This window comes from Cydia fagiglandana, chromosome 19 (genome assembly GCF_963556715.1).
Source record: "Cydia fagiglandana chromosome 19, ilCydFagi1.1, whole genome shotgun sequence".
In the NCBI taxonomy this organism is placed as follows: Eukaryota; Metazoa; Arthropoda; class Insecta; order Lepidoptera; family Tortricidae; genus Cydia; species Cydia fagiglandana.
Genome location: NC_085950.1, coordinates 11,003,067 through 11,122,701, shown reverse-complemented (window position 1 = coordinate 11,122,701; position 119,635 = coordinate 11,003,067). Strand labels below are relative to the sequence as shown.

The window sequence follows — 119,635 nt, the reverse complement described above, 5'->3', positions numbered from 1 at the left end:
CATTTTGTTAAAATAACGTCTAGGGGCCAATTCACACCTCGTAATTCAAATCTGTCCATACTTACTATTGTAAGACTCTTACTTGCCATACAAGACAATAACAATTTTTATCAATATTGGCAATGCCTGCTCAATATTGCCTTGTTTGCCGTATTTAAACCCCTCCGTTACGGCAGGATATGCGCTCCAAGCTTGAAATACGCTTTTTTCCCTGTCCATACAAAAAAGAAACAGTGTCGCAACCTGAAAAGGTGTGGAAGAATGACTTCTGACCTTTCTGGTCCTGTAAAATAAATTATATATCTATGCGTTACAAATAAAATCATATATTTAAAGAAAGTTTGCAGCACTTGACCAATTGCCCTGGTGAGCTGTCTCGTATACTGCGGTGACATATTTATTTTATTTACAATTAATGGAGGATTGGCACAGGAAAGAATCACCTGTTCCTCTCGTGCCATGCTATTGCATTTCCTTAAGCTAACGTTTGTAGTTCTTCCATTAATTGTAAATAAAATAAATAAATATGTCACCGCAATAAGAGACAGGTCAACTGGGCTAATGGTCACGTGCTGCAAACTTTCTTTAAATATATGATTTTATTTGTAACTCATAGATATATGATTTATTTTACAGGACTAGAAAGGATAGTAGTCTTGCCATTCTTCCACGCCTTTTCAGGCTACAACACAGTTTCTTTTGTGTGTGGAAAGGGAAAAAAAGCGTATTTCAAGCTTAAAGCGCATATCCTGCTGTAACGGAGGGCCTTCTTCTTCGTTACACTCTTGATAGAGTGGTCGTGGCCATTATGAAAACTTTTGAGCGACTCATTTAACGACACGTCGCCATTCCTCCCGTAGAGCTGCTTTCCGTAAGCATTCGCTTACTGTGACCGACACACTGATTTGGTTTGGTCAGTACATCTCATTAGAGATCTTCCCTTCCCCTAGCCCTGTCACCTCCTACTCTTTCTTGCACAACTAGACGTTCTGTAGAGGTTCCGTCTCGACGAGACACGTGTCGAAAGAAGTTGAGTACCGAGTTTTGCCCGTAGAAAGCAACCGCTCTTTAATGCCAAGCTCCTCAATAATTGATGCTCAGTCCATGATATGCCCAGCATTCGTCTCCAGCACCACATCTCTAGTGCATTCACTTTCTGTTTTTCGGATGCCCTTAGTGTCCATGTGAGACATACAGCATACAGAAAAGTGGGAAATATGAGGGATCTGACAATCCTGGTTTTAGTGGTCCTTGTAATGTTCCGGAGGGATTTAAATACGGTAAACAAAACAACATTGAGCAGCCAATTTTGGAAAAAAATGTTATTGTCTTGTATGACAAGTAAGAGTCTTACAATATTAAATCTGAACAGATTTGAATTACGAGATGTGAATTGGTCCTTAGACATTATTTTGATACTATGCATTGTGTTACAGTGTTCGGATCAGGTACAAGTACAAGTGTAAAAGAGTGCCGAAAAGTACTTTTTACAAAAAATAATCTTCAGTTAGAGAATCTGCCTCCAATGGAAGATGCGCTACCTACGTAAACATATTCTCCGTGCAGTTTACCAAGGAGGCTATGTTTGGGGACAGATTATAGCCCCTCAGCAACAGCTTCCATGTCCTGCTGACTGGAGCTGGTCCAAACAAAATGGTTATTGGGAGCCCATATGTACAAGCCTACCTGCGGCGGCTGCTGCTTGTTTAGAGCTTATTCGTTGCCGCTGCAAAACAAAATGCGCAGGGAGGTGCAACTGCGTTAAGAAAAAACTAAAATGCACGGACCCATGGGCATATAGTGGCAATTGCGAACAATATATATCTTACTCGTATTTTAACCCGCATTTTAATCAAACATCTGCTTTGTTAATTTTATCACATTTATAATAACTCTATTGGCGAAAGTTTTCCCAACATCTATATTTATACATTTAATTTATATTTGTATATATATCACGTCCAGAAGTAATTTTCTACAACCAGAAGAATAACAACTTATCAGAAACCATCGAAACATACTTAAAAATCCTAAACGCTGCATACCGCTCTTACAATGCAGGTACGCCGCGCGACACAAAACATTTTTTTTATCAGAGTTATGAAAAAAAAATGTTTAACAAGTTTACTATTCTATATAGTAGGATAACTGGGCTATTCACAGGTATTTTTTTTCTAGAGCAAATCCTCATAGTTTTAATTTTGTAGAGGATTTTCGAAAAAAAAAGTGAAAAGATTTTTTTGGAATTTTTAATTTCTCGATTTTTTTGTATGGAAGAGTGAAAATTTAGTCACAGAAATGAATTCTTCATCCTCGAATTACACGAAAAAGACACCAAACTTGATATACTTGCTAGATGTATACAGATATATAGCTTAGAGTGAGGCGCGCCGGAGCCACTTTTGCCCCCCCTCCCCTGCCCACCTGCTGGGTGGAACCTCTTGGCAACCGGGCTTAATCGGCTCAGATCATCCCCAGGAACACCTGTTCCAAGCGGTTTGCTTTGTCTCCAAAATGCAAGGTGGTGGACCTTAGAACCCCAGCTACGCTAAAAGTGCCAGATTTAGAACCACAGGCGAACTTCTTCGAAGTTCTTTCTAATGCTAAAAAAAACCGGGCAAGTGCGAGTCGGACTCGCGCACGAAGGGTTCCGTACCATAACGCAAAAAAAAAAACGGTCACCCATCCAAGTACTGACCACTCCCGACGTTGCTTAACTTTGGTCAAAAATCACGTTTGTTGTATGGGAGCCCCATTTAAATCTTTATTTTATTCTGTTTTTAGTATTTGTTGTTATAGCGGCAACAGAAATACATCATCTGTGAAAATTTCAACTGTCTAGCTATCACGGTTCGTGAGATACAGCCTGGTGACTGACAGACGGACGGACGGACGGACGGACGGACGGACGGACAGCGAAGTCTTAGTAATAGGGCCCCGTTTACCCTTTGGGTACGGAACCCTAAAAAAGGACTATATAGACACGCCATACCAAACAATGAAATTGTCGTAATCGCAATCTGTACCACGCGAACAAATTGTCGTAACCGCCGTAAAATTCACGGCGCTTACGCGTTTAGGTCGCGAGATTTACGCTCTGCTTCTATGGTTTGATGTCAAAATAATATCAACTCACGGCGCAAAATACTGGTTCTCTGTGCCGGTTCAATACGTTAGTAATAACTATAGTCGCACCAATAAAAGTCTGCAGCGGATTTGATAGCCCACGCAGTGGAAGTGTTATTTATACGTCATAATTTCATACAAGTTTGAAGTTTAAAATGACACTTGCTCTGCGTGGGCTATCAAAATCGCTGCAGACTTTTTACGGTCTAACTATAATAATAGTTCAATGATGAAAATAGAGTCGCACCAAGAAAAGTCTGCATCGGATTTAATAGCCCACACAGTATAAGTGTTATTTATTTTATACGACGTCATTTCATAGAAAATTGGCGTGGGCTATCAAAACCGCTGCAGACTTTTCACGGTCCGACTTTACGACGCTTTGTGAGCAGAAGAAGCATTTTGTCAGTTAGTACTGACGTTAAAATTATTTAATTTAATGATAAATATTGTCGTTGGATATTGTTCAAATATAATACAGAAATTAATAGTTTTGTATTTGTATGAAAATTCCATGTTAAATTGTATACTCATATTATTTTTTTCAATAAATTATGGCATTTTATGAAATGGTCGATTATGAAATACGTTGCATTTTAGTATAGTACGCTATTATTGAATACTTTTAAAAACGATACCTCACAATAAGAAAATGTTGCGCGAAAATATTATTTGTTTAGTTAATTTTATCCAAATAAGCCGTAGAATCGATCTGTTAGTACAGAGAAATGTAAGGACTATTGATACTTATACTTTAACTTTCATTCGTATTATAATTGTCACAAGTGTTCCATGTTGAAACTCGATCAAAACGTTCAATATTCTATAAGTACCTCATTTATTAAGCATTAGCATTAGAAAAAACTAAACGATCTTGACGTATCTTTTTATTGCATAACGCTTTTAAAAATAGTGACTATTACTTAGTAACCAAAATAATGTAAATGAACATATACGAGTATGCTATATAATTATTACAAAGGATCATGCCGAATTTGGCCTACGATTCGATAAGCGTGCTATATATAGGATAAATTTAATCATATTTCTTACATTCTCGTACATATATTAGATTCCAACGGACACTTCTTAGTAAAGAAAATAAATTAAAAAGTAATTAAACCAAATCAACACATCCCACGCCATTACATAGAATCAATGACATTTCATAAATGACTTCCAGAGCCAAACAAAAAAGTATGGCAGGTACTTTTCTACGATGTTCCTGTTGATGCTAATAACGCTCACTTCAAAGGAAAACATTCATACCACTAACAACATAATGTTTTAAGCACTAAGTATCAAAACTGCAAAAAGAACTGCGATACAGTAAAAACTTTTTATTCCAATGACTTTAATTGTAACATTTGTAACATACCCAAATGACTTACGTCAAAAGTGAATAGCGAACGAATATGGAACGAATAGAGTCGCTATGGATTATGTTTTCATATTAATAATTATATATTTATTTGATAGTATTGCATGAAATTAGAAGAGCACCAATTTACAATTAGCTTTCACCGGATTTCCCCACTGAATTCGTTTTTTACTTCTTTAAAATTGAATAACTTTTTTAATAAAACCTTATTCGATATCAGGGTATGAATAACACTAAAATAGATTAAAACTTAAAAATACGTTAAAATAAAGGGAAAAATATATATCTATCTTTTTTTTATAAATTACCTATATGATAAACCTACAAAATAGGAATTCTAACTTCTTTGAAATAAATTAAGTTTATTATTTGAAGTTTACTATTAAGTGCCTTTTAGGCAAACATTTGTTTTTGAAACATCTTTTTTGGAATGAGTTACTTATAGAATTTATTATAACAATCCTGTGATTATTACTGTAGGTATAGGTACTGCTTCTCTCTCTGGAATTGAAGTAAATATGTTTACTGAAGTGATTGGTTTTACATTTGATGCTATAACAATTTTTACTATAAACCAGCTCTAGCCGTTATATATAGTCTATTCCAGTTCGCATGCTATGTCTTATTAATTTAAGGATATAATATTAATTATGTTATTTTATTTAAAAAAAATGTATTATCCTAATACCATCTCATTCGATTTTTGTTCCTTGACAGCCTTTAAACGCCCAATATCATTGATATGTTTACACTATTTATAGCACCTTATTTCCTTGTAATAAAGCATAATAATATTTAACATGGCCCGATACAGGGCACAATTTCTAACCTCAAAATCGTAGAGAAATTCCGCTTTTATAATGATCTGTGAAGTGTCCGTGAATTTCTAATAACTATCGCGACTTTAATTTCATGTTTGGAGCCTAACAATATACCACGCATGTTTAGCGAGTGTTAGGCCAAACTTGTATGGGAGCGGAACATCATCCTTTGCTGTAACTTATTTTCCAAGTGTTTTTCAATAAAAAGACACGTCAAGATCATGTTATCTTTTTCTAAATGCTTAAATGAAACGAGGTATAATTATTTAGAACAAAACATGTTGTCAATTCATTACGAGTGCAAATCCATACTTTATTTATATTGTTCATACATAATTATTATAGGTACCTATATTGTAAAATGCGATTTGTAATCCTATAGTCTGTATCTTTAGGTATTTAAATAAAAGTAAACAAACAATTTGTACATTTTCGGGTAATTATAACATTTGTTGGTTAACAAACCAAATACAAAACCGCCTGGATCAGTCACTGAACGACCTGACTTTAACCTACATTATTTGATCATGTAATGTTTTCATGTACCCTCAAGTGGCTTATGCTCGAGTTTCCTAGGATAGCGGTGCCGTCATATAGCGGCCGTCTCCATACAAATACTACGACATCCTTATTTAGTATGGAGAAGGCCGCTATATGACGGCACCGCTATCCTAGGAAAACCGATCTTTAAGGAGCCATTTGTGGGTGGATTTTGTTTACTTTTATTTAAATACCTACAGATACAGAGTATAGACAGAATGAAAACCATGAATACATAATACTAGTATAAGATCTATAAGTATGATACAATTGTAAAAAAATCTCTTGGGTCAGGTTTTGTAAAGGTATAAATTACAATTTTACAACAGTTACAATTGGTACATCACACCTGTACGGATATGGTCATTCTTGTCTACGTGACAGCGTGATAAAACGGTGTCCGTCACTTTCTATCCCATGGTGTTAAAAAGTGACAGTTATTTTATCACGTGGATAAAGATGGATGAAGCTATCCATAATACGCCGGCTGTACAGTATACAGGTCTAAGCAGGCAACATTGATTAACACTTGTGAGACCAATGATGAAATACCTTTAGGCGGTGTTGCCAATTTAAAATTGTAAGAGCTTTACAAAATCGGGCCGTTGTTTTAAGATACAGAAACAAACTACGCAAGCAATGTGACAGGAGACATATAACTCTGTATAACACGACCGGGGTGTACGCAGCTCGCTGCGTTACTCATCTGGTATCGGCCTTTAGTCTTAAAAGAATTGTAACATTCAGTCCGCCATTGTGGCTAAACAAGTACACGCGTAACCTTGTTTTTCATCACACTTGCGTTGCAAGGAGATGCGGTCCGTAAATCCTAAATTTCGACCTAGGGCTGTAATGTACAGTCATCGTCATAAAGTAGGTAGCATTTAAAATATTCAAATATGTAGTTCGGTACACCATATAATTTGTAAGGCGTACCGAACTATTTGAATACTTTGGATGCTACCTACTATACGACGCTGTATGTACGTCCGAAATTACGCAGTTTTATTTTATTTTCCTCACAGTGATAAAACCTCACAGAAGTGATGAAAAACATTGTGTGTGCCACAACCGGGACAGGAATTACTAACTCGTGTTAAAGAAGCCCTCGCCAATTCACACGCGTTCGTAAATTCTTGTTTACCGCCATGCCCTATTAGGGTCGATCAACTATTTCTTGTTGTTATTCTGTCCCATCAGCCAGGAGACAATAGTAGCATAGTTTCTTAGAAGAGCTGCTGTACCATGTTCTACAAACGTGCTTAGTAGATGTCTCATTAAGGAAAGGCCTTATAACTACCAAAAAATTCAAGTTTAGTTCATACAAAATAACTAAGTATTTTAAGAGTGACCCAGGAGACCGTAACCATGGCAACTAGTGACAAGAAAAAGTTGATTCACCCATTAAAGGCCCGTTAAGGCTGGCGTCCACTAGACTCGCCGAGGCGAATCGAATCGAATCGCAATAATTCGCCTCTTATATTTTCTATGCAACTGCGTCCATTGACGAACAGCTGCGGCGCGCCGATTCGACTCTCCGCGCGTATTGCTCGTCAGGCGAATTTCTGCGGCTACGCGTTTCGACTCGACTCGGCGAGTCTGGTGGACGCCAGCCTTAAATCTATCCGTAACTATTTATATTACTTGGTATACATCTCGGAGTGTTTTGTATACATGGTCTGTGATATACTTAATCTTATTTTGTGAATAACATTGTCTTAATGACGTAGTGTAGATATCTCGACCATTATCCGTTTTTTCGCGTTTAAATTACTCATGTTATATCTAGATATCTATATCGCGTTCTACAGGTTGTTCCAGAATTCCTAATGAATAAATGTCCCAGTGATGGACAGTGTTCGAATAATTGCCACATTTAAACGTAATTCCAAGCAATATATGTGACAAACTGTGTCAACTATAGGAATTGCGTTTAATACTAGGGCATTTACCTTTTAATCAAATAATCTGTAGGTATCAGTCTTAAAAATGCAGGTAATTTTATTTATATATTTTTTTACGTCAAGACTTGTCAATTTTGAAAACAGATATATATTAATTTTGCTTGTCTTAAATGTATCTTGATTTTTGTTTAACGTTAACTCATTTCAAAAATCCTCACTTGATTCATTCGAAAAATTTGGGAGGAATAAATTTAAAAACAAACGCCAGAAAATTTGTGAACGTATAGTGTATCTGAAAAGGACTGTAACTTATCTTCGAAAGATATTTTACAAGTTGTAATGTATGTATGTATGTAAACTATTGTTAATACCGATTAAGTTTATTTTTTATAAGTACAAAAGTGAACGCTGTATCATGTTTGATGCTTTTGTTAAGTGTTGAATTATTTAAAGTATTATTTTTTATGTAAAATTGAAATAAAATTAGATGTATATATGTATTTTGTTTCATTATCATCTTAGATTCCCATCATAGATATAAAGTGTAAAGGGACATGTAGAAACAAGGTGACGGCACCAGTAAATGGACAAGGACACCATAATGGATATTAATTCTTATTTAAAAGAAAGTAAAGATGTTACGAGTGTCCATCATTGGGCCCTGTTAGCTTAGTGCCCAATACTGGTCCCTAGTTATAAATAAAACGATTACAATTACAAAAATGACAGAATTTTATTCTGGTCTCAACATAATGTAAAAATTATCCATGATTGACATAAGTACCTACAGACAAGGTAATATTATTAGTTTATTTTATTTTAAACAAAATAAGAAACAACCTTAATATAAAATACACTTAGGCAACAAATATGAACTAATATCATAATGGCCCAGTTAAATTAAGGGTTTCACCTCGGAATGAGAGATAATAAGCTAGAAACTCGTATACACCTTCGTTATGATGTGTTAAAGGTCCTCTTAAAAGTCGACGCATAGATCGTGTGCGCGTCAGAAGTTATTCAAGGTCAAATGTCACAAATATCGGTTTTTCGCGGATATCAAAATTTCTATGGCTCCGATGTTTTTTACATGTAGGTAAGAATTGTAGAGCATATAATTTGCGACAAATTAGGTATCAAACATTTTTTCATGCGATTAGCCGCTTTCAAGATATACGGCATAGAAGGCGCAGCGGCCCGCCAAACGCACTATGACGCAAGGTTAGCTGGTAAACTCTGTGAATAATAAATTTAAAGTTTTATAATCGTTAAAATAACACTTGTTGGTTATAAATAGATTTTGAAACAAAAGTTGCCCCTCCTGTGGACATTAGTTAACAGCTTGTGTGCATATTGTAATGATTTTATTACATAGTTTAATATAAAAAGGGTACCCCTTTACACAGGTTTAATCAGAAAATTATGCTTTATGGCCTTTAGGTATTTCTACAGGAAAGAGGTAGATTTTAAGTAATGCGTGTGTCATACACGAAAGTGGTTCCACAAGCTTTTATTTGACTCCCGATGTTCGTATGTACCTAACTATGAAACTTGGCTACAAAATTCAACTCAAATCGATTAAGCTGATCTATTGATGTTGACCTTAGATGACCATAGGAACTCTGTGATAAAATGACTCTATCCCATCGAGTTTATTTGTTACAAGCGTCTAGAAGAGTAGTCGATCACCGTGAAACAAAGATCAAAATCCCTACCGTTTGAGGATCAATTATTTTCATTTTCAACGTCATCTTTATCAATGTATCATCTATTGTCAAATCTGGGTCAAATGCACTTTCTTCATCGGGATCGCTTTGCAATGAAGCCGCATTAATACACAAGCCTGTTTGCCATTGCACTGGCCACAAGCTAAAGATCATTTCAACCCCGATTTTCTGCACCAACAGTGTGGACCACAGTCCTGTTTACAATTGCAAAATATGGTATTTTGCAATTGTCCCCCTCATCGTTCCGGTTTTCTGACCAACTCTTTCACTGTTCAAGCGATACGCCTGTGGAATAACCTTCCTCTCAACATCCGGAAAGCCCAGAGTAAACTGACTTTCAAGCGCATGCTGCGTAAGCATTTATCTGCGAAATATAAGTAATGTTTCAGAGTAGGTACATGTATAATGTATGTATATATTTATGTAAGTGTATCATACAAAGTATATGTGTAAGTTTATTATTTCATCGTATGTTAATTAGTGTTTATTTTGTAAATAGTAGTAGTAGTTTTGTGATTATCGCTTTAACTTTTCTATTATAAAACCTGCACCTAAGAACCGTCTCTTTTTGGCCCAGTGGTTGACTTGTAGAGAATGCCTTATGGCATTGAGTCCGCCATTTGTACTTATAATTTTATGTGCAATAAAGATTAAATAAATAAATAAAGTTTAAAATATTTAGTAGCTCATCTGGAGCTGGTGCTAATTTTGTTGTTATTGGCTCCATGAATTCGTTTTGAAGCATCCAATCCCATTCTTGGGGTTCTAAGTCATTCCCTAACCATGTTTGTACATGGTAATATGTACGGTTTATACGCTGATGGGCTGCTATAGTTATCGGTGGAAGATTTAACAGCTCTACAGGTTTATTAAGCTTTGAATATAAATGTTTGGTCGAAAAAAATATTTATTATATTTTATTCGAAAAATTTGGATCCGGAGCGTATGGGAATAATGTTGGATTTTCTCTGGAACTAAAAGGCAAACCAATATCTTCGCAGGTACTTACTACTTACAATAACAATTTGTCCTAATTTTATATTTTCTACAGGACAGACAACTTTTAAAATCTGGATATGATCAATAAAGGATAATTAAATAACTTTGTAGAAGGTATTATTCACCGATATTCACGATTGACCTCATCATAGTGAGTTTGGCCTGCCGCTGCGCCTTCTATGCCGTATATCTTGAAAACGGCTAATGGCATGACAAAATGTTTGATACCTAATTTGTCGCAAATTATATGCTCTACAATTCTTACCTACATGTAAAAAACATCGGAGCCATAGAAATTTTGATATCCGCGAAAAACCGATTTTTGTGACATTTAACCTTGAATAACTTCTGACGCGCACACGATATATGCGTCGACTTTTAAGAGGACCTTTAACACGTCATAACGAAGGTGTATACGAGTTTCCAGCTTATTATCTCTCATTCCGAGGTTGACCCCCTTTTTAGGCTTAAGATGACTGGCCCAAATAATAATAATTTCGCACAAAGAATTATCTAATCAAAATTTATTTCGTAGTCAACGTAAAAACAAAAAAACATAATATGCGTCAAATGATTGATTGGAATTTAAATGGTTTTTTATCTTAGTCATTTTATCACGTCTTCGATAAAGGGATTACCTCAAATCCTTTAAGGATATGAAGTTAAGTGCTGACTTGCAAATACCTATTTGATAGATAAACGACACAATATTAAGAAAATATTCTGTTCAGAATTTTATTCTAACAGCTATTAAAATTAAAATATTTATTTAAAATAAGGTAATTCTAACTGGTCACCTTTAAAAAAATAATTCTATTCACCTATAAACATATTTCATTTTAGTTTAAGGTGGCTAGTTATTGAATGCTGGGCAGTTATTGAAACCTTACACTAAAATGAATTCTGTTTATAGATTAATGGAATTAATTTCTAATCTAATAATAAGGTGAATGGAATAGTATAAGGTGAACAGTTATTGAGGATTTACCCTAATAACCCCTAATCTTCCTTCAGGATTATTTTACCCCCGTGGCGTCAGTGACATCGGCAATTGGATGCGCCGTTTTGCGTTCAAAAAGTTAATCAGAGAGTGAGACTGATATTGGACGGAATATCACTCTTAATGACCACTACTTTAGGTAGACAGCGATATAGTCGTCGGCGGCGTCCATGATGGCCTGTGTTAGTACGGAGTCGCCGGTGCGAGAGGCGTGCGAGGGCAGGAACAACACCATCTGACCGCTGCGAGCCCAGGAGTGGTTCAGCGTACCTGCATGCATAGATGACACTAAGTTAGGTAGACAGCGATATAGTCGTCGGCAGCGTCCATGATGGCCTGTGTTAGTACGGAGTCGCCGGTGCGAGAGGCGTGCGAGGGCAGGAACAACACCATCTGACTGCTGCGAGCCCAGGAGTGGTTCAGCGTACCTGCATGCATAGATGACCACTAAGGTAGACAGCTATATAGTCGTCGGCAGCGTCCATGACGGCCTGTGTTAGTACGGAGTCGCCGGTGCGAGAGGCGTGCGAGGGCAGGAACAACACCATCTGACTGCTGCGAGCCCAAGAGTGGTTCAGCGTACCTGCATGCATAGGTTGGGTTAGGGGTCTCCACATTACGGCCTAAGCTTGGCCTTCACGAAATATCATTTGATATTTACCTACCAGTCGCTTTTCGGAAGGAAAACAACGAAAAAACCGGACAAATCCTAATGCTTAGTTTCCCCTCTGGGTTGGAAGGTTAGATGGCAGTAGCTTTCGTAAAAGCTAGTGCTATTAAAAAAAAAGCTATAGGTAATAATTTAATTATATTAAAAAAAAAAAAAACTAGTGCCTAGGTTTAGGTCAATTCTTGGGAATAGTTGCCAAGCGGACCCAAGGAAGATGATGACCCTGGCCCGCGAAGAGTGGCCTTAGGGTCAAAAAGTTTGGAGACACCCGAGAGTAAGGACTTCCCACAAAACCGAAGTTTCGAAGGGACGAATCACGCTGTCCTTTTCTAATTTATGGCACTATCTCTTTCGGCTATTTAGGGTTGTCAAAATTCAAGTAATCTTATCTGTGGTCGTAGTGGTGCCAACTCTAATAATTGCTCGGAGCAATGTTGAGCCGAGCGGAGCCAAGTCAGCCCGAAATCTCCTAGTGTCTCCCCACTGCTTAAACTCAAACTTCGACCGGAGACTCTACCGATAATGCAGTCGGCAGTCAATAATTGCTCGGAGCAATGCTGAGTCGAATGGAGCTTTTGAACGGAGAGTTTTCCCGTAGTCAGCAGTGTCTCCCCCACAGACAAAACATCCTCCAGACTGAGCATAGTCGCGCTACCCCCTCTGCCACGCATACGGTAATTTTACTCCATGTTCGAGTCGAAAGTGTCTTTGTGTGACGTCCGTGTCTTTGAACGGACCAATCACGGCACGGGGCCCCGCACCCCCGTATTTTTGGCAGCATCGGTTTCATGAAATAATTGCTCTAAACTCCGTCTAAAGGACTCCTAGATTTTTTTAAACCATAAACATAATTAACAACAAACTTAGCTTCAAACTTTTATAACATAGCAGGTAGAAATATGTATATATATTATATTTATATATATATATTACATGTACACATATATGTATATTAGTATGTTATGTACCTATGTATAAGTAAGTATATTGTAGCAATATGTATATTTGAAATAGTATGTTGTTCAACATAAAATTTATGCTTAAAATTAAATTTTCCTACTTTTAATTTTTCTTGCACCTAATTACTACTTGTTCTCTGTTTGGCCCGAGGGTTAACTGGTAGAGAATGCCTTCTGGCATTAAGTTCGCCTTTTGTACAATTTTTTTACTGTGCAATAAAGTTTAAATAAATAAATAAACATAATGTGGGTGACCTAGCCGAATATGTATAATGGGTTCCCATAATGCTGGCTGCGTTCCCCCTTTGGATGGCTATGCCGATCCGTTGGGCGAGGAACGAGAATAGACGGAAAAAGGCCTGTGGCGAGTGGGAGTTCTTATAGCTCCTCTACACGATGGGCCAACGCCGGCCACTCCAAGGGACGCAGCCATGCGGTAGTATGAGATAGCAATATCACTTGCTCCATCTAACGCATAAATGCGTGTCTTGGAGTGGCCGGCGTTGGCCCATCGTGTAGAGGAGCCATTACACGTACCGTAGTACCGCAGCGGGTAGTCGCTGGGCTGGTGTTGCGCGGCCAGCAGGCAGGCGGGCGCGTCGCCCGGCGCCAGCACGCGCGCCGGCCACCACGCGCACCAGCCCAGCTTGTGCCACACCACGTCATCGTACCTGCAGAACCAAACTATTTACTAGAGATGCAACGGATAGTTGTTTGGCCGGATACCGGATATTCGGCCTGACCGTCGGCCGAATATTCGGCCAGCGGAACTATACCTACGTTTCGGTTTTTCAGGTGCGCATTCTGCAGGTTTGACCTGTTTCCTAGTAAACGTCTGCGCGGACACAGTTCGAAATGAGTGCGCGGGCAAGTCAGTGGAATGATTAAATTGTTTTAAAATATTAAACAAGTATGATTATGACTGCGTCTGTTTCTTAAATCCAATTTGTTTACTCCGAAATCAAGCAATGTTACTATCCGATATCCGGCCGGATAGTAAAATAAGGGCCGGATACCGGATAGTAACCGGATATCCGGTGCATCTCTACTATTTACTCATATGAACCGGTCTTATCATATTGTTTTTTGGGGCCCTTGCGGATACACTTCGACCCATAGGGATCTTTTGTGCAATTACCCCCTAGAGAATATCCGTCAACTGCTCCAGAGCTTTTCCCATGTGTCGGATGATGGAGCTCATATGAACGGGTCTAATAACGAAATATAATAAAACAATAGAAAATAGAAGAGGAGTACTAATTGGACATCTGCTACGACACGATATGTTCCTAAAGAACATCATAGAAGGAAAAATAGAGGGAAAAAAAGGAAGAGGAAGACCGAAATAGTACATTTCGATGCTAGTGCAGAAGGTATGTCATTACTTCACGAGTACCGAGATATCTTGCCACGAGCCGCAGGCGAGTGGCAAGACTCGGGACGAGTGAAGAATGACATTTCCGCACGTGTATCGAACGACGTTTTTTAATACAGTTGCGAAAAAATAAGAAAAACATTGTTAATCGTACACTAAACAAAAGTGGTAACAGTGACAGCTCGGTTAGACGTCGTCTTTAAGTATATTATATCTGTAACGGTGCGTGTAACGAAGCGTTACACTATCGACCTTCATACTATTTCTGGCACCATACAAATTCTAAATTCCTTTTTGAAATTCAAATCCTATTCCAAATTCCATTCAATGATTTTTATTTTCAGTTCGATCACATACTTTGATCGATAAACATCATTTTATCTAACGGACTGTACTTCCCAAGTTTCTAAACACGACCGTTTAAGTGTGATTTTTATTAGTAAACGTAATAATTCATAAGTGCGTGCAGTTCAGTATAGTGCTCGTTTTGTGGCCCTGCACACCTTCCAGATATATATCTACATCATCACCAAGGCACATATTGTAAGTTACTTGATTGCTAACCTTCTGAATTACGAAAGTATTTTTATACATACCTATCTGTTAACACGTAACCTGTATTGTTACAGGTGCCTTTTTATTTAAATAATAAATACCCCTCATCGCTCTGGATCCTGCCTTTTCATTCCCATCATCCCTGTGAGGCTCCTCTACCTGCCCCCTCACACTGGCGCCATCAACGTGATCAAACCCACCCGCCCTACGACGCAGAGCAGCCCTTCTCTTCGTGCCTCCTCCGCTACGCTCGTGCTCCTACTCCACGCCGACGCCTGCTACTTTTTGAAGACATATTTTTTTTTTATCAATTTTATATATCTTGTAATAGTTAGCATAAGATTTTTTTCAAAATTCTAAAAGGTTATAGTCGACCCAACTCAAATTTTCGCAATATCTCTCGGCCTAACATCATTTTATTTAATTTTCTATTTTACAACCAACCTTTTAACTAATCCTCAACCGTTTAACCAAAATTCCCCCCTTAAATAACCAATTACATATACATCTATCATCATTCATCATCTTATACCAATTTATCTATATCTATTTTCTAATCCCTATTATGCCAGCGTCCTACGCTTTTTGTCGCGCCACGTAACAAAACTCTTAACATAGTGATTACACAAAACATCTATCACATACAATTACACAATCCAAGATTTCCACTGAAATCTCACAAATTGGTTTCAATCCTAAGTGTTTTTAAAACTCCTTGGAGTCACTGAAGTGCGAACCAATCCTGACTTACGGCAGTACTGTTGGAGATAATCCGATAGCTTATCCTTCACCCGATTAAATAAATATACACAACTAAGCCTAATATCACAATAAACTTCTCCTTTCGATTCAATAAAAAATAAAATTTAATAACTACATATTTTATTTATATTGATAACATCAATTATTCTCTTCGTAATAGGTATCCACTTTAATAAACAATGAATCCAGCACTATTAAATAAACCTGAACTCATCTATGAGCTCAAACTCAGGAACATTCAGTTCCCAGCCACCGCGCAGGCTGATGATTTAAGACAGCTCCTCACTCCAAATTTATTCGCGGACCCGTGTTCGAATCTCTCCAGCCCATATGATCTTGAACAGGATATCACCGAAATTAGCAGATGCCTCACAATAGTTTCTTCTCAGCTACAGCTTGCGACCACCAACCAAGCGAAGCACGATAGAATAGCGGTTTTCTTATTTCATTTATATAACAGAATAGAACGTCTCCATATTACCACTGAATTATCTCCAGAAATTATTGACAACTATTCGAAAATATGCGAATTTTTGTCAAAATGTCAAACAAAATTTAACATGTCACAACCGTCAACAACAACGTCAACTTACGCGTCAGCAACCTCTTTGATAGATGATTCCACAAATTTAGACCTACTTGCTCGAAAATTAACCAACCTCTCTGAAGCAAAACCAAGCGATTTTAAAAAATTCAACTATAAAGGCGATAGTTGCCCTTATGATTTTATTCGAAACATCGAAGAGTTTGCAATTGCGCGTAACATTGACGACAAACGCTTACACAAATATATATACGATTTTTTATCAGGCACTCCTTTAGATTGGTATAGGTCAAAGAAAACAACCCTTACAGATTGGAAATCATTTAAAACCCACTTCTTAAAAGATTTCGAATTGCATGACCATGACCACAACTTACTACAAAATATACATTCCCGTAAACAAAAACAACATGAACGAATAATAATGTATTTTTCAGCCATGGAAGCCCTCTTTTCCAAATTACATGAACCCCTTTCTGAAAAACAAAAAATAGATATCCTCCGTAGAAACATGAGCCCTTATTACAGTTCCAGATTAGTTCCTACAGATGTTACGTCTATAGACACATTATTCCAATCGTGCAAATGGTACGAAAGCTGTAATACTACCTCTACTTATAGCTCTAGCAACTATACCAACATTCAACAAGATTCTAACCATACCCCCCCTTCCCAACCGTACATACCACCATTCCCATTTAATAAACCGGTCCATACTGTAACAGCACCACCTTCTACGTTACGTTACTCCTGTCCGCGTTGCAGAACAAACGATCATTCTTTAGATATTTGTACAAGTAAAAATATAGTATGCTTCCGCTGTGGCAAACAAAATGTCACTTTTGCAAAATGTACAGTTTGCCATAAATTTCCAAAAAACGCATAAAGGAGAAAAGTAACTTAAATAAAACTACTGCTACAGAATGGAACCAATGGTTAGATACCATTAAATTATTTATGTCATCATACAATACTACATCAGCACTTTTCACTCAAGATCCATACGATGAACGACCTTATGTCAACATCCAGACAAATAATTTAACTTTATGTGGCCTCTTAGACAGTGGCAGTGCTTTAACTATTTTCGGAAATAATTCCCATAAAATTCTCTTATCCCACAATTTTACCATAAATTACGACCATAAAGTCGTAGGCTCTGTAGCCGACGGCTACCCTATATACTCTATTGGTACAATTCAACTACCAATTTCGTACAAAAATATTGTGGCTATTATTACCGCTCATGTTATCCCTACTGTAAAGCAACCCTTGATTCTAGGCACAAATTTTTGGAGAAAATTCAATATAGCTCCCCACATATTACCTGACATAACGTCATATTCTGATAAACATATAGATACCCTAGTTATTTCCACCTGCGACCAACACATCACTAATTATGACAACCTTTCTGAAACTCAACAGTTAATTTCAGATACTATTATTGAAAAATTTAAAAATATTTCAACAGAAACCAAACCCTTAGGACGAACCCACCTAATTGAACATCACATAGATACCGGTGACCATCCACCAATCAAACAGCGATGCTATAGGCTTTCTCCAGAGAAACAAAAAGCTTTATGCAAAGAAGTTGATGAAATGCTAAAGCTTAATGTTATCGAACCCTGTGAAAGCCCATGGCTAAACCCTGTCATAATAACTCCTAAAAAAGATGGAACGTGGCGTTTTTGCATCGACAGCCGTAAACTAAATTCGATTACGCGCAAAGATGCCTACAAACTCCCACTCATTTCTGACATTCTAGATAATCTAAAAAATGCTAAATATCTATCATCGATAGACATAGCAAAAGCATTTTGGGAAATACCCCTACACCCTTCTGATAGACCTAAAACTAGTTTCCATGTACCCTCAAAAGGCATGTACATGTTTCGCGTAATGCCTTTTGGATTGACTAATGCCCCTGCTACCCAACAACGCTTTATGGATGCGTTATTCCCTTCTGAAAACCTTGATAACTCAGTATTTACCTACTTAGATGATATTATCATCATAAGTAATACTTTCGATGAACACATCACTTTACTTAATAAAGTTTACCAAAGGCTAGTACAAGCCAACATTACTATAAACTTCCCCAAGTGTTCATTTTTCAAAAAAGAACTTAAATATCTTGGTTACATAGTTAATGAACACGGCTTTCAAACAGATCCTGACAAGGTTAAGGCAATACTTAACATCCCACCTCCCACAACTCCTCGAGAAGTTAAAAAGTTCCTAGGTACAGCAAGTTGGTATAGACGCTTTATCCCCGATTTCAGCACAAAGGTTGCACCACTAACTAAACTTACCTCCACTTCCAAAAAAGCACCACCATTTAAATGGACATCACTAGAAGACAACGCCTTTAAATCCATTAAAGAAGCTCTAGTCTCTACCCCTGTTCTTGCTTGCCCAGACTTCTCAAAACCCTTCGCAGTCCACTGTGATGCATCCAGCTTCGGCATCGGTGCCATGCTGACCCAAGAATTTGATGGCGTTGAGAAACCCATTGCTTATATGAGCAAATCCCTAACTGGTCCCCAAAGAAATTACTCAATTACAGAAAGAGAACTCTTAAGTGTCTTACTAGCCCTAGAACATTGGCGTTGCTATCTTGACAACGGCTTAAAGTTCACAATCTACACAGACCATTCCGCATTACAATGGTTTCTCCATCTAGATAATCCAACCGGACGTCTAGCCCGCTGGAGTATTCGTCTATCTACATTTAACTTCGAAATTAAACATAAACGTGGTAAAGATCATCTAATCCCTGACGCTTTATCACGCTTACCTTCAGTAGACGTTATTAACTACAATAGTTCTAATACCAATGACGACTGGTATAATAATATCTACGCTAAATGCAGTTCTAACCCCAACACCACTCCAGATTACATAATACATAATAATAAATTATACCGATACTCAAAAACCCCTTCGTTACTCCAATCTGAGTATAATTGGAAAGAAGTTATCCCACTAGAGTACAGAATACCCATTATCACAGAAAATCATTCCACCCCAACTTGCGCTCATTTCGGAACATTTAAAACATACAATAAAGTTAAATTGAAATATTTTTGGCCAGGAATGTACAAAGATATTTCAAATTTTATTGCCAAATGCGAGACTTGCTTAGCTTGCAAACACCAAACCCAACTAAAACTTGGCCTAATGGGTAAACCTAAGCAATGCTCTCGACCCTTTCAATGCATTTCAATAGATTTGATCGGCCCCTTGCCTACTACACTAAAACACAACAGATTCATCTTTGTCGTTACTTGCTGTTTTTCAAAATACTGCCTCCTCTTTGCGATTAAACGTGCTACGTCATCAGTAATCGTTCATATTCTAGAAAACCTAGTTTTCCTAGTGTACGGAATCCCACAGACCATAATTCTTGACCATGGTCCTCAATTCGTTAGTCAAGAGACAACGGATTTATTCCACTCCTATCAGATCCCAAAAATACACTATTGCGCAATTAAATGCGCCCAACCAAATCCCGTGGAGAGATATAATAAAGTTGTTACCACAGCAATATCCTCATTCATACAGGATGACCACAGGAATTGGGATATCAACCTACATAAGATACAATTTGCTATTAATACTTCCGTAAATGAAACAACAAATTATACTCCTTCTTTCCTTGTATTTGGTCGCGAATTAGTCACATGTGGATCAGCATACGATAAATCTGATCTCACAGATGATATTATATTCGCGCCCAGAGACGAATACGCTGATAATCTTGGTCTTCTCCAGCCTGTCTTCTCCGAAGTACAAGCCCGTCTTTGGAGAGCGCACCAAACCAATTCTTCATCGTATAATAAACATCACCAACATTTCGAATTCAACGAAAATGACATCGTCTGGAAACGAAATTACGCAATTAGTAATTCTCCTAAACACTATTCTGCTAAACTTGCACCCAAGTTTATTAAATGTTCTATCCTAAAAAAAATATCACCCTTAGTATATGTCCTACAAGACATGTCCGGCAAAATGCTCGGACGATGGCATATTAGAGACCTTAAACCTCTCCCCAAAATTCTAAAATAAATAATATACTGTTTTTCCTTAATTAGATTCTTATTTGGCTCAACTTAGCTACTTTTCTCCTAAGCTCCTAACTTGTAAAATATTGTATATAATGTTATACATCTATAATTATACCTCATCCCCATTATACATTTCGGACTCATTACATTTCGTACATACCTACTTAGTACGAATTTATACGTTCATTTATACTATTTAATTTATATAACGTTATATTACGTTCATATAACGTTATTCAAAGCTAACTCTACCAGAGTTAGAACAATACTTATTTGTATATTTCTTCCCTTGACATAACGTTCATATTTACGTACTTAGGTACATACGTACCGTACAGTACATTTATTAATTCCATTAAGGAATTATCTTATGATATTTTGTAGTAATCTTACATTCCATACGGCATTATTTTGTTGAATAAATTTCAACAATCGTACTCTTTGTAGGTACACATTATTGTAGATATTATATTTAGATTCATTAATATTCAGCGGGTGGTTACTGATTAATAAGCCTTAATACTAATGGAGAGCGATTTAATGAGTACGTCCTCTACTTAAAGGAGTACTCTATTGAAACTTATTTTGGTTAAACAATTAACCAAAATTTTATAAGATGATGTATGAATGACCTTTGGTATGCATGTTTAAATCGCCTCTCTTGTATGATAAACATTGTATATAACATCCCCACCTTCTAAATTTATCACTCATACCCATATTCATTACATTATATTTACATTACGGAAAAATCCTTTGGCCATAAGCCCCAGGATTTTCCCTTCCAGGGCGACCCCGGTAGTGTAACGGTGCGTGTAACGAAGCGTTACACTATCGACCTTCATACTATTTCTGGCACCATACAAATTCTAAATTCCTTTTTGAAATTCAAATCCTATTCCAAATTCCATTCAATGATTTTTATTTTCAGTTCGATCACATACTTTGATCGATAAACATCATTTTATCTAACGGACTGTACTTCCCAAGTTTCTAAACACGACCGTTTAAGTGTGATTTTTATTAGTAAACGTAATAATTCATAAGTGCGTGCAGTTCAGTATAGTGCTCGTTTTGTGGCCCTGCACACCTTCCAGATATATATCTACATCATCACCAAGGCACATATTGTAAGTTACTTGATTGCTAACCTTCTGAATTACGAAAGTATTTTTATACATACCTATCTGTTAACACGTAACCTGTATTGTTACAGGTGCCTTTTTATTTAAATAATAAATACCCCTCATCGCTCTGGATCCTGCCTTTTCATTCCCATCATCCCTGTGAGGCTCCTCTACCTGCCCCCTCACAATATCTATGGGCGTTTGGCAGCTATTCCGTTCCATTCAGTCAACTTATTAAGAACGGAATTTTCAATATTGAATATGGTTATTCGTCGACCGCCATATTGGTAACATCGCCTCGTGATTCATTTCTTTGTTTTTGCTCATTAATGTTGTTTAAAGTGTAATATTGATAGCGTATTATGCAGTAAATTAATGTGGAAGTGTGCAGATAATGAAAAATTAATCATGAAACGCGTTTAACCACCATTCTGGCGTCAACGCCGGGTAGCCCACGAGGGTCCTTGTAAAGTCCAGCTATCACCTTACAAGAGCTCATAACCCTAATACCGAACAACGTCATGCTCTACGAGCATTTGGTATTTCTACCTCTAACCGTGGCTGGCTAGAGCCCTAGAGGCCATAATTTGATAGTTTTATACCGTACACTGGCTAAAGTTTATTTATTACAAATAATATTAATTCGATCCCACGTGGGATCCACTTTGACGTTGGCGAAATCATCGACAGTATCGATGGAGCCATATTACCCAAAGATTGATTGAATATTGAATATTAAAAAATAAACGTCTTATAATGATGAAGAGGTAAGTAATTAAATATGAAATATGTAATATTTTTCGTATTCTTACATTAACGGTAGGTTTTTATGCTGATTACGACGTTTAAAGGAAAAACTAATATTAACACTCATCAATAAGTAGTCGTGAATTGGAACATGTATAAATTTAAAAAAATTGGAAAAGTAAAAAGCACTAGTTCGAGATAACCAACTTTCCGCACGCTAAACAGCTACGTAAAGTAGCACTTTTTGAGCAACTGTATTAAAAATAAATTATTTCAACCAAAGAAAATGTTCAGGTCGTGTCATACCACAAGCAGGCGTGACTTACTCCGCGATTTCGTCGCTTTGCTACAGGTAGCTAAAAGTACATCCGTTCCACACCAAATTTGGTGGTTAGCCATAAGCCGCGCGTGGCGCTGTTGCCACCTAGCGGCCATACCTGTCCTGATCGTAACAGACGCGTTTTGTTAGAGTGAGTCTTCTGTAACTAGTATTATTATTTATTCTGTGCCAGAAGGTTAAGGAGTTGGCAGAGGACTGGACGAGTTGGAGATTGCTCCACCGACAAGAGACAACTCTTAAATAATAAATCTTAAAAAATATAAAGAAGGAGAACGGATCTACCGCGATATTATTTAATACTAACTTTTGCCCGCGAGTTCGTCTGCGTGGAATTACGAGTAACTTAACCTTCCTTCCACTGACTTCCTCCTACAATCTTTAAAAAACCGGCCAAGTGCGAGTCGGGCTCGCGCACGAAGCGTCCCGTACCATAACGCAAAAAACGGCAAAAAATCACGTTTGTTATATGGGAAATGTTGTTGTCTAAACGATCACATGATTTCTGGACGACCCCTATGAACGGGCCTACCGCGATATTATTTAATACTAGCTTTTGCCCTCGACTTCGTCTGCGTAGAATTAGTGACAGCAGCTAAAGTAGGTATAGCGCCTGGATAATGCTAATAACGATCATTCAATTCGCGCATTGCTTACTTAAATTATTAGGCAATTCATTAATTCTTTCAATTCCACCCCCCTTTGCACTCTCTTCAGGGATGACTGATGATCCTATGTCCTTCCCTGGGACCCAAACTATATACCAATTTTCAACTAAATCGGTTCAGCGGCTTAAGCGTGAAGAGGTAACAGAGACACTTTCGCCTTTATAATATTAGTATGGATATATACCTTTAATCCGACGTTTTGATAACCAAACATAGGGTATTCCGTTCGTGCTTCCGCATAGTGCTTAAACCATGACTTAGATTTTAATATCACAACTCGTTATGGTTTTGATACGACTTGACGAGTCTTGGCGATAATCGTATTCGCGTTCTACAAGGTCGTATCAAAATAGAATTAAAACCGTAACAAGCCCTTAAAACCTGAATCGAGTCCATATTTTATGAACCAGACTTTTAACATTCCATCGTTCCTACTGGAATGCGCGACTGCACCGCTATCCTAGGAATCCAGAGCTTTAGGTTGGTATTTTACCTGTCCAATTTCTTGGTTCAATGTGTATTTGCGTCTCACATTTAGCTTAATGAAATAGGGTATTTGACTACTAGCAAAGAGAATAGACAGTATAGAGGGGTCCTGTCATAGTAAATTTTGTAATCACTGTAAATTTACTGCCATCTATCGACACACGACTAAAACTCAAAATAAACACGAAATTAACAAAAACATAAAATTATCAAAAAAATGTATATATGATGATGAATGATTTTATTATTTTTATATCATTTTGAAAATAAAATTAAAACCGTAACAAGCCTTTAAACCTGAATCGAATCCATATTTTATGAACCAGACTTTTAACATTCCATCGTTCTTACTGGAATTTGTAAGAACAACTTCAAAAATAGAAAAGACAAGCATAGCAACGGTTTTGTTTACAAAATAAGGTAGGTCAATTTGTATTAGATATCATTGCTATTGTATTAAACCAAGAAAGACAAACGATAGCGACATCTAAAATACACCCAGAGACATCTAGCGGCAAATGTTGGCACTAAAAATCCATTTAACCCACGATGTACTATTTATTATAGAGTTACCTACTTATATGTATGTGGAGCGCTTACCCACTTGCGTCGACAAAGAGCTTAGGTTTCGCTCAGGTACCTAATCTCAAGAATTAACTCATGTGTGTAAGCTTTCAGGAAATATTACATATTATTACACGATAAATTGATTCTTACAAGTAAGTTAAAAACCGGGCAAGTGCGAGTCGGACTCGCGCACGAAGGGTTCCGTACCATAATGCAAAAAAAAACAAAAAAAAGCGGTCACCCATCCAAGTACTGACCACTCCCGACGTTGCTTAACTTTGGTCAAAAATCACATTTGTTGTATGGGAGCCCCATTTAAATCTTTATTTTGTTCTGTTTTTAGTATTTGTTGTTATTATAGCGGCAACAGAAATACATCATCTGTGAAAATTTCAACTGTCTAGCTATCACGGTTCGTGAGATACAGCCTGGTGACAGACGGACGGACGGACGGACAGCGAAGTCTTAGTAATAGGATCCCGTTTTACCCTTGGGTACGGAACCCTAAAAATCGCGCAGGGCACGAAATTGATTTGCTTTCATGGAATTAATGCATGCATTACGAAATTCATTTCACGCCACTAATAGAGTATTTGACTGTATTTAAAATAAATGACTCTACACAATGAAATAAAGCATCAGAAGATTAATAGAGAAACGTAGACAGCAGTTATTTTTAGACACAATTTCTATTTTAAAATCCGTATAAAACTATAAAGAGTAGGTAATTTGATTGTTACGTCACATGCCAGTGTTGCATATAAATTCCATAGTAGCAAAATCGTTTTGACAGTTCAAAAAAAGAGACTGATTTCACTAGTAACAAAGACATATGTAACTTCGTATAAGATGAATAAAGTCTAAGGAAAAAATGTGCGTCGGAAATCAAGAAAAAGTCATTCTCGGATAGATGGCGCACACACCTTTGGCCTATGCTCGACTAGATGGCGACGACACCGTTTCATATTTAATAATTTTAACACATAGATATCAGTAAATGAACATGGGTCAAAATTATATAAAAATAATAAAATCATTTATCCATATATGTATACACATTTTGATAATTTTATACGTTTTCATTTTGAGTTTTAGTCGTGTGTTGATAGATGGCAGTAAATTTACTGTGACTACAAAATTTACTATGACAGGACCCCTCTATACTGTCTATTCTCTTTGCTAGTAGTCAAATAGCCTATTTCATTAAGAAAAATGTGAGACGCAAATACAAATTTGACCAAGAAATGGACAGGTAAAATACCAACCTAAAGCTCTGGAGTCTGGATTCCTAGGAAGCGGTGCAGTCATATAGCGGCCGTCTCCATACAAATACTACGACATCCATATTTAGCCGTATTATTTAGTATGGAGGCCGCTATATGACGGCACCGCTATCCTAGGAAAACCGATCTTTAATGCTCTGGTTTCCTAGGATAGCGGTGCCGTCATATAGCGGCCGTCTCCATACAAAACACTACTCATCCATATTTAGCCGTATTATTTTGTATGGAGGCCGCTATATATTATATTCACCCCTATCTTAGGGAAAACCGAGCGAAATAAATAAATATTATAGGACATTTCTTACACAAATTGACTAAGCCCCACGCTAAGCTCATGAAGGCTTGTGTTGTGGGTACTCAGACAACGATATATATAATATATAAATACTTAAATACATAGAAAGTAACCATGACTGTACAAATTTTTGTGTTCATCACACAAATAAATGCCCTTACCGGGATTCGAACCCGGGACCATCGGCTTCACAGGCAGTGCAGCTAAAAGGGGCCCACTGATTAACAGTCCGCCGGACGGTATCGGCCTCTCAGTTGTTCGGAACTGTCAAAATTTTGTTCTGACAGGCCGATACCGTCCGGCGGACTGTTAATCAGTGGGCCCCTTAGGTGAAGACCTACCCTGGCTTGGGTCCCCACATGCAGCTAGGGCAGGGCAGCTCCTCTCGCAGCTGTGCTGGGACCACGGCGCTGGAGGTCAGGCTCCGAGTACTGGACAACACCTTGGAGATGGTAGGTGCCTCTTTTTGTGGTTGCTTCTTCGGAGGGTTCTTTCGATCTAGAAATTATGTTTTTTATTAGTCTTCTTCTTCATCCTGGCGTTATCCCGGCATTTTGCCACGGCTCATGGGAGCCTGGGGTCCGCTTGACAACTAATCCCATGATTTGACGTAGGCACTAGTTTTTACGAAAGCGACTGCCATCTCACCTTCCAACCCTGAGGGGAAACTAGGCCTTATTGGGATTAGTCCGGTTTCCTCACGATGGTTTCCTTCACCGAAAAGCGACTGGCAAATATCAAATGATATTTCGTACATAAGTTCCGAAAAACTCATTGGCACGAGCCGGGGTTTGAACCCGCGACCTCCGGATTGAAAGTCGCACGCTCTTACCGCTAGGACACCAGCGCTTATGTTTTTTTATTAGTGACATAATATTTAAGGCAGGCGTGGCTCACTCTGCGATTTCGTCGCTTTGCAACAGGTAGCTAAAATTACATCCTTTCCACACCAATTTTGGTGGCTAGCCATAAGCCGCGCGTGGCGCTGTCGCCACCTAGCGGCCAAATCTGTGCTGATCGTAACAGACACGTTTTGTTAGAGAGTGAGTCTTCTGTACCTAGTACTATTATTTATTCCGTGCTTAAGGGCCAGTTTGGTGCGACTGTTTCCCTTACCAAATTTATTTGTCCAATGTGCATTGCGTCTCACTCTCTCATCAAGCAAAATGTGAAACGCAAATACACATTGGACGTAGATATTGGACAGATGGAATACCATCTTAACCGCCACTTGCACCATCCCACTAACCCGGGGTTAACCGGGTAAACCTGGAGTTACCATGATTACCTGTATAATTTGACACTGGGTTAACGGTTTAACCCCGGGTTAGTGGCGCTTAGTGGTCACTAAGGGTGGTATTCCGCGTAAAATAATGCAAAATATTGTATTGTCATTCTTAGCACTTGGCACCTTAAGGCTCCGTCACACAGGCGCGTTTTGCGCGTGAGGGCGCGCCGCTTTTACATATAAAACGCTCACGCCGCGCTCACGCCCCGCCCGAAAAACGCGCCTGTGTGACGGAACCTTTAATGTGATAGCTTAAGTAGATAGCGCTGCATGGCCAATGGGTCATGGTGAAATGCCTCGCCCGAGACACGTCACGTCTACACAGAATTGCCTCGCGAAGCGGTTATTCGGTCACATTTAGGATACGATTTACTTACGTAGGATTTTGACTAGCCATTTCTTCTGTCAGGCGAGGTGGTAGGAGACAGGACAGACACTCGCGACGCTTGCCCTCGCTACAAGGCACCACGATGGGACCTGCTCTATTTTTACTACAGACGTACTTATAGTATAATTCCAATAGATGGCGTTTTCATCAATCCAATGCAGTGATGACGGTTAACTTCATAGCGGCACAGAATAAATAATAGTACTAGGTAGTAATAGGCTAGGTAGGTGGTAGGTAGGTAGTAATAGGTACAGAAGACTCACTCTCTAACAAAACGCGTCTGTTACGATCAGGGCAGATATGGCCGCTAGATGGCGACAGCGCCACGCGCGGCTTACGGCTAGCCACCAAAATTAGTGTGGAACGGATGCACTTTTAGCTACCTGCAGCAAAGCGACGAAATCGCGGAGTGAGCCACGCCTGATGATGGGGAAAGCAACTGTCAAAAAGGTTTTATAGATAGCGCTATATACGCCCCCCCTCCCCCTCCTTGCTCCTACCTGCCGACGCCCATGGAGAAAATTTAGTTTATTTCGTAATCGCAGATAATGTGTAACGTTAGCGTTTCAACGCTCCCTGAGTGATCAATTTTGTCATAAAGGATACTAAGAATAATCTTAAAAACTAAATAAATTATAAAAGGTAAAACTAAAATATAAGTGCCTAACTAAACAAATAATTCTACTGTAATATTATTGCTCGTGTAGCAATGTAGGCGCTTATCCATCGCGAAACACGTATGTGACGTATGTATCGTCATCGCGGGGCGCGAGGGGAGTTCATGCATATGGCTCGTTCATTTGGACTTCTGCGGCGGCGCGATGTGTTCGCTCCATCTTAAATTGTAACGGTCTCAAGCAAGACTCCAAAAATGTGCCGTCGGAAAATTAATAATTTGCGATAGAAACTATCGTTTTCTAAATTTATTTTGTGCGTGAGTGTTTTCCCCCGCTCGGGTGAGTGTTGCAAAATTATATTTTATAGCTACTATGTGCTAATTGTATCATTAGATAGTTATTTCTTCCTAATAAGGTGTGTGTTTAGCTTAATTGTAGTTAAGATCCTTTTATTACGCTTCGCTGCAGTAATTCTGTACAATTGGTTTCCTTTGTTCCTTGTAACATAACGAATTTCTACCCTCTTGCCTAAAAAGTGAAATCATGATTTGCAATTTCCAAGTAAATGTGTAGATTAAATACAACTAGAGTAAAACTTAATTGCCAATGCTTAACATAATTGTTTTTCAATATAAATTCCACATTTACATGTTTTGAATTTAATAATTTTTACTGCATAAGTACTTACTCCATAGTACTGAGCCGATTTTGTATACTTCTACCACATCACTGATCACTATTTAATGCTTTGAGCTTGCCTTCCTTCTTTCTGCACTTTCATCTTGCGCTTTCTCTTCACGCGGCAAAATGTTGCAGGCAGTAACGCAAAATCGGACATTTTACTAAATGTCCAATAATGATAAATTCCAGGTGTCCTACCACCTACGCCTCCAACACTGGCTCCGGAGTCCACCTGCTGCCCTGCTGACCCGTGAAGACCTCAAGGCTGTGACGTCACCACCACTTACATGCGCAACCACCATAGCACCAAGCGCACAGCAGGGGAGTGGCACTCGTTCATGAGTTTGTGCAAGTGAATACGGGCTCGCTTTAAATTGTCTAAGGAACCACCTCTGAGATCTATTAATTTAATCTACCCTCAAATTTGGTTAATTTTACAAAATCGTTTTTTTTTATTATTTTTAATATAGTTTTTTATTATGTATTAGTTGTTTTACTTCCTAGAACACTAAATAACAGCTAAACTGTTACATTGGCGCCCAATAATAGGTTTCGAGCCGTATTCACTTGTGCTTGCTGTAGTATTATCTAGTAATCTTTGGTGTTGGTTGCTTCTTTAGTTATAAGTCTTCTTTCCCAGTGATCATCAAAATCGTGCTGGTAAAATCGTTAATGATATTTATACCTGCTACTTTTGAGATTTTCTTCGTCTACCCACATTTTGCTGATCACTGTTAACTACCTAATTTTTAAGTTGATTTCAATTTCTTTCTGCTTCTTTCTGCTTCTTTCTATTTCTGTATTCTTCTGGGTAGTAATTATCTGCTTTTATTCTTCGTTAAATTGCAACACGCACCTACGGGCTAAACATGTCTTACCAAATTAAATATCTTTCATTGCAAAAGGCTGAACTAGAGTACGAAGTCGGTGTCAGGGGAGGTAATATAGGAGAATCTGTTCAGGAGCTGTACCGGTCGATGAGAGGTGTGGGAGAATTAAAAATGCAGCGTTCATGCAGATAGGTAGTGCAAGACAATTTATTGAAGTAAACAAGTAGGCTTGATGATTTTTAGGACCCGTAACGCCATCTATTCGAAGTAATGAGTTTTAATACATAAGATTGATAAGTTCAATGGTTCACATGCAAAATTAGGACTTTAAAATTATTGTGATTACATAGTAGATGGCGTAAACATCAAACCGTATATTAATTAACTTGAACATACTCCCCCGGGAAGGACGGAGTCCTTTACACAAGGCAAAACACATAATTTAGTAATAGATCTTTGTAAAACACCAGAAATTGTCCGTATATCGTAAGTCCGAGTTAAGCCATCAGGGCCTGGATGTTTTCCTATAATACGACCCATCGGCCAGCTTCCAGGCGGGAGTCGTTGGTCTTTGACCAGTACCAAGTCGCCTATGTCAAGATCTTTGGTTACGCGGTTCCACTTAGGACGTTGCTGAAGACGGGTTAAAAACTCCTTCTGCCACTGTCTCCAGAAATCTTGCAACATCTTTTGCGTTAGTTGCCATCTAGATAGTTGGTGAATCTTAAAGTCTGTATAGTCCTCATCAGGGATACTAACAATCTGTTCAGTGGTCAAAAAATGACCTGGGGTTAACGACTGTAAGGAGTCTGGATCATCATTGAGAGGATATAAGGGCCGAGAGTTCAGACAACCTTCAATCTGGGCAAGTAGCGTCGTCATTTCTTCAAAGGTGAGGGTTGAATTTCCTATGACTCTTTTCATATGATATTTGATAGACTTCACGCCGGCCTCCCATATACCACCAAAGTTTGGAGCTGCAGGAGGAATATACTTCCATTTAATCCTCATATTGTCCAACTGCGCTGCAAACTCGTCTGGGATTCTTGCTTGACCTTGGCGCCACATGGCTATCAAGTCTTTCTTGGCTCCTATGAAATTTGTGCCATGGTCGCTCCACATCTCTGCGCATCGTCCTCGTCTAGCTACGAATCGTTTTAAAGCTGCTAGAAATGCCTCTGTGCTTAAACTACTCACAAGCTCGATGTGGAAAGCTCTGGTCACCATGCAGACAAAGAGAGATATGTACGCCTTGGTGGATTTTGCCCCACGGCCTTTGCTCATACGCACGTTTATAGGTCCCGCAAAATCGACTCCGCTGATCAAAAAAGGCTTTGCGGGCTTTACTCTTATAGCAGGTAGATCTCCCATGAGCTGACTGCCGGTTTCTCCTCTCTGACGGATACACACGATGCAGTTGCGTACATATTTCTTTATTCTATTAGTCATGTTGATTAGCCAGTATTTGGATCGAAGATACATCACCATCAATTGCGGACCGCCATGAAGAGTGCTGCTGTGTGCTTCTGCTAGAAGAAGAGGTAACAGAGCATTGTCCTTCGTGATTATAATGGGGTGCTTCTGTTGGGCTTCTAAATCAGCATGGCGTAGTCGGCCGCCTACTCTCAACACACCCTTTGGATCTAAAAAGGGGGCGAGTGACAACAATCGACTTTTTCTTTTCAGCTGTCTCTTACTCTTTAAATCTTCAATTTCTTCTTGAAATTCGATTTCCTGGGATCGTCTTAAGCAAATGGTAAGTGCTTCATCTCTCTCTTCAGTCGTCAGGTAAGTTGGTAAGTGATCTTTATTTTCTCTCTTTCTTTTCAGGTGCAGCATCCATCTACGACAGTATGCGATTATTCTCACCAGTTTCCTGAGCGACGAGTATTTAGCGATCAAGGTAAGTATTAAATCCTCTTCATTTTCTTTAGTGGTAGTAACTAATGTTTTTATAACTTTTTTGCATTCTAAGTCTGTTTCAGGTACTTCGGTTCCCGGCAGTTCTATGGCTGGCTCCTTGAGAAACGCCGGTCCCTTCCACCAGAGTGTATTTGTCAAGAGCTTTTTTGGCATAACTCCTCGTGAGGCTGGGTCTGCTGGATTTTGTTTAGTATTGACATAATACCACCCGTTTATCTCATTCATTTTCTTAATTTCAGTAACTCGATTTTTTACAAAAGGAGTCCATCGACCTGGGTCGCCTTTTATCCATGACAGTACAACTTGTGAATCTGACCAGGCAAATACTTGATGTTTGTCAACTTTTAATATGCTTACAACATGTTTCAGAAGTCTACCCAGCAGAACAGCAGCGCACATCTCCAATCTTGGCATGGATATTTGCTTCAAAGGCGCTGTTTTCGTTTTAGCCGTGAGTAGCGATACTTGTACTTGCCCGTCTGTGTCGATAATTCGGACGTATATTACTGCTGCGTAAGCGCTCATCGAGGCGTCAGCGAATCCATGAATCTCCATCGAGCTTCTGTCTGCATTTGTATGTATCCAGCGATTTATCTTTACTTCTGTCAATGCAGGAATCTCTTTTCTAAACTTCAACCACTCTTCCTTCACGTCATCTGCGAGTTCTTCATCCCAACCAACACCTAACTGCCATAATTTTTGCATGAATGTTTTAGCGATGACTACCGCAGGCGCCAGCCAACCCATCGGATCAAATAATGAAGCTATATCTGCTAAAACATTCCTCTTCGTGACAGGTTGTTCAGGTAAGTCTTTCAAATTATTCGTTATTTGTAATTTATCTTCTTTAGTGTTCCAAATTATACCCAAAGTCTTAATACTGTCTCTTCCATCTACTTCTCTCTGGGCCTTTGGGGATCGTTTTACAGGTTCAATCTCTTGCATGAATGCTTCACTATTTGAACTCCACTTTTGAAGTTCAAACCCACCCTTTTTGAGAATTGCTGTGATTTCTTTCTGATTTCTTTTAGCTTCATCTTCTGTTTCATGCCCCGACAGGACGTCATCCATGTAGAAATCCTCTAGTATTATACGCTGTGCTTCAGGATACTCTTGACCCTCATCTATCGCAACTTGACGTAAGGTTTTGATAGCCAAGTAGGGAGCGCAAGAGGTCCCGAAGGTAACGGTAAGTAGCTTGTAGTCTTCTATCGGTTTTTGAGCATCACTTCTCCAAACAATTCTTTGATAATCTGTCTCTGCGTCGTTAACTTCGATCTGCCGATACATTTTAATGATATCTGCGACATATGCGATTTTGTGCGTTCTCCATCTAAGCAGTATATCGCGTAAATCTTCTTGCAGAGTAGGACCTACGAGCAATGCATCGTTTAAGGTGACCCCATTAGTTCCAGCACATGACGCATGAAATACAACTCTAACTCGTGTGGTTTGTTTGTCGTCTCTTACAACAGCATGATGTGGTAGGTACACGCAATTCTCGGCTCTTTCTTCATCATCTACCTTCTTCATGTGTTGCAGATCTAAGTACTCTTGTAAGACGTCGTTGTAATCTTGTTTCAATTTTGGATTCTTATCTAATCTTCTTTCTAGCGACATCCATCTCTTCACTGCTATATCTCGTGAGTCACGTGGTAGCACAGGTGGTTCTTCTCTAAATGGCAACCTGACCACGTAACGACCATCTTCTTTTCTTTTGTGTGTCTTCTCATAAATGTCTTCTGCCTTCTTTTCGTCTGAGGTTAGTGTATTACTTTCTTCTTCTATGGTTTCTAACTCCCAGAACTTCTTCAGCATGTTGTTAAGATCAACATTAAGATGCATGCTGACGATGTTTTTTGTGGCAGTGTGCTCTGTCCTCACATTTCCGCAAACTATCCACCCCAGGTGACTATCTTGTGCTATAGGTGTTCCTGAGGGGCCCTTGATCACTCCAGGTTTAATAACTTCGCTCCAAACTTCGACTCCTAAAAGCAAGTCGATATGACCTGGAGTGTGACATGTTGGATCTGCGAGGCACAACTTCTCTACATGTTTCCAGTTTTCCATCTTGACTTCATTCTCCGGCATAATGTCGGTGATGTGACGTACAACGTAAGTAGTTGCCTTCATCTTCATCTTAAGCTCGATTCTTGATGAGAACTCTATTTCTGTTACATACTTGAGCGTAGTCTTCATTTTCTCAACTCCCGTGACATGCCCACTGACTGAGGTACGTCGTAAACGAAGCTTTTGTGCGGCGGCCTCAGTTATAAAAGACTCCTGTGAGCATGGGTCCAACAGCGCTCTCATCAAGTGTTTTTCTCCGTTCTCCGCGTATACTTGCACTAATGCAGTTGGCATCAGTCGCGCGTGACTCCCCGTAGTGAGGTGAGATATAATATTCTTTTTATTTTTATCTTCTTTTTCTTCCTTTGTATCTTCTTTTTCCTCTAAAAGCTGCGCTGATGCCTCCGGAACCGGCGCAGAGGTCTGAGACTGCGGGCTCCCCGTGCTGTGTAGCAGAGAGTGGTGTTTTCTCCCACATCGGCGGCAAGAAGATCGATGTTTGCAGAACTTGACTGAATGCCCCGGTACTAGGCAATTAAAACAAAGCCGCCAGCCTTGCACATATTCCACTCTCTTATCTACTGCCAATTTCGTAAACTCCTTACAAGTGTATAATAGGTGGTCTTGGTTACAAAAAATGCATTTCTGTTCGCTTTTATTTACATGAAAACTTCTTTTGTTGACAGGTGCACTCGGCGACGGAGCTTGTATCATTTCCAAAACACGAAATCTTTTTTCCAGGAACTTGTTTAACATGTTTAGTGTTGGTAATTCACTAATCTCTAGGGACCCGAGCTCGAGTTCCCATTCTTTGTGTGATTCGGAGTCTAATTTATTCACAATTAAATGAATTACCAGTGTATCCCATGTATCAACTTGTATATCTTGATTTTTCAATTTATTCATACATTCACTTGTGGTGTCTAACAACTCTCGTAACCCTTTCGATGTTCCCGTAGCTAATTTTCGTTGATTCACTAATCGTGCCAAAATAGTGTTTACAATAATTCGTTTGTTGTTGTATCTTTTTAATAAAATATTCCATGCCATGTCGTAATTACTCTCGCTGACAGGTATGTGCTTAAGTAATTGTTCCGCCTCACCTGATAAACTACTTTTTAAATAATGCATTTTTTGCACTTTATTGAGTGTGGTTTTATTGTGTATTAGCGATGTGTACATATCGTGAAACGAAGTCCATTCGTGATAACTGCCCGAGTACTGTGGAATATTAATTTTCGGCAACCGGACTTCATCACTCACACTAGTGGCAGTTGGAGGGTTATGTGAACTCGATGTACTTTCTCCGCTTCGTGAATTTAACTTCAATAACAAGTCCATCATATTTGACCGTATTTCGATGTATTGTTCTTCGACTTCCATAAAATAATCTTTTGTGAAATATTCATACTGTCCGCGATCTTGTTTAGGTACCAATTTTAACATTTCCATATGATTGTTGTGAAACTGATTCCAATATTCGGTCAATATTTCCATCCGTAACTGTACATAACCACTAGTTAATCTTTGTTTCGGCGATTTCTTATAATTTGAAATAGTTTTCGCCAACAACGCGTACACGTTTTCTTGTTCCTTTATATAGTCTTCCATAATGAAGATATACACACACCAACGTTTGTATACACTTATCAAGTCTATTTATCACTTATTATACAGTTTTTTCACTTTAATTTCTTCTTAAATCCATTTAAATTTGTAAAAACGTAAACAACATTTGAGGTTAATTTCGATGTCACACTAATATAGTTCTTATATCCGGCTCGAAGGACCACTTTTGTACCGGTCGATGAGAGGTGTGGGAGAATTAAAAATGCAGCGTTCATGCAGATAGGTAGTGCAAGACAATTTATTGAAGTAAACAAGTAGGCTTGATGATTTTTAGGACCCGTAACGCCATCTATTCGAAGTAATGAGTTTTAATACATAAGATTGATAAGTTCAATGGTTCACATGCAAAATTAGGACTTTAAAATTATTGTGATTACATAGTAGATGGCGTAAACATCAAACCGTATATTAATTAACTTGAACAGGAGCTTAGGAAACAGATTGTCAAATTAGGTCCATTGCTACCCCCCGAAGACATATTAGAGTCTCACTTAGATCCAAAAACAGATTTAGCACAGGTTAAAGATACCTTGGTTAAAACGAAGGACAACATAACGTCTTTAAAATCTAAATATGACAAAAATGGTTATTCACGGACAGAGACTATGCTTCATCATGTCTACTACTGACTCATTAGGGTAGATAGGGCAGAGGCGGATAACTCAATTTACTCGGAGCTATCTAGAAGTTTTAAACAGCAGTTCAGCGAACTTAAGTCTTTGAAAACCGAACCATCTTCGATTCCATCCGGCTCTGACCCACTGTCAGACCTCATTTCGGTGACCTGTGAGAAAAGGCTTATTTCAGATGTGGTTAATAAGCTGAAGTTCTCTGGTAAAACGTGTGTGCGGTCTTTCATACAAAAAGCTGAGGAACTAGCGATTTCCAGAGGTATGTCCAAGGACAAGCTGCTGTCTTTTGGCTACGAAATTTTTACTGACTCTGCTCTGCATTGGTACCGCTGTGCCAGAAATAGGGTTCAGTCATGGGATGACCTAGTTAAGCTCTTAATACAGGATTTCAGTCAAGCTAACTACGACTATCTTTGGATGTCTGAAATAAAGAAGCGGACACAAGGCGAGCAAGAGAACATTACAATTTATGTTTCTATTATGCAGGGTATGTTCTCTAGGCTTACCAAACAACCGTCCGAAGAGGAAAAACTGGAGATACTGATGCATAATATACGGCCTATATATGCTAGTACTTTGGCAGCGTCTCCCAATATCACTAGTATTCAGGGTCTTCTGGATTTATGCCGCAGCTACGAAAATATACAGTCTCGCATGGCTCATTTTCAGGAGCCACCTAAGGTTAATTCCGATACACTGGCGCGGGAATTTGCGTACGACAGGCAGAATCCCAGCACTTCCAGTAACCGGTTTGGTGCTTCGCAAGGGTTTAGTAATTCCAACTACAGGCAGGATAACAATGATAAACCTAGATTTTTCAAATCCTACCCAAATAGTGGCAATCAATATACAAAAAAATATACGGACCAGACGAATAAAATAAACGTTAATGCAATAGAGACGAAGACTAATTCTAATTCTAAAAACCTATATTGTCCTAGATGTCGCGTGAATTCGCACTCTTTAAAGACTTGTAGTCAACCCCATTTCCTGATTTGTTTTAAATGCGGCAAAAAGGGCGTGCGTTACCCGGACTGCCCGGATTGCAAGTCAGCTGTTCAAAAAAACTAGATGCGGTGGGTTGCAGAAATGGAGAACGCATGATGAATACAACTGGACGTAGTTTAGCGTAAAAGATCCATCCTTTAAAATTTGTCATTTAAATGAATGACTTTTTCCTTTGACAGAAAGTTCAAATTTCACTGACAGATTTTTGTGGGTTGGATCTTTTACCCTAAACTACGTCCAACTAGCGTTAATAAACATGACAGTGCTGACTGGGCCAATTGGCTTAATTTCATTTCAAGCTTCTTTTCATGCTACTCTGTTTCTTCAATCCACAATGTACATTCTGATCGTTCTCGTCCTCACGTTATGGTCGAACTTCAAGATAAGCCACTAATAGGATTGCTAGATACCGGTAGCCCGGTGACGATTCTAGGAAATAATTCGCATACATATTTTTTGGAAAAGGGATTCACCTTACAGCAGGGGCCGTCAACGGATCTCATATCGGCCGGTCGCCATAAACTACCTTGCTTGGGTATTATGTACATATCTGTAAGGTTTCTAGATCAAAATCACTTCTTAGCTGTCCACGCCGTGCCCAGTGTACAGAACTCGCTCATTCTTGGCATGGATTTCTGGAGAAAGTTTGGGTTGTTTCCTGAACATTTATCTCGCGTTTTGATGCGACCCGAGTCCGAGGTTGCGCTTGCTAGTATTGAATTAGATAATACTAAACAGCTGTGTAGTTACGACCATTTATCTAACGACCAAAAAACGACTGCTGATCACATCATTTCACAGTTCTATGACATATCCTATGAAAAGTGTGGTCTAGGTAGGACTACCCTAACTACTCATATTATTGACACTGGGGATGCTGCCCCCATTCGTCAACGTTATTATAGGATGCCACTAGAAAAACAGTGCGTATTAATTGAACAGATCGATGAAATGCTTAAGGACGACGTAATTGAACCTTGCGACAGCGCTTGGTCGTCACCGGTTCTGCTCACACCTAAAAAAGACGGTAAACTAAGATTTTGTCTAGACAGTCGGAAGCTCAATGCTGTAACAAAGAAAGACGCATATAGCCTACCTTATATAGCCGAAATTTTAGATAATTTACGCGATGCAAAATACCTTACTAGCTTGGATCTCTCTAAAAGTTTTTGGCAAATACCGATTAGACAGGAGGATAGATGCAAGACAGCTTTTTATATTCCGTCCCGGGGTACCTTCCAATTTAAATCAATGCCTTTCGGTTTGACCAATGCATCAGCTACACAACAACGCCTCGTAGATAGACTGTTCTATGGTCCAGAATTTGAGTATAAGGTCTTTGTGTTTATTGACGACATCATAATAGTATCTCCTACTTTTGAACAACACATTTCTCTCTTGGTTCGGGTTAAAGAAAAACTGAAGACCGCGAACCTAACTATAAACTACGGGAAGAGCCAGTTCTTTAGGAAGCAATTAAAGTATTTAGGCTATGTGGTGGATTCCAATGGTTTACACGCTGATCCTGACAAAGTCGATGCTGTTGTTAGTTATCCTACTCCTAAAAACCGCAAAGAAGTTAGGAAGTTTTTAGGCGCAGCTTCTTGGTATCGGAGGTTCATACCTAATTTCAGCTCTCTAGCTGCTCCCTTGAATAAGTTAACGTCTCAAACAAAAACTGCACCTCCGTTCGCGTGAACGACCGAAGCGGATGCGGCCTTCAGAGCCTTGAAGGACTGTCTAGTTTCTACCCCAATATTGTCATGTCCTGACTATTCTAAGCCATTCCAGGTACACTGTGACGCTAGTGATGTAGGCATTGGCGCGGTATTAACCCAAATTCAAGACAATACCGAGAGAGTGATTGCGTACATGAGTAAAGCTCTAACTAAACAGGAACAAAACTATAGCGCTACAGAGCGCGAGGCGCTTGCTCTTCTAACGGCGGTCGAACATTGGCGTTGCTACCTTGAAAACGGTCAAAAATTTATTGTCTATACGGACCACTCAGCGCTTAAGTGGTTTCTGAACTTAAATAACCCTACGGGCCGTTTAGCTAGATGGGGCGTCAGACTTTCGGCATTTGATTGCGAAATAAGACATCGTCGAGGTGTTGATAACGTAGTTCCCGATAGCCTATCTCGTATACCAGTTTCAGCTATTGATACGTCAGCACCAAGTACGAGCCACAGTCTAGCGGCTATAACAGATCCTTGGTACCTAAACATTTTTAATGGGTGTCAAAATACACCCGCATCGTTTTTGGACTATCAGGTCATAAATAATAAACTATATCGCTACAAAAGAACTCTAAATCCTCTTGTAAAAGAGTTTGAGTGGAAAGAGGTAATTCCATTGGAAAACAGACGGCAGGTTCTTGAACAAAATCACTCTTGTCCTTCAGCTGGTCATTTTGGTGTTCTAAAAACATACAAACGTCTGTCTCTTAAATATTTCTGGCCGGACATGCATAAGGATGTGACTGAATTTGTAGGGGATTGTGATGTTTGCAAATCGTATAAACATGCCAATCACACCACTCTGGGTACTATGGGCCGGCCAAAAGATTGTAGTAGACCATTTCAAATGATCAGTACAGACCTAGTCGGACCTCTGCCGCCATCTAGAAAACAAAACACATTTCTATTAGTCGTAACATGCTGCTTCACTAAATACTGTCTGCTATTTCCCATACGACGAGCGACTGCTGAAATCATTTCGCGTATACTAGAGGAACAAGTATTTCTGGTACATGGCATTCCAAAAACGATTTTAATGGACAATGGAAAACAGTACGTCAGTAATACTCTCAAATCATTATTTACTAAATATAAAATTCCTGACATTCAATACACCCCTAAATATAGTCCTCAAGTAAATTCGGTAGAAAGGTATAATAAAACTATCGTTACGGCCATCTCATGCTTTATAGAGAATAATGATCACAGGTCATGGGATTCCAATATCCCAAAAATCCAGTTTGCTATCAACTCATCGGTAAATGAAGTGACTAGTCATACACCATCCTTTCTAGTTTACGGTAGAGAATTGGTGACTTGTGGATCCCATTATTTAGATAATGACACTATTAATGACCTAATATTCGCACCTAGGGATGAGTACGCAGAGAACTTGGGTGTACTACGTAGTATATTCGATCAAACGCAACTGGCCTTATTAAAAGCACACTCTAAAAACTGTGGTACATATAATTTATTCATATATTCATATTCATTTTATTTGTATTAATCATACATTGTCAGTGTTATCTTATAATTAGGTACATAGGTATGCGAGATGGAAGTCAAACATAAATACATTAATACAAAAAGAAATATACAACAATAAAATTCTCAGAATGTCATAAAAATTTAAAAATAATAGTTATCGTCGAGCTATTCATCCAAGAATTCAGCAACGGAATAATAGGCCTTTTGGATTAAAAACGACTTCAGTTTTAATATAAATCCTAAGTTGGTGCGAACGTTTTTTATACTCGTTGGGATCTTATTATAAAGTTTAGGTCCTAGTATGTGTAAGCAGAGAGCAGATTTTCTTAATCTATGTTTCGGCAGATCTAGGTCGTGTCGCCTCTGATCCTGGAAGCGGTTGCTAGTCCATATTTTCCTCGGAAACTTTTCTAAATTTAGCCTAACATATTTAACTACCTCTAGAATTAACATAGAAGGTAACGTTAGAATATGGAAGTCCATAAATAACTGACGAGCTGGCGCGTCAGGGGCCACCCGTGCCATTTTCCTTATAATTTTCTTTTGTATGAGGAATGGTCTGTCCCTGTCAGCAGCCAGGCCCCATAAATCTACTCCATACGACAGAACAGAATGACAGTATGCATGGTAGGCTATCATTAGGTTCTCCTTAGACAGGATAGGCATAAGCCGAGATATTATATAGTAGGCCGAGTTGAGTTTGCTGCATATCCTGTCAATATGTTCCTGCCATTGCAGACCGGAGTCCAGAGTAAAACCCAAGAACTTAGCATGCATAACAAAAGTGACTGGAGTATTTTGTACGAGTACCGAGTCTGAAGTGGCAGCGGCATCTGTGCTCCGCTTCAAGTTAAATTCTGTAATACTAGTTTTTTCAAGATTTAGTATCATTCCGTTTACAGTGAACCAATCCGAGAGGCGCAGAATGACAGACTGAACATTTCTTAGCAGCTGGTCCCTGCTCTCTGCATTCACAATGGCACAGATGTCGTCTGCGTACATTATAAAATCCACAATAGGCGAGTCAAAGGGAAGGTCGTTCATGAGGATAAGAAATATATTATTTCCTATATTTGATCCCTGGGGCACAGATCTGTCACCTATCGGGTTTAGACTCGATCGTTCATTATTAACATCCGTAGATTGCTCCCTGTCACTCAAGAATGACATAATGACCTTCTGAGCAATTCCCCGGACGCCGTAATGGCTCAACTTGCTCGCGATGAGACTGTGGTCGACTAGATCGAAAGCTCGTGATAAATCAAAGAAAACAGCAGCTACGCGCTTCCTATTTTCCAGTTTGTCCAACACCGTTCGCAATAATAGTCGAGCGGCACCGGTCGTGGATTTACCGGTTTGGTAGGCGTACTGCTGTTCACAGAGTGACTTGTTCATAATTAAGAATTTTGTTAGTCGATTACACAGTCCCATCTCAAACATTTTCGACACAGCCGGAACAATCGATATAGGCCTGTAACATTTTTGTTCTTTCTGGGAGCCCTTTCCTTTGTAAACAGGTGTTACCTTTATTTTCTTTAGAGAGACAGGATAATTACCGTTACACGCGGACTTATTAAATAAATAGCACAATGCATACAAAAAATTAGCTAGAAGACTACGCAATATATGAGTCGGGAGACCATATATATCTTTAGTGCCCTTAGGCTTTATCTTTTTTATTATTGCTATGAGTTCCCCAACTGTGAATGGCGCAAGAAACATTGTTTTCGCAACACCTGGGACGTTCATTCGCAAATGATTCATTGCATTTGCAATCTCAGGTCTCTGTGGCGTATCACGCACGACAGATATGTAGTACGCGTTGAGGGATTCAGCAAGCTGAGTGTCCGAGCCAGTTGGGCCGCATACTGCATGCCGCAGCACACTCAGCGCGCCTCCCCCCCGCGACCCCTTGTTTGTTTGTGATTTGATCATACGCCAAAGGGACCTGGAAGTGTTTGGTGCATTAGCAATCGATTGGTTTAGGTATTCTCTTTTTACCCTTTTAAGCAAACCGTCGTGCTTGCATTTACTAGAGAGATATAAATTGTGCAGTAGGCTTAGCAAGGTTTTATCATATCGCGCGTGGAATCGACTGTCGTCATTTAACGATAGTCGTAATTTTATCGTTTTGCTGAACATGGCTACAGGCTACGATAAGAATACCACGTCGATATTGTATGACGTTATCGACTATCATTCGTAAGTCACCACGATTGTCAATGCCTAGAGTTTATGAAAAATCCATTCAATGGCTGGCTTTATTAAAATGTCGGACGTGTGTCGGACGAAGTTCGAAAACGAATAGTTAGTTTTATTATTACACTTCCAAATTGGAAAATGTTTAAATGAGTGGCAGCTTTATACAAATTGACAAGGCCCCTACGTTTTCTGTTCTCTTTGACGGCGCAGCAACTAGTATAATTTCTCTCTCCTCGCTCTTTTAAAATGCCATTTGTCAAAAAAGGACAACCATACTGTTGACAAGGTGAACTTCAAATCAAGTGTTGCCTTTTTAGGGTTTCGTACCCAAAGGGTAAAACGGGACCCTATTACTAAGACTTCGCTGTCCGTCCGTCCGTCCGTCCGTCCGTCCGTCTGTCACCAGGCTGTATCTCACGAACCGTGATAGTTAGACAGTTGAAATTTTCACAGATGATGTATTTCTGTTGCCGCTATAACAACAAATACTAAAAACAGAATAAAATAAAGATTTAAGTGGGGCTCCCATACAGCAAACGTGATTTTTGACCAAAGTTAAGCAACGTCGGGCGTGGTCAGTACTTGGATGGGTGACCGTTTTCTTTTTGCATTTTTTCCCGTTTTTTTTTGCTTTATGGTACGGAACCCTTCGTGCGCGAGTCCGACTCGCACTTGCCCGGTTTTTTGATGCATTATGTTAATAAAACGGTAGTCATTCTTGATTTTATCCTCCTTACTATGGTTGCAGACGATATATGGAGTTATCTACATTTGACAGCGGTAGATGATAGAAGACAATTTGCATAACATGGTCGTTGGATAACATGTGGATAATTTGACAGATTGTCCCATTTTGACAGTTCAACTTAGTTAGTTTTATCTAAGTGCCTCTTAGGTCACGACAAGCCTTGTCGTGGATGCAGAGCTTTTGAAAAAAACCTATTTTAAGATATAAATTACCAGTAAGTATCAGTTTTTCTATGTTTTTATTAAGAGTTAATAGTTAAAACGTTCCGCTGCATATTATATTGTCAATATTTTCTTCGCAGGGATGTCGAGATTTTTTTTCTACCAGCACGCGGCTGCTGCGGAGGAAAAAGAAAGAAGAAAGATTCAGCGCCGAACTCTAAGGGATGCCGCAAACCCCTTCGATATGCCGGATAAAGAGTTCCGGCATATATATAGATTTCGGAAGGAGGTGGTTTTTTACTTATGTGGAGAACTGAACGTGGACCTTCAGCCTCACAATGGTGATGGATTGCCAACTCACTTTAAGGTGAGCTATAATATTGCAGTGTTCCTCGTATAGTTAATTCTAGAGTTAGACCAAGATAAGACTGCAATAATTTTGATAGCACACTCAGTGCAAGTGTTGTTTTCAACGTGAAACTTCTAAGAAATTATGACCATGCTACTAAATTCTACTATATATAATATTTAAAATCCAAAAGTTTGTATGTGAAGATGACGCACAATCACACAAAATTAGCTGATACATATTTGGGTGCAATTGTTATTTATAACAAAGGTTACTAAAGCTAATTTTTACCTTAAAATGTATTGCTTAAGGGGGAAAATGTACTTACTTAAATAATTAAAAGCCTAATTTATTTGTTTTAGGTTCTAACAGCGTTACATCTGCTGGCTGATGGAAATTACCAATGTGGGACTGGTCAGGACCATGGTTTATGCATTGGTCAAACAACCGTAAGCCGGTATCTCGATCAATTTGTAGACGCTGTCAACAGAAGGTATGTTCATTTGAGCACTGAAAAACTACATAAAAAACTGTTGGTTCTGTGATTTTCTACTTAAACATACTTTCTTATTCCTCGAGCCAAATATATACAGGTGGTGAATGATAGGTTTTCTATGTATGAGAATATATATATAGAGAATAAGGCTAGGGCTATCTTAGCAGTTTTGCCTTTTTTGAATTTATAAGTAAGAGTGTGGCTGTATTGTGCAATGAGATAGGTATTATTTGATAGTTAGGTATAAGTTTACTTACATTGGATACATAATTTGGAAATACACTATTAGCTAGGTATGACTAAGGTTAAGTTCTACCACACAATGCCAATTTTTACAGACTTAAAGACCAATGGATAATATTTCCTGGAAATGAACGGTCCCGGCGATCAGTTGCCACAGGATTTGAGGAGGCATACCGTCTGCCAAATATCTTGGGTGCAGTAGACTGCACCCAAGTGAAGATATTTCCTCCACCTCTGCCTCATGGAGTGCAGTATCTAAACCGCAAAGGTGTTCATGCTCTTAATGTACAGCTAGTAAGTTTTAATTATAGTTACAAATGAAAATATTTCAATATTAATCATAAAATCCTCCTAACGGGCAACAATATAAGTATATTATAATTAATTAATAAAATATAATCTCTATGGGACAATCTTACACAGATGTAATCTAGATAGATCCAGATAATTCATTAAAATTAATATCTATGTTACTACTTAGTTGTCACTAATACTCAATTAAGAAAAAATAAAATAAAATAAAAAATCATAAGCATTTATTGCAAACATATTAAGTACTTACATAATATTAGGTAGGTAGGTACTTATACATAATATGGACCCTGCAAGGGCGCAGCAATCTTATAAATAAATAACAAACTAAGTACTACAAATATAAAAATCATACCTCATACTTTTCAGGTTGCAGATGTCAACTGCAAAATCTTGGCAGTGAACGCAAGGTTTCCCGGCCGAGTGCATGACTCGTTCATATTTAACAATTCTTCCATTAAGGATGAATTAAGAAGATTGTACAACGGCCACATTGGGGATTATTTCCTTTTGGGTAAGCAGAAAATTGTGCGTGTATCTGTCTGTACTTCGATCATATCTTAGTGAATATACCTATTATAAAACATAATTAAGTAAAAGGGAAGTTTCGTTAATTGTTCGGATGCTTAACTGTTGTGTAGTTAACCAAATAATTTCAGGTGACTCGGGGTATGCTCTCGAGCCATGGCTCATGACGCCAGTGTTGAATCCTGCCCAGGGAAGCCCAGAAGCAAGGTACACTGCCTGGCACTGTCGTGTGCGCAACATAATTGAGCGGACCAATGGGTACCTCAAAAATGTGTTCCGGTGCCTGGGTCACGACCGCGTCTTACACTACAGCCCAGCGAAGGCATCGTCGATGATAAATGTATGTTGCGTATTATACAACATAATGCAATATTACAGGTAAGTGTGCTTAACATTAATAATTTGTCCTTACATAAACGTATTGTTTAAATAAATAAATAAAGATAAGAGCAAATATAATATATTTCATTGTTCACTGAGTGATTGAAGAAAATTCCATGTTGTTGTGCAAAGAGAATTTGAAATAGATGAATATTGTCATAGTAAATTATGTAGTCAGTAAATTTACTGCCATCTTTCGACACAAATGTCCTAGTAGTTTCAGGGCTCACTCAATATTTGCTCGCGACCTACCAATGGGTCTCGACTAATAGTTCCGGAAATGCTGTACTTAGATACTGATTTTCTCATTTTTCTTGCAGAGATCTTCCCGTGGAAATCGTAGAAGAAATTGAAGAAGGGGCTCCTCAAGAACTTCCTCATCGTCATGCCCAAAACGGACTCTTATTAAGAGTGGCGCAGGAAAAGCGTGCGCGGCTAATAAATACATATTTTGCTTATTACTATGTTTTATTATGATACAAATACCTACCTCATATGTCTTGCTATGCTCAAGCAGAGATTAGTAAATATTATAGACGGTATTCTGGCTTTCCGCCGAAGTATGCATGCATTCTTTTAAACTTCTCACTTACTCACAAAAGCTCACTAGATGGCGTCCCTAAATAAGGATATGCCTTAAATGCTTTTTCATTTGTCATGTCCTGAAAGAGGGTCATTTTTGTTCTATATATACGATTTTTTTTCGAAATTTTAAGATAAGCAGTTGAGATTTGGTTTTAAAGGGGATCCAGACTCATTTATTAATAATTATATAAGATAGCTAAAGCTAAAAAAATTAAATACCTATCAAAATTTTGCGCCCTTGGTAGGGTCATAGGGTGCCCAATATTTAATGCCGATTGCTATGGCCAATCTTTGCGCGAGGGTCACTTGTCGCCTCCCTTAGGCGTTTGCTGAGCGGCCTGAGCGCCTTGTGGAGCCCCTGATCCCCCCTACCCCACGGACCTAAGGTAGAAGTACTAGTGCTCGACGCTGCACTATATATTATTCGTTCACTTTATGTCAAAGTAATATAGGTTAGATTTGAACGGCGAAGATTTTTCTGTATTCAAATTTAATCCTTGTCACTTTGACATAAAGTGCCCATGTCGAATACTAGTGCAGCGTCGAGCACTAGTCTACCGTAGTGTCTCGGACATAATGGCGCTCTATTATATGACATTAGTGCCTTTCGTCACTTGGTTAACAATCTACTTTCCTTCCTTTCTTCCTCCCTTGAATGCAGATATGAACCGGTTTCACGTAAACCGGCCTAGTAGCGCCCTCTATATTGCCTTATTGTAGTAACCTTTTCAAAACCTTACAACTTTAAATAGAAGTGAGGTTCTGTGAACTGTAGAACCTAAACCACCACCATAGCACGTATGAATGTACCTACATCACCAAGGTATCTCAAATGAAATTTGGCTACTTGTTCTCCATTAAGAATTAAATATCTAAATAGGTAAGTATAAGCTTAGAGCATTTAGTAACTTGAGACGGCATCGCTATCTTTTTCTGTACGAAACAGTCTGCCGATTTTTGCGGGGGAGGGGACGTCAAATGTATTGCATGATTTGTATGTAATGTACAAATAGCCATGTCAGTTTATACAAAAGTTTGCAAATTTGTGCAAGTTTTTCGGTAGAGGGGTAAGCTCTTAATGGCGACTCCAGTTATCAAATGCTCTAAATAAGGGACTAATAAGATAAACTCTGTGATATTAGAATTGAGTTATTTAAGAAATATGTATTTTTTTCGTATTAGTAGCTAAAAACACAATTGTATACTAGAGTGTAGACAAACATAACGCCTTACATGAAGAAGTGTGAAAGAATGAAGTCACATTAATTAACTACTATTAATCGTCTTCCTCTTCCATTATTTCAGTATCCTCCAAGTTTTCTATGTTCTCCGTCTCCTCCAAAAGATTACTGAAACAATATTAACAAAATATAATTATTATAATAATTAAGAAGTAGTTCCTTTATTCTATGTATAACTACAGTTCGTTATTTTTAGCATTAGAAAGAACTTGAAAGAAGGTTAGCGATCTTGACATGTCTTTTAAATTAAAAACGCTTACTATACTAGAGCCATATCAATACAAGTCTGCTACTAATTTTAATAGCACATCGTTACAGACTTGTCTAGGTCAGCGTGATTACTTTTAAAGTCACATCCATCTATGTAAATTGGATCTCTCTGACAAATACTCAAAAATTATCGAATGAGGATAAACCAAAACATGTCACTAGATACTGTCATGGTAAATTAATGTACTGTACATTTACTGCCATCTTTCTACAGAAAATTCAAACTGTTAGAACGCTATTTATTTGACTTTGATCCTTATTTTTTCACTGATATGTGTTAATTTGTTAAATATCAAAATTAAGGTTATGGCGCCATCGCTCGAAAAGATTGCACCATATCTTTGGTCTAGTGTCGAGTAGATGGCGTTAATATTAATATTTAACAGCTTAATACATATCAGTGAATGAATAAGGATCAAAGTCAAATAAATGGCGTTCTAACAGTTTGAATTTACTGTCGAAAAATGGCAGCAAATTTACTGTGGCTACATAATTTACTTTGACAATTCTTCGCCTGTATTTCAAATTCTCTTTGCTATATATAACAAACCCAAAGGAACAAAAACGCAGAATACAGACTTGTTTGGTGACTAACGGTCTGGAACCATTTATCTGTGGATCTGAGGAATCTTGAGTAATTCAGGCGTTAATAATATTGTATCCCAAAGGCTCTCATAAACTGAAAACATTGGCGTATTTTATCTATATAATAAGGGCGTTATGGCCCTTATGGGCACTAAAAATGGTACTAGTCCAGCGGTGTCACTCACGAATTCGAGCCAATCGTTCAGCCTAACGCAACTAGTTGCGACCAATCGCGCGCGTGATGCAAACTCATCAACCAATTGCGCGCGTGATGCGATCATCAACCAATCGCGTTGTAGCGGTGTCACACCGCTGTACTGTCCCCATTCTTATTGCCCGTAAGGTCAGTCCTTAAATATATACATCAATGGGTCAGAGAATGAGCCTTTAAGTAGATAGTTAGTTCAACCTCAGGGTAACGCGTGTTTGTCCATTCGTTCGCGTGTTACTACTACTGCATAGTACATACATACATACATACATACATACATAAATATTGCGTTTATTTGTTAGTTGATATCAGTAATAAAAAAAATCTTACCTATTCGCCAACATGACGTTGCTCTCCTTTAAAAGTTCTAATTTTTTTGTTGCGTCTCGTTGAGGATTTTTAGTTGATTGAGGATGTCCTGTCGACATAAAATATGTTATAGCAAGCTGAAACTAAGTGATATCACAGTAAATATAATAAATAACGCTATCTACAACAAGGGGAATGTCTATTGTATTTAAGTACTTATTTACTTGTCCCATACTTAAGTTGCACAAAAAACCTTTATATGCTACTGATTTCTTGCGGGTTCCTTGTGGAAATACAGTACACAGTTATTGTGGAAATACAGAATTTGAGACAATTATAAAAGTACATACAACCAGCCTAATATCTTTTAGTAGTTCCGTCTATTTCAGTTATCATAACATAATAATAATAATGCAACCTATGTGCGTCCCACTGCTAGGCACAGGCCTCCTCTCAAGCGCGAGAGGGCTTGGGCTATAGTCCCCACGCTAGCCGAAAGCTGATTGGGGCCTTCACATACACCTTTGAATTTCTTTGCAAAGGTATACAGGTTTCCTTTCCTCACGATGTTTTTCCTTCACCGAAAAGATAGTGGTAAATATCAAATGATATTTCGTACATAAGTTCCGGAAAACTCATTGGTACGAGCCAGGATTAGGATCCGCGACCTCCGGATTGAAAGTCGGACTTCAAATCCACTCGGCCACCACTGCTTTATTGTATCATAACTCATACTAAATATAACTATAATAAATTGGCAAATTATATGTACATATTATGATATCCCAGGTGTGGCCTGTAATATGAGCAAAAAATTAAACAGTAGACTGTACTCCTCATACTGACCAACATTTGTTCAGCGACTTTTAAAAATAACTTGTGGTTTGATTTTGAATACATTTTAAAGTTTATTCTAAGACGCAATGTGTTGCGAATTTTGTAATGTTTTAAGGCGTGACAAGCAACGTCAATCACAATGATATGGCGTGGCAATGGCGTCCATTGAAGATAATATTTATTTTGTATGAAAAATAGGGAGTCTAAATACTTCATAATTTTTAAAAGTTGTTGAACAAAATTGTCACCGTTTGAGGAGTACAATCTACGTTTTAATTATTTGCTCGTGTTACAGGCCACACCCGGTAATTGGCTTGACTATTATGGTACTACCAAACACTGAATACACCGCACACTAATGAGGAGCTATTTTGGTTACTTAAATATGATTAATAAGTATAATGAAACAGATTAGTAATAATAAAATTGCCGTACAAATATATCACAGCCAAGAGATCGAGATAAATAACCGGGCAAGTGCGAGTCGGACTCGCGCACGAAGGGTTCCGTACCATAATGCAAAAAAAAAACGGAAAAAAAGCAAAAAAAAAACGGTCACCCATCCAAGTACTGACCACGCCCGACGTTGCTTAACTTCGGTCAAAAATCACGTTTGTTGTATGGGAGCCCCATTTAAATCTTTATTTTATTCTATTTTTAACCGACTTCCAAATCCCAAAGGAGGAGGTTATCAATTCGGTTGTATGTTTTTTATTTTTTTTATTTATTTTTTTATTTTTTATGTTTGTTACTCCATATCTCCGTCATTACTGGACCGATTTTGAAAATTCTTTTTTTGATTGAATGTATATGCATACAGATTGGTCCCGTTTTTGTCAAAACCCAGTTCTGATGATGGGATCCATGAGGAATCGAGGGAACTCCTCAAATCTTAAAGGCATACATATAGTGATTTTTAGGTTTTTATCAACAAATCAAGCATATACATCCAAAAAAGTGACTTATGATGAAGTGGAACTGCTGATGATGATCAGAACGGAACTCTTCAACGACGCATAGTTCACGTTTGGCGATTTGTCCTCTTCGTTATGTTTGTTAAGCAAGTTAAGTTTTTAAGCCACATTTTTGTCAAGCTCGAGTTCTGATGATGGGATCCATGAGGAATCGAGGGAACTCTTCAAATCTTAAAGGCATGCGAATAGAGATTTTTGTATTTACATCAGAAAATCAAGCATTTTCATTAAAAACTCTCGCATTTGATGAAGTGGAACTGCTGATGATGATCAGAACAGAACTCTTCAACGACGCATAGTTCACGTTTGGCGATTTGTCCTCTTCGTTATGTTTGTTAAGCAAGTTTAGTTTTTAAGCCACATTTCTGTCAAGCTCGAGTTCTGATGATGGGATCCATGAGAAATCGAGGGAACTCCTCAAATTTTAAAGGCATGCGTATAGAGATTTTTGTATTTTCATCAGAAAATCAAGCATTTTCATTAAAAACTGTCGCATTTGATGAAGTGGAACTGCTGATGATGATCAGAACGGAACTCTTCAACGACGCATAGTTCACGTTTGGCGATTTGTCCTCTTCGTTATGTTTGTTAAGCAAGTTTAGTTTTTAAGCCACATTTCTGTCAAGCTCGAGTTCTGATGTTGGGATCCATAAGGAATCGAGGGAACTCCTCAAATCTTAAAGGCATACGTATAGAATTTTTTGTATTTTCATCATAAAATCAAGCATTTACATTAAAAACTGTCGCATTTGATGAAGTGGAACTGCTGATGATGATCAGAACAGAACTCTTCAACGACGCATAGTACATGTTTGGTGATTTCGAATTTCGGTTTTGACTTGGACTGGGACCCGGACTCATACCCGGATCCGGTTCGGACCCGGACTCGGACTCGGACTCGGACCCGGACTCGGATCCGGACTCGGACCCGGACTCGGACCCGGACTCGGACCCGGACTCGGACCGGGACTCGGACCCGGACTCTGACTCAGAGACCCGGACCTTGACCCGGAAAACCACTATGATACCTAAACTAAATAAACCACTATGATTACCTACCATAAAATGTGGGTATGATGATGCCAAACCCCTCCCGCTCAAACTCCCGTACACCGCACCGCATGCGCCGTTAAGTGGGTTAGGTTAGGTTTGAACTGCGATCCTCACAGAACCGAACAAAAGTGGGTTAGGTTTGGTTAGAACTGCGAGTCTTACAGAAACGAAATGCTACTAGAAAAGTGGGTTTGATTAGGTTCGAACTGCGATCCTCACAGAACCGAACTGCTATCAGAGAAGTGGGTTCGGTTAGGCTAGAACTACGACCCTTACGGAAACGAAATGCTACTAGAAAGTACTCGTTTTACCTCCTTTTCTACATAGTGCACCATCTACCATAATCTTTCACCGGGCCCCATAGAAGCCGGTTTTTTTTTCTTAAAAATTATTAGTATTTGTTGTTATAGCGGCAACAGAAATACATCATGTGTGAAAATTTCAACTATCTAGCTATCACGGTTCGTGAGATACAGACTGGTGACAGGTGGACGGACGGACGGACGGACGGACAGCGAAGTCTTAGTAATAGGGTCCCGTTTTACCCTTTGGGTACGGAACCCTAAAAAGCAAAACGTTGTTAAAACTTTTACCCGACTACGGTTTTTTTTATTCATAAATAAAGCAGCTCTTCCTTTTCCAAAGTCAGTTAAATGTTATTTTGTACTCTATGTCACCCCAGAGTTGCGCCATAAAAATTAATATTGGGTTGGGAGCCGCCCCTTTGGGGAATAAAATAGCAAAATGTTTCACTATACCAACCCCAAGCAAATGTTAAATGTAAAATATCAAACAAAATCAAACCAAACCCAAATGAATGTTATTAATTGTCAATTATCTCCATGTGTTACTAAGCGCCACTTGCACCCACTAACCCGGGGTTAACCGGTTAACCCAGTGTCAAATTCTACTGGTATCCATGATAACTCCAGGTTTAACCGGTTAACCTCGGGATAGTAAATGGTGCATGTGGCCCTTATAGGGCACTTAATGTACAACAGAAGGACAATTTTCTTGTCAGCTGTTGCCATAGCATCAAGTGAATTAACGTTTTAAAACTATTATTATTTTTATATTTTTTTTTCAACTCAAGTTAGGTTGTTTAAAATATGAATATAAAAGTAAAATATAAAAAAAGTTACAAAACAATAAAAATACATAGTAAACACATTATAAAAAACCTAACCTGACAGGTGAGCTTACTTATTTATCTATGGTTTAAAAAATGTGAACTTACATCTCCAATCCTTGACTCCTCTGGACCCACTCCCTCGGAGGTATCTTTTCCGATTGCAGTCAGGATTAGCTGTTCCTCCTGACTGACCATTGGTATTTCCACAGCATTGCCAGTCTGGGCCCGAGCCCGGTTGGCTGCAGCATTATTTGACCGAGCCTTTCGGCTCAAGTCACGCCATGTCTGACAGAAAAAATATAATTGACACATGCAATTTTAAATGACACCTTAAAATTAAGCAGCAAAATTATATTCCCATACCTGTTTTTGAAATAATAATTATTATATTTTATAATGTATATTAATATGCCTTAGATATAATTAAGATGTTCATTTTACTAGCCATTATACTATACTTCCACATTATTAAGTTGTGATAATGATGGCACTATTTATATTATACAGATTGCACTGCAATTTCTAGAGATCCACCGGATATTTGGTATCCGGTATCCGGCCAAACAACTATCCATTCAATCTCTAGTAATTTCATTCAAAAATTAATTTAAATAATTATCATGTTTAGAAAGACTTCTTTGCAGACAAGTCACAGAGCGATCCTAGTTATGGGAATTATATTTACTTACCACTTTCCAAGCCTGGACAGACTTATCCGGCCCGTGCTCCCCGAGCGCCTGTGCGAGGGCCTCCCATTGCGCTTCATATCTTTGCGCTCCGAGAGGCCCATCGTATTCGCGGTTTGCAAATCTCGTGTTACTCGCCATGTAATCCACCAGCATCCGTATTTGTACGGCATTTGATCGGCTGAAAAAAACAGTCAAATATTAAGTTAACGAATAAACCAACTACACGAAACTATATTGTATAAATTACTGTTGTTTTGTGCAACTTACATTTTTGTTGTTTTGTGCAACTTACATTTCTTCCTCTTCAAAAACACAGCAATGAAAATTAAATTGGGTGTTGTTTGTTTGTGTATGAAAGCCAAATAGTTTTCAACTCTTTGTTGTCAAACAGAATAAAAACTTTTTAAACGGAAAAGGTTTGCTTGCACAGATACAAAAAGTCATAATAATCCGAGCAAATTATAATGTAAGCTAATATATATACGGATGTCACTCATTTAACCACCTTTCAAATTGGTAGTATAATAATAAAACTAGCTATTCACGTTCAAACTTCATCCGACACATGTCCGACAATTCAATAAGGCCGGCTATTAAATGGATTTTTCAAAAACTCTAGGCATAGAGAATCGTGGTCACTAATGAATGATTGTCGATAACTTTATACGATATCGACGTGATTTTCTTATCGTAGCCCGTTGCCATGTTCAGCAAAACGATATAATTACGACTATCGTTAGAAGACGACAGTCGATTCCACGCGCGATATGATGAAACCTTGCTAAGCCTACGTATGTGTGCGTAAAAACGTGTATGTGTGCTCTTTTAGGGATGTGAAAAGTCGATTTTAATCATGTTATATATTGATAAACGCTACACAGCGGAACGAAATAGCTATTAATTGAAGCTTCAATATCTTCGTTCAACATATACATAATTGAAATGCTAATGAATAATAAATATATTAGAATATAATAAAATATTTCAATTATATGGCCGGGGAGATGGGCCTCGTTAGCATTGTGCTGCAACCCGTCTTGGAGAAGGAAAACTCCAATATAAAACCCCCAAATCCAAGGTGTTAGCCGACCCGTGCCGAGGGATGCATAGCCAGAGGGTAGTACTGGCGTCGAACGGAGGGTGTCTGTGTTGGCGGTCACAGGACACAGTGGTGAACCGCCTTGCTTCAGTACAGGGCTCTGCTGTTGTGAACATTTAAATTCCTATTACTCGTGGGAACGCAATGGAGATTCAAAAAAATTATAATAATCATCCGAATGGCGGCGACGTGGTACGCCACCCGTCACGTCTCGTTTCTCGTGGGGGCGACAAGCGGCTTACGGAGAGCCGCTTTGCTACGCTGAATGTTGGAGGAGGAATGGAAGAGAAATTAAATGAGGTTTTGCAGATGATGGATGAGAGAAAAATTGATATTTTGTGTGTAAATGAGACGAAACGGAAAGGATGCGATACCACCTTGCATGGAACCTACACGGCGCGGCGTATTGGTCTAGGGTGCCTAGTTCGGATCGCGCCTGTCAGGGAGTTGGTGTTGTACTTTCCGCAAGAATGGCTGAGTGTGTGAGAGAATTTGAATGTGTGAATTCCAGACTGATGTGGATTAGACTGAAAGTGGGACTGATGCGCATATTTTTGGTAGGTGTTTACGCTCCGGTAGACCGGGGTGCGAGTATATCACAGCGCGTTCGGGATGAAAGGCAGATATTTTGGGATGAACTAAGAGAGGTTTTGAAAGTATGAAGATTAGTAATGAAAGATTAATTTTGTTAGGTGACTTCAATGGCTGGGTAGGAATAAAAAGGGACGGATTTGAAAAGGTTCTTGGAATGCACGGTGACGAGAGAGTAAATGATAATGGGAGAAGTTTGTTAGAGATTTGCCAAGAGTGGAACCTTTGTGTAACAAACACGATGTTTGACCACAAATGGATACATTTATACACTCGAGAGGCGGAGAATGTAAGGAAAAGTATGATTGACTTTGTGATAGTCGATGAAAGAATTAGGAAGAATGTTATCGACTCCAGGGTGTATCGAGGGTCGGGTATCCATACTGACCACTTCCTGGTAATGTGCCGATTAAGTGGCTTGTTTAAAGGATTGCGACAAAGACCCCGTACAGTTACTGCCGATTTAAAAAGAATAAACGTGGAGAATTTGCAAGAAGAAGGAGTAAAAGAGGAGTATAAGAGTAGATTAAAAACCGAATTCGAAGCTATGAATGAGATTAGTGAGACTGAACAGTTGTGGAATAATTTTAAAAATAAAGTAGTAAGTGTGGCAAGTGAAGTATGTGGAGTATGTAAGAGGCACAAAGGAAAAAAGGAGAAGAATGTTTGGTGGGATAAAGAAGTGCAAGAAGCAGTGTGTGAGAAGAAAAAGTTGTGGTTGGATTGGCTAGCCACAAGAGCTAACTAAAGAAATCACACTGCTTCATTTGACGAAGTCAGTGAAGCGAAAAAGAATTATAGAAGAATGAAAGTGTCAGTAAAGGAATTAGTAGACAGAAAGAAAGTCGAACAGAAAGATAAAATGGAAGAAAGGCTCTCTCAAGATTTCCAAATATAAAGTTTTTCTGGAAGTCCGTTCGTTTGGCCAGGGGTAACACCCAGACTTTTGAGCTAAAATCAATAAAAGACAAGAATGGAAGATTAGTGAATGAGGAAGAATGCATCTTAAAAAGATGGAAAGAGTATTTTGAAAGTTTGTTTGATAGAGAGGAGACAAACACGCCAATTTCGGTGTTGAATGAAAGCATTGAAAGCGTGTCGGAGAATGAAGATAGTATTAGCATGGATGAAATTGTGAAAGCGTTGAAAGGAATGAAATCGAAAGGCTGCGGGATATGATAAAGTTTCTGTCGAGATGCTGAAAGCTGGGCAAGGCATTGTAGCAAGTCAGTTGTGTCGCCTTTTCAATATGTGCTTTAGAACCGGTCAAGTGCCCAGGGACTGGTGCAAGGCTGTCATTGTACCTCTTTACAAAGGAAAGGGATCACAACTGGATTGCAAAAACTACAGAGGCATTAGCTTACTCAGCGTCGTCGGCAAATTGTATGCAAAGATATTGATTGAAAGGGTAGTGAAAGAAACCGATGAGAAAGTATGGGATGCACAAGCGGGATTCCGAAAGGGTATGGGATGTACGGACCAAGTCTTTTCCTTGCGATGCATAGCCGAAAAGTATTTGGCCAAAGGTCAAAAGGTCTATTGCGCTTTCGTGGATCTGGAAAAGGCTTATGACAGAGTGGTGAGGAATGAACTTTGGTCGGTACTGTCGATGTATGGATTGAGCGGCCATCTCATTCAGGCACTGAAATCGCTCTATGAGGATTCCAGTGCTTGTGTGAGAGTAAACGGATCGTACACTGAGTGGTTTAGCATCGAGAAGGGTGTTAGGCAGCAGGGATGTGTAGCGTCACCGTGGCTGTTTAATCTGTTCATGGATAGTAGTTTGCATGATTTGAAAAATGATGAATGTGGGCTGAGAGTGGGTTATCCGTCAAATGTCTTCTTTACGCTGATGACCTGGTATTGCTAGCGTCATCGGGTGATGAATTGCAGGAGATGGTGACTAGAATGCATGGGTCTTTTGAAAGGAAAGGAATGAAAATAAATGTAAGCAAGACGAAAGTAATGGTATCTGAAAAGGAAGAAAATATGACAAACCGTGAAATTTCGATTGGTCAAGAAAGAGTGGAACAAGTGAAAGAGTTTGTGTATCTGGGAACCTTGTTCACTAGGGACGGTAAGCATGATGAAGACATTGAAAGGAGAGTGAATGCTGGGAATCGTGTGAATGGGGCACTTAACGCTTTTATGAGCAGCCAGAAGGTGTCGCAAAAAGCACGGTTGGCTGTTCATAGAGGGGTGTTGGTGCCTACACTTATGTATGGTAGCGAAAGTTGGGTATGGCAGAAGAAGCATCAGAGCCAAGTGAATGCAGTGGAAATGAGAGCGTTGAGAAGTGTGTGTGGTGTGAGATTGCAAGATAGAATTAGGAACAGTGTGATAAGGGAAAAGTGTGGACTGAATGTAGATGTAGTGACAAAAATTGAGAAAGGTATGTTAAGAATGGTATGTATGGAAAGAATGAGTGAAATAAGGTTGACAAAAAGAGTGTATGAAGGAAAAGTGGAAGTGGGAGTTGGAAGGGGTAGACCTCGGCGGACTTTCTCTGATCAGATCGGGGAAATCGTGAAGAAAGGCCAGGTCAAGAGCACCCTAAGCCGGCGAGCGTGTATGAGGAATGTTATGAATGTGAAGGAAGCGAAAGAGGTATGTTAGGATCGTAGCAAGTGGAAATCCGTGGTCTCTGCCTACCCCTCCTGGAAATAGGCGTGATTATATGTATTATATGTACGTATGTATGTATGTATTTCAATTATTGCGGAACACATATCTTAGTAGGTATTTATGTATTTTAATTAAATATAGACTTTCCCTTGGTTCCCTGCTGGGGCGTGACGATAAAATTGTGATCTGATAACCACAATAAATAATAAAAGCGTTTTTGTTCATTTTAGATACCGTCAAACCTTTGAAGTAAAATTAAAATTGTAAGAAATGTCGATAGTTTATCGATATGACTTTATCGACATGGCTACAGCAAGGTGGTGTTAAATTGTTAATCGTACACTAAACAAAAGTGGCAACAGTGACAGCTCGCTGAGACACCGTCTCTATATATGTATTATAAGTCTATACAAATTGACTTACATTATAACATGCACGGATAATCGTGTTTTCAATTGACAGTCTTGACATTGACAAGCATCGCGTAAGTGTAAGTGCGTAAGTACCAAGGGCCCAACGCTTTCTGTTCTCTTTCACGGCGCAGCAACTAGTATCATTTCTCTCTCCTCGCTCTTTTAAAAATGCCGTTTGTCAAAAAAGGACAACTATACTGTTGACAAGGTGGACTTCAAATCAAGTGTTGCCTTTCTTGATGCGCCCAAGCTGTGTATGTGTGCGTAAAAGCGTATATGTCTGCTCTTTTAGAGATGTGAAAAGTCGATTTTAATCATGTTATATATCGATAAACGTTACACAGCGGAACGAAATAGCGATTAATTGAAGCTTCAGTATCTTCGTTAAACATAAACAAAAATTGAAGCTTCAATATCTTCGTTAAACATAAACATAATTGAAATGCTAATGGATAATGAATATAGGAAGCGCTGGTGGCCTAGCGGTGAGAGCGTGCGACTTGCAATCTGGAGGTCGCGGGTTCAAACCCCGGCTCGTACCAATGAGTTATTCGGAACTTATGTACGAAATATCATTTGATATTTACCAGTCGCTTTTCGGTGAAGGAAAACATCGCGAGGAAACCGGACTAATCCCAATAAGGCCTAGTTTACCCTCTGGGTTGGAAGGTCAGATGGCAGTCGCTTTCGTAAAAACTAGTGCCTACGTCAAATCATGGGATTAGTTGTCAAGCGGACCCCAGGCTCTCATGAGCCGTGGCGAAATGCCGGGATAACGCGAGGAAGAAGAAGAATGGATAATGAATATATTATAATATAATTCAATTATTGCGGAACACCTATTTTAGGAGGTATTTATGTATTTTAATTAAATATCTGAACTTTCCCTTGGTTCCCTGCTGGGGCGTGACTATAAAATTGTGATCTGATAACCACAATAAAGAATAAAAGCGTTTTTGGTCATTTTAGGTATCGTTAAGCCTATGAAGTAAAATTAAAATTGCAAGAAATGTCGATAGTTTATCGATATGACTTTATCGACATGGCTACAGCAAGGTGGGCCTCATTGTTAATCGTACACTAAACAAAAGTGGCAACAGTGACAGCTCGCTGAGACACCGTCTCTATATATTATGTCTATGGTAAGTACCAATAAACAAACAACAAGTAGTGAAAATACAAACTAAGTTAAAGAAAAATACTGATTTGCTGTGAAAACTGAAGGAAATTCCACCCAAAATGTAAGTTTCTCAAATTTATTCATAGATAAATTTATAATTCGTTTGATCATTAACTAGTTTTGTCATCATGAATATGTTTAATTTCAGTTGATGCTTCGTCGCAAAAGAAAATGCTAGCGAAATATATCACTCAGCATCCCCTGTCCGTCTACAGGGAGATCCATGAGCCTCTCGGAATCCAGAGATACAAAATGCAATGCTGCACAGTGCACGCAAGTTCTAAGAGAGCATGCATAATCATGCTCGTAGGTACAGATCAGTGCAGGGATGGAAGTTAGTAAGTACTATGCTATAATACTAGATTAAGAACAAACATTCAGATATCTAAAATTCATTATAAACTTTCTTATTTAAAATACACAGCATTACAAGTACAGTAGAATCCGCATGTTTCGACATCGAAGGGAATTGACAAACACGTCATAACCAAGTGGTTGTCACATAAACCATAGTTGATCAACTTCTTATTTTTGTTACGTTTTCCAAATTCATCTCAAATTATTTTGTAAGAATCAAATTCCTTTTGTTATTTTTTGTTTTATTAACTTTGAGTAAAGAAACAGTGGTAACTCCATAGGCTCTTTCTTTACTTATACCTACTCTATGCTGAGAATTGAAACTAAAACAACTTACTCTCCAAACCGTCACTGCGAGGAGGGATAGAAGTGGGGACACCGACAAAAAACAAATGTGTCATTATACATAATTATTCATTATATTTTTACTGTCAGACTTATCGTGACTCGAGCTGCAAAGTAAGAAAATCAATGTGGCACCAAACCAGGCTCGGCCAGTGAAGGAAAATGGATCCAGAAGAATTAAGGATTTAAGATGTGAGTACACCTTTCCTAAACTAAAATCATGAAAAGTTTATTGTGTCTTTTAACCCGTGGAGCGCCCTACTGTCACATGTGTGCTGGTAACTAGTATAGGAGTTCCATACTATGGTAATTTTGGGGCGCTCCATGGGTTAATATTATTGACACTTATTATCTATTTCTTGTCATTCTATCTATTATGTTCTACTAAGTGACAAAAGTTTGTTAAAAACCTGTTCTATCACTACTATAATTGCAGGAAGTTGTTATGGCAACAATGATGTGTAAAAGTTGATCCAAATTTAGATTAATTACCTAACTAGAAACTGCTAAACTGTAAACTTTACATACATTTATTCACACTGCATAAAAAGTGCATAAAGATTCTAACAAATATTAAAATATTTGAAACCCGTACACCTCACTTTAAAAACTTAATTTTTTTTTTTACCCTGTTTGTATATTCTAAAAGCTGGTTTTGTAGCAAGAACAAAAATTTATTGACAAAGAAAAAGACACACTTTATGACAAAGATAAAATATTATGAATAAGTATTTAGTTTTTATGCCCATCCCGGATGTGAAATGCATTCCTCCCGCTCACTTAAACTTTCAGTCCTTCATCTTCATAACGGTTTTATGTCTGATTGTTTTGCCGTTCAGGCAACCTATCTATGGCATGCATTCCCTCTACCTAAAAGACAAGCCCCAAGAAAATTTGTTGTTTGAGTAGTCATGTACTCGTACAATATTCTTACTTATAACATGTAATGGCTCCTCTACACGATGGGCCAGCGCCGGCCATTTCAAGGGACGCAGCCATGCAGCAATATCACTTGCTCCCTCTAACGCATAAATGCGTCCCTTGGAGTGGCCGGCGTTGACCCATCGTGTAGAGGAGCCATAATATAGGAATACTATAGATGGTCAAGCAAGTCTTGTCAGTAGAAAAAGGTGCGAATTTCAAATTTTCTATGAGACGCTATCTCTTCGCGCCTACATTTTTCAAATTTGCCGCCTTTTTCTACTGACAAGATCTACTTAACCAAGTATAGGAACAGTTAAATATGTTAGCACTAAAGCTGGCCATATACATTTCACAGCTAGGTTTGACCCACTTCCCGATTTCCGTTTGAGCTTAAATTTTGCATACATAACAAATATAGCAATATGTAAATTGGATGACAATTGCAATATTATGATGACATGGAGCTGATCCGTTGATGGAGACATGAGGTGGCCATGGGAACACTGATAAAACAATGCAAACTATTTGTGCTTGGTGTTGTTAGAATTGACTCATGGCGTATTATAGTCAGACCGTAAAAAGTCTGCAGCGATTTTGATAGCCCACATACTGCAAGTGTCATTTTTAACTTCAAATTTCTATGAAATTATGACGTATACATAACACTTACACTGCGTGGGCTATCAAATCCGCTGCAGACTTTGTTTGGTGTGACTCTTAGTAGGAGATCCCACATATATGGTCGACCTTCACTTCACCAATCTGTCTGACGGATGAAACTATGAAAATATGAAAGAAAATATGTTCCCGAACATTAGTAAATAGGGTTGCCTAAAGAAATATGGTCAAGGCTATTTTTAATAATTTTTTGATAAAATATTTTTTTCGGCAAATTTCACCGATTTGTCTGATGAACGAAACAAGTTTCAATGGAAAGTATACAACTTGTACATCATAAATCATCTAGGTTGCCTATCTTTTTCCGGTCACTATTATGTGGTTGCCGTGTTTAAAGAGGTGATTTTATATCGATAATTGCACTCATCTGTCTGACGCTTGAATTATACATCAAAATGATGGTAATTTTATTACAAATACAATGGTATAGGGTTGCCTGCGAAAATCCGGTCACAAATAAGGGTTGCCAGGCTTTTAATTAAAATAAGAAGGGAAGACTTTTAGCAATAACTCATAAACGACTTAACTGATCAAGTTTGTTTTAATTTTATTTGATTGAATTTGTGATTTTTTTCATAATTTTTGGTACATTGAAACATGTTTCGTTCGTCAGACAAATCGGTGAAATTTGCCGAAAAAAATATTTTTTTCAAAAATATATTAAAATTAACCTTGACCATATTTCTTTAGGCAACCCTATTATTTATGTTCGGGAACATATTTTCTTTCATATTTTCATAGTTTCATCCGTCAGACAGATTGGTGAAGGTCGACCATATGGGGGATCTCCTACTATCTAGTTGCCTATTGAAAGAAAAGTACAGTCAGCGATAAAATTATATTTTTGGCAAAAACTTATTTATATTGTTAGGGCTTGGGAGTAGAAGCTGGTTTCTTTACTGCTGGAAGCTGGAATTTTTTTTGTGTGTATACCTGACTATGGGAGGAGTTATTTATGATTTTAGCAGTTTATGTATGTGTGTGGTTATGTTTGTGTCGTATACCCTAGCGTAGTATCTGAATAACTGAGAAAAATTTTGATAAATAAGGTTTTATTTGGTTTGTTTTTATGGCGAGGTGGTACATAACTACACTTAATACATAATACTATTTTAATAACGGATAAGTAGTCACTACAACAAAATTCAATTTATTTTCAATCGATAATTTGGACAACTGTAACAAAAAAATCCCCCTGACTTAAAACCGAGAGCTTTCTAAAAGTGAATTGTCACTTTATTATTGAATTTCTCATAATTTGCCAATGAACCGCTTTAAGTAAAGCGCCACTAACTATGCAACATATGACCTCATCTAATCTAATTTGTTTCTGTTTCAGTCATAACATATTGGAGGCTTGAAAGTGCACATACCCATACATTGGACGTTAAGCTCAACGAGACCATGCGTCGCATCTCAGGCACTATCCGATCTGCAGCCGCCACGTGCTGCTGTCATTGAGTCACATTGCCCCTTCTCACATCCGACGACTCCAGGCGTTGAAGAGGGAGGCTGAGAAGATCACGAATAACCCCCGCAATGCCTGTCCACGAAGAATTCTGCCGCCCAACCCCTCGGCATCTGAAATCCCGGAATCCTGGGAGCCTGAGCAGCTTTAATATTTCGGATAGGTAGAAAGCGGAATGGTCTGCTATATCTGACCTGACTGAAAAACCAAAAGGTTTCACCTTCCTCGGAAAATCTGGTGCCGCCTGAACGGGCTGAGAACCGGACATGGCCGCTGCAATTCAGCCACACACAAATGGAGATAGACGGCTTTCCCACTTTGCGAATGCGGAGAGGAAAAGCAGACCACTTAGCATATGTTCCAACGCTGCCCACTCCACTCATACCCTGCTGAGGACCTGAAGACCGTGACACCTGACTTTGGTTGCTTGACTTGGCAACCTCAAGGCTACACTCTGAATCTCCTCTCTTTATATAATTGCTATATGGTTAAATAAATAAATAAATAATATATAGCTATCGAACGAGAAGGCTTATGGCTTCAGCCAAGAAAAGTTCTCACATTCCGGCTGGGACACACCTCTCAGCAACTGGCATGTCCATGCATTTCGAATACCAAGTCAATAGTCAAAGTTTTTATTTGTTAAACATTATGCAGGTAAAACTATTACAGTGGTGTATAAAAGGTTTTTTACAAACTTTAAAGTTGCAATGTATGTATCAAGTCCTGCAAGACAAATTAGACCCCACTTCCGTTTATTCGAAGGATTACCCTTCGATTTATACCCTTTTTTACACAAATAAAAATAAACTATTCTATTCTATTACTGACTTGAATTAGAATCATTTGTCTTTATCTGGCATTTTGACTTACATGTATTTCTAAGAACGGGATAAAACATAATTTAACTAAATCGGGCCTGTAAAGTTTTATGAATAACTCGGGGTTTTATGAATAACGGGGTGTCTTTTTATAGTTTATTCCGCAATCATTAGTTTTTCTTATTTATAAACTAAAACTACCTAAAAAGTGAAAAACCTACAAATAAAAAATCGGCCCCAAGTCTGTCCCCTCTGTGTAGGGTGCCCAGAAGGCTGGCGGCGTTACCGCGCTGAACGGCAACGCCAATGCGTTGGGCGAGGTAAGCTCCACCCTTCCGGTCACCCGTTGCATCTATTAAGGTGCATTAGGCGCTTGGCTAACTCTTTATAAACGCTGTGCGCGCCTTGACCCCACGGCCCAAGCGTCTCCAAACCAAACGGCTCAAGGTTTAGGTGGTTTTAGTTTAGTATGTTTAGTTATTAGTTTAATTTCTTTATTAATATTATAATTATATATTAGTTTTTAATTAGTTTTATGTTTAGATTATGTGTTATTCTATCTGTTTATAAACTGAAATAGATGTCATACACTAAAGATAAAGTGATCAAGTCCCACCGGTGGCGGCACGCAGATAGTCAAAAATTCTTTAATGTTATCGTTATCGTTGAAAGGCTAACCTTTGCCTTTGACCGACTCTAAGGGCGAGCAGTACTTTTTTTTACCTAACTGCGTCAGGAGGGTAATGTTAAATAGGCTATATACATTTTGAAAATGACGCCTCAAATTGAAAAAATAGGGGGAAGGGTGGGGTCTTACCCTTACCATAGTAATATGGATTTAAAATGAAAGCTAGCGAGAAGACCATTCCAAAAATATATAAAAATATTTTGGCAATAGTTGTTTTATTTACCCATTTATAATATTCTGTCTAGCACAGAGGCGACATTAACTTATCTATAGAGTTTAGTAAACAAAAAAAAACTTGACAACACCACGGGTGACGAGAATTGTCCTTGTTGTACCTAAATGGAATGTAACATAGTTTTTTAACATTCAACATTAGTTATTGGCGTATTGAGTCTGACCGCAGTTATAGTCACTGAAGTAGACTTATTAGCATAAATGCCTGCGCAAATCGGCGGAGCGCTTTTGTGTTTCACTCGGGGGCAAATTTTGTTTAACCCTAGTTCTTTGAAACCCTCGCAACGCTCAAGATTAGCACGAGCGCTTAAACAACAACTTTGCCCCCTTGTAAAACAAATAACTATTTATTACCTATGCTTTCATTGTACTATACTGCATATGACAGTCGGATTTTACATTTAGAAGCTATAAAAGTGACAAATTTTGTACGCATAAGGCTAAAATTAAAAATAAGAATAAATGACACCTACACTGAAGCATGCGGGGAATGCTGTTCTCTGTGAAAATTGTCCGTCTTGAATGTTTACTAGTCTCTACTTGTATAGAAATAATATAGGTACCTAAATTAGGTATTTGTGCGATAGTAAAACATAGTAATAGGCGAAATATGTATTTATTAAGCTTATTAAGCGCCGGTTTTGTGCATGATGCTTAGAAACACTTAGGAGCGCCATTCCTAATTTCTCCCTTGATCCACGAGAAGTTTTCTGGAAGAAAAAGAAGGAAATAAGTCAAAGTAGGTTCATGTGGCAGCCATGGAGGAAATATTTTCACATGAGTGCAGTCTAGTGCACCCAAGATACTAAATAATCGCCGGGAATAATATCCATTGGTTGTTATGTAAACAATGCAGCACATTAGAACTGGGTGCCTTAGATAAACCTAATAAGTATTGCATTCCCAGATTATATATCCCAGAGATAACTACTTATCATACATAACTATCAAACAAAAGGTAGGCACATATCTCAATACACAATACAGCCGCACTCAAACTTATTCAAAAAATTTAAAGTTACTAAGACAGTCCTTGTGGAAGGTCACAGTTTTTTATGTCTAATACTTACCTTCTGTTTACAGCATCTACAAACTGCTCGAGATAGGTTCAGGCTTACCGTAGTGTGGACAATCTAGTCAGTGGTACTCCAATGGACAAGCCATGATCTTGACTAGTCCCGCGTTGGTAGTTGCCATCAGCTAGCAGGTGTAACTGCTACACACCAGCAGCTACTGCTGCTGCTGGTGGTGTAGGTGTGCTGCTGGTGTGGTGTATACTGTTAGAACCTAAAACAAATAAGTACCTACTTACAGTACCGGCCAATAATATATCACCTCCATGCTTTTACGGTAGGTACTTATAACTTTTTTATATTTGTGTAAAAAAGTTATAAGTAACAAATATCTGAACATACTAACTTTTACTTTTAATAATGAGGCACCTAGTATTGAAGAGTTTAGTAGCATTGTCATTGAGACATCTGTTTTACATAGAATCAATAATTATTTCAAATATAATATAGTCCGGGAGCCGGCTGCATGAAACAAACCTCATCAAAAAATAGAATATACCTACCCTGTAGAGGTACCTGACATTTAGTAGATTCCAACGCACTTGGTCGGCCTAGGCTTAACCTGGCAGATTTTGTACAAATGGCAAAAACGTTGGACAAAAATTCATCAAAAAAAACCTCATCGAAAAATAGAATGAAACTTGTATGGTAGGATACCTGACCTTGAGGACAGTAAAAAAAAAGTGGTCGGCCTCACCTTAGCCTGGCAGTTTTTGCAGTCCGACCAGATTTATTGGGTCACGTGAGAGCTACAATTTACCTCATCGAAAAATAGAATGAAACAAACGGATTATAATAGCTAAAATAAGCCTGTTGACGTATATCTTGGTCGGCCTCACCTTAACCTGGCAGTTTTTGCAGTCCGACCAGATTTATAAAAAAATTCATCAAAAATTTTTTATCGATAAATCGTATGAAACTTGTATGGTACGATAGCTGCCTTTGAGGACAGTAAAAAACAAAATGGTCGGCCAAATCCTGTGTTTGCAGGTTCCTGTGTCCGACCAATTTTGTGGTACCACGTGAGAGCTACAATTTACCTCATCGAAAAATAGAATGAAACAAACGGATTATAATAGCTTAAATAAGCCTGTTGACGTATGTCTTGGTCGGCCTCACCTTAACCTGGCAGATTTTGCAGTCCGGCCAAATTTATAAAAAAATCATCAAAAAAATTTTATCGAAAAATCGTGTGATACTTGTATGGTACGATAGCTGCCTTTGAGGACAGTAATAAAAAAATGGTCGGCCAAATCCTGTGTTTGCAGGTTCCTGTGTCCGACCAATTTTGTGGTACCACGTGAGAGCTACAATTTACCTCATCGAAAAATAGAATGAAACAAACGGATTATAATAGCTAATATAAGCCTGTTGACGTATGTCTTGGTCGGCCTTACCTTAACCTGGCAGTTTTTGCAGTCCGACCAAATTTATGAAAAAATCATCAAAAAATTTATATCGAAAAATCGTATGAAACTTGTATGGTACGATAGCTGCCTTTGAGGACAGTAAAAAAAATGGTCGGCCAAATCCTGTGTTGGCAGGTTCCTGTCTCCGACCAATTTTGTGGTACCACGTGAGAGTTACAATTTACCACATCGAAAAATAGGATGAAACAAACGGATTATAATAGCAATAACCCTGTTGACGTATGGCTTGTTACGGGCGGCTTTCATAAATTCAATGTGGCAGTGTGCGGCAGAATCCACTTGCATCAAATTTGATGCAACACATTGTGGCTGGACATTAAGAGATGAAATGTATAAGATCAAATGGTTTGAAGGACACATAACGCCTTTGCGAGTCGAAGAAATAACAATAAGATAATCACTTAATATATGTATGTGAGGTTATCTTGTGTATTTTTATTTATTTATATTTATTGAGAAGTTCAACAGCGTTTACATTAAATAATATACAAAAAACATGAGAACTTATAGCATAGCCAATAACAGAACTTCCTGTAATTTATACATAATAAAAAATCATCTGTGGGTAGACTTGTAACTTGTGCTGTACAAGAATCGTAAATATAACTTAATTTGTAAGTCTTTAAGGTACAAGGAAAAAGAGAAAAAATTAATAATAACTGTAAACTGGAAAAAAAATCCTAAAATAGTAGGTATAGCTCTAATTTTGCGTAAACAATAAATAAAAAATAGTAAAATAAAAATACATACAGTACCTACATAAACGAGCGAATCTATTAGTTTGTATGCATTTATTGGAATTTATGTGTTCGTGTGTGCGTGTGTGTGTGTGTGTGTGTGTGTGTGTGTGTGTGTGTGTGTGTGTGTGTGTGGTGGGTGGGTGGGTGTATGTGTGTAAGTGGGTGTGATAGTGCGTGACTACCAGGAAAGTTGCTTTGCAATTTGTGATTTGAAAACACGTCTGGAGGAGAAGAAAGGGTCAATGTTTTGGAACGATTTATTATAGGTACGTGCGATTCTACTCAGAATTTAATAGAATAGAATTTTGGCCATAATTGGTACGATGACAGGGGATGAGGTAAATTGTAGCTCTCACGTGGTACCACAAAATTGGTCGGACACAGGAACCTGCAAACACAGGATTTGGCCGACCATTTTTTTTTACTGTCCTCAAAGGCAGCTATCGTATCATACAAGTTTCATACGATTTTTCGATAAAAAATGTTGATGATTTTTTCATAAATTTGGTCGGACTGCAAAAACTGCCAGGTTAAGGTGAGCCCGACCAAGACATACGTCAACAGGCTTATTTTAGCTATTATAATCCGTTTGTTTCATTCTATTTTTCGATGAGGTAAATTGTAGCTCTCACGTGGTACCACAAAATTGGTCGGACAGAGGAACCTGCCAACACAGGATTTGGCCGACCACTTTTTTTTTACTGTCCTCAAAGGCAGCTATCGTACCATACAAGTTTCATACGATTTTTCGATAAAAAATTTTTGATGATTTTTTTATAAATTTGGTCGGACTGCAAAAACTGCCAGGTTAAGGTGAGGCCGACCAAGACCTACGTCAACAGGCTTATTTTAGCTATTATTATCCGTTTGTTTCATTCTATTTTTCGTTGAGGTAAATTGTAGCTCTCACGTGGTACCACAAAATTGGTCGGACACAGGAACCTGCCAACAAAAGATTTGGCCGACCACTTTTTTTTACTGTCCTCGAAGGCAGCTATCTTACCATACAAGTTTCATACGATTTTTCGATAAAAAATTTTTGATGTTTTTTTTATAAATTTGGTCGGACTGCAAAAACTGCCAGGTTAAGGTGAGGCCGACCAAGACATACGTCAACAGGCTTATTTTAGCTATTATAATCCGTTTGTTTCATTCTATTTTTCGATGAGGTAAATTGTAGCTCTTACGTGGTACCACAAAATTGGTCGGACACAGGAACCTGCCAACACAGGATTTGGCCGACCACTTTTTTTTTTACTGTTCTCAAAGGCAGCTATCGTACCATACAAGTTTCATACGATTTTTCGATAAAAAATTTTTGATGATTTTTTTATAAATCTGGTCGGACTGCAAAAACTGCCAGGTTAAGGTGAGGCCGACCAAGACATACGTCGACAGGCTTATTTTAGCTATTATAATCAGTTTGTTTCATTCTATTTTTCGATGAGGTAAATTGTAGCTCTCACGTGACCCAATAAATCTGGTCGGACTGCAAAAACTGCCAGGCTAAGGTGAGGCCGACCACTTTTTTTTTACTGTCCTCAAGGTCAGGTATCCTACCATACAAGTTTCATTCTATTTTTCGATGAGGTTTTTTTTGATGAATTTTTGTCCAACGTTTTTGCCATTTGTACAAAATCTGCCAGGTTAAGCCTAGGCCGACCAAGTGCGTTGGAATCTACTAAATGTCAGGTACCTCTACAGGGTAGGTATATTCTATTTTTTGATGAGGTTTGTTTCATGCAGCCGGCTCCCGGACTAATAGGTCTATGCATAGAATACATATTAACTTTACGAGAAACACTGCAATTTATAGCTTTACCTTTTGAGGTGTTTTGGTAGGTAACCCATCACCGTTTTGAGGCTCGGCGTTAAGTTCGTAGCTAAATGCACTGCACACTCCTTACGCACTCTGTAAATACGCCGAAACTCTTTGTCCGGCATATCAAAAGGGTTGTAAGCGTTTCTTAATGCTATTTACGAGATTTTTCGAGGCTCTTTATCTTCAACGGCAGCCGCGAGTAGGAATAATAAAATTTGACTTCCCTGCAAAGAAAATATTGACAATATTATATACAGCGGAACATTGGAACTAATAACTCTCAATATAATCATAGAAAAACTGATATTTACCTGTATTTTATACCTTAAAATATGATTATTCACTACTTTTGCTTTCACGACAAGGCTTATCGTGACCTAAGAAGAACGTAGTTAAAATTATCTAAGTTGAACTGTCAAAATGGGACAAGCTGTCAAATTATCCACATGTTAACCAACGACCATGTTATGCAAATTGTCTTCTATCATCTACCGCTGTCAAATGTAGATAACGCCATATATCGTCTGCAACCATAGTAAGGATGATAAATTCGAGGGTGACTGGCGTTTTATCAACATAATTATCACCGTATCGCGTGATAGATACAGCCTTGCTAAGCCCGCAGTTCTTTGTTTTCTGGGTAAAACCTCCGCAGCATGGACAAAAATTGAACAAAGTTTTTACTTTCGTTTGTCTTACTGTCACACCATGATTTTTCTTTAGCTACAATTGCGACTTTTTTTAGTGGAAAGTAACAGTTGAACTTATTTGCGAATGCCGTCATTATATTATCGAAATCAGCATACTCGTGCGCAAAATTAAGCCAGTCAATGTGTCCAATTGAACCTAAAAATGTGAATAGTTTATTTTGAGTCAGTAGCCGCCTTAAACAATAGCTAGGGCGGTGATTCTTATCTGGGATATATATTTCGACACATACTGCAAGATGATCACTAATCGCACGATCAATTGGGTATGCTTTCAGTTGATCCTTCATTAAATCAGTATAGCCGTGGTCTAAACACGTTTTGGATGTACCCTGAACTCTCGTTGGAAAGTTTACGTGCGACTTAAGGTTAAATAAATCCAAAAGACCCAGTAATTCACGTTTCCGCTTCGTGGCTTGCAATAGGTCGATATTTACATCACCCATAATCAAGATATGAGCATTTTCGTTGATTATTGAGCTAAGCAATAACTCTAATTGACTAAAAAATATAGTAAAATCGCCCTCAGTATTGGAACGATAAATACATATTATAATTAAATTAATTTCAATTAATTGAATGGCAGCTATTTCAATATGCATCTCCATGGAATACTTACATAGGTCATCTCTTAGCAATACATCTAAACTATTGTGTACATAAATACAAACTCCGCCGTGCTTACGTAACTGGCGGCAGAAGTGGGAAACAAGATTGTAATTGGTAATATTTAATACTTCTATTTCGTTAGGTTCTAGCCAATGTTCCGTCATTAAGAATACATCACACTTTAAATCAGATTGAAGTAAACATTCAATATTATAAGTCTTATTACGAAGGCATTGAACATTTTGTTGTATGACGCGTAATTGTTTACATTCATTCCGTTTTGCAACAACGGCCCGATCAGCATTTTGCCCCTTTGTCCTATGCAGTCGTAGACCGGTTGTTGTTATCGGCGCAAACGCTGACGTCACGTTAGCTCCGTCCCTCTCCTTAGCGCGCACCGGTGCAAGTGGCAGGCGATGGGTGGGATGGTCCATCCTTCTGCTCGCCCCGCTTGTTGCGGGGATGAACGAGAAACCACTCTGAGATACGGACGCGCGGTGGCCATACCGTCGGCGAGTTGAAACGGTCAAATAGATGTTCAGGAATACCAATAATAAATGATGCGTGTCTAGTTGAATTTATATTGCGTTTCTCGACATAAAAGTCCGGGCTCTTTGCAATTTTGTTCAAAAAATTTGTCACAATTTCAACTGTGGTATTAGGTTGAAATGACCAAGCCTGGATGTATTTAATTCGCTCGACAGACTTTAATTCGTCATCCTCGCTCCCAACACCAACCATTACTTTGCGCTTCTGCCGACGTTTTTTTCTTCCGCTCACCTCTTTCCAGTCATTATCTAATTGTTGGGAGCATATTTCGTCATTGTGCAGTGCCACAGTTAGGGTTTCAACTTTTGGTTTGGTGGCCCCAACACTGGACAGCGGCGTATTCGTCAAAGATCGTGATGAATCGGGCGTCGAACACAGCGGCAGCGCTGCGTCACTCAACTCACGCACTTCATCGTGTCGCTTACCTGCTGCAGCGCTGCATTTATTTTTTAACGCAGCTACAGCGTTAAGACGCGCTTGGCGCGCAGGGCGCTGCAGCGCTTTTGGGGCTGCCACAGCAGGAACTGTAGTCTCGCGGGTAGTCTGCGGCGTTACGCTGGTGACTTCTGAATTTGGCTGGTTAACCACTTTCATTTGCACTTGCATTAATTGATTTTGCTCAGTAATTTTTGTTTCCAAAGCACTCACTTTATTAACGAGCGTAGCTACTGTCTTTTGCAACTCACGAATGGCACTTTCTAATGCTTTTGACGACATTTTACCGGCGTTTACAATTAAAATAAGTAAAGCTAATGAGTACGTGGGTTACCCGCCCGAGGTTACCCGACCGTTTTTTACGGCGTAAGCAGGCCGAATTTAGTGTCGGCGACACCGTTTGGAAGCGTACCTATTATCAGAGCGATAAAGACAAGAGGTTTGCCAAGAAACTAGCACCTAAATTTATTGAATGTCGGGTTGTATCAAAAAAGTCACCACTAGTATACGTACTTTGCGATAAATATGGAAATAATTTGGGTGATTGGCACATCAAAGATTTAAAACTTACTAACTACAGGTCCTAAAGCCTTTAATTGAGTTGTTCTAAGGGTATTTATTTCTATTCAAAAAAAAAACAACTGCGTTGGTCTCACTCTAGTACAATGCGTTCCTATTATAAATATCAACTTTTTCACGAATACTCCGACTAAGGGTACAGGGTGGAAGCCTCTACCAGGTCCATCACTATAAACTCTTGGTTTAAAAAGAAATACAGTATCTACCTACTGATTTTCTTCTACCATTAAATACACATTTTATTTATCTAAGAATTAAAACTCCAGTAAGGAAGCAAGAATAAAAAGATGTGAGACCACTAAATATTTTAACATCCACTATTGGCTACCAGCGAGTAAAAGTAAAATAGTACAATTACTCTGCATGGAAGAGGCTGGAAGCATACTATAATATGCAACGGCGTTATAAAAGACGAAGAATGACAGATTGGTATGAAAGAGTGAAGAATGTGGCAAATTAGTGCTTAGGCCGGGTAGCTAATGAGTCAGTATAGCGATAGAGGATTTTCCCTAGGTAAAACCCTTCCCAATCAAGGGGGGTATGTAACGTTAGCGTTTCAACGCTCCCTGAGTGATCAATTTTGTCATAAAGGATACTAAGAATAATCTTAAAAACTAAATAAATTATAAAAGGTAAAACTAAAATATAAGTGCCTAACTAAACAAATAATTCTACTGTAATATTATTGCTCGTGTAGCAATGTAGGCGCTTATCCATCGCGAAACACGTATGTGACGTATGTATCGTCATCGCGGGGCGCGAGGGGAGTTCATGCATATGGCTCGTTCATTTGGACTTCTGCGGCGGCGCGATGTGTTCGCTCCATCTTAAATTGTAACGGTCTCAAGCAAGACTCCAAAAATGTGCCGTCGGAAAATTAATAATTTGCGATAGAAACTATCGTTTTCTAAATTTATTTTGTGCGTGAGTGTTTTCCCCCGCTCGGGTGAGTGTTGCAAAATTATATTTTATAGCTACTATGTGCTAATTGTATCATTAGATAGTTATTTCTTCCTAATAAGGTGTGTGTTTAGCTTAATTGTAGTTAAGATCCTTTTATTACGCTTCGCTGCAGTAATTCTGTACAATTGGTTTCCTTTGTTCCTTGTAACATAACGAATTTCTACCCTCTTGCCTAAAAAGTGAAATCATGATTTGCAATTTCCAAGTAAATGTGTAGATTAAATACAACTAGAGTAAAACTTAATTGCCAATGCTTAACATAATTGTTTTTCAATATAAATTCCACATTTACATGTTTTGAATTTAATAATTTTTACTGCATAAGTACTTACTCCATAGTACTGAGCCGATTTTGTATACTTCTACCACATCACTGATCACTATTTAATGCTTTGAGCTTGCCTTCCTTCTTTCTGCACTTTCATCTTGCGCTTTCTCTTCACGCGGCAAAATGTTGCAGGCAGTAACGCAAAATCGGACATTTTACTAAATGTCCAATAATGATAAATTCCAGGTGTCCTACCACCTACGCCTCCAACACTGGCTCCGGAGTCCACCTGCTGCCCTGCTGACCCGTGAAGACCTCAAGGCTGTGACGTCACCACCACTTACATGCGCAACCACCATAGCACCAAGCGCACAGCAGGGGAGTGGCACTCGTTCATGAGTTTGTGCAAGTGAATACGGGCTCGCTTTAAATTGTCTAAGGAACCACCTCTGAGATCTATTAATTTAATCTACCCTCAAATTTGGTTAATTTTACAAAATCGTTTTTTTTTATTATTTTTAATATAGTTTTTTATTATGTATTAGTTGTTTTACTTCCTAGAACACTAAATAACAGCTAAACTGTTACAAATGCTACTTATTTTGGTTTATACAAAACAACTTACGTATTATTTTGACAAGCCATACCTTTCGACAGGCGACATGGTACGCGGCGGGACAGCGCGGGCACTCACGGCGCTTTCCCTCGTTGCTCCCACATACGAGGCACCAAGATATCGGAGCCACTTTTAATATACATCCAATAGACAGACGTACTCATAATATACTTCCAATAGATGGCGCCTTCATCAATCCAATGCAGTGACGGCTAACTTCAGAATGGGGAAGAATGCTATCAAAGGTTTTATAGGGACCGTGCGCGTTGGAGGGTCTGCCATCTTGTGGCCTGAATCGGAAACATATATGATATATGTGCACATGTACATTGCCAAAGCAAGCTACCATCTACCGTTCTCGTCGGTACGTTTCCTTGTGCATAGGTTCTGCCATCTTGTGGGCTACATCGGAGGTCGCGCCAAAAATCTGACGGCTCCTATTCTGCCCCCTATAGTTCATGCACGGGGCCTATAGATTAGGGCCACCCCACATCTGGCGTCTTTCGAGCGTCGGCGTCTACAATTCTATGGCCGCTGCTCGACGCAACGTCGACGCAACTGCGCAGCGACGTCATTTTCCATAGCGCTGAGTGGCGCTGACCAAACGCCGACGCTCGAGGGACGCTAGATGCGGGCCAGTATAAAATAACTTACGTATGATTTTGACGAGCCATTCCTTCCGACAGGCGACATGGTACGCAGCGGGGCAGCGCGGACACTCACGGCGCTTTCCCTCGTGGCTCCCGCACACGAGGCACCAAGATATCGGAGCCACTTTTCGAACTGGTGTATTCTGAAATAATACATCAAGTTTTTAGGGTTCCGTACCCAAAGGGTAAAACGGGACCCTATTACTAAGACTCCGTCCGTCCGTCCGTCCGTCTGTCACCAGGCTGTATCTCACGAACCGTGATAGCTAGACAGTTGAAATTTTCACAGATGATGTATTTCTGTTGCCGCTATAACAACAAATACTAAAAACAAAATAAAATAAATATTTAAGTGGGGCTCCCATACAACAAACGTGATTTTTTGACGGTTTTATTTTCGTACAATGGTACGGAACCCTTCGTGCGCGAGTCCGACTCGCACTTAGCCGGTTTTTCATTCGTGATTGTGCCGCACTAGCATACTCGGTACAAAAATACAAAGAATACCAAAATGTTTGTGCCCCACACTGAAAGCTTACACACATGAGTTAATTCTTGAGATTAGGTATCTGAGCGAAACCTGAGCTCTTTGTCGATGCAACTGGGTAAGCGCTCCACATACATATAAGTAGGTAACTCTATAATAAATAGTAAATCGTTGGTTAAAAACATGGGATTTTTAGTGCCAACATTAGTCGCTAGATGTCTCTGGGTGTATTTTAGATGTCGCTAACGTTTGTCTTTCTTGGTTTAATACAATAGCAATACAAATTGAGAAATACAATATTGGTTTACATGTATCCATATTTATTTTTGAAGTTGTTCTTACAAATTCCAGTAAGAACGATGAATTGTTAAAAGGCTGGTTCATACAATATGGACTCGATTCAGGTTTAAAGGCTTGTTACCTTCGAGCAACACGGAGGGGAGGCGGCATTTGCACTATTTCCCCTCTGCCTAGGTACAAGATCAAATGATCTAGCGCGGGTAATAAAACTAGTTGCGCTCCGATTTTTCACCAGACCGAGTCAAGACGCGCGCGTGAACACATCAGCAGAAAAATGCCTAATTGCTCGTTTTGTCGTAAAAAGAGGTCGAGGACATCAAATTTACAAAAAGAAGGTGTTATATTTCACATGTAATATTTTTTTTACATATCATACGTTTAATAGGGGATATTTCTGCAATGTTCTGCCGCCAGAGTGCAGCACTACCGACTCAGTAAATTCATAGACTAACTTATACATACTGTGCCTTAAACTGTTTTTTGACAAGTTTTCAAAGACAATAAAATATGACATTGATGCATCAAGGTGGTTTGTTAACAAGGGCCTACCGGTAAACGCGAAAATCGAAATTTAGTTATCCGCCTCTTTATCGCTCGAATATGCGAGAGTGGTAGAGAGGCAGAAACCGAACCCTCGATTGTCGTGTTTCACGCGCACGCACACACACACACACACACGCACACGCACACACACACACACACACACACACACACACACACACACACACACACACACACACACACACACACACACTTTTTAATACATGAAGATTGTTTTCCTTACCTCTACCTCCCATAGCAGAAAGATTTGTACGGTAAGATATCGCTTGGGCCCCTCCCTTCCGATGTGTCGGAAGCCGGTGTTGCTCGAAGCTACTTACGGTTTTAATTTTATTTTGATACGACCTTGTAGAACGCGAATACGATTAGCGCCAAGACTCGTCAAGTCGTATCAAAACCATAACGAGTTGTGAAAAATCGAAGTCATAGTTTAAAGGCCGAGCCACACCGGCTTGCGTGTGCGTGACGTGCGCGTGTGCGTGCGCTAAAATGTTGGGAGCCGCACACGCACACGTCACGCAAGCGGTGTGCCGTCTCTCATAAGAGTCTGTATACTACAACACCGCACGCGCACGTATACGTCACGCACACGCATCCGGTGTGCACAGGCCTTAAGTTTAAGCATTACGCGGAAGCACGAACGCCAGCACACTATGTTAGGTTGCATAAAAACGTCGGATTTAAGGTGTATATCCATACTAATAATAAATTATTATAACGGCGGTCTGTCTGTTACCTTTTCACGCTTAAGCCGCTGAACCAATTTAGTTAAAATTTAGTATAGAGATAGTTTTGAGTCCCAGGGAAGGACATAGGATAGTTTTTGTCGGAAATCAACCCTGAAGAGAGTGAATGAAGGGGGGTGAAATTGAAAGAGTTAATGAATAGCCTAGTAATTGAGGTAAGCAATGCGCGAATTGAATGATCGCTATTAGCATTATCGAGGCGCTATACCTACTTTAACCACGCGTGTCTCACTCCGCGATTTCGTCGCTTTGCTACAAGTAGGTAAAAGTACATCCGTTCAGCCCCAATTTTGGGGTTTGCCATAAGCCGCGAATGGCGCTGTCGCCACCTAGCGGCCATATCTGTGCTGATCGTGACAGACGCGTTTTGTTAGAGAGTGAGTCTTCTGTACTTAGTACTATTATTTATTCTGTGCTTTAACTGCTGTCACTAATTCCACGCAGACGAAGTCGCGGGCAAAAGTTAGTAATAAATAATATCGCGGTAGACTCGTTCATAGCGGTCGTCCAGAAATCATGTGATCGTTTAGACAACACCATTTCCCATACGAAAAACGTGATTTTTTTGCGTTATGGTACGGGACCCTTCGTGCGCGAGCCCGACTCGCACTTGGCCGGTTTTTAAAAGATTGTAGAAGGAAGTCAGTGGAAGGAAGGTTAAGTTAAGGTCTACGATTCAGCATGTTACCAGTGGGGAGACACTCCTAACTTCGGCCAAACTCGGCTCCGTTCGGATCAGCATTGCTCCGAGCAATTATTAGGGTTGACACAACTTGACGTCCCTTTGCGTGCACGACCACAGATAAGATAATGACTTGAATTTTGACAACCCTAAATAGCCGAAAGGGATAGTGCCGTAAGTTAGAAAGGGATATCATGATTCGACCCTGAATCGCGGTCAAATTTCGGTTATGTAGGAAGTGTCCTCTCTGTACGGTAGTACTATTACTTATTCTGTGATGTTACCTCTCCTGTCTCATTTTCAGCGTTCGCCGGCAGTCGTTTATGCACGTAGTTGTACCTCCAGCATTGATGCAGGTAATCTTCTATCTCACGCTCCGTCATTATATTCTATGACAACAAAAAACTGTTGTTGCGACATAAATTCATAAAACATTTAACAAATAAATGACTGAAATATTGGGAATGTCTTACACAGATCAACCTAGCCCCAAACTAAGCAAAGCTTGTACTATGGGTGCTAGGACACGATATACATAGTTATATAGATAAATACATACTTATATACATAGAAAACACAAATAACTCAGGAATAAATATTTGTGTACATCACACAACTAATGCCCTTACCGGGATTCGAACCCAGGACCACCGGCTTCGCAGGCAGGGTTACTACCCACTATAGTTCGTTTTTTTTAGCATAAGAAATAAGGTAAACAATCTTGACGTGTCTTTTAATTGAAAAACACATTTTAAAAATAAGATACGGCAAATATGTAACAATTATGAATCTAATACGATTATTTATACTCTTCTGCTTTCATAAGTAATAGTTACTGATTTTTTAAAGCGTTTTTCAATTAATAGACATGTCAAGATCGCTTACCTTCTTTCAAGTTCTTTATAATGCTAAAAAAACGAACTATAGGCCAGACCGGTCGTCAAAGACCGACTTATTTTTAAAGAGGCTCTAAGTTAAAGTTACCTTGATGACCAGGTCGAACTTATCCTCCGTACTGGCGTCCACTTGTAAGAGATAGTCAAGTGTATCAGGGCTCTCAATAGCTTGCTCCTTGATTAGCACCTACAAAATGTTCATGGGTTAATCCTTTGGAAGTATTGCTTGATTTTATTAGTTTTGTGCCAGCAGGCGTGGCTCACTCCGCGATTTCGTCGCGTCGCAACAAGTAGCTAGAAGTACATCTGTCCCACACCAATTTTGGTGGCTAGCCATAGCGCTATATATTAATAAATAAGATATTTAAGGTAAAAATTAATTAATTTATTATTATTATTTGTTTGTCCTTTCCACATCTCGGGACCATGGGATCCCGGACTTTTGGGAGGCGTGCGTGGGGCCGAAGCCAACAGCGCAGAGGCCCTTTAAGACAATTTAATCTAAAGGCAAGGGATACACGTGGCGGATACTATCCCCGAACGCACAATGTGATACATCCGGAGATGGTCTCCGCCAGGTGCAAAGACTATTGGAGTGCAGCACTTTTGTGCTGCGATGGGAACTAAGGTCATGGGCTATAGATTTGAAAGTTGGATGGACTGGATAATGGGCTATGGGAGAGACTAGCGGACACCTGCCGTGACAATCAGTCTCAAAATTGTGTAAGACAGGTGGTGACTCGCCTACTCATTTAGTGGGCCCTACAACGGCCGCACGCACAGTGCGACAATAGGGCAACACTTCGGAGCGGCTGTAAGGTTGTCGAGAGGTGAGTCTGCGGTAGCCAGATCCCGGTGATCCGTTCAGCAGGCCGCCGGCGTTATGACATTTTACACTTCCAACCTGGAGCATAGGTCGCGCTCTTGCGACTCCACTCTGGCCGGCCAATCAAGGCAAGCACAGAGGCGAGGGCCAGATGACAGGGCCCTCTGGAATAGGAGTCCGCGGTGTCGCCACTCACCGTCAGCTCGCCACAAGCTGCCCCCGCGGGGTTATTATTATTATTATTACAGCTTTATTTTTATTTCAGCGAATATAATGTTTGTTTATGTGTTGTTGTATTATTTGTTCATTCTTTTCACTGATCCCTATTGGGTAAAAGCCTCCTCGAGTCCCTTCCATTGTTCTCTATCTGTAGCTAATTTCATCCAATTTATTCCTGTTTTTCCAACTATTTGAACTATGTCGTCTGACCAGCGCTTCTGTGGCCTTCCTTGATGTCTTTTTCCAGGTGGTCCTGTCCATTCAGTCACAGTCTTAGTCCATCTTTTGTCTGTGTATCTTGACACATGACCAGCCCATTGCCATTTTAGACGCAGTGTTTGTTTTAGGGCATCCACAAGTTTAGTTCTTTTCCTGATCTCTTCATTTCTGACTTTATGTATTCGTCTTAACTTCAACATACTCCTTTCCATGGCATGCTGACATGTGGAAATTTTATTTTTTATTGTATTTGTGTATGTCCATGTTTGACAACCATATGTCAGACAAGGTAGTATGCAAGTGTCCATTATTATCTTTTTTAACTTTGGATGGTAGTCGCCTTTAAGTACTTCTTTTTGTGACCATTTTCTCCATGTGATGTTTATTCTTCTGTCGACTTCTTCTTCATTTTGTTTTTTATTGAAGGACACTTGTTTGCCTAGATAAATATAGTCATTTACGTACTCCACTTCGCTTCCATCCACTTTTATTATCCGAGTTTTAGAGTTGGTCATTACTTTAGTCTTTTCTATGTTCATGTACAGTCCGACGCGCATGCTCTCATTTGCCAGAGATTGCATCATTTCTTCTAGTTTCTTTGATGACTCGGCAAAGATGACAATGTCGTCTGCAAATCTGAGATGACTGAGATATTTGCCCCGTATCCACAGTCCTTGGTTACTCCAGTTGATTTTTTTGAAGACTTCTTCCAGTACTGCTATGAAAAGTTTGGGTGATAAGGGGTCTCCTTGTCTTACTCCCTTTCTTATTGGTATTTCCTCTCCAGTTTTTTCCAACCTTACTCTGCTGACGCTTTGATTGTAGATGTTTCTGATTATGTTTATGTACATAAACATAAAAATTAATTAAATAAAATATTAATAAAAGAACCGGTCAATTGCGAGCGTTCTAAGGGTTCCGGACATTACCTACTCAATTTATAACAATGTATTTTTATATAGAACGTAAATGAAATGTTTATAAAAAACCCGTAGGTGTGTATTTTGTGCAAAATTTTAGACCCGGTAGTTTCGGAGCTAAAGGGGAGAGGGGTCGGAACCCTAAAAAAGAAAGTTAAAAATGGGATTCAGACACAACAAGCTTGTTTTCCTGCTGGTTTGGACTTAAAAGAACATGTTCTCACCTTGTAATATGTATCGAAGAACATTTCCTTTCCCCTCCGCACAAACTCCCTAAAAGAGTTCTCATGTTTGCCCTGCTTGAGCGGTTGGTGTGACTGGTCGTATTTGGCGTTGAAGTCTGGCGTTTTGTAGTGGTCTGGCTTGACGTTGAAGGGCAGCAGGGGATCTACCTTTGTGATCTGGAATGGAAAAATTCAGTAAGTTCTTTATAAATTATTTTGTGGTGACAGTCTAGCAAACTTCACCGAAGATGAGGTTTGGCTGAAAGGTATCATATTCTAGGGGTTTGTGGCTAGCTCCCTTAGGGCCGCTTGCTCCGGTCACAAACCCGGGGTTAACTGGTAAATCCTGTATTTGCCATGGTTACCAGTACAATTTGACACTGGGTTAACAGTTTAACCGGTTAACCCCGGGTTAGTGGCATGGTGCAAGTGACGCTTATAGTTTTTTTTCTTAAGTTGGTATGGCATGCTACTGATTGCTACTCTAGTGTGCTACGCTAAAGCAGTTCAGTTGAATGGCCGATTAAACAATTAAAATTTAGTTTATAATATTTATTTACCTTCTTCACAGTCCCAGGGCTAGTTTTAGTAACAACACCCTTCGGTTTGATGACTCTGCTAGGCCCGTAGAATGGTCTGCACCTCTCTGCGAGACGCAGGGCAGTCCAGGGTATCCAAAGTCGCTGTTTTGTGCAGAATGTTTCAACGTGATAGCACAGCTCTTTCTTCCACTTAACTTTATCAGAGGCATCCTTTTGCACTGTTACGCCTAAAACTATAAATTTATACGTTAAAAGCATATTAGGTGTAAGGGATCGAGGCTGCGCTCCAAGACTCGAATAATAAACGTAGCTCGGAAAGCGGCTAAGTTAAAATGGGACTGGGCTGGTCCTGTCTGCCGAATGCCGGACGACTTGTGGGCCAAGTTAACCGCAGAGTGGGAGCCCCACGAGTCTAACCGGGGAGCCGGCAAGCCTCGTCGGAGATGTCGGGATAACAGACTCCTTGAGAGGCTGGCCAGATATAGCACTAAACAGAGACGAGTGGAAGAAGAGGGGCCTTTGCCCAGCTGTGGGACACAGTGGGCTCTGAATAATAATAAACTAAATTTTAAGACTTGATGGTGTTAAAGCTGCGGGCTCGCTGGCAACAAACTTATAAAATGTTCTCAGTACTTGTAAAATTACAAGCAAAGAAAGCTAAGCATATAAATATAATTATTAAATGACAGCGTTTTACACAAAAATAAAACGCTAATTAAATAACTTACCCTATTCGGAACCTAATAATAATATTGAGAATGGCAACCCTGTTGTCGGTCGTATTGTCCTTTTCTAGCATATACGTCCCTCTCTCTCCCACACTCCCACCACACAGCAGTTTGCTTTTTGGCGGTTGTCGCAAAAACAAATTTCCAACTCATTGTCTCAAAATTATACATATTTACACCAGGCAGGATTAAAACTTTAGGTTCCGAATAGGGTAAGTTATTTAATTAGCGTTTTATTTTTGTGTAAAACGCTGTCATTAAACAACTGTACCGCTATTCGGAACCTAATAATAATATTGAGACGTGTTTGTTATCGCCTGGTGGTGGGAAGACGCCAAGCCAATGTGATTATACATGTACTTATTATGTATATGTAATATTATTATATTATGAGTGTTTAATTAATTATGCAGTACACCCTTTATTTTAACACCTGTGAGGAGAGAGATATTTAGTAAAGCATACAATTTGATATTCCATTATATTATGATACTAACTTAACATTTTATATACGTACTTAATGTACTTATAAATGTTCAAAAAGAATAAGTGAGTCACCACAAGGGTGCTATACATAATTACTTAAATGTAGGTATGTGAAAACTAGGTAAAAGAAGATGTGATAAGTCAGTCTACTCTTCAAAGAGCATACAACATCTGTTATAAGGAGTAATGTAATTCAAGTATGAAAAGATAAAAATAATAAAGTACTAGAGTAGTTTTTATTTATAAGTCGCAATTATTATCAAATTTGATAATAATTATCTATAATAGTAAAGTAAGCAGTTGCAGGACTATAACAAGGACAGGACCTTTCTTATTTCCAGAATCCCTCGGGATTAGGTAGACGAATATTTTAATTATTCGTTATATCACTATCACCACAAACAGAGTTAATAAAATTAGGTACTTATTCAAATGTCATAGGGAATCACTAAATTTATTTAATGACTGTAAGCCATATACTTGGTTATAGGTTATAGTTATAGCTATAAAATGCATTTAACTCTTTTATATGCTTTACTAACGAGAACGCAAGTCACTGTACATACATAAATAAACCTTACTTAAAAGTGTGAAGGTTACTATGAGAGCTTAAGCCACAACACTCATTGTTCACTGCGCTGTGGCACTAGTTATGACGCTTTGTGGTGTTCTTGTGTAGAATTGCCACAGAACTTTATCAATAATATTTGCAGAGTCATTCTAATTAAATTCATGTTTAGCTATCATAACCTTAATTTTACTCAATAATTTGTATATATGTAGTAAGAGTAGTTTCTTAGTGGTTTACTTTATCTGGTGCCTACTGGTAGACATAAGCCTTAAAACTTTATTGGTTCTGACCGCTAAAGTGGCTTAATTTCTGTAAACTATTCATAGACATTGCTTAATTCTGAATATTCAGTGTGTAAATTATAAGGAATCAGATACTTAATTCGAAACCCTAGCTCATCGCATAGGTGCTTTTAACCGAAATACAAATTTATGTACTTATTTCGTAATTTTACATTATTTGCTGTGGGAAACCAGGGGGTTCCCGACCATTTGCCGGGCGCCTGTGGCCCCAAAGCCAACAGCGCAGAGGCCCTTTAAGAGGGACCTATTTTATCCAATGCTAGAATCAACGCTTTGTCGAATCTATTAGATATTTAGGTATACTTATCCTCCTTATGAACTAAGGATAATTGTTACTTGTTTATATTTCAATAATAGCAAGATTGTAAATTATTTTATATTCTGAAATATAATATTACTTAATTTGGGCCAGTGTACTTTTGTATACTATATCTCTGGCCTACTACCTACTATATAGGTTAGTCTAATAACATCCCGCCTCCTGGGAGGCAATATACAGAGTTCATGGATATATATTCACGATATCGCTAAGTGTGTGGATCTAGTTTTCCGACACTTGACTGCATGAAATTATTGTGTACATTTTTTACAGGTCTCGAGCAAGAAGGGTACCTATATATAGGTTGAGGTCCTTAACTTGTGGATTTGGTAATAGGAGCAAGACACAAACGGGGTGTAAATTAATTGATCCACCATGTTTCAAGAGATTCATGTGCATTGATGCCTTCAAGTTACACTGTACAGACAGACTATATAACTCTTTCGCAGAGTTTTGCCAACATATTATAATAAATGACTGCATTTGTTTGGGTGTACTTGTTCCACGACAAAAACATATTTATATATATTACAATGTATTTTTGAAAAGTACTCGCCTTTCAAAATAGCTTCGCCTTTTCGCAAGGCTTGCTGCTGTTTCACATTGTGCACAGCAAACAGTATCGCAATGCTATAATTTTGTATAAATTGAGAACTAGAGGGTCATGCCCTAGACGTGTCGCCCAGAAGTTATACTAGAATCGTTCGTGCAAACCATTAAGTCACTGTTTATTAAAAACCTTATGACTGGGTACCTTACATTCCACGGTGGGTACATTTGTTAAACGTATAGTATCAAACTATGACGAATAATGATAAGTGAATTAAGTGATAACAATATTTGGTCCGTGCATAGAAGCACGTGCCTTTGAGATTAGTGCATGGGTAGTTTAAAATAAACTTAATCTGTGCATAGGAGCACTTACGATCAAGGTGGTTCGAATCCTCAAGGTTCACAAGGCAGACATAAGGATGTAAAATAAATCATTCATAAACGCCCCGTTAGGTCAGTTTTGTATATTTTTATTTCCAACATGCTTGTGCAGGACAATTTTCCTATATACCATGCCAGTCAGGGATATAATAATTAAATAGGTACCTAACCTTGGTTATGTCGTGTACCTACATAGGTAGGTACTCGTAAAAATGTTTACTGAAAGACTAGTGCTCTCGAGGCAAATATAATTTATATTAATTTCTAGTCTGTCATAGCAGGCATAGACTTCAAAGGTTTTTAGATATTCATAGGGCCGCTAAACGGAACCCTTTGTACACCTTGAGCAGGCTGTTTGTGCTCTTGTAATTTTATTTTCACACCATGAGTGATATTAAACATAGCTTATTTCAGAATTGAACCGTAAGCTATGTTGTGTCGTGAGCTTAAGTGAGCCTGATTTAATTAGAGTCCACAGATTATCTGGACCTTGGAGGATTGACCACACCTTATTCTAAATATCAATATTCTGTCTGGGCTTATGGTCGAATTTAGGTGAGTAAATCTCTTAGTATTATCTATGCCACTAACGTTATGAGGCTTAGCGTCTCTAGACCACAATTTTATATTAGGGTGCAAAGATTTTTTCATCTTTAAAATAAAAATGAGTCGAGATAGGCCTGGAATCTTAGGTTATTTCATATCTATTATATTATAATTTTAGAAATGTTAATTATTCCAATTTTGAGTTTAGCCAATAGGGTGTCCGGGACCCTTAAAATAGATTGGTAAACAATAATGAAACCTCGAATAACGAAGCCTATTTCGACTGATTTTTACCCAGAACATTATTTTGTTAGAACCCTTTTCACTTGTCCTTTGTCCAAAAGGAGGTATTTACATATTCATCTTTGTTATATTTTTATGATTGTGGCCTACTCGCTCGCCTGTGTTATGACCATATCATTTAATTTCTGACATGCCTTGCGCAGGCTTATATATAGGTTGTAATATCATCATCAGTAACTTGACATCAGTTTGTGAATGAATCAAAGATTCTTTGGCACACCTTACGCAGGTGGAAACATGGCAGCCTTGCGCAGGCTTAAATAGGTACACAACATATTGGTTTCATCACAAATAACTTGACGTTAGTTTGTGACTGAATAAAAGATTCTCTTAGGCACACCTTACGCAGGTGGAACCATAACAGACATAGCTTAAGAATATCATTCAAATGAAGTTTATGTTTATGGGTAATATTCCCTTAAGTAGTTGCGAGTTCTTCGCTTGACAAGGGGAAAGGATTTACTTTAATAGGCACTTTTAGAAAGTGTCATTCACGGTGACGAGATTTGCCATAACTAAACTTTAACTCTACAGTTAGCGAATATAATTTGAAATTATGAAGCAAACCATGCGTCTTCGTCAATGAATCAATCTAAACATTCCCATATCGTTAATGCCCTTTCAAGTCACAGGCTTCCGATTTTACTTAAAACGTTTACAAGTGTAGGTACTATTTATGTAGGTAGGTAGGTAGGCTTAAAGAACCGTCTTGTATGTACCTATAGTTACATATAAGTATAATGAATAATCCAGTTATTCAAATCCAAAATAATACAAGCACATATAGTAACTACATGCAAGAGTTCTTTTAAGCTGTTAGTACCTGTTATTTATTTAAAGAGATACCTATCTACCTACATTTTAACCTTTTTTTTTTTTTTTTTTTCAATATCCTTAGATCTAGTTGGAGAGATATAAATTGATAGGGAGTGAAATACTTAAGGATTTCCATGTCATTCTTGCGCAGAGCCATGCTAATATCTCTCTTTATCTAGTCAGACTTAAGTTTACGTACTGCCGAAGTACTCACTTTCCACAAAAATAAATGCAATTCTTGCGATGTAGGTTTGTTCGTTACCTTGTGTCCCTCAGAGCGGAAATAGAAGCCCCGCGAAGCGGGGCTTCGTCGACTCCTAAGCGGGTACACATTATTTATCAGCAAGTTTATTACCAAAAAATTCATTTTGCAATATTATATTTATCCCGGAACGGGATAAACCGACAAGTTGCTGATAGATACTTGGACAGATAAACCCTACACGTCTATAAGCTTCTACCTTAATACGTAGGTTCTACGTAACACGTATTAACTATCCGATCCTTTCGTATTCGAAAACACAAATCACTTGAAAACTGAAGGGTATGCCTCCACACATCACCATTTAAGTGTTATACCTAATTTCAACAGTTATTATAGACACACAAAGATTTAAAGTAATAAGTAATAAGACTCAGAAGAGACTTAATGTAGGTATAATATTAATTAAATTTTAATGGTGACAAGTGCACGCTTTACCATCTCGATGTGTTTTCTACCATTATGTGTTTTAGTATTTTCATTAGCATAGCCACGGTGCGCGCAGGCAGCCTTTGAAAACTTACACATTACTATTCCGGATCGTTTTTATTTGCTAGATAGTTTAACGGACACTAAATTTAAATATTTATTTCGAACGGCAAAAGCCGTTAGAAACTGTTTTTCAATATAGTCAGCTAAACTGGGGTACAATTCAAAAACTCACCAGCAGTTTAGCTTCACGACCTTCCAGATGGAAAAACAGCAAGCCAATGAGTTGGAAATTTGTTTTTGCGACAACCGCCAAAAAGCAAACTGCTGTGTGGTGGGAGTGTGGGAGAGAGAGGGACGTATATGCTAGAAAAGGACAATACGACCGACAACAGGGTTGCCATTCTCAATATTATTATTAGGTTCCGAATAGCGGTACAGTTGTTTAATAGAAAATTTACCTTTATCACCATGAAATCGACCACGATTGTCCTTCACTACTGTGACTTTTGCGTAAGTTTTCTTGGATAACCAAGCTATGGCGACGTCGCCCACTTTCCATATGTAAATAGTTTCACTGGTTTCATTTCCACACATGACTCTTATAATAAAATTTATTCAATATACATTTCCGATCTTTCCTCGATTTTATAATAAGTAATTTTAGAAATATTATGAATGTAAATAAAAAGCTGTAAGACAGAGTTTATTTCAGGAAAAGCCGAATAAACTTTCGTAGATTACAAAAACAACTTATCCGCAACTTTCGTTAGTACACAATAAATTAAATTATTTATCATTTCTAATTAAAATTATTTTAAGGCTATTCTATTTCACATTCACAAATAATGAGAATAAAAACTTAAAAAAAACATCGAGCGGAAATTCCGCATGGGAAACAATGGCCACCGCGGGAAAGTTTGAATGGAATGAAAAGTGAATGAAAACATTGAGATTCTTGCTTGCTATTGGCTAAAATAAACTGAGGCTCCAATGCTACCAATATCGAACAACAACATTAAAGTGTTACCATGTAATATCTTTGTTATACAGCGCCATCCAGTGTCGAGTAGAATCACTAATAGCGCTAGCCGGCGGATAAACTTTGGTATAGCTTACTAGATGGCAGTAGTAGTCCCAAAAATAGTTCAACTGGCTAAAGCTAAGTTGCAAATGTTATTTAATTTAAACGTTATAATTTTCATAAAAGTGTGACGTTTAAAATAACACTTGCAGAGTCTTGGCCATCAAAATCGCTGCCAACAGTGAACGGAAATTTCCGTTCACTACCTGCCAATTAAGCTTGGTCTACTCTAATCCGTTTCTCATGCTCCCCTAGAATGCTTCGTATTTTATCTTACCTACCTTATTCGCGTAGTAAATAAAGGATAGCATATAGGTTCAAGTTCACGATGTAGATAATAATTCAGGATAACCGCTACCCCGTTATTTTTATTGATCCCGCCCGTTGGCTTCGGCTGTCTGGCTGTCTGTGCACACCAGCGCCTCTGTCGGCATCCTATGAAATCAGACGAGTTTCTTGTACTGTACAATTTATGTAATATGTAGAGTTGCGTTTCATGCGTTTATTGAGATGAGTTTTTAAGTAAATTAGGTATGAATAAGGGTTTACTTATACGATGTTTTAAATTAAACTATTAGACAAGTTACTCATGATTACAGCACGATTACCTCAAGTTTTATACCTAAGGTGTATTCGGGTAATACCGAATCTCGGATAATTCCTAAATTCAGATGAAAATCACCCTAAATTCCATCATAATAAAAGTCTCTTTTCGGAATTATCCGACAGTTTTCGACATTCGGAATTACCCGAGTAAACCTTATTAGTTTTTTTTTTATGTAGGTACTTACTAGCACTTCTAGGACAACCTTAGGTAGGTACCTATTGTATTGCCCTACAGTATGTATTGTGTACACATGCTGGATTTTAATGTGATTGCTGTCACGAGAAGTTTAGTCATCTAATAATTCTTAGGTCTTACATTTTAGGAGGTGTCTTAATAGCCTTAGGAAATCTAACAAGGAACTTTTCAAGTTAACTAAATGGACGTTTCGTTTACCGATCGATTTTCGGAAATATTCTTATCTTGCTCCTACTAAAGATATAAAATGATCATCTGATAGCTTAGAGAACTACAATCAGTATTTTAATAAACTAATATTAAGTAAGTACCAATAATAAATATCTGAAGACCGAACTTTGCTCGGAAAATATGTAAATGCTCGGAGATAAGACGTAGCTAGATCGATTTTTGGCCCCCGAAAACCCTCATATAGCAAATTTCATCGAAATCGATAGATCCGCTTCCGAGATCCCCGAAATATATATATAAATAAATAAATATACAAGAATTGCTGGTTTAAAGGTATAAGATTTATAATGACGCATAAAATTAAATAGGTAAGTAGGTACTCGTACATACCTATAGGATAGGAAAAATCTTATTAGAAGTCTTATTTATTTTTCACATCAGAATTTTAAAGATAGCAATTTGTATTTATCTATACAAAGCAGGTATACAACAATAACATATGACGCACTTAAATACACTTTATATCAATAGGTATCTTCGAGAGCAAAATCACAGCTATAATCTTTCTTTTATAAACAAGTACCCAACGACTGCCGCTCTGTGATTGGTTGATCTCCCGCGCGGGGCGTGGCCTGGGCCCGCGCAGCTTCCAATGGTTATCTCAATTTGATGGGGACAGATTGTGTAGGGGACAATCTTATGTAAGTTAGGTAGGTATGCTTCGAGATGTAATTTAGTTCGGAACGCGTTGAACTTGTTTTTATTGGTTGTTACTGAAGGCAAGGTAGGTATTAGAGGGGTCTGTCATTGTAAATTTTGTAGTCACAGTAAATTTACTGCCATCTATCGAAACACGACTCAAACTCAAAATGAAAACGTATATAATTATTTAAAAAAATGTATATACTTATAGGGATAAATGATTTTGTTATTTTTATTTCATTTTGATCCATGTTCATTGATATCTATGTGTTATAATTGTTAAATATGAAACGGTGTCGTCACGCCATCTAGCCGAGCATAGGCTAAAGGTGTGTGCGGCATCTATCCGAGAATGACTTTTTCTTGATTTCCGTGGCACGTTTTTTCCTTAGACTTTACTCATCTTATACGAAGTTACATATATGTCTTTGCTGAAGGTAAGCGATCTGAGATGTCTTTTAATTGATAAACGTTTTTTTAAATCAGGAACTATTACATATGAAAGCAGAAGAATATAAATGATCGTATTAAATTCATAATTGTTACATAGTTGCCGTGACTCATTTTTAAAACGTGTTTTTCAATTAAAAGACCCGATCAAGATTGTTTACCTTCTTTCTAATGATAAAAAAACGAACTATAGTTGTTTTATTATGGCATTCTTCCTTTGATTTTAATATATGAATGTGTGAATGTGTATATGAATCCCATAAAATTAATCGACAAAAAAAATCTATTTGATCATCGAAGCTGCTTACAAAATACGAGTATCTGAGTTTCGGTTGAGAATTGCGACCTGTAGAGGAAACATCCGGACATAGGTACAAAACTTACGAAAGCATCATTTTTGCCCAAGTTGAAAAGGAGACCTTTGCTAACCCTCGGTCAATAGGATTTGCGGTTGTTTTTACCTACCTATACCTCGTGTCGTAACATTAAAATAGTGGCCTAACTTAATTCTGGGATGTTCGATGAGTCATTCTAGGTCATCCACCGGGTTTTTATGCCCTAACCTTAATCTAAACCACTAAGTGATGCTATAAGGGTCTAGTCATTTAAGTAGGTACGCAATGTCAATTAGTCACATCAATATTTACAGAACTTGTAAATAGTCTATTGACCAAAGCTGATATGAAAGAAAGGATACAGCTACAGCTCAAAAACCGGGCAAGTGCGAGTCGGAGTCGCGCACGAAGGGTTCCGTACCATAATGCAAAAAAAAAAACAAAAAAAAGCAAAAAAAAAAACGGTCACCCATCCAAGTACTGACCTCTCCCGACGTTGCTTAACTTTGGTCAAAAATCACGTTTGTTGTATGGGAGCCCCATTTAAATCTTTATTTTATTCTGTTTTTAGTATTTGTTGTTATAGCGGCAACAGAAATACATCATCTGTGAAAATTTCAACTCTCTAGCTATCACGGTTCGTGAGATACAGCCTGGTGACAGACGGACGGACGGACGGACGGACGGACGGACAGCGAAGTCTTAGTAATAGGGTCCCGTTTTACCCTTTGGGTACGGAACCCTAACAAAAAGGTACCTAAAGCCAAGCCTTTGCCCATCAGTGGGACACTCTAGGTCTAGGCTCATCATCATCTTTCTCGCGTTGGCGTTGTCCCGGCATTTTTGCCACGGCTCGTGGGAGCCATGGGATAGCTTGGCAACTAATCCCAAAAATTGGCGTAGGGTGGCGTAGGTAAGTTTTTACGGAAAACCCAGAGGGTAGACTAGGCTTTATTGGGATTAGTCCGGTTTCATCAGTTCATCGTCACGATGTTTTCCTTCACCCAAAAAGCGACTGGTAAATATCAAATGATATTTCGTAGGTAAGTACATACCTAAGTATCGAAAAACTCATTGGTACGAGCCGGGGTTTGTACCCGCGACCTCCGGATTGCAAGTCGCACGCTTTCTTACCGCTAGGCCACCAGCGCTTCTCGATTAGGTCACAGAATAAATAATAGTACTAGGTACAGAAGACTCACTCTCTAACAAAACGCGTCTGTCACGATTAGCACAGATATGGCCGCTAGGTGGCGACAGCGCCACGCGCGGCTTATGGCAAACCCCAAAATTGGGGTCGAACGGATGGAATTTTAGCTACCTGTAGCAAAGCGACGAAATCGCGGAGTGAGCCGCGCCTGATTAGGTCTAATACTCATATAAATAATAAATATGAATAAGTACTTAACCAATTTAATGGCGTCAACATTTAATTTTCAGGTCTATTAAACAATGTGTCGTTGTATGGATTAGGCACCTTTTCTTACGATACCATACCCAATATACCCATGTGTACTTTGACGGATATCGAAAGCAGTAAATAATAAGTAACCTTTCCTGATTAAATTCCCAGGAATCCAGATTCACATCTGGCACGATTTCAGGTACCTATAACGTTTAAGTAAAAGTGTAGGTACAGGAAGTAAAATTACTGTACTTTTTAACTCAACCAAATGATACGAACATTTGCAATTTTTAGCATTACGTATGTCGCCACCACACCCGTTCGCCTAGTTAAACCCAAAATATCACAAGTCGTATATCATCATAATGTACTTACGTACGCATCGTTCTTATGAGTTTTAACTAATTGGGGAGAAAGCCCACATCTGCCTACTTTCGCTTTAAACCTTGAGGATTGACACACCTTGTTAATAGTGATACAAGTAAGTACGTATCAAAACACCTTGTAAATAATTAATTATACCTTCCTACTCATGGGTAAATTTCTGAACTCGCTGTTTTTTTGTCCGAGCTGAAAATCGTAGGGTTACTATAAGTAGCATCAGAAAGCATTCACAGTTTTAAATCAACTTTTAAAAAGTTTATGCTCGAACACCAATTAAACGAAGAGTGCCTCAAACTTGAGACTAGCTACATTTAAGCACCCTTGACGCATTCCTAGTATTACTGCTTTCCGTCTCTTCTACAACCGCCACTCATTTTAACTGTCATATTAACTATAATTTTAGTTTTATTATATAATATTGTAGTCATAATGTGTTCTCTTATAATTTAGACGTAATAGTCCATGGCCCCGACGGAAGACCAGCGCTAACCTTTAGGCTAGCACCTGCTGAGTCGGGACCATTTCGTGACCATGGTAGTATTACCTGTTGTTTTATCTATAAGTTTTGTCACGAATAAAAACATTCTATTCTATTCTATTCTATTCTAAAATATACATATAATACGTATATATTTTTTAATATATAATACGTATTTATGTTTCTTGGTCGGGACGGGACGAAAGAAGTTTCATAGATCAATGTGTTACTGTATTCATAACGCACATAAAATTCTAAATAAGAGACCGTACCCTATCCGGAATTCACATTTGAGTAGGTAAATGTGCAGAAATTTATTAAAACAGATATTAAATAACAAAATAAATAAATCATAAATCTAGCCCTAAATTAGCCTGAGGCATTGTTCCCAGGACGCTAGCCGAATTCCCTCTCTGCACAGCGAGGCTGAGTTTTTGTGCGAAAAAAGGGGCAGCTCGTAGGTCGCCAGACACCCAGACTAGTTTAGTAGAAATTTCTTTTACTAGTTTTTTGATGTCTGACGACCAAGGACCGAGAGTTTCAATTGCAAGTGCCGCAAATACGTAATTCGGTTGCAAAAATGCGTATTTGCGACACTTGGTAATTTGGGCGTCGTCTGCTGCCGTCCCCGGCCTCCTGGCGGAGGTAAATTGAAAACTCTACAATAACTTCTATAGGTACCTTAGTATTAGTAATTTAATGCAATATTCTTAAACAAGATGATATTTACTATTATCACTGAACACATACAATGTTCACTTATTTGTGGTAAATAACTGATCAGTGTTTAATTTTTGTCCAAGTTCGAGAGTATTTTTTTATCGAAAAAAATCATAACCAAACCAAATCATTATAAATCACCTGTGAAATAGTGTAGGTAAGTACATGAGTCTACAGGTAGGTAAGTAAATTAGGGAATGCAATAACCGGCCAAACTTTATAACCGGTTTCGGTTACGGCTATGCCCGAAAAATAACCGAATATATCGGTTATAATCGGTTACGGTTATTTTCGACGAAAAATTATTTTATATACAATGAAGTAATTAAAAAACTACAAAAATCTTTATTTTAGTAACTACCTACAGTATTAGGGAACGTGAGTAAAAGTCTTAGTTTTTTTAATAAACACACCAAATACAGTAAAAGTAAAATATGACCTTGGACGTGATACAATATTCGATAAAAGTATTTCATAAATAAGGGAAGTAAATTTGGTATATTTTTGTTATTAAAGTCCACGAATGACAAAAATTATAGTCACAGGGGTCACAGCCAAAAAAGGCAGGATTTTGTAGTCATTAGATGGTAAAAACATACAATTTCAGTCATAAATAAATAACCGTAACCGGTTATTCGAGTTTCCAATATTCGGTTATGAAATTTTGACAAAATATTCGGTTATAACCGATTTCCATTCCCTAGTAAATACCTACCTAATAAGCGCAGGTACCTATATAAGTAAAAGTAGTTTCGTGTAGAACTGTCCACCGTTGGCAACTTGGCACCCAGTTCGTCGGCCGGCGGAGACAATCGGTTGTACCGGTCTATAGCTCGTGCCGACACCTTCCGGTACACTCGTGCGCGTAAGTGTCACAACGGGAGAGTCCAAAATTAAAAAAATATTGAAGGGAAAACTTGAAACTCATGGTACTTATCTGAAATACTGCACTGCAGACTTCTCTTGGTCTATCTCAACCCCTGTCTGTGAATTGGTGTTTCGGGGATAGCATATATCCATATATGTAAGGGCATTTAATGTAAATATTTGTATTATGTAAATATTTGAGAAATTATAAATGATCTATCTATTTATTATTAAATTATGTATCGTCTGATTGTCCAGAATGTCCAATATTCACAACCGGAGCATTATTGAGCGTATTCATCGTTTTAAGGCCTTATATTTGATAAGATGATAAGATTACCACGTTAAGACATCCAATATGTACTTACTTATATTGCGAATTGATTTTCATGGTTCTACAACTTCTCACAAATATTTTCATTAAAAATTGCGTGAAACGCAAAATATTTTTCCGAACTGCTGTTAATTAACTTTATCTAATTATGAATATTACCGTTAGTTAGATTGTCCGTTAACATCTTGTTTATGTACGAGGATCCTGATCCTGACAGAGTTTGTACTTAAATCTTTGTGCATTGTTTTCGTGAACTATTTTTTTTTTGCTTTAAGAGCGCTCTTACAAGAAAAGTCGAAATAATGCAAAATTGATGATACTAGTCGACGAAATTCAGGACTTTGTGCGCATTATTAGAAACAATGAGTACTTGTTCAAGTAAAAGCGTCTTCTTATCTTTTTAAATATCGTTGTAAATATTAGAAAAAGGACTTATTAAATTAGTAATGAATTTTTTTCTGATGGTCGTTTCCGAAAAACCGCGTGAAGCACTGAACGGCAAGCTCTTATTTGGAAATGTTGAGAAGTTTACTCTGCTAAACCTGGCTATTTTGTATTACTAATACCCTGTACTTTAGGCATATCAAACGATATTTTTCTTACATACCTTTGAGAAAGAGAAAATCAGAGTAAAACGAACTCAATTTTCTCTCCGAAACAAGTGTCAATTTCTACGAAAATCTACTTAATATCGAAGTCATTTTCATACTCAAGCAATCTGCAACGTTTGCTTATACTGTTGGTATACATTAGTGTTTATGAAATTCTACTATAATTTTTTGGCAATTTTTTGAAAACTACTCTATATTACCGATGACGCGCGCTCGCCAGCTCAGTGCCGCGGCAGAGCTTGTACAGGCAGGACGTGTGTCGGTCGGCTCCGCACATTTTCAACGGCGACGACGAGGTTTTTTATCATTGTGTGCGGCGGCCGCCGTGTTAAACGCTATACTGTGTGCGTGTAAACCGCAACGAGAGACTTTGATCCTAGCACTGTTTTTATATTATTATAATTTATAATGGTACAGTTTAATAAACTACCGGACAGGATTAAAAATATTTGAAACGACCTGACATTCTATATGTATTTATTTGACTCAAGATAGTACTCAGGGTCTGATGATGGAGCCGGAAGGTGGTCACCGGTACCAATCAACCATGCAACTAAACCACTTTGTGTTTAGGCTCGTTTTATTCATCTCAACAAGATCTTTGACACAAGATAGTACTCAGGGTCTGATGATGGAGCCGGAAGGTGGTCACCGGTACCAATCAACCATGCAACTAAACCACTTAGTTTTTAGGCTCGTTTTATTCATCTCAACAAGATCTTTGACACAAGATAGTACTCAGGGTCTGATGATGGAGCCGGAAGGTGGTCACCGGTACCAATCAACCATGCAACTAAACCACTTCGTGTTTGGGCACGTTTGATTCGGCTCAACAGGATCTTTGACTTAAGATAGTACTCAGGGTCTGATGATGGAGCTGGAAGGTGGTCACCGGTACCAATCAACCATGCAACTAAACCACTTCGTGTTTAGGCTCGTTTTATTCGTCTCAACAAGATCTTTGACACAAGATAGTACTCAGGGTCTGATGATGGAGCCGGAAGGTGGTCACCGGTACCAGTCAATCATGTAACTGAACCACTTCGTGTTTAGGCTCGTTTTATTCGTCTCAACAAGATCTTTGACACAAGATAGTACTCAGGGTCTGATGATGGAGCCGGAATGTGGTCACCGGTACTAATCAACCATGCAACTAAACCATTTCGTGTTTGGGCTCGTTTGATTCGTCTCAACAAGATCTTTGACACAAGATAGTACTCAGGGTCTGATGATGGAGCCGGAAGGTGGTCACCGGTACCAATCAACCATGCAACTAAACCACTTCGTGTTTAGGCTCGTTTTATTCGTCTCAACAAGATCTTTGACACAAGATAGTACTCAGGGTCTGATGATGGAGCCGGAAGGTGGTCACCGGTACCAATCAACCATGCAACTAAACCACTTCGTGTTTAGGCTCGTTTTATTCGTCTCAACAAGATCTTTGACACAAGATAGTACTCAGGGTCTGATGATGGAGCCGGAAGGTGGTCACCGGTACCAATCAACCGTGCAACGAAACCACTTCGTGTTTAGGCTCGTTTTATTCGTCTCAACAAGATCTTTGATACAAGATAGTACTCAGGGTCTGATGATGGAGCTCGAAGGTGGCGACGGGTACCAGTCTTTGGTTTATCACCTAGTGTCAAAGATCTTGTTGAGACGAATCAAACGAGCCTAAACACGAAGTGGTTTAGTTGCATGGTTGATTGGTACCGGTGACCACCTTCCAGCTCCATCATCAGACTCTGAGTATCACCTAGTGTCAAAGATCTTGTTGAGACTAATAAAACGAGCCTAAGCATGAAGTGGTTTAGTTGCATGGTTGATTGGTACCGGTGACCACCTTTCGGCTCCATCATCAGACTCTGAGTATCACCTAGTGTCAAAGATCTTGTTGAGACTAGTCAAACGAGCCTAAACATGAAGTGGTTTAGTTGCATGGTTGATTGGTACCGGTAACCAACTTCCAGCTCCATCATCAGACTCTGAGTATCACCTATATAGTGTCAAAGATCTTGTTGAGATGAATAAAACGAGCCTAAACACGATGTGGTTTAGTTGTATGGTTGATTGGTAATGGTGACCACCTTCCGGCTCCATCATCAGACCCTGAGTACTGTCTTGTGTCAAAGATCTTGTTGAGACGAATCAAACGAGCCCAAACACGAAATTGTTTAGTTACATGAGAGACTGGTACCCGTGGCCACCTTCCAGCTCCATCATCAGACCCTGTGTATCTTCGGTGTCAAAGATCTTGTTGAGACGAATCAAACGAGCCCAAACACGAAGTGGTTTAGTTACATGATAGACTGGTACCCGTGGCCACCTTCCAGCTCCATCATCAGACCCTGTGTATCTTCAGTTTCTTGTAACTTGTTTCTTGTAAATAAGCGAGTACCTATAATTTCTTTCGAGTAATATACGTTCATAAGTACGAGTATGGGGCTATTCATAAATTACGTCGTTTCAAATGGGAGGAGGGGGGGGTCTGGACATCGGATGATGGTAGCATGACGTAGGAGGAAACAGAGTCATCCGAAGCATGATTTTTGGATGATTTGAGGGATGGGGGGGGGGTCAAAAATAGATGACGTAATTTATGAACAGCCCCTATGTACATTTGCACTGCATTTAGTATTTTCGTACTTACTTACCAAATAACAGTTTTAGGACTTTATAAGTTAAGTACAGTTAGTTTTGTTATGGTTGATTTCAATATGCTTCGCGAAGGATCAAGAATGTTTAATCCATCATTGTAGTGCGAGTGTGGTAGAAGGGATCGGAATACTGAGCTCGCACGGCCTGCCGCAGCGCGTAAAATACCTAAACTCGCTCAACCCCGAAATGTAATAGCACTCTTAACAGCACAATCAAGGTTTGAACCCACGAGTATTGACCGCCACACACATATGAAAGGCTGATATTTATGTGTTGCCTTGATCCGCGCTCCGGGTGTTTCCTGGTGCAAAGGCTGTCCATCGCAATTCAACGCGGTAACGCAGCAAGTGTGATAGGCACCTTTACGCCGGGGGTAGCGCCGGGAGGTCTCTTTGAGTAGTTTTTATATTTTTTGTTAAGTAAGTAATAAATTAAACAATTTGTGTTAGTGTAGGCACTTTTGCGCGCGATTGTCCGGGCGGCATCTGTCGCCACTTTTTGCCGTTCCATTAATTTCGTCTCGTTTTTTGTCGGCGGTCGTTTTCTTATTGCCACAGGTTCCACGTGAACTTTTACCTTTTATACTTTATACCGTAAAACAAAGCTGCTTCAGGTGCAAGTAATGGCAAAAAAAATATGAGGACTTATAAAAAACCGGATCTAATATCGTTAGTTTACTTACTGCTTGGCATTTGCCTATTATAAGAGCCTATATAAATAACTAAGAGGTAAAATATGTTTGATATCCTCAGAACGAGCCTTTACATTTCATATTATGTCACGCGATATAGATTACAAACCTTTTTTCTAATTTTTCCCTACAAAATTCCGTCAAGTATCAAATTCGTTTATTTATTTACGTTACTCGTCAATCTTAAGGTCACCGACTTACATATGTGTACCAAATATTGTCTCATTCGGTCCTAGTTTCGAAGAAAATTGACTGAATAATAGTAAAATATGCCTACTTAGGTCCCCACTGGATACCTAAATAATTTGTGCTCCAACAGTTTTTAAATATGGAAACTATATTTCAATTTACGTCATTAATTAAGTGTCACAACATCACAATAGGTAGTGATAGTTTTACACAGAATCGGTACAGTCAACTGCAATAGTATGTTACACAACGGAGGCCGCAAAAATATCACACTATGTTATTTGTAGAGCCATAAGAGGGTGTCACATATTTTTGCGGCCTTGGAAGAGTAACTTATAATTGCCGGTGACTATACATGAACATATTAGGTACCTATTGGTAATTTTTTTAATATAATCATAAAATGATTATATTAGAATTTAGGTTAATTAAATTGTTAATTTTGGAGCAAAGTAGACACATTTACGGTATGATGTTTTAGAAGTATAGTTCGTTTTTTTAGCATTAGAAAGAACTTGCAAGAAGGTAAGCGATCATGACATGTCTTTTAATTGAAAAACGCTTTATAAAAATATAAAACTATTACTTATGAAAGCAGAAGAATATAAATGATCGTACTAGATTCATAATTGTTACATATTTGCCGTAACTTATTTTTAAAATGTGTTTTTCAATTAAAAGACTCATCAAAGATAAGATAAGATAAGATAAGATAAGATATATTTATTTCATTATAAAATACATTATAAATTTGCCTTAAATCAAACCTAAAACGCATTACTATAATGCTCGTCAGAGATTACGTTCATGCAAAGATTGTTGTCACACATGTCAAGATTGTTTACCTAATTTCTAATGCAAAAAAAAATCGGGCAAGTGCGAGTCGGACTCGCGCACGAAGGGTTCCGTACCATAAAGCAAAAAAAAAACGGAAAAAAATGCAAAAAGAAAACGGTCACCCATCCAAGTACTGACCACGCCCGACGTTGCTTAACTTTGGTCAAAAATCACGTTTGCTGTATGGGAGCCCCACTTAAATCTTTATTTTATTCTGTTTTTAGTATTTGTTGTTATAGCGGCAACAGAAATACATCATCTGTGAAAATTTCAACTGTCTAGCTATCACGGTTCGTGACATACAGCCTGGTGACAGACAGACGGACGGACGGACGGACGGACAGCGAAGTCTTAGTAATAGGGTCCCGTTTTACCCTTTGGGTACGGAACCCTAAAAACGAAGTATAGATAAGTTCGCTGGAGCGTCATGCCACGCGCTACAGGATGTGATTTGTACCATTTTTTGAGCATCCTTTAATGAAGGTTTCAATTAGAACAAAAAAGTTAAGCTGGATGTTGATTATGTACGGTGTAGCACGAGTCAATTGAACTTTTTTAAACATTTCCGAAAAAGAAAGAGTTCAACTGTCTTTATTCAAAAGGCAAAATGGAACCCTTATACTATCACTTTTATGTCCGTTTATCAGTCTGTTTAGACGCGTAAAAGTATTAAATCGACATTACTATCAAATTATCAGGTGTAGTACAGTCACCTGCAATAATATGTAACACAATGAAAGCCGCAAAAATATCTGACACGATCTTATTTCTAGAGCCATAGGAGCGTGTCACATATTTTTGCGACCTTCGAAGAGTAACATATTATTGCAGGTACCTATTGACTCTTGAAGTAAACTTTTATATTTTAAAACATAATACCTACTCAAGCGTCTACTTTCGACTGTCATGAAGTGCGTTTTATTGCTATTATAAATTTTTGGTTTATCGTAATTATATCGAAATATTCTAAATTATAATTAAATGTGCAAGACGCTATTTATTAAAACAGATATTAAATAACAAAATAAATAAATTATAAATCTAGCCTTAAATTAGCCATTAGGCATTGACGGATTAAATTGTACAGAAAATACCTTATTATTATATTTGAATCTCTAAATTAAAATAAATGCCCCGGGAATCGGGGATTTTAAAATATGTAGATTAGGTTAGGTAGATCAAATAATTCTAATAAGTGAATTCTAGTTTATCTAGAGTTAGACCAAGAACAGTCTGCAGCGATTCTGTTAGCCCACGCAGTGCAAGTGTTATTTATACGGCATAAATGCTGCAACTGCTCTGCGTGGGCTATCAAAATCGCTGCAGACTTTTCTTGGTCTAGTAACTCTATGTCTTTTACCTTTGTAAATATTTCTCCCGGCTAAAAAGTGCATAAACCAGTAATCCGTGATAAACAAATCGTCGGAGGTAAAAAGAAAGCCGCGATCAGCTGGGCGACAGGTTGCCGAACAGATGCTGCGCGCATCTGCCGCGCGCACGCGCCGAACGCTCTTGATACTTGCATAAAGTCGGAGCAAGCTATCTGTGCATGCCATTTGCAATAACAAAGCGTAAATGTCATTATTAACGTTACATTTCTATGGAAATAAAAATAAACGTCATTTATTGTAATATTTTCATAGAAATTTTCATTAATAATGACATCTCCACACTTTCCCTCACTTTCTGTTTTATCAGTCAAGTTTTATGCGCAAGAAATGGATTTTGGCTCAAATGAAATAAAAGTAACTTAGAGATCATTTATCAAGCGGAGTCGCCTTTAAGGCTTACCCCTCTGTCGAAAACCGCGCTCATCTGACATGGCTATTTTTGCGTTACTTCCAAATAGCCATACATTTGACGTGCCCCTCCCCCGCAAAAATAGGCAGACTGTTTTGTAGAAAAAATAACAGACAAAGGTGTGTCCAGTTGTTAAATACTCTAAGGTTGTACTCGTACAATTCATTTGTTTTACTCTCTGAGAATTGTTTACAAGGTGACAATAATATAAACTTTGGGGTTATCCCAAGTATCAAGATCAGAGTAGAGTATAAACAACGTAGCGCGGTCAGCTGCCGCGGCGCGCGCATCTCGCGGCGGGAGCGGCGCACGCGCGGGTTGGACTAAGGCAGAAGCGGATAGCGGGTACACGGTTCAAAGTTAGAGTGAGGAGGGGGAGGGAACGTTTGTTATTACATATTATCTTTATAATATTTAACATATTTATATGCACGCCTGCATGCAGACTGAATGCGCAAATTTCTTTTTCTTATTAATATATAGGTACCATATTGTAACAAAATGTATTATATCCTAATCCTAAGTTCTATGCAAATAAATTCTTTGACTCTTTGAATTACATAATATGTATTTGAATATTTGATTTACAAAAAGGCTTTTGACGCAGATAATCACTTAATCAAAAATGGGTTATGAAAACTCGTATTCTTTGTGAAAGATTCATTAAACGATCGGCCATCCCAAGGGGCTTAAGCGGAAACAAAATCTAATCCACTTTAATCAGTAAGGTCACTCCTTTAATATATTTTTTACACTTTTCTGTCGTTTCTACGAAACTTTTTGCGAATGTTCTAAATCCTCTTTTAGGTTTAGGGAGATGTTTTAATTTTAACGTTTAGTTTTTTTAAATAATTATCCACTTTATCTGCCAACATATAACCTGTAACGGTTAACTTAAAATATGTACACTTAAAATACGTACCATGCCGTTCCGCAAAAATCGGGGATAAACTAAGGTATTGGCTTTGTACAGCTCTAAATTTTTTTTTATTAATAATAAAATATTTTTTACGTAATTTTTTAATAGATCACGTGGACGCTACCTCCTATAACTCGGGCCCTAAAATCGAGAGCAACCGTCTGAGTCATCTGACATTGACCGCCAACATGCAATTAAGCGCGTGCGAATTTATCACATAATTATAATTACGTGCGAGATGAGACGGTGTCAATGCACTGTTGCCGTTGCGTCATTTCATTAGGTATGTTATTTTTCTTATTTACTCGTAATGCATATTGATAAGATGTAATAATGTTTTGAAAAGATGTGTCCCGCCGAGATTGTTGCCGGTCCCATATTGGGATACCCTCCTCCAAATGAGGGGGGATTTAAATCTCCTCGAGGCAGAGGTGTAGGGTTGGAGCCGGTGTAGTTTTATTTGACGTTCATAACTTTCATAAGTGCATTGTAATAAACTATATTTTATCTATGTTATGTTATTTTTTAATATAAATTTAAATTACTAAAAGACATAAACAGGAAGTGTTATGTTAGTAATATTTTATTAATACTGTGTGCATGTCTCTTCATGCTTGAATCGCTGAACCGATTTCGATGAAATTTGGTGTGAAAGTGTGAGTCCCGTGGAGGGACATCAATCATCATCATTATTCCACGCAAGCAAAGTCGTGGGCAGAGGCTAGTATTATTAAAAATGTGAAAGTAACACAGTAGGTAGCTGTCTGTTACCTATTAAAAAAACCGCTGAACCGATTTAGTTGAATTTATTATGTGAGTCCCGAGGAAGGACAGTATACTCGTAAGATAGTTAGGAAATCATCCTTTAAGGCCCACTTGCACCATTCCACTAACCCGGGGTTAAGCGGTTAAACTGTTAACCTATTGTCAAATTGTATGGCTAACCATGGCAACTCCTGGTTTAACCGGTTAACCCCGGGTTAGTAGAATGGTGCAAGTGCTAAGGAGTGTTATTTTATTTATTTAAACTTTATTGCTTGAATCAGGAACATCCGGAATGGGGAACCAAATATTCCAGGAATGTTCAGTATACCCCATATTCGGCCTATCTTAGTGTAACAAGATTGCTGGAACTCCCTAAGATGCTGTGATGGCGGCATGGGACCTTTAAGGATGACTCTCACTGTAGACCGGGCCGTGCCCGGGCCGAGGCATCCGACGTGTGATTTTCTATGACGGCTGATCGGTGATCGCATGGCGCTTTCCGTAGAAAACGACGCGCTGGAAGCTCCGGCCCGGCCCCGGTCGGGTCTAACGTGAGTCAACCTTCCTTCCAATCCATACACTCAGCCAATCCTTGTACCCCTAATAATGGTTGGCAACGCGCATGTAACACCTTTAAATTACCGCTAAATATTGTATGATTATTTTGCTATCGTCTGAGCAGGGGAGACCGAGGCGAGTTTTGACAGAGGAGAGTTGTGACATTGTCGATTCTTTGGAATCTAACGACTGTTAGCGAGCTCGCAACAGTATGCGTTTGTTCGCTCGTAACTTGAACTAACAAACGCGCTCTATTGCGACCTTGTTTTTAGTTAATAGATTCCAAAAATTCAACGATGTTACAACTCTCCTCAGTCACAACTCACCTCGGTCTCCCCTAAGTATTAATAATAAACTTTATCTTCCGTAAAAAGGTGTTTTTCTGTCTTTCTCATTACAGACATAGCTTGGCTCGGGTAGCAACTAGCCTAGCCTCAGTGTAGGGGAATATAGATTGGAGGGAATCCAGCTGCCACCCACCTGCTCTCCATCTTAGGTGGGAGGTTGTTGACCCCAAGGGAAGGTATTCCGTACTTTTGTTACGTGTTTTAGAACGATGGTTGGTTTTAAATCTTCGATGGGTTTTAGCACAATTGGTTTTCAAAAGAATAGTAGCCTAGATGGAAAACGGGGTGTTGTCAACCTATCGGGGTTATAGTTACACTATGTATTAATTAACCCTGGAAATGCAAAAAACAATTGTTTGTTTTATACCTATACTTTTCGGTCAATAACGAGGTTTTCTAAGGCACAGCCAAGTTTAGTTTTTTTTTTACATTTCGAACTGAAAATCGGGTTTTTAAAGTAGACATATTTCTAGTAAACATAGGTACCTATCTACTACCTAAAGTACCTGGGGCCAGTTTTAGTTACGTATTTAAATGTTAACGTCCCTGCGTACAAGGCAAGAGATGAAATCCCCCTAAAATAAACCTTCTTACAAGTTACAAGTATACTCAAAACATCCGTGGGATCTTATAAGACGCCCTACCAGAGAATAAATAATAGGTACTAGGTACAGAAGACTCACTCTCTAACAAAACGCGTCTGTTACGATCAGGAAAGATATGGCCGCTAGGTGGCGACAGCGCCACGCGCGGCTTATGGCTAACCACCAAAATTAGTGTGGAACGGTTGTACTTTTAGCTAACTGTAGCAAAGCGACGAAATCGCGGAGTGAGTCACGCCTGGCCCTACCTATCCAGCCGGCGTATTATGGATAGCTTTATCCATCTTTATCCACGTGATAAAATAACTGTCACTGTTTAACACCGTGGGATAGAAAGTGACGGGACACCGTTTTATCACGCTGTCACGTAGACAAGAACGACCATCATATCCGTACTGGTATATGGTCCTATGAAAAGCAGTATTTGACCCAGATCCGTTGCACTAGTATGAATCATATAGCTCTTGCGATTGTCGCGCGAGATGCGTCATACTGGATAGTTAGAATATTTGATTTCACTCCAGACAATGACTCATGCGCACATAAATAAACGCACTTTGATACGAATGACAGGTCGATACAGTACTTCAACTCATGGCATTGTATTGGGAAATATGTAGGTATTTGTTAAGACTTTTTTGAGTGTAGAGTTTTTTTACGTCATGACCTAGAGATACTAATATGGAATTCACTATGAGTTGGCTAGTGATATTTAAAGCAATGCTAATAATGCAAACCCGTGCATAGCAATAAAGAAACATTTTTTGGAGTGCCTTAGCACCTCAAACTTTGCTGCTCAAACTCTGTGAGCAAAGAGCAAAATCCCATTTTGTACAAAGGGGTTGTGCACAAATCACGCGAGGTGTTTTCGGCTACTTTTTGACGACCCCCCTCCCCCCACACAACCTCACGTGTCTTCTTCCTCGCGTTATCCCGGCATTTCGCCACGGCTCATGAGAGCCTGGGGTCCGCTTGACAACTAAACCCCTGCCATCTGACCTTCCAACCCAGAGGGTAAACTAGGCCTTATTGAGATTAGTCCGGTTTCTTCACGATGTTTTCCTTCACAACCTCACGTGTATTTTTTCGAATTTTTTTCATTCGACCTAATTTTAAGATAAATAGAATACTATTTATCTTAAAATTAGGTAATAAACTTAATAGGAAACTTAATAGAAAAATAAACAATATTTTCTATATACAATACTATATATAAAATATTGTTTATTTTTCTATTTTCGTTAAATAGACTCGCTATTTTGAAGTGCAGAGTGAAGATATATATTATCATTACCGAAACCGAGAAAAAGTATCTACTCATGTGGTAGGTTTTTTTTCTTAGTTTCGTTCACTGTAGAAAAATACACGTGATCTATCGTGATTTTTTCGTGACCGCCCCTCCCCCTATCGAACCTCACGTGATTTGTGCACAAGCCCAAAGACTAAGCCTCACGAAAACTCTTGTTCTGATGTTCTCTCTCTCTCATCCTAGTCGATTTCATCCTAAACTTATAGGACTGGGGTCAGCATTCCATCGTTTTCTACTCCACCTATCTACTACCCTTACACGAATATAAAATAAGTATTACTACATACATATATATCTGCTTGATTATCACTAAAACTATCACTCCTATGCCTTAATATGATTGAAATAAAGTTCAAATCTCACATATGATTCGACTGTACATAAAAATAAGCAAGCTTCAAGGGGTCAGATTAAGTATAGGACGATCCCGGTCATCTTCCAATTGGCCTTAATCTCATTAGAATCACATAAGCGTTGCAAGGTGTGCGTCCGCGCACCTGCGGAGTCGACGCACTCGCGCGCAGCCTCAGTGACTAACCTAAGTCCCAGCCATACAAATGAAAAATCCAAAATTTGCCACTGAAATTTCAACCTATAGTCTAGAAAATAGAGTTGATTTTGCGTTGTTGGAAAATTGAACGAAACAAAAGCAACAGCGTCTCTGTTCCAATTAGGATTGTTCATTTTTTTTCAAATGTTCTATTTCGAAAACCATTTCGAGATATAAGGTTTTTAAACAGTTTCCGACATTTGCTGCGATATAATAATTGAGGATTGAAGATATTTCAACAAATATCCTTATGACCTTAGTTTGACCTTCTCCTGGGCTGAATGTAAAGTCATTGCATAATAAAAGTTATCGAACCATAGTAAATAAATCCGTCACTCACGTATTGTCAAAGTTATCATTGTCATCGATTGTCATAACAAAATTTTTCAGTTAAACCGCTGCGCTTGTTTGTTACAATTTGATTTATAATTAATACCTAAACAGTAGATTTCATTGCTTAATAATATATCAAAAACCTTGTTCCTATGCGTGGGAATGATTCACAAAAATAATAGTTCGAATCCACGAAGACCTACGACGTTAAAGATGGTGCCGTGAATTAAACTTGGAATACCTACCTACTTCACGTGTTACACACAGTATTGCTGTGAGAATCACGTCGATGTAAGTATAAAATTAATATTAATTTACTACAATTAAGTATTTAAAAGCTCACTTTATTGGTAGGGTCGTGGTATCTATTTATTTTCTGTGGTAATGTAGCCATAGTATCTAAAGGCAAACCGTTAAACAGAGATGGTGCCTACTAGAAAGAAGGAATATACAAGAATACATAGCCATACTCAAAATTCAGCCTGAAACTGCTTTAAAAAAATATAATTTCTAATTTCCAGGTACATGTTGCAGTTCAAGCTGCTGATATCATGGTGGACAAGACTTAATAGAGTTGTGAATAATAAAACATGTTTTTGTTTACCTACTTTTTTATTAATTTGGGAAATATGTTAAATATGTTTCCAAAAAAAATAGTAACTTTACATTAAATGTATGTTTATCATGTTCTGCACGAGCATCTGACAATGATGGCTTCTTGTTGACCATCCAGAAGAGAAGTGTATGGTTTGTGATTTACTCTGTTCCCAGGCATTATTTACGGTCGTAAAGTATTACGACGATTAATAATTAATATGACGTTCGTTTCAATACAAAATGCTCAACTTTTCTTCTGGGCCCAAGTGCAGTTACATATCTCACAGCTGTATCTAAATAGGAATCACGATGACCTGAAATAATAGGATATAATTAGCAAAATTGGCATGTTCCTAATATAGTAGTATAAGTATGTAGTACAATATCCAAACAATGGCGACAAGCCGGTAGAAAGCACCCACTGGGTGCTAAGCTACCTTTAGCAATGGACGCTTGTAACGATTTTATGAATCCAATCTTCTTACAAATCGAATCAGTTAAAATATATATGATGTAGGTAACTTACATTTGTATTTTTGCTCCCTTGATTTCAGCCAAGTTATGGTTGGAGTTGGATGCTATATGGATACATACTCCAAAAAAACTAAGTTATATTATATAACTTAGGCAGATTTCTGGAATCAGCTTTCTCAAATTTATAGCGTAGGTATTTTGAAATTAATGATTCAAAATAAACGAGTTTTCCATTCCAGACGATTGTTATTTATAGAAATACGTGACACTGACATTGTCGACAGGTGACATTACAATCAATTGACAATGACAACTATTTTTTTAATGCTTGTTGTTGCTTGTGCATTATCCTAATCAGCCGACGACATGTAATTTACGAGAAGTCGTATCTCATATTTTCAATAAATTATAAATATTCAACCGAGCCACGAATTACTAAATCATTCAAATTGGTATCTTAAATTAACCTATATTTTCAGAAAATAAAATAAAAATGGGGGTCTAAAAAAAATGAACAATCCTAATTGAATAGGATTTAAATTTCATCGAACTGAGGATGTACTATAGGTAGGATCTTGGGCCTTAGAAGGCTAAACGACGCATGTTTGTATGTGTAGTGTGGCGCTTACGTCGTTATGGTTGTTATTGGAGAAACTATGGGTATTCTCTACGTTAGTTTGTTTACGATGTTTTGATTAGCAGTATTTTTTTTTATTATTATGTTGTTTATCGATGAAGCGGTTTATTATTTTTTATGTTGATTAGGTCAAGGTCCGTCTACTTATTTTACCAATTACGAATTAGGTAACTTTGAGCTAACTCTATAAAAATGTCTTTTCATCACACCGACTGGTAAAGGCTCCCTTGGTTGTTCAAAAACCGATAGCAAAGTTGCATTTTATTCACATGTGACTTATGTGAGGCAAAGTAATCAAATGCAAATTTTGAGTTGTTTTCTTATGTTTGCGGGTTTAATTGACTTTTAAATGATGATTTTGAATGATAAGTATTTAATAACATTCATTTGGATTGGATTTGGTTTTTTTTTTTTGATATCTTACAGTTAATATTTTCTTCGGGTTGGTGTGGTTGGATTATTTCGCTTGCTCGGGTGTCAATCTTAGCACGAGCGTTTAAACAACAACTTAGCCTCCTTGTAAAACAAATAACTATTTTGCGTAGATAACATTTTTGGATTTTTTAAACTGGCGGTGTCATTTATTCAGTTTTAAGCTATGCTCGCGAGAGTCGCGAGGTCTACAACTCTACAGCTCACAGACCTATAGACACGTTACTGTAACAACTCGTAACATCGCCTCGCATTTCCCACAATCACATTGAAACACCGTGGCAATCAGCATAACAACCCCCGTTTTTACCAAAGCACCCTCGATTGAATCATGTTTCCGCTCCTTTGTCGCCGCGTCGCCATTTTGACTCCATGTTAATATGCAAATGGACTAATGAATATGGGTTATGGCGGAAAAGGTAAACAGCTAAAAAATCGGATCCATTTGTTAGACATAATTATTGAAAGTCATAATGTAATGATTGTCAGATTATCATTAGTCATAATTGTGAAACCATTAACTTATCAGGATTTTCGTAAGGTCCTATAGATAGGTTAGGTTCGGTTTGTTTTATGGCAGCGGTTCTCAAACTTTTTTGGTGACGGAACCCTTTCGGCAAGCGAAATATTTGACGGAACCCCAAATTAAATATTTTCGTTCATCACTGTGGACCAGATATACCTATAGAAGAGCTGGTTTTTTTCTTATTATTACAAGTATATTTTCGCGGAACCCTAACAGAGGCTTTGCGGAACCCTAGGGTTCCGCGGAACACACTTTGAGAATGGCTGTTTTATGGCAATCTTGAAAAGTTACGTGTTTCCGAGAAAAACCAAATTACGACTAACGAAAATGCGGATAAACAATACATTATGGCTTAAAACTTTATGGGAAACCATAGAGACCCCTAAAAAATAAATAGGTTTAATTAATACTGCCTTCTAGGTGTCCCGACTGGCTAGCCATTACGTAAAAAAAAGAAGGGAGATATTAAAATTTATAGTTTTTTACACGTCGCCTGAGAAATTGGTATTTCGTACATTTATTTATGAATTTGCCTCCGTTTTACTGTCACCAATTACATTTTTATCAAAACATGCCGTCTTTTTTTTTATATATATCATGTAGGTGGCAGACAAGCGCACGGCCCGCCTGATGGTAAGTCTGATGGTCCACCGACTTTGTCTCTTAAAATGAGTGTTACCTAACTATCTATCGACAAGCAAAACATTAAAACTTTCAAGACCAATTAAAACGGGTCACGATGTGGAATTTTCCATGTGACCCGTGTTCTTTGCTCTCGAGTGTACGTAAGGCTAAACCAGTATTCTTAGCATGATGTGCACTTACGATCGATACCGTTGCAGGCTCTCTCTAATTTTCCGCCAACGCGACATGCGTGGAGTATCCCAGACGTGTCATCTTTGGCGACTGGTAATGCGTGGGTTTCATGCTAGCCCAGGCAGAACGGTCAGTAACGGTCGCATGCTAGTGCTGGAGCCGACAAACTGCGGCAATTGGAGCTACAATTAGGGTCGCCAGATGGTCGGGATTTGCCGGGATTCTCTCGATTTTTAGCATGTGTTCCCGATTCTCGACAAAGTGTAAACTGTCCCGAAAAACAGCTTCACGTTATAAAACAATAATTTCAAGTTCCGGACTGTCGTCGAGCGAGCAAGCTGACGTAGTGCCAATAATGTAAAATATTGTTGTTTTTAATATTGGTCCAAAAATCCCGAAAAATTGATATTGTTTCCCGAAAATAGCGCCTTTCGATCTGGCAACCCTAGCTACAAATGAGTAGGGTTCATCATCATCATCATCTCAGCCATAAGACGTCCACTGCTAAACATAGGCCTCCCCCTTGGACCTCCATTCGTACCGGTTGGAAGCCACCCGCATCCAGCGTCTTCCGGCGGCAGCTGAAGTGGCAATGGGCAGGCCACATTGCGCGCAGAGAAGATGGCCGATGGGGTCGAAAAGTGCTCGAGTGGAGACCACGGACTAGCAAACGCAGCGTAGGACGTCCACCCACAAGATGGACGGACGACCTTGTTAAAGCCGCCGGGAGTAGGGTTACCAGATCTAAATTCCTGATTAGCAAATATTTTTCCTGACGCTCATATCGGTAAGGGGGTGGTTGGGGGCGGGAGGGACTAAGCGATATCTATGTATGCATGATACATTGTTTAAATTTCATTTGTTTTGGATTTATGTAAGTAAATTTGAATTATGTACTTTATTAGGTTCATAATAGAAAAGTCTATTCATTCACTAATATTCCGGACATTTTCGTATTCCGGCCGCATTCCTGACAAACGGCCAAAATCCCTGACATGTCAGGAAAATTCCTGACATCTGATAAAATTAACCCTTGAGAGTTCTTACACGACTGGAAACAATATTTGCCACTCTTTGCTTCCTAAAACTGGTGATATCTACTGCAGTTGATATTCTCAAAAGTTTACCGATTCATGTGCGAGCAGAGCGACAACTTGAAGCATCAATGGATCTAAAGAGGTCTCTAAAATTTTTGACCCGATGTTAGCAAAGTGCAAGTTGCAGAACATTCTCAAAAATGTAGGAATATTCTCGCAAGATACGGTTTTGCACGAGAATTTCATACAAATCTCCACTCAGAAAGATTCTTGTGGGAATTTTTCAAAATACCTATAATATTTTTGCTTTTCAAAGTATATCATCTTGCTGCATTATGTAAATTATCCTAAAGGATATTGTTTTAAAAATTGTTTCCTCCCGTCATTGGCACCGATTTTAAATTCAATAATTAAACAGTTCGTAAGCAAATTGTGACAAAACAAAATCACCGCAACGTAACGGAAATTAGAATGACATCCACCAACATTTTTTAAAGTTCTTCCAAAGATCAATGGGGTTAGCTTTTATAAGTTGATCCCCGATTTCATAGTAATACCAGGGTAACAGGTCTCAACTAATAATGGTTGTAGCTCAGTGATTCGAAATTTAAATAATCAGTTCCGCTATCAAATGGTCTTATTAGGATCGAAGGATGTACAGTTTTAGAAACAAAAAAATAAGGGCGAGACAGGTAGAAAATTATAATAAGAATGCCGGAAGTATGAATTAGAGAACAGATGAGTTAGTGATTTTATTACTGCAATACTCTGGCAAGCTCGGATTACATTTCCATGTCAGGTTACGCCTATTTTGTTTTAAAAAGACGCACTAATTTTAATAAGTGAATAGTATGCGCTGTTAAAAAGCTTTTCCTGACAGGTTCTAGTTTTCATTGCAGGATTTCACATAAAATCACGTTTTATTTTGGAGTTCTGTTTTCACTATCACAATCTAGAAATTATGACGATGAATACGAGGTCCTTTTTCAATTAGGTATATAATATGCTCCAGTATGTTCTGGGCCCAATCGCTTAAAAAAAACGACGATCCCCTTTGATCGGATTTGATTTGTCTTACAGGTTACAGGACAGGCCCAAACACTCTTCATAAAACTCCTTAATCTTTCTTATAAGAGGCTCACTCACCACACGTGTGTGTACAAGTGTGTGTAGTATTGTAGTAAGTAATTACACTTGTGTGCGTTGTGTACAGACCGTGTCCCCTATGTCCGGCCGGAAAGTAATCCGAGAGTATGGGAAGCCTTACACCACCACTGCTTCCACTCTATGTTACTATACGTACCTACTTACATACATACATATTTAGGTTTACATTTGTTTTGGATACTCTTTTAGCACTCGCAGTTTAGCAGGAGAAATACAAAAACCGGACAAGTGCGAGTCGGACTCGCCCACCGAGGGTTCCGTACTTTTTAGTATTTGTTGTTATAGCGGCAACAGAAATACATCATTTGTGAAAATTTCAACTGTCTAGCTATCACGGTTCGGGGGATACAGCCTGGTGACAGACGGATTGGGTACGGAACCCTAAAAATGGTGTATTGTACGAGTACCTACTGTACAGTCACCTGCAATAGGTAATATGTTACACAACGAAGGCCGCAACAATATCTGACGTGATTGTATTTGTCGAGCCATGAGAGCGTGTCACATATTTGCCTTCGAAGAGTAACATGTTGCAGGTGAATGCTGTATCCGATTTGGCGAAAAACTTATTGACCAAAAACTTATTGAAATGACCTCTTCAATATATGTTCCCATAAGTGACGTGAGTTATCTCACGGCGGGAAGCTGCGGCGGACCGCAGTGCGGTCGATAACAGTTCTCATGCTTGGCTATCTGTTCATTATCGACGCCCTTCTGTAGGTACTTTTAATGCCGAGATTCGAACGCTTAGGCCATATTATGTGAAACTCGACGCCCTTCTGTACTTTCAATGCTAGCTGAGATTCGAACGCTTAGGTGAAACTTTTTAGTGTTCCTTACAAAACTTTGTTCACGGTACACTTCTTATATTCGTTTCACCCTAAAGGAGATACATACTTATAATTATATAAGTAGGTACATACCTAGATAAGTGTAGCCTATCTGTGACGGTTTGTATCATGCCTTTAGGTATTAACTTCTATCTCAATTTCATATCCTCAGGGGATGACTTCTGGAACAAAAAATAACTTTATGCTAATTTAGGTATAAGCCAGCATCTTTTGTTTAAACCACAACTTAAAATTTACTATTGTTGTTTATTAAGAGTCAAATAATTGATTATATTTTCTGTATGTATCTTATCTATATCACATATATCTTTATATACCTTCAGGTCAAGTACCGTGGGTCAGTGGCCGCACAGATGCGCGGACATCTGCGCAGGAGTCGCGCTCGGGCGGCCCTAACGTCTTCGATGTGTCGTGGGGGCGCGTTACGTCACTACTTAGGTTTGAGCACTGCTACTGAGGGCTTACCGCGAACCACGTTCGACGTGTTGCCTCCCTGTCACACTTATGTACGAATTTACAAGTGCGACAGAGAGGCAACACGTCGAACGTGGTTCGCGGTAGGCCCTCTATACGTTTTTTTGACGGTGCGGGAACACATCGTTTCCCGGGCCTGAGGTGGGCCCATTTTGAGAGGCTATGTGGCACTCTCATCTCACGGCTCTTTCTACTCAGCCAGTCAGTTTTCTAAGGGGAGGACCCTACCCACTAAATTGGATATCATCGTCTATACTCTGTATCTTTAGGTATTTAAATAAAAGTAAACAAATAATTTGTACATTTTCGGGTAGTGTGTCGGGTCTATTATTGACTAACCAACCAAATATAAAACCGCCTGGATCAGTCACTGAACGATCTGACTTTAACCTACCTTCATTATTTGATCATGTAATGTTTTTATCTACCCTCAACCGGCTTAAGGAGCCATTTGAGGGTAGATTTTGTTTACTTTTATTTAAATACCTAAAGATACAGACTAATATAGTACCCACAACACAAGTCTTTTTGAGCTTACTGTGGGACTAGGACCTAGTCACTAGGTCAATCTGTGTACAATTGTCCTACAATATTTATTTTATTTATATTTTTATATAAATTGTGTGTTAAATTTCTTCAAGTTTAAATAAGCAGCAAACATATTTCATGTGAGCGTACCTGTTTCTGAGTAAAACACGCGACTTTACATTATAAAACTAACCTTTAGAGCTGAAACTCACGTAGCCGCGTTATAACGAAGAAGCGAGGGTGCTAAGAAAAGGTTATATAATTATTATAGGCCGAGGGCCATACGGTGAAAGTAACCGCAAACGCTCTCGGACTATAATTGTGACTTTTAGTATTGAAACAATAGGCTTTCTTTTGTACTGGAATGTATAAAGCTATAGCTGAATACTAAGTACGTTGAAAGCAAATCTTGTATGAATTATCGTGTAACAGTTTTTTGGGCTATGGAGTATGGATGTTAGAGACACAATTTGGTACGCGTCAAAGTATGCATGTATATATGTAAGTATGGTGAATATATTCTAGTAACGTTTTAGACACGTGCGGAACAGTCATACAATTAGGTCTAAGGTGGTTTGTGCTACATTATCTATACGTACCTATATAGACTACCTGCATAAACAGAGTTATACCTATATATACTGATCGATGAAAGATAATGTACAATTAGGAACATATGTCTTCTAATATTGTGAAAGCTCCAACTTAGAAATTATGATTTGAGACTTAACTCGTAACAGGGCATGATTGGGTCGCTTTTGGTAACCATAATGACAAATAAAAATAAAAACCTCATTTTGTATAGGTTTCTTTTAACTGCAAAAGTGCTTATGTGTGAATCTATATATGTTACTAAATCAAGTCACTGTATTTTTTTTAACTGGATTAGGATAGTAGGGGACATATTTTATCCCAGAAAATTGTCCTTTAAGTTCTTAAAGGACAAACCCTTGGTAGTGTTTATTATGGAATGACCCAGGGGTAATATCTCCTATTTAGGGGGAGATAAAAGTTAATACATAGTACTCACAAGAGACCAAAGTAGAGTTTCTTCAAGATGTAGAGTCCTCAAATCAGCAGCATTAGATTATGTAAGTAGGTACCAATATCTTTAGACAACAGTGTCACATCCTTACCTAAAATATTAGGTTCCAATAAATGTCAAGTGCAGTTCAGTTCCCAGGCAGGGGATATTTATTTTAGGCTTGATATTGGACGTTTCAAGGCGATCTTGGAAATGTGCCACACAATAAATCAATACTAGAGATGCAACGCATAGTTGTTTGGCCGGATACCGGATACCGGACCTGACCATTGGCCGAATATTCGGTATCCGGCCACCGAATATACGGCCGGTGGAACTGTACCTAGGTACATTTCGGTTTTTCAGCTGCGCATTGTGCGGTGTTTTGACCTGTTTCATAGTCAACGTTCGCGCGGACTCATTTCTAGGTTTGAAATGAATGCGCGTGCTAGTGAGTAGTGAGTGCAGTGAGTGGGATATGTTTAAATAATAAACGAGTATGATTAATGACTATGATTGTTTCTTAAATCGAATTTGTTTACTCCAATATCAAGCAAAGTTACTATCCGGTATCCGGTCGGATAGTATGTCACTATCCGGAGTCCGGCCGGATATTAAAATAAGAGCCGGAAAGGCCGGATACCGGATAGTAACCGAATATCCGGTGCATCTCTAATCAATACTGCATATTTAATCCCCTCCAACCTAGGTTTATCTGTAGCCCCATCAATCCCAAAACGCCCTAAACTCCCAAAATTACACTAGAGATTCGTCCTTTTTCCACGCCGAAGGTTGGGCACGTGTCGTACCCACTATTAACTGAAAGATTATAAGCTTTATTGTAAAGATTATAAGGTCTATCAATGGTCAATTAAGAATGTAAAGAGTGTACCAGCTGCCTCCCAGGTGCCAAGTTACGCAACGTATCGATTTACCGTTTTTTTGTGTTTTACCCTTTTTTGGTTATGGAATGGTTACGTCAGTGGACAAGTGCTATTTTTTTTTGGCGGTTTATGCGTTTGCGCAGCCGTCTTGACATTAAGTGTCGCCATTGATTAAAAATAGTCCTAAGTTTGTAGGTATATACATATACTGTATATGTAATAATATGCCATTGAAAAAGTCCAATGTACCTATTATATTGTGAGAATTCCTCGAATGTCTAAACTTTTTCTAAACTATTCTCATTTGTCTCTATCTAAATTTGAATATTATAACTCCTATCCTACTTACTCCAATATTTAGCAAGCTACGCTTCTAAAAGTCTGTCTAGGGGATATGATCATAAAAGATAGACCAAGAAAAGTCTGCAGCGATTTTGATAGCATACGCAGTGCAAAGGCATAAAAGTTTGACGAACTTACCTATAAAATAACACTTGCACTGCGAACTGCGAGTGCTATCAAAATCGTTGCAAACTTATCTTCGTCTAACTCTAGCTTGATTTGATGGGTGCAATTTGGTTTGACGTTTAAAAATTTCGAGGCCAAGTGAAACTTAAAGTCAATGTCGAAGTCTAAAAAAAACTTTTAATAAGACCATATTCAAAATTCCAATTCGTTTTTCGAAGTTCCCGCTAAAAATAACGGCTTCTAACGTCCGTCCTTATGCTCTGTCTTAGGGCGCCCGCACACCTGACGTCCAATTTAAAGGACAAAGGGCGCACGTGCACAAGAAAGTAACGGGCGTGTTCTTTCACCATGTTGAGTCACGCTTTCTGACTGGCGAGGGAGGGTAGTGTTTTTCAGTTACTGTAATGGAACCTTATAGTTCGTTTTTTTAGCATTATATAGTGTTAAGAGTGAATACACCATACATCATTAAATAAAGGATTTAATACATAAAACACGGAAAAAGAAGGTAAGCGATCATGACATCTTTTAATTGAAAAACGCTTTTTAAAAATCAGTAACTAAATACTTATGAAAGCAGAAGAATAAAAATGGTCGTATTGCATTCATAATTGTTACATATTTGCCGTGACTTATTTTTAAAATGTGTTTTTCTATTTAAAGACACGTCAAGATTGTTTATCTTATTTTTAATGCTAAAAAAAACGAACTATAGATAGGGTCAGGTGGGATGTGGGGTAAATATAAGAGACGGGTAAAAATCTAAGTTTTTAACACTGAAAAAATTATTCTATTTCATTCCTATTCCATTTAAAAAGAAGCCTTGTGTGTAGACTTCTTCATCTCAACGAGTAGTAGGTATGTAGGTAAATACCATGCTGTTGAAACTTGAATAGTAGTTTGTGTTACAAGGGATCAAAATGATATATTTCCGTCAAGGGCGTACATTGAATCCTGAGCGTAATGAGGGATTCGAGTGTTAACGCCCAAGACGAAATAATTTTGATATCGTGTGACACAAACTGCTTTTCACATCAAATTAAGGGAAAATAATAAAATAAATAAATGAGGAAATTAATTATCATGTATCGAAACGAAACACTATTTAAGCTAAAATAATTGTATGTAAAAATGACAAAAAAATGTGTTCTAGAACAGAAAAGTGCCACTTTGATCCCCCCTGGTAGGGAGGAAAAGTGCCACTTTGAGTGCTAGGAGGGATCCTAGCGGGGAAGAAAAAACCGAATAGGTGATGTGAAACGAAAATTACAATCAGCGATAAAAGCTTGTGAAAAAATATTTTACAAACTTTCTATTTTTGTTCATTAAAAATGCTCGTATTTCCGTGCGTGCGCAACCGGAGACCCGGACAAAGGAAGTGGTGCGGATAGGGGTGCGCGGGCGACGCACCTGTGCGTCTGCGCGAGTTCGATACTTTTATTACTAGGCTTCGTGAGCTGTAGATCTCGTGAGTTAAAAAAATATAAACGTAAAAAAAAATCTTTGTTGGATCATTATCAGTATCACAGCGAACTCACAATAGTCTTAAGTGACATAGGTTAAGGGCCCGATTCGGATTTTGAAATAGATATCTATTAGATATCTTTCAGACATCACTAAGATACGATAACGATATGTTTAAGATCTAACCTGTCAAATTTAACATTTGCGCGATTCTGGAGATACTCTTGAACGATTTCCACAGGATATGACTTAGAGATCCAATTCACATCTAATAGATATCTTACTCTATCTAACGTAAAAGTGACACTGGTTGCCCGAATTGCGCTGCAAAAGAGAACTGGTTGATATCTAAACTATAACGTATCTAGAATGGATCTAGTACGTGTCATCTCTTGTGAATATTAAGTTCGAATACGGCAGTAAGGCCCTTAAGGCAATTTCTGCTATTTTGAAAAACTTCCTTGGTAAATGGCTTTTAAGTGAAAATGCCCACCTATAGGTACAATTACAGTCGCCATCAGATATATCGGAGCGGTCAAGGCGCTCACAAAAATCTGAACACACCTTTATTGTCAAGGCGCTAGAGTGCGTGTTCAGATATTTTTGAGCACCTCGGCCGCTCC

At 38.5% G+C, this 119,635-nt stretch overlaps 2 protein-coding genes and 4 long non-coding RNA genes across 8 annotated transcripts; 2 read left to right on the top strand and 4 right to left on the bottom strand.

The window, feature by feature from the left end:
* Positions 1-5,773: 5,773 nt before the first annotated feature.
* On the bottom strand, positions 5,774-115,145 carry LOC134673805 (uncharacterized). The gene is made up of 2 exons (XR_010099511.1): positions 115,039-115,145; positions 5,774-5,840 (listed from the first exon to the last, which is right to left on the bottom strand). It is a non-coding gene; the product is annotated as an uncharacterized LOC134673805 (long non-coding RNA).
* On the bottom strand, positions 10,787-89,619 carry LOC134673749 (uncharacterized). The gene is made up of 9 exons (XM_063531766.1): positions 88,194-89,619; positions 82,056-82,270; positions 81,496-81,672; positions 79,176-79,274; positions 78,476-78,580; positions 75,420-75,558; positions 26,291-26,447; positions 13,665-13,798; positions 10,787-11,926 (listed from the first exon to the last, which is right to left on the bottom strand). Exons 1-9 carry the CDS (start codon positions 88,327-88,329, stop codon positions 11,787-11,789), a joined length of 1,302 nt encoding a protein of 433 aa, XP_063387836.1. The 5' UTR covers positions 88,330-89,619; the 3' UTR covers positions 10,787-11,786.
* On the top strand, positions 43,459-46,162 carry LOC134673933 (putative nuclease HARBI1). 2 transcript variants are annotated; one of them, XM_063531973.1, is made up of 6 exons: positions 43,459-43,723; positions 44,068-44,198; positions 44,540-44,738; positions 45,126-45,270; positions 45,416-45,662; positions 45,986-46,162. In XM_063531973.1, the coding sequence occupies exons 1-6, from the start codon at positions 43,499-43,501 to the stop codon at positions 46,140-46,142; spliced, it is 1,104 nt and encodes a 367-aa protein (XP_063388043.1). In that variant the 5' UTR covers positions 43,459-43,498; the 3' UTR covers positions 46,143-46,162. The 2 variants fall into 2 exon arrangements, with proteins under 2 accessions (XP_063388043.1, XP_063388044.1); XM_063531974.1 differs by lacking the exon at positions 44,068-44,198 and having other exon boundaries at positions 43,691-43,723.
* LOC134673723 (uncharacterized) lies at positions 47,415-53,146 on the bottom strand. Its single transcript, XR_010099506.1, has 3 exons — positions 52,968-53,146; positions 48,888-48,975; positions 47,415-47,599 (listed from the first exon to the last, which is right to left on the bottom strand). It is a non-coding gene; the product is annotated as an uncharacterized LOC134673723 (long non-coding RNA).
* Positions 59,211-64,970, top strand: LOC134673976 (uncharacterized). Its single transcript, XR_010099537.1, has 4 exons — positions 59,211-59,520; positions 59,608-59,797; positions 60,252-60,353; positions 63,103-64,970. It is a non-coding gene; the product is annotated as an uncharacterized LOC134673976 (long non-coding RNA).
* On the bottom strand, positions 65,319-70,665 carry LOC134674015 (uncharacterized). 2 transcript variants are annotated; one of them, XR_010099550.1, is made up of 3 exons: positions 70,040-70,665; positions 66,045-66,261; positions 65,319-65,684 (listed from the first exon to the last, which is right to left on the bottom strand). It is a non-coding gene; the product is annotated as an uncharacterized LOC134674015 (long non-coding RNA). The 2 variants fall into 2 exon arrangements; XR_010099549.1 differs by having other exon boundaries at positions 66,093-66,261.
* Positions 115,146-119,635: the final 4,490 nt, after the last annotated feature.

Coding starts and splice junctions, on each gene's coding strand:
- LOC134673749 (XM_063531766.1), bottom strand. CDS start 88,329: ATGTGTGGAAATGAAACCAGTGAAACTATTTACATATGGAAAGTGGGC. Junction 82,271..88,193: donor TCGATTTCATGGTGATAAAG/GTAAATTTTCTA, acceptor ATAAATTTATAG/TTTTAGGCGTAACAGTGCAA. Junction 26,448..75,419: donor ATGGCTCGTCAAAATCATAC/GTAAGTTATTTT, acceptor CATAATTTCTAG/ATCGAAAGAACCCTCCGAAG.
- LOC134673933 (XM_063531973.1), top strand. CDS start 43,499: ATGTCGAGATTTTTTTTCTACCAGCACGCGGCTGCTGCGGAGGAAAAA. Junction 44,739..45,125: donor ATGCTCTTAATGTACAGCTA/GTAAGTTTTAAT, acceptor CATACTTTTCAG/GTTGCAGATGTCAACTGCAA. Junction 45,271..45,415: donor TGGGGATTATTTCCTTTTGG/GTAAGCAGAAAA, acceptor AAATAATTTCAG/GTGACTCGGGGTATGCTCTC.